At 45.8% G+C, this 142578-nt stretch overlaps 9 protein-coding genes across 10 annotated transcripts in view; 4 read left to right on the top strand and 5 right to left on the bottom strand.

Annotated features, from left to right (window-relative positions):
• Positions 1–3179, top strand: part of LOC131211975 (homocysteine-responsive endoplasmic reticulum-resident ubiquitin-like domain member 1 protein) — a 5063-nt gene extending 1884 nt beyond the window's left edge. The window contains exons 2-4 of the mRNA XM_058205676.1: positions 325–782; positions 861–1532; positions 1599–3179. Coding sequence (XP_058061659.1) covers positions 325–782; positions 861–1532; positions 1599–2109 — 1641 coding nt within the window. The 3' untranslated portion in view covers positions 2110–3179. The remainder of the gene's footprint in view (positions 1–324; positions 783–860; positions 1533–1598) is intronic.
• Positions 2757–5032, bottom strand: LOC131211976 (zinc finger CCCH domain-containing protein 15 homolog). The gene is made up of 4 exons (XM_058205677.1): positions 4870–5032; positions 4321–4764; positions 3768–4259; positions 2757–3691 (listed from the first exon to the last, which is right to left on the bottom strand). Exons 1-4 carry the CDS (start codon positions 4939–4941, stop codon positions 3452–3454), a joined length of 1248 nt encoding a protein of 415 aa, XP_058061660.1. The 5' UTR covers positions 4942–5032; the 3' UTR covers positions 2757–3451.
• A 174-nt stretch (positions 5033–5206) lies between these two features.
• On the top strand, positions 5207–9318 carry LOC131209102 (uncharacterized). Its single transcript, XM_058202089.1, has 4 exons — positions 5207–6042; positions 6120–6509; positions 6574–6768; positions 6982–9318. Exons 1-4 carry the CDS (start codon positions 5816–5818, stop codon positions 8039–8041), a joined length of 1872 nt encoding a protein of 623 aa, XP_058058072.1. The 5' UTR covers positions 5207–5815; the 3' UTR covers positions 8042–9318.
• Positions 9319–61026: 51708 nt separating this feature from the next.
• On the bottom strand, positions 61027–90746 carry LOC131208785 (ubiquitin-conjugating enzyme E2Q-like protein 1). The gene is made up of 6 exons (XM_058201673.1): positions 90675–90746; positions 89326–89750; positions 63925–64836; positions 62493–62634; positions 62068–62417; positions 61027–61995 (listed from the first exon to the last, which is right to left on the bottom strand). Exons 3-6 carry the CDS (start codon positions 64308–64310, stop codon positions 61911–61913), a joined length of 963 nt encoding a protein of 320 aa, XP_058057656.1. The 5' UTR covers positions 64311–64836; positions 89326–89750; positions 90675–90746; the 3' UTR covers positions 61027–61910.
• Positions 90747–95386: 4640 nt separating this feature from the next.
• LOC131206928 (solute carrier family 66 member 2) lies at positions 95387–113315 on the bottom strand. Of its 2 annotated transcripts, XM_058199529.1 has the most exons (6): positions 111557–113315; positions 102591–102727; positions 101454–101699; positions 95835–95999; positions 95577–95731; positions 95387–95501 (listed from the first exon to the last, which is right to left on the bottom strand). In XM_058199529.1, the coding sequence occupies exons 1-6, from the start codon at positions 111757–111759 to the stop codon at positions 95418–95420; spliced, it is 990 nt and encodes a 329-aa protein (XP_058055512.1). In that variant the 5' UTR covers positions 111760–113315; the 3' UTR covers positions 95387–95417. The 2 variants fall into 2 exon arrangements, with proteins under 2 accessions (XP_058055512.1, XP_058055513.1); XM_058199530.1 differs by lacking the exon at positions 101454–101699.
• Positions 113316–113926: 611 nt separating this feature from the next.
• On the top strand, positions 113927–114922 carry LOC131210023 (deubiquitinase OTUD6B). The gene has a single exon (XM_058203207.1). It carries the CDS (start codon positions 113956–113958, stop codon positions 114865–114867), a length of 912 nt encoding a protein of 303 aa, XP_058059190.1. The 5' UTR covers positions 113927–113955; the 3' UTR covers positions 114868–114922.
• A 269-nt stretch (positions 114923–115191) lies between these two features.
• Positions 115192–116828, top strand: LOC131212184 (mitochondrial import inner membrane translocase subunit Tim21). The gene is made up of 2 exons (XM_058205948.1): positions 115192–115325; positions 115471–116828. Exon 2 carries the CDS (start codon positions 115472–115474, stop codon positions 116153–116155), a length of 684 nt encoding a protein of 227 aa, XP_058061931.1. The 5' UTR covers positions 115192–115325; position 115471; the 3' UTR covers positions 116156–116828.
• On the bottom strand, positions 116211–117258 carry LOC131207772 (transmembrane protein 231). Its single transcript, XM_058200400.1, has 2 exons — positions 116803–117258; positions 116211–116741 (listed from the first exon to the last, which is right to left on the bottom strand). Exons 1-2 carry the CDS (start codon positions 117256–117258, stop codon positions 116211–116213), a joined length of 987 nt encoding a protein of 328 aa, XP_058056383.1.
• Positions 117259–117389: 131 nt separating this feature from the next.
• LOC131212182 (inactive hydroxysteroid dehydrogenase-like protein 1) lies at positions 117390–123611 on the bottom strand. Its single transcript, XM_058205947.1, has 5 exons — positions 122925–123611; positions 122515–122748; positions 121625–121845; positions 121386–121481; positions 117390–118059 (listed from the first exon to the last, which is right to left on the bottom strand). Exons 1-5 carry the CDS (start codon positions 123100–123102, stop codon positions 117805–117807), a joined length of 984 nt encoding a protein of 327 aa, XP_058061930.1. The 5' UTR covers positions 123103–123611; the 3' UTR covers positions 117390–117804.
• Between the last annotated feature and the right edge of the window lie 18967 nt (positions 123612–142578).

Genomic DNA, 142578 nt, shown 5'->3' with positions numbered 1-142578 from the left:
TTTTGTGCTGTGCAATCATTTGAAAAAATAATGTTGTAAAACGTGCAGTTTTGCTGTGCTGTGTAGTGTTCATTTTTAAGCGTTAAATTTCTTAAAAGTTTAGTGTGAAAAGCACTGCATTTGCACAAAGAACCACATTTACTTTCTTATCAATCGAGTGATCCACAGTGACCACGTCAACATTTAAGTTTGCAGTCTGCAACTTGAGTCGCCGAATCCATATAAGGCGATGCCCAGTAGGGTGTTTTCTTGGCTTCTAAATTTAAATCGTACTCAAAAGGGAATTAACAATTTATTGAAATCATTTGTCTTTGTTTTCGATAGAATTCCGATGAGCAAAAGTTGATCTACTCAGGCCAGTTGCTCGGTGATAGCGTGGTACTCAAGGACGTCCTCCGGCAGTATGATGGCCAACAGGCGCACACAGTTCATCTAGTTTTCACGCCAAAGAATCACTGTTACAGTAGCAGTAGCAACATTGCCAGTAAAGCTCCCGCTACTAAAATGGCGGCGAATCAGAATCCATCAGCTAGCTGTTCTTCATCTACTGCCAATGTCGGTGCTACTTCTGCTCGCGGTGTCAGTGAAGACTCTGGATCACTAGCCTCGCAGGAACGTGAAAGCGCAGGTTCGTCGATCGACAATGGAGGGCTTCGCCAGCGCATGACCAGACCTACGCTACGAACGCTTCCTGGGACATCCGCCCTAATGGAGGAAACGGCAGCCCTGCACAGTTTCGTGCAGCATACCTACATGCAGTACCTCAACCAATACATTAATCTGTAAGCGCGATCATCACTAAGTTTATTCTGACCAACCACCAAAGTAAACTTTTGCTATTTTCGTTTTTGTTATTGTAGAATAAATTCCGGACAGAGCAATGTGAACGCTTATGCTCCATCCGGAGTCCCTTTGGCAAACGCTTCGCTCGAAACTTCTACAGCGACGATAGCAACAGCTCCAGCTGTGGTTCCTGCACTCAGCCAACCTGTCGCGCCTGGGCCATTTACCAACTTCCCGTCAGTCTACTATCCCTGTATGATGCCCGCTGGAGCGCTGCCTTCTGGCAGTAGCATTCCTGCGGCGATGAGCGCCGCAGGAACACAGCCTGTAGTTGCGGCTTCCAGTTTTCTTACACCCTCCATTCCCAATCCAGCACCAAGTTCATCCTCGTTAGGATCACCGACCGCTGCAACGACCAACCAACAGGTTTCTTTGACCAGCAGCACCAGCAGTTCGCCATCCGGCGTCTCGCCGACGGCGCCAGCCGCTGATGAGGCTCCAACAGTGGCGACAACTCCAGCACAGCAGGTGCCTGCACAAGACCAAGGCGTTGCGGATGCTCCTGATGCTGCAGCTGCTCGGGGTCAACGCCGTTTCCCGAATATCGTGGTAGAAGAGCAGGAAAACAACGATTGGCTTGATGTGTTTTTCAGCATGTGCCGAGTCGGCATACTGATGACGGTCATTTACGTTTACTCTTCACCAATGCGCTGTTTCACCGTGTTGATGATCGGTGTGATGTTGTACTTGTAAGTATACACTAGGTAAACATGAGGAAGAGTTAGTTTTAACAGTGGTTCTTTTTACTTTTGCAGGAAAAAGCATCTCGATCGTCTTTCGCAAGCGGTGGATAGGCGAGGGGCCGATGCTCCTCAGCCGGCGGCTGCAGGTGATCAGCAAAATAATAACGTACCTGGAGGGGCTCCGCAAGAGCAGCGGATCGAACAGACAACTGCTGAAGAACAACCAGTGGTAGACAATTCGTCGGATTCACTTACGGCAGAATCCCTCGAGCAAAGTTCGAACGTTAGAGAAGACGATGTATCTGCATCGAACATTGCCGCCACGTCATCAACGAGCAACAACGGCAGCCGCAGTCCTTCTATCATGCCTCGTCCACGCACCGGTCCGGCAGCCGCCAACAGCAGGGCAACGGAAGGCTCTGCCGCCGCACAGCAAGCAGCACCGGTTGGCAGTGAGCTGGCCAACTTGGAACAACCTGCTACTGAAGGACAGCGAATGACTTTGAATGACATGACGTCTTTCCTCGGGACGCTTGTGATAACGTTTTTCACCTCAATTATCCCGGACACTCCGGCGGCGTAAAGAAACCAAGAGGAACAGTAAAAGGCAAATTGCCAGCCAACCGGATCTAGCTTTGTATAGACTTTTTGCTTCACTATTGCGCAGTTTCCTGCACATGTAGATGATGGATGTTCAAAAACGAAACGGAGTTAAAGGAAATTGTTGAGCACCATCCAATGTTGTGTTTATTGATGTCTTGAAGACACTTTTTCGAAGCGCCCATTGTTGTTTTGTTTTAGTTTTTTTTCTATTTCCGCTTAATATTCGGTCGGTTAAGCGTTCCGGCGGTAGTGAGCAGCAACGTAAACATTTATTAAACTAAATTAATCCACACCGCAGCACGGTGGACGGTGCTAGAAAGACTACCATTTACAAACAAACCAGAGTTCGTCACATCGTCACTGTACGCGTTTGGGACAGCTTCCCGCTGGGAGGGAACGCGGTTATCGATGATAAAAATAATCAAGAAGGTAGCCCCAACTATATTAGATTAAGGTGGCGCATGACGTTGTCGAAAGGGACACGCATATGTATCAATGGTGAAAAGTGTATCTGTGACCGTCTGAGCTGGGATCGTCAAAGGTTACGGCTTTAATGTAAGTGTATAACAGTGTAGAAGTTGATCGTTAGTATGGTTTGAATAAAAAGAAAATCACCAATTCACTCGCAAATGATCAAAAAACAAAAGAGAAAATGGCCGGTCCTCTCACATTATTTTACTTGCTTTTCCTTGCTTTATTGTATTATTCCGCTCCCTCTCTAGAGTACTGTTATGTGTTGAGATGCTTAGAAGAACCGTTTTGGGACTAAACGCTTCAATCCCTTTCCTCAGTATTATTCTTTAGCAGCTCCGACACACGACGTGAAGAATAGCGTAAAAACTCGAACGCGAAAAGGCGAAAACGATACATACAAAGTTAAGGCTATGAATTAACCATTTTATCATTGAAGATAAACTGAAACTGTTTATGCTGTGTTCATTAGAGTTGTTGATCCGAGCCTTCTCAATAAAGAACTAGAAAGGTGAGTAAAGCATTGTGTGTAAAGAGGGACAGCTAATTGTTAAACAGACACTTTAAAATGAACACCTATCGTAGATACGAGGATGTGTGTTACAATAAACTTTATTCATGTATCCGCAACGTGCCCAGCCTGGTCCTTTAATCCGAGTGGCTGTCACATTTGTGTTGAGTGAAAACGTGTTTTGTCGTTATAATTTAATATTAAAATTATTATTTCGTTGCGGCTCGTGTGCTGCTACCGCGACGAAATTTGCCACGCGACAAAACGAGTACCTTCAACAGAACAAGAGGATTGACACAGTTGTTGGGTTGTGCTTTGCAGTGTTTCAACAGTTGACTTGTCACGACTTTTCGCTCGTTTCGTCCGACTCTCCTCCATCGTCTTCGTCCTCATCGTCCTCGTCATCGCTAAGATCATCATCCAGACCTTCGAGGTCTTCTTCGAGGAAAAGGTTTTCGTTAATTGGGGCAGCATCGGAAACGGTAGCATCTTCGGCTGAGGTACGCGCTGCCGCCTCGGCTGCCCCTGCGGCCATTTTTTCCCAGCGATCTATGTCCGCTACCGTTCCCGTATCGTCCACCTGCAGAGAAACGTGGAAAGGTGCAAAGTTTAAGTGTTGGTACAATGAAGAGATTTCACTCGATCATGGCGCTTACATCTTTGATCGACAGCGAGAGCATATTCAAATCGAGCTCCTTGTATTCGGTAGTGTCGTCGTCGTCCTCATTGCGGCCGTACGATTCGATGGCCGCTTCGCCTTCGTCGACGCCGTAGTCGATCAGTTCTGGGTTGAAGCTGAACATCTCGCGACCAGAAAGACCATTCTGTCGACCGGCCTTGAAATCGCTGCGCTTACGATCCTCCTCTTTCTGCAGTTTGTCCTTCTTTTCCTGAATCTTGCGTTTCTTCCAGGCGAGGAAAGTTTCCAGCGTGACGCGCGTTTGGTTCGCCCCGAGTGCGGCTCGCTCGCGCTCGATCAAATCGACCAACGATATCTCTTCTTTTGACGCTTCAGCCTTCTTTTTATCTTTCTTCAGTACATAGCCAGGTGGCAGGGCGTGTCGGTAGATGCACTTATCGCCGTTGGGACATTCCCAAAACCACCCGTACAGTGAACGTTCCACGGCATCCAGGAAATATTTGCAGATCTACCAAAATCAGCGAAGAAGTAAGGATCCAGAGTGTGATGATGGAGTGTACCATACTTACGATCGTCGTAGTGGGCATTGTTTTGTCTTTTCCATGCTTCTTGGCAACCACCTCGGACAGCTTCTCCTCAGTCCAGTTCTCGATCGTATCGTTGGCGTCGGCATCGCGCATATCGAAGTGAATGGAACGCTTTTCGGATTTCCGTTCAACGGCTAGATCGTGCGAAAACTTGCACCTATCGCCTTTTGTACAGGTGCCTTGCTTGAAAAAGGCACATAGCACCGACTTCGGGTCAGCGCCGACCTCGAGCTTTTGTGTCGCTACCGGTTTGAACAGTTTGGCCAGCTCCTTCTGTTCCTTCAGCTTCTTCTCCTTCTCCTCCTTCTTTGCATTCACATTCGTCACTAGGTTATGTTGTCCGCCGCTCTTGACTTGCTTCTCTACTTGCGAGATAAACTTCTGTTGCTTTGCACCTTTTTTGTTCTTCAAACCGAATGTTTTATCCTGCAAGCCGGGAGGGGATTGAAGGCAGAAACTATTAGCTACTTACAGCGGAATCCTTCACGGTTTTAGTGCACGGCATTCGTGCCATCATCTGGCGGTACGTACCTCAATGATTTTTTCCTTCTTCTTAGCTTCGGTTTTCTTGGAAGCCGCAGCTGGCGCTTTCTTGGGCGGCATCTTCGTGGTTGATTGCTGATCTGGTTGACTCCCTTACTTTAGTGCCGCTTTGCGTACGGTGATAACTGTGGGAAAAAATTTAGTGGCCACGACCGAAAGGATCGAAAGGAAAATCAGACACATTGGTTTTGACACTTTCTTGTCAACTCGACTTTGACACTCCTCGCTCGAACTGTCATCGGAAAAACTCCCGAAAGTGTGTGTTGTTAATTCTGCTTATAGTTCTCGCTGCGCTCCGAAGATAAGCTAAATTCTGCCAGTAAAAACCACAGATGGAGTTGAATGTTGAAGCTTTCAGCGATTTGCTTACCGTTGTTCCCGTTTGGAGTTAGTTCGAGTGTTTTTGTTTGTCAAAGTGTCAGACATTGTACCCAGTTCCTAGCGCACGATTTGTACGAAGAGATAATATAATCATCATCATACTTGGATCACGAAAAAGGATGAAACCGGGCACAAAACGTCGACGGTCGATTTTTCCACTCGCTACTCGGCGCCCATGAGCGAGCGCAAGCTTTTTCCGCGGCGAAATGTGTCAGCTTTCTGTGTTGCGCTGGTCCAACTTTTGTAGCAAGCGCAACGATGGCGATTATTGATCGCTCGGAGAGCAAAATGTGAGGCCCTTGCCCTGATATGGTTCTATGTTGTGCGGAATGGTTCTTTGAGTAAAGCAGTGCTCTGGGCCGCGTGTGGATTACGTTTCATGCAGTGCATCTTCGCCCGTCGCTAAGCGGCCAACAGTAATTGAATCGCGGTAGCGGTAGGAACATTAAAAACCTATACGTTCTTAAGCGGTCCGAAAGCTAGAATCGTGTTTTTGGTCGCAAGGAGCGGAAGAGAAAAAGCAGCAGGAAGTTAGAGCGCGTATGGTTGTAAGATGGATGTCGACTCGCCGAATGCGCTCAAACGTTGCTCCAGTGCACCACAAATAAACAATCTTCTTGCAACGTCCACCGTGGGGGTACAACCGATGGAAGAAGGCCAATCGCAGCCGGCAGCGAGCAGCCTGCAGCATCATCAGGCATCGGGAGCGTCGGAAGTAAACGCAGTGGGTATGCTGAATTCGGCCATCACCTACCAAGTGTCACCACAAACCGGTTCCAGGTAAGATGCCATCAACTGTTTGATCACACCCCAGCACCGGGAATCTGTTCTCTAAGCAGGAATTGTCCTTTCCGTAGAGAATCACTTCCGACGTCATTTTCTAACATCTTTACGCCGCGTGTCCGCCGTTTTTCCGCCAGCTTTAACCCCCTGGCGGTCATTTCGAACGGTGGCGCGAGCCCCGGGCGCAGCGGTACGTCTGGCCGAAGGCTCACACCCCGAATATCGCAACTTCGGCAGGAAGAGTGCGCCGACGTGAGCAATAGCCGTGAGGTGAACCATGAGAGGGAAGTCCACTCGGCGATGCAGATGTCACAAAGCTATGAAGATCTGACGCTGGTGGCCGAAAACTGGTCATTCACAGCAACTGGTTCGTCCGTCAAGATGAACGAAGAATTACAGAACCCATTGCACGTCGCGTTGCCTACGCTGGGGTCTACCTGCTGCTCTAGTCCTTCGCCCACCAGGTAAGCAGTACACGGTGGGAGCATCGAGTGTACCGTTCTAATTTGACATTCCGTTCCATTTCAGCCGTGGTGGCATCACGCTCCAGTATCCAACCACTTCGCCGTCGCCAACACGAAAATTTGTCACACGCCGATCCATGTCACCGTGTCCACTGCGTCCCAGTCCGCTTTCGACAGTGAAGCGAAAGATAAACGACCAGGAGGAGCATTATGGTAACTGCTATTCGCCCCCACCGAAGAAAATATTCACCTCAGAACGGTAAGTCGCTTGCCGGTTTCGGTTTTCGTCTATTCCATACCTTTTTCCTCTAACGAATCGTGACCGTGCCATGACGTGTGCGAGCGTGTTATCAGAAATGGTGCCAGCAGGGGCGTCACCCACTGCCTGATAGCACGTTGGTAGAGTACCACTTGCAACGCAATGGATTTTGCAGTTCTTACATAGCGAAACGTTTCATTTTCTCTCTTTTAGTGGATCTTCTCCAGTTTGCCAAACGCCCTCTCCCTCGCCGATTTGTGCGAGTCCCGACTCGTCGACGACGTCGTTCGAGAATGGTAGCAACAATGTCATCGCACATCCGAGCGGCACATTTCCCTTAGTCTCGACCTCCAGTGGCCGTGTAACACCAAAGTTTTTCCTCTCCAAACTGTCCGGAATACCAGGACCGGGAGCAACGCACTGTCTAGCGCTACCGTTCGGCATCCCATCCGGACCAGCTATGCATTTTGGGGTCGGTGGTAGTAGCGGTGGAAGTAGTAGCAGCAGCCAGTGCACCACACCGACAGGCATCAATCCGGGTATGGGAGGTCCTAACATGTGCTCGAATGTGGATTTGCCATCGTCTTCGGTGTCCTCCGAGCAAACTGGTCCTCCAAATACTGCTACATTGATGATGGATTGTGGGGTAAGCAGTAGCAGTAGCAGTAGCAGCAGTGAGTGCCGCGACACTATGATGGAAGTCAGCCATTCGGAAACAGGTGAGGCGCTGACAGCTAAACTGACCACAGGACAGGGAAAGAAAGTTGACGGAGGAACTAAGATGAAAGAATCGGTAGATGGAGAATTGGCTGCTGCCATGTGTTTGACGGTGTCGAACAGGGGAGAACCGACCGACCGACAGGTCCTGTCGGCCGTCATTGGTAACGGACGGGAGCTTCGCGAGCAGCTACTTAAGACTGCCCTCGATCAGGAAGCGACTCTGGGAAGCTGCAACAGCAACAGCAGCAATAGTAGCATTAACAGCATCGCCAGCAGTCAAGGGGGCTGCGTGATCAATGACAGCAGTAACTACAGTGCCAACAGTAGCCTAAGTCGCGTCGGTCGCACCATTGCTGACGGCAGTTCTGCCAGCAACGCAACTGGCACGGGCGCTGCCATCGATAGTAGCAGCAGCAACAGCAGCAGTAGTAGTTGCGTTTCGGAAAGTTCCTCCATTGTAGGGGCTGCTGCCACCTCGGCGGTGGCTACAATTTGCCCACAGTTGTCCTCGTTCCCGCGGATGGGCAGTCTGACGGAGATTGCCGAATCGTGAAGCGCAAACAAGCCAACAACCAAAGCAGCTAAGAATGGCTACCCGGCGTTCTCGTGCAGGAGCATAGGACACATTAGTGGGTGACCTGGAGCATAGGAACGTAGTGGGGTAGCGTGGACAATAATGGGATTATTTCTAGCGAGGTCTGCGGGGGTAAGTAAAAAGGGCGGCAGTGGCGTCATCTCGCTAACCAGCTGCTAATGGCCTCGTCGAGTGGCAGCATCATAGGGTTTAAGTTTACATAGTACGCTTAGGAGCTAAAGTAAAAGGCCATTTATGGGACTGAATGTCGTGAATGTTCTTAATTGCGATAGTCATCTTTATCAATGTTCTAGTTGGAAGAAATAGGTAGTGCGACGCGAGGACATACCTTTCGGTCTTGATTTTTGTGGTCTTGAAATCACTTTGTTTCCCCTTTATTGGACAGCCAATATTCCCAACCACTTGCTGTGTTATGTGTAGAAGAATGAATTTTGTTTAAACTTTTCGTTTTTCATAGTTCGCCACGCAGGGGACGTTAATAATGTTTGTCTTTAAGTGATTTAGTGTAAGGATGCGCTTGGGGCGAATGCTTCAAGTTAAAACTGTTTGGGAATTGTACGTGTGTCTGATGTGAGCGCATTAATGATACAAATGACCCGTTTTTCGTTTGTGAACACCTGTAGAGAACTGATTGTAGGGCGCGTATGTGGGAATGGCCCAGTGCACTGTTTGAACGTCTATCGAAAGGAATAGTATTGTGGAAGACGCTGAAGCTTATTCGGTCTGATTCGTTTGGCCATGTAGAGCATAGGCTATCGTAGGGCCACGAGCCGACGGATACAGCAGAAAGTCAAAGTCTAGACTGGAGTTAACGATAATTTGCCAATAGCAAGCAAAGAGTAACGCTATCGGAAGTAAGTATTTGAAGTGAAGCAAAACATATCCTTTTTCGGTACGGTAAGGTAATCGTTCCTGTGCATGTGTTACAATCAATTTGCATGTTGCTAATTACTGTTTTGGTTATTCTTGCAAATATACTCAACTTGAGCGAGTATCGAGCGTCGGTTTAAGATTGAATAGCAACGAAGAAGCCAATCTAATATTGTGGGAACGTTCCGATACTGCGGCTTTTCTTCCTTCGCGCTACCCTCTGAATTAGCAGTAGTTATCCTGCATTTCCATGGCGGTTTAGCTGATATTAGCGATATTAGAGAAGTCAGCAAAATTGTGAGAAGAGAAAAGGTAAAAAGAACCCGAATTCAATCAATAATTAGTAACTCTTCATAATTCATAAATCACGAATAAATTCAGTAATCTTACGTAATGAAAATTGTTTTATCTATTTATTTGTTTCCCTTTTCAGCTGCCAGGACGGGCATGAAGCGCTTATAAAGGTGAATGTTTGTATGAACGTTGCTCATCGTTGTCTTTGGCAAGGATTAATTGAAACAATTATGCACACTCATGGCGCTCCTTATGGTACGCATAATGATTGGTCGGGAATTGATTTCTATTAAATTCAATCGAACATCTATTGGCCGTAACGCGCACTATGCCGCAGCTTGCTGAATAATGACGACCGCGATTGTTCTATCAGCACTTCGCACTTCCTTCTTCCGTGCCACGGTGTTCGATTCGATGCAATTTATATTCTCACGGCCCTGTCACATCCTGTGCCGTAAATCGTATTTATCATTCGCGCGATAAATTTTCCTCTTGCAATCATTATCCGGCACTGCCATCAATGACCGGTTTGCGTATCGCCACCGTGAAACTAGGCCAGGACGTCGGGAGGTTGCAAATTTTGGCCTCCTAAACGGGGTAATTCTTCCGCTGCTATACCGCCACAATCGGTGAAGGTGTGAAGGTATTCATCCGTTCTCACCGACACTCCCTGACCACCGATTTTAAAAGCCATAAAAGGGTGGCCACCCTTTTTGCACGATGCACGAAATTAAGGGCGGTGGAAAAGTGGGAGGAATTAATCGACGGTGCGTATGATAAATGGACGAGCTTCGCGATTCCGGTCCTAGCCGCGATTATTATTGCGACCGGTTTCGAGTATGTTTACGCTCCCTGTTCTTTGTTGTGTTCCTGTACGCTCTGTTCCCTGTTGGTTCACTCTGTTGGGACGGCTGGGAATTATTTCGATTTCTGTCACTGGTGCCGAATTGGTGAATTATTTATTAATGAAAACAAATGCCTTTAGCTGAAATGCCGTAGCCAAGAGAAATTCGCGGTGCTAAACAACGAAGGCCCAAGGGCGTTCGCGCTCGATGCCGGATCGGGGGACTGATGGTGCAAGCAAACGGCTTATTCCAGCTCCGAATGCGAGTGTCATCCGTTGTTGAAATATGTGATACCGGAGCATTAAAAGTTATTTGCTCGTTTTATATTGGAACGACGGAATGGCTGCAAATGGCTCCGAAACGTTGGAAGAAAACCTGAATTGATTCATAGATTTTTCTTTAAAATGCCGAAATTCATATAACAGTAGCAGTTGACAAATTTATGACAAACCGGTTTAAATATTTTGTTCTTTTTGAAAAAATATCGGTGGTTTCAACGAGTTTTTTATGTCTTAACATGAATGTCATTTTGAATATATTTTAAACTAGCTGGAAAGATAGATAGACTTCAAATCCAACCCGTCCAAACCATCGGAGTCATTTTTCATTTATTCTACTTTTCGTAAAAGAAATTGTTCTTTGTTGTTTTCCACCCGCCATCCTTAAACAATTTACTCGTAGCTTTAAGCTTACCTTATTTACCCGTAGCGTAGCTTACAAACAAATGCATCCCTTCGGATTCGACCTCGCACTTGTTGAGGTATATTCTGTCTGAGCCATTCTCTAAGCCTAAGGTTATGGGAAAAAAGCTTGGTTATAAGGACTTTATGCTTGGTACGCTGTTCGATACAAAGTTCCCGGAATGCTTCTTGCCTTTGGTTGTTTTGTTTTATTACATCTACCACGCTAACGGCTGAGATGTCGGGAAGCACATTTTCTCGTTCTCTGGCCGTTTGCACTTTTGACCCATTTCGGTTCTTTAGGTTGTTTTTAATTTTTATTTCCCCCGATTTTGTATCGAACGAAGTAACGATGGAACGACTCCACTTTTTACCCCACTTATTGATTTTCCAATAATCATGTTTTACAGATTCTCCGTCATTTTACCCGGGACTGGTAGTTCAGCCTGATTTAGATGGGCACCAAGTCTTATCTCGATCAACGTGTTTGCTCTGGAGTCAGTGTGCTATTCGCGCTTTTCCGGGCACGCCAGATTAGCGTCTAGAGGACGTTTACTTCCTGGTTTGGCGTATGTTCTCGTTTTACAGTCACGACCACCGCCGGCATTACCGTGTTTCACTCATCTCGGTTGCAGAAGTTTTTTCGTGGTGTAGTAAAAATTCAATTTATTTTCTCGCTCCGTAACCCGCTGGGGATGGATTTCGTTTCTCTTCGATCTCTCCGGACGCTAGTTTCGATGAAGCAAAACCAACGCCGGAAGTACATCACTCTTTGCCATTCTTGGACCCGAAGTGTGATCAGTAGTACGTTACGTTCGTCAGTTAAGACGACAAAGTTTCGCTAAAAAAACGCGGCGTTCTTGCGCACGATTCTCGCAGACCCCCTTTAGATGCCAGTTTTACGGCAGACAGTTGTTAAATGTATGCATTGTTTCTGGATCCCAACTCCAACTCCTGGCATCCGGTGTGATAGCGGTGCTTTTATGTTTTATGCGCCATCTAGCCAGCTGTTTATGTTCGCGCTCGTGAAAGTTTGCGCTTCGTGCCTGGCGCTGACACCATGTGGGCAAGAAGTTTCGTGTTCGTTCTGCGTTCTTTGACATCTGTTCTAGAATAGTTTCTTTTTCAGCATGGGTTTGGAGAAAAAAGACTTGGAGCCACCAGGATTAAGTGAAGCAAAATTAGAGTAAAGTTTTTGTGACTTTCGCGCAAGTTCTAGCCCGGAACTATCCATAGTTCCACCTCCCAAATAATGCGAAATGTCCTCCTGAGAGCTTCTTTATCGAGTTCGAGTGACGACAGGAATGCTCGAATGGGAAACGTGGGAAAAGAAACAGACGAGATGTCAAAAGTTGGGAAAGGACATTCCGGCATCGCTGACGGTGGCAGCCGAGGTTTGAATTAATTTATTATCTCACTCTCCCCAGCCGCTTCCGGTGAAGGTTTCCGCACTCTTCCCAACAAACTCGCCCTCGCTGTTCTGATCGGACGAGTAGGATTGGTATTTTTGGAGCAAACCTTCTTACGGTCACGTTCTCTGGAATGTCTCCCGGAAGGAGCCCTAAAGGAGGAAGTGCTCTCGGTGGCAACAGTGACCCAAACGGAACCAATAATTTCACTTTGATTGAGTTGGTGTAAAGCTGCCGGTGCCAATGCTAGCCGGGCGGCCGAGTGCAATGGATTCGAAAGTTCATTATTGCGAGCGCGTTTCCGCAACGGAACGGAAATGCAAAATCGGCCAGCCAGCAGTGCCGGGTTCCCCATCCGGGTGTATAACTTCCGGCCACCGGAGACCGCCGATTCTTCGGTGTCAACTTTCATTTCTCATTTTTCACGCTTTTCTCACTTTTTGTGTTTTTTGGTAATAGTTGATTTTCTTCGTTCTCGTTAATCTTCAGTTTTTTACATGCAAGCAAAGGAGATGGTCTTGCATTGGGAATTGCGCGAGAAATCAGTGCGAAGAAATACATCTTATCAGTTTCGTCCGAAGAAGAAATGGATACAGTGAAATGGTTTCTAACCTAATGAATGCAATCAATTGCCCGTTCTGCGACACAGTTCCTTAGGGGTTTTGCTGTGATGTTGGCAATCCTTTCATTTAATAAAGTGCTTTGCGCTGCTTTTGGCAAAGGCAGCCGATTGATTGGAAAGCTCTGAAAGTAGTACCTAACTACTAGGGTATGAAGTGTTACTACTTTATTGGCCTCAATTACATTTATCTGAAAATATGACAGTGAATAGAATAAACTATTGCAACGGTCCATTAAATGACTCTAATGATTGCCCTAAACTCGATGGAGGGTGCAGATCTTGATTATACAGTCGAAAAGAGAGATCCAAACAAACTACGGTTATACAACTTTTGAAATCGGAATAAAGTTTGTATGAAACAATTGAAACGAGTTTAGTTTCGGTTCGAAGGCCAGTACTCTAACGAATTGAGCATGTGTAGTTTATCGATAAGGCACAGGCTTAATTCGGGGACATGCAGGACGCTCTAGTTCCTACTGTGCCTCGCCTAATAATAGTGTCCTCGAACGAACTCATGCAATCCTTGGCGACGATTCATGTAACGAACACAGACCTTGTTCATTATTGCTACCATTTATTGGTCGGAGTCTCTGCCATTTGCTGTTGTCGTCAGCGTCCTGTTTCATTGGAATTGATTCTCGAACATTGGCCAACGAGAGCGTCCTAGCGTCTGGCCGGCCAATGCGACGTTGACCATACTCAAACTTTTCCTCCTCCCGGATCTCGTCTCGGTGAACTCTGATGGTGCAATGGGGCTTGTGCATGCAGAATGTTGTCCTTTTTTGAGGTCGGCCGAAACACCGTGGCCAGAGACGAAGGGAAAAGGCTGCACACGTACACGTAAGCAGCGCAGCCCATTTGTCGCAATAGAGACGACCGTGTGGCGCGTCCTCCGATGAGATTATGTGGCTCCGGTTGACAACACACGAGCTGTGTCGCATCCTGCCGCTGGAAGAAGCGCATTTTCAGTGACGATGAACGGTACTTAGCCGGGCTGGCACATGGAAGTACGGAGAAGATACGGTGCCATGCGAAGATGAAGACGTTTGGGTTTGGGTTGGGTTGGGTCGACCTAAAGGAAGGCAATCCCCGGTCCAAGCACAGTGATTACGAGCAAAATTGAAGGCCAATCGAGTGGGAAATGGTGAAAAAATAATGAACCAGGAAGGAAACAGGCCGGAACCAGGGCAGAGGCACAAGGTTGCACCTGTCTCGGTCGGCAGAGTGCACTGGCCGCAGTGTATCCGTTTGGCCGCATAGATAAATATTGAACGCCAAAATAATTATCATTAATTAATCTACAGGACTACGGCAGTGGTACCCATGGGGCTCTACGGATCCTTTTGCAGTGGATTGTGTGTATGTTTCGGGCTGCCTTGCGCTCAATTGCAAGTTCTTCGGTTTCCCAGTGCACAACTAGGTGTCATCTGTAGGGTCGCTGGTCAGACGAGAGTAATTAATCTCGCTTGGGGTCGCTCTGCATCGAGCAGCGCCTCATGCGTGGAAGGTATGGATGGAAATTGTTGTTCGTCAGCCTTGTTTGCTGGTCCTGGAAGTTTCCGACCCTCGTCCCAGTTCTTGGTGGTGACTGAACTACAACTTCCCTAGAGCCTCCTGGGCACGACTTCCGCTTCATCGGTGCAGTAATAGGCATTGTGAAAGCAACCACCACAACGAGGCAGACGAGACAGACACCTCGAGGTGTGTTACACTCGGTTGGGTTTCGTCCCGGGAGTGGATCGATTGTTTGGCACTTCAGGATGCTCCCGAAAGGGCGGAACTTCGATGGGTGTATGTGTGCTGCGGTACCTACAACATAGAGTCATGTTCTACAGCATTGGTCACCATCACGATGATTACGGCGCATGGTACGACACGCAAGACTTGCGACAGAATGTTGCATTTAATAAATTTGTTCAGGACCAACCAAAAACCGGCCAGCCGTAGCATCATTCGCATAAAGATGAGGCAATGCCTTAGGATGCATGTTTGCATCGAGCCGAGCCGAGGGCACTGTAGACGGACAACGATGTTAAGGCGTGTGCCGTGGTCCGTCCGGTATTGAACACTGGGTCTGGGCGTTCAAGTTTCTTTCCTTCGCCCGGCACGTAATGACAATTTCGGAAGAAACACATCTCTGCGCTAGATAACACTTTGGGAGCCTCCAATTTACGTAATGGAACACTCTCGCATCGTTTCGAACCGCTGACTCGGGTGAAACAACAACTTTCTAGGCACTCAAAGTTACAAATAAGGTTATCTTGGTTTGTGTCTCTGCGATCGGTCAAAGCCGGGGCTATCGGCATGATAACTTTTCGTTGGATCACTTTTCGTTTCGCCGTAAGCCTTGAGGATACTTTTGAACTAAATTAGATCCGATTGCTCCGCCTCGGCAATGGAGTCGGAAAAGTTGCTTACCGTGCAGGAACAACATAGGGAACATTTTCAACTAATACGTCGGACTTGTATGTTTGAGCTTTATACTACATCTTACTTTTATGCTTTGCTTGTGAAAAGTGAAGCCCTTAAACGATTGTATCGGTGCGTAATTTATCAACTGAAAACATTCAGCTGCGGTATTCACTGCCTTAAGGTTTCCTTTTGTTGCTTGTTTTGTTTGTTGTTTTGTTGCTGAATGAAGCATTCTTGTTTTTAATTTTCTTTTGTTAAACCGTAAGTGTAAAATATGTACAGGATGTTCCATCACGATCCAACTATTTGAATGTTAAATAACTACGCTTTTTGTTAGTAAATTTTGACAAATGAACAAGATTTATTTGGGGACAAAATGCCGTTTATTAATAATTTACTTAAAATACAATATCGATCAATTGACCGGCTCCAATAGACACACAAAAAGCGGCCTGTTTCGGGCATTTTTCATTGTACTTGACAACATTTCGGTAATAAACCGCTGTGATGTTAGCTTTCAGTTCTTCGAATAGACCCACACGAAGAAGTCAAAAAATATCTCCATTAACATGCTCGCATAGTTTTTACAATTTTCACAGTTGAATGATTGTTTTCAATGTAGAACGCTACAATTTGAACCCATTGTTTACCGTAAATTGATCTATGATTAAAACGGCATAGACTGAAGTTTTAGAATCTGGCTGATTTCTCAAAATTGACTGACAAATAACGGAGTTATTCAATATTTGAATAGTTGGATTGTGATGGAACACCCTGTATACCTTTGTGTATGTAGCTATTGTTTGCGTGTCTTTCATTTAGTTAATTATATTTTGTTGGTTTAGTTTGTTGTTCAATTCATTCCATTACCCCACACTAATTCTGAACGCATCCGGAATGCAAGTATTGCATCAAGCATTGCAGCTTTTGTTACCGACGGCAATTTAACACATCCAGATAGCCAGCTGTGTGACGAAGATACCAAAAATTACGTCTCATCTCGAATGGGGAGCAACCATTTTCGTTAATTTTGTACGGTGTTCAGTCTTTTCGGGGCTTTCCGCGCTACATCTGCTCATCCAGTGGGTAGGTTGTCCAAATGTCACATTTGGTTGGGGCTGTAATAATGTTGGAGTACCGCGGATTGCCCGAACGTGACGGAGATTGATGGGCAAAACCTGACTGAGGCGGAATGGTGATCTATGTGTAGTTTGGCTTTCGGAGCAAAGCAAATAAACTGCTATGCTGCGAAGCTCGGGACGACACCAAAATTGCACACAGAAGAAAATCTCTTGGTTCTCGGGATGGGTTTCGGGACAGACACATGCATCAGCATCGTGTTGTAATTAAAGCCCATCTTTTAGGTACGTTCCACATCGTTCCCTTTTCTTCTCCACTTTGGGAACGAAGCAGTGACACTGGAAAGGTTGGCTTTACGAAACGTGGGAATGTCAGCAATCAACCCGGATTGACCAGAAGGTCTGGCTCAAGCTATCACACCAGGATGGGTTCAGGCTATCACACTAGGGACCAGGGATGAGGCGACTGGACTAGTGTGTCTAATTTCTTTGCTTTGGCAACAACAGAACAGAAATGGCCACAGGGAAGCTTACGATGTGCCAAAAATTTGCCTGACAATGAATTTCCCCAAAGTAACTGCTCGTATCATACGTTGGGGCCGATCTTTATTCAAAAGCAGCCAGCTGCAGTAGCTGCAGCATCGGATGACCAGTTTTGCCCCAATTGTGCCGTCGCCAGGGGCATTAGATATCCGGCGACATCTGCTGCGAGAGGAAACGATTTGTTGGAGCTCGCTCCATGGTGCTGCAGAAGGATCGATGAACGAACAGCATTTCCTCAGGATGTAGACCGTTGAAGGAATGGTTCCGTTTTTATTGAACGTCATTCGGGCAATGGGAGTCCACGTTTCTGCAAGCGACACGGTGTCGTTTTGGATGTAACGTTCAACTCAGCAAACAGTCAATGTTACTCCAACATTTGGCGAGTAATGGTGAATGCGTTAGCGTCAAAGTGTTCAAAACGATGCCGAAACGTGACATTAAATCGAAATACAGATCGGAATTCTATGCCATGAGTTTGAGTCTTGCATCAAATACTGCATTGATAACGAGCTTTCATGATACGATGTGTAAAACGACCAATGGAGGATATCTGAAATAATTGAAGAAGATAGGTCAGTTAAAATACCTCAAATAAAAATTAGATTAAAAAAAAAATTAAAATAGAACAATGTTTTGGATAAGTCGAAATAGTACTATAACAACAAATCGAAGAAACTTACTCCGCGGTAATTGAACTTTCATTTTAGCCCTTACTTATGTTTTCAGTTTTTAGGACATGTTTAAAGAAATTGGTCTGGCAGTACAAGTTTTATAAGGTTTCATTAACGTTAAATGGTACATAGTCCTAGTGGCTTCAACGTCCAGTTTGCAAAATTTCACGCAATCAGTAACGTTTTATGAATATTTTACTCCTTGTTGCAAAATATCTTCAGTCATGGCTAGGAAGCAAACTCTTTTATGGCTACATAGCTAACCATCGAATGCCAGACACCAATTAGCTGAAGCTGAAGGAACAAAAAGCCAGCATAGTATCTTTGATGGTCATGATAATGGGGATGATGTTGGCTTCCGCCACAGGCCTTAGCCCCTAGAGGATAGTAATTGGACCGATCGTTTAACTTTGTCGAAAATCTTGTTTTATCAGGCTGGCTTAGTGTACTGCAGTGTTAAAAATGAGTGTTTTATGCTTGGAAGGCTTGTAATGGACCTTGGATACGAGCCTTGTTACGAGTACCGGATGGAACGGGAGACGGTGTTATCTGTTCAAGAAAAGCTCACTTTAAAGCAGTTGATTCCGAATTCATGGACCATAAAATTTTAAAATGACGACTCTTACGAAGCTCGTTTCCACCGCCAGTGGAACGTAGCAGAAGATGCGCTACAGGAAGCGAGGATTTTGACATGCACCATCAAGATTAAACTGTTGGCCATGGCGAGACAGCACTGGCTGCTTGCGCCATGTTACTCCTGAGAACAAAAATTTAATTAAACAAACAATTTTCTTTCGCTAAAAGAATATTTAGTTCCCTGTTGCCTTGGAGCGAAGATCGAAGTCCGCCAAACGTACCTCGGCTGGTATGTTGATTCCCTTTCCTGCTCGTGTCCTGGTGGTTACTCTCCATCTTTTCCTGAATCTAGGAAAACCAACACAGACCGACGTACGCGGATCGGTAGACAGAACCTCCGGTTCTACACCTCCGTTTGTCCGCGGAAAAAGTGAAAATACCTTTTAGCATGGCGTGTCGGACAGCAGAAGGCGTTCTTAAAATGTTAGTCCTCTCGATGTGCTCGGTGTTTACCGTTTAGACGACACGGAGGTGGATTGTTGAAGCCCGTTCTTCGTAGAACTACATTTCCCGTTCTGTGGCGGTCCCACCGGTAAGGTCGGTGTTTCGCTGCCTGATTGGTTCTATGCAAATTTCGGCGGACCTTCGACGGCTATCTTCGACCTCTCGTGCACTGTGTGGACCCGCATTGCACTCGAAAGGATTCGGATTGCGAAACGACCGGAAGGGCGCTATTTTGGAGGCTGTCGTGATGTTTTCGCTAATTTAAATTATGCAACTCTGGCGGGTTCGCAGTGGCGAATGGCACATTCCGCTGGCCGGCTAGTTTGCCGTGTTTACGAAATCAATAATTCAGACACAACTGTTCCTGTGGGGCTCGTCGCTCGAACACGGATGCTGGCCACTAATAGTTGCTGGTCGGCCGTTGGGAAAAACGGAGCGGTGAATCGCGCAAAGAGACGCAACAAACCAAAAACTCAGCGTTTAAGTGGTAAACATGGAAATTGATAAATTAATTTGATGCCGTGTTTATGCGCTAAATATCTCTCGGAGTAAGGGGCATCTCTTAGTTTGGCCACTATTCAATTAGAGATCGACATTGAGTGAATGGAATACATTTAATTTGCGATGTTTTGCGTTGGCGGTCAAACACGGCAACGAACGTGATAAAAATACGATTTAAAAAATTAAAATTCAATAGTCAACTAACGAAGATTATTGCAATGCACTTTCACCTTTTCAGACTTATGACTGCATTTGAGAGGGGAAGCTATTTAAAGCTGGTCAAACTATGGACTATGTTTGGCCATATGAGTGACACCTCAGGTAATTTACTTTATCACGAATTTCAGAGACAATTCACTCTATCATGATTCCAGTGACAGTTTCTTTACATCAGTCTCAAGAGTTTACCTATCTTAGTCAATGCGATTTCGTCTCCAGTAAAGTTATATCGAAGTCACATACACAAGTTTCGGAAAAATTCTGAAGAAAATTGTTTTCTTTCAGCCGACTTCGAATTCACGTCTTTTTTGCTTCAGAGCTTTAATGGCCGAGCGTTGAGGGAAGAACTTTCTTCCAAGCCCGATCGTCTGTCATTTTCGATTCGGGGAACAAATTTTACTTCATTACGTTGAAACTTGTGTCCTAGAACGAAGGCTCCAGCTGTTGGATAATTTCATCTGATAAACCCATTGAACCGTCACATATATACCGGGGAGATGGTTCCCCAGGTGGCTTTCAAGAAGAGCGAGCAGGTTTTCGCGGGATCCGGCGTTAGATTGAAGTTTAACAAAATTTGCAACCACCTTCAGCACCGAGTCTGATATTGCTTCTGGCTCGATGCTTTCTTCCAACGTGTCCTTCGAACGTTGGAATCGATCAGGGCCGAACCCGGCTGCGATGAGATGAGGGCAATAGACGGTCGAAGGACGGAGCATGAGTTTATCATAACTGCCATCAACCACAACACACCCAAGCCAAGCCACGGCTGAGGTTCGTGAGTGTGAACGAATTTTCTCAAAACACACAATTGCCAGAGAGCCAGAGGTGTGGGCTTATGTGCGTTTGATTGGGAAGAAAGTTAAACGAGCGATAAGGCTAAAGTCTTGGATAAGGATCTCGGTTCCGCAGACGCCGGGTGGCCTCGTCGTCGTCGTCAGTAGCATGATTTCACTTCAGAAACTTCACGCTTTGATTGAGTTTCAAGTGGGTACAGGAACTAACTCTCGTACACGAAGAAACCTCCCATACAAACACACACCCTGAAGCAACATGAAAGTGCTCCTTTTGGCTCTGTGGCGTCTCCATGAGTGCTCACGACCACCAGCAAATGACGTCATTTCACCTTCAAACCAACAAACTGGTTCTTCATCGCTACAAATTGTACTTCGCTGTTGTGGGTAGAGTTTTCCCGGTTTTCTTTTCCCGGAAAATTCGAAACGCTGGGTCGGATCCTGGTCGGAAGTTTGACGTTCGTAGTCAAAATCAATCTGCCATTAAGCCGTTGTTGGCCGGATAGAGACTCTTGATGGGACCCGAAGTATGCATGTGTCCCCTTGGTATCCTTTCCGAAAAAGACAAACATGATGATACTGTTGCGTCGCTGATGATGCTGATGAGTCTTCGTGATGGTGGTCCGTGTCGCGAGGAAAAATAACTCAATCTACGGCTGAAGCTGGGCGAATACTGCTTAAGTCAGCATGACTGTGCCGAAACGGAACCCACCTTGGGGATGCGTGTGGGTGTGTCGCAAAGCATTCTTGTTGCTTTCTTAATGGAAGGACGACCCGCCTGGAAACATTAGGTCACAAAGAAAAGAGTTTACGGCTAACGCACTCTGCCAGCCGGGACGAGTGACACGTGGGATGTTACGAACCAGTCTTTTCGTTCTCGTTCCTAACATCAAACGGAGCCATCGAACGAAGCGGAGTCTCTGTCTTGAGTTAATTTAGCGGAAAGCGACGAACGAAATGACAAACAACGGGAGATTGTTCCAAGAATGTGGTGATGTACTATTTGCTTAATATCAAGCGATCGGTGGCGAACCAGAAGGGAGTAGGTACTTTTAATGGGTGCCTGTTTTCATGGAAGCTCTTTATGATTTGTTTTTACATAATTCCCAAACAATGCGAACAGAATTAATTTGATGCCGCTAAGTAGGTGTGAGTGAATTAGTGAATAGGCTTATGTTGCGATATTTTCCTTTGATTCCCAAGTTTTGGGGTAAGGGAATTCGTTTAGTGACAAACATTTACCTTCTGCTCTTTCTTCCATAGGAGTGAACCACCTGAGGGCAGTTGGTCGATCACTACCTATTAAACTAACGTCCTGAGTTTAACTGTGGTCAACATTTAAGAAGCTTAACGGTAATTAACGTCCCACAATTCTGTTTCCATTTTTACCGTTTCGTAGCATAACTCTTCGACAACATTACGACCTAGTCTAACCGCCCTGAGACTGTTTGTGATCGATCATTTAAGACCAGTGACCAATGAAAGTCCCAACTTTGATTGTTGGGTTTCGCGTTACACTAGCATACCGTTGCGTTACGGAACCGGTGGATTTTTACTGTAAAAAAATCTCGAAACCATGGAGCGGACACTTCTTTCGTCCTTGTTTTCTCGCCTTCGGTCAAGAATATTGCTTCATCAACTAGAAGCGAAAGGGAACGGGTGTTTGCATTAGGCATCAAAGGGACTCTAGCACACGAGAAGCGATGCGATCGATAGTGAACAGAGTGCCGGGACTTCAGGTGGACTAGATTTTCGAACGACGTGCAACGAAGGGCGTCCAGCTACCGAGCATCAGTCGGTGGCTATTCTCCGTCCGACTCGGTTTTTGCGAGCGGACAGAAATGATGCTGAAAAAGAACAGAAAAACGCAAGGTTCAAACAGGACCAGCATGACACGCGGATGGTTCACGAGATTTGGTCGCCTGTATAGATGTTTGATTTTCGAATCTACCACGATTAGTGATGTTTGCTCAGCGTCCGTTTTTGCCCCGAGCCGATGATGACGGGCTTTTCAGATTTGGTTTTGGAAATTATGACCTCACATTATCATTCCCCGGGTTTAGCAGCTTTTGCAATTGAATTTCCACACCACCACAGTTCGGTATCCGATTCATTTGACAACTTATATTGCCCGCGAGCTGAAATTGCTACCATTACGCAATGTGTCAAAAGGATTGTGGTCTTCCCAAACGCTGGGTCGTTTGTTCGGTCCCTTAAATCATCGCGGTCATTATGTTGCTCTGGCTGGCAGAACGTCGTTTGGAAACGTAGCGGCCATTCAACGTGGAGTTTTTGAATCAAGTTGAACCAGAGAAAAGGGCGAAAGAAAAATTAAAAGCATAAACATCGCGCTCGGCCCTCTGGGAGAGTAGCGGAAATAATACGGAAACAGCACAACGGGCAGTTGAAACGCACCGCTCATCGTAGCATAATTAATTACCCTCCTGGGGGAATCTCGTGTTTCCGGCGAGCTTGCATCATTCACGGCAAAATGAAGAGAGAGAGGGGTAGTCTGTGTGTGTGGGTGGGAGCGAGGGAAGGTTTTTGTTTTGGTATTATTATGCTGTCCCCGCCACCTGCACCCTTCCCGCACCGTATAGGAGCCTGGAAGCCGCAGCATAATTGTGGTCCGCGATGCTACGACTAAATACATACGAAAGAGTTATGATAAATTTTGCACGCGCTTGCTGGCCACGGTGGCGGACTTTTCAGCCGATCTGGTCGCTGTTGAAACGTTGAAAAACGGCTTCCGATGCGACGATGCTGACCGTGGGCGTTAAACGGACACAGATTTATGGCTCATTCGGGGTGGTTCGACCGGCGAAGACCGGATTTGTGTCGCACCCGCGCTCAACTAAAGCCAAATAGCTCGCCTCGGACATTAATGGGTTGTAATTGTGGAAATTCGGTGGCACGGTGTGAGTGCGGAAGTGATTTTGATTTAATTAATCTCCCTTTAGATCATTGTTAAGGGGTGTTAAATGATGTAATTGAAAAATACCACCTAAACAGAGCGAGAGACAGTGATTTTTGGCCACCGCACTGACGACTGGCCATTTTGTTGCTGACTCTTGAAAAAACTGTGTGGATTTGGGAAGAATTAAAGTTCTTTCGTCCATTTTTTTCTTCGGAATCATAACTTTGTCCTTAAAGCTGATTTACTACCGACGATAGCGACGACGCATTCCGTTGAACACGTGGCAAGGTTTGTGAGACTTCCGGTAAGGCACTTTACTGTGGTTATGAGCACCCCTCATAGCTTTTATTGAATGTTTCTTTTTTCGTTTGCGAATCGCAAAAAAAATAATTCAACCATTTAAACACCCGGCGACGACGGCACCGACTACGGGCTGACAGTCACGAATGACCGCGAACGAACTGTTGGCAGTGATTATTTAAATTCGTGATTTTTGTCCCCCCTGGTTGCCCTGGTAACGATCGTGCCATGAGGATGCCGGTGCCTTTCGTGCTTCAAGACAACGACAGTTGACCAATCAGGCGACTAAAATATGCGTCACAGTCCGTGGAAATGAAATGAATTCCGAAACCCAAGGGCGCCCTCTTTCTGTCCACGTCCAGATCAGCACGTCTATTTCGTCGCCTTTCGGGCTCTAGCCGTCGACTGGTGAAAAAGACCCATGGCGGGCTGCTCGTAAGAAACCAGCCATCTTGTTACCGTCACCCGACGTCTTTACTTCACCCGACGTCGCAATCTTGTTAGCGTTAGCGGAAGATGCTGAAAACCTGAAACCCAGTTGGAATATTTGATGAGATTTGTGCCCGGCACCCGGCGGGTCTACGGCGAGCCTTAGCCCACCTTTCGGGCGGCAAAGTGTGGCGAAAGTAAGATAATAAATTTAGTGCGCCACAGTAAGTGATGATACTTACTGCTGCCGTACTCCCCTGCGCACTGTCACCGACGTATTATTGGCCATGAATACTTTACTCGGGCCGTTGGAAACTCTTTACGCGGGTTTTCTATCTTTCCGGTCGACCGGTGGGTCGCGGAAGATAAGGATTAAAATTTATTCGCATTAAAGTATATTAATCAACCGTTTGCTGCGCGGAAAATCCAACCAGGCAGCGAGGGTATATTTGTTTTAGGGTTTTTTTTTGAAATTGATATGATTTGTTTGTACTCTACCGACGGTCGTCTAACGAAGTTGCGGACAAACGTCCAGTTGCTTTTGAGCGACCGCGAAAAAAATGCAAACGATACCAACGAATGTGGCAAGCTTGCAGACGATAGCTTTCAAAATTATTAATCCAAGTCCCTTAGTGCAGAAAGTAGAACTCGTGAAAGTGTTGCCAGCGAGTTGACTGCGTCGGAGACTAGCTTCTTTAATTCAAAGGTCCTTTATTCCTTCAAAGGCGCCGAATGTCGGCGAATGCATAATTCACTTTGCAAAGGTCCATCTTGTTGGAGTTGCGACAAAACTTTGATCCTTTGACCTTACTGCTTTCGACGGAAATGCTACGTGAAATCAAAACTACCGAGTCTCGTGTTATAAACCATCAAAAAAGCATAAACATGACATAATACAAGTTGTGTGATTTGATGCTGGATTCCAATCGGTAGTCTTCGGAGTGAGCTGGAATTGTTTCGCTACTTCCAAATTCTAAAGGCTCTCACAAGTTTTAAATGTTTTTAAATATGATAATAATATTTTAGATGATGTAAGAAATTTTAGACAATTTCCATCGCTTGAATTAAATTGTTGGCTTGAAGGAAGGCAAGCACAAGGATTCTTTATCAGGTTTGCCACTTCTTAGTTCATATAGTATCTTATCGTATCGCTCCATTTGTTCAGCAGATCATGTTCCATTGTTAATCACATTTTCACCAGCACCAGCACCTGGGAGAAGAATGAACCATTGTAAGGAACGGACTTCCTGGAACGAGCTGACGTCTGCTACGAGGTTCCATTTTCCCCAAAAACGAGGCCTGATTTTATTCTGAATGCAACCCGATTCTGGCTAACTTTTCAGGGAAAAAGATTATCAAGTTTCTGCGAAAAGCGAGGAAACCGTGTGTGGCAAAATGTTTCCGTTGATAAAACGAGGATTTCCCCCAAAAACCGGAGCTCATGCGGTGGCGGCACACGCGGTGGAAGCTTTTATAAAAATTACATTTCCACGTCCTCGTCTCGGTTTGTCAGTTCGCCTCCAGTATGCAGATGTTTGCTGGCTCCGTTGGTGATTCCGTTCCGCGTCAAGTGTGTGTCGGTTTCGTTATCCTTTGAGCGCCATTTTGCTACGCCATGTTGGGCACAATTTAATTACAAAAATGCTCGTGAAGAATCGTGATTACGGCGGACGCTGAGAGGGTAGCTCTCAAACTAGGTGTACCGATTTACGCTTTAACGAAGCAATTTATCACGGCCACTACGGGTAGATAAAGTTGGATTGAAGAATTATTTACGAGCACGCCGTCGAACGGACGGACAGAAAATTTATTATTTAAAGTGGAACATCTGGTGTAATTATTCAAAGAATCTCTCAGTTCTTTCAGTTCTCTTGGTAATTGAAATCAATTTCAGCATTCCGCTCGACTCGGCCTGCGATGATCCTGCTGGGGGTTGGAAGTTTACTCGACGGATAAGCAAATTGATTTCGGACCACACCACTCCAATCGCTTCCAATTCCGGTGACTAACTAATCAACTGAACGTGTTGTGTTCGATGGCGTAATCCAGGCCGCTTAAGCCCACAATCCACGCTGCCAATCCATTGCTCCGACAGCCCTCGTTTGGGGCTTAGTTTTTCTGCGCCAAATCGCTAATCCTCGAGGCCACGGCGAGGATCGGGGAAAACGTTTTCAGAAAGCGCGCGAAACAAACCAAATAAAGTTGTACGCATGTAAAGGTGAGAAAAGTTTTTCCTTTCCCCACGACGTTTTCCGAGGAAAGTTTTTCGGCCCATAAATGGTGTTAATTTACGAGTGCGGCGCCGCCACCGGGATGGGCCAAAAGTTTTCCAATGAGCCCGACGGGACCGGTAGAGGCCGGCCAGCGAGGGGGTTAAATTGAAGGCGCTGGAAATGTTCTTATTCGCTTTGCGAGAGAAAAGCAAAAATTCATAAAAGAACCAACGAGAGCTCTCATGGCGCGCGGAAGGTTCGTTAGCAAACTTTAGCCACGCGCAGACACGCGTGCGTCGTCGTTATGATTGCGAGTCTCGGGCTTGCGATAATAAATGCAAATAAGCTGGTTTGAGATTTTTCAATTCTTTGAAATTACATCGCTCCTACGCCTTGGGCAGAGCAACGCAGATTGCTTCTCTCCGTTCGTTATCGGCCCCGCACTGGAAAGTTATGCGGCCATATTCGTTACTTCCGCACTATTCGAAGTGAAGGGCTGTGAATAAGTTCTTTTTCTTTTATAATTTTCCAACTCACTTCCTAGTGTAGTGCTTACCTTCGAACGAGAAGTAAATGAATAGCAACAATGTAACGAATGGGATTTGGCAACGGCTGCGAACGAAGATATGCGCTCATCACTCACGATGACACAGCCGTCAGCCGCCAGAAGGATTTGACTTGAACAAATGGTGTTCGTCCGGAAAGCCGGAAAAAGTGAGTAAAATTGGGAAATGGTGTGGCACTGCAAGGATCTGTCTCTCAATTGAAGACGAATGAAAGGGAGGTGGCCCCATGAGAAGGAAAATGGATTGAAATTTGGTTGTAAGAAAACTAGGGAAATTTACCTCTGAATGTTTGGTAACTTGCCTCAATCCGACGCGAAGAATTTACAATGCACGTCAACAAACATGTGGTGGAGTGTTTCTCACCAAACTGAATTCTTGAACGTTTCTACATTTTTGTGGTATGTTTAAGTTTTCACGTCTATTTCCCTACGTTCGCTCTCGTTCGCTAGGTAAAATACTGTAAACCTGTGTTGGGTAAGCCTCACAAGCTTTGTTGATATTTACTGCACGATAGCTAAACATCAACGCTTTGGGGCTTCAGTACCGAGTACATCTTGTCAAACCTTTCGGTGAAGGAAACCAAATCATTGCCTGGTGGTCACAAAGGGCTCACCGCAGCATAAGTTCCACGTCAGGCGTCAGGCGATCCAAGGGTGTACCGCTTTCTGGTTTGCTCAGCATCTCCATTTTCTCGTGTCACTCTTCGGATGATGTTTTCTCGCGGGACGTAAACCCAGGACGAAGCTGTAGTTGTTCTGTGGCATGAGGAATGAAAATCATGTTTTGTCGAGAGTTACAGCTGTACAAACCAACCAACCGGCGGGTTTGTTGTAGTGTACTTTGCGGCACGTGGTCCAATGGTACAATGTAACATCAAATTCCGCGCTACAAGACGTGATGCTGGTGGTCGGCAAAGCAAACCCATAAACAAACTTACGAAACTTAGGACGGCTTGTTTCTGCCTCTGCCCGAAAGGGCTGATGTCGGTAGAAATGTCGGCAAAGTTGTTCCGTCCCGCTCCGGTTTCCCGATAGCGGTATTGTTATTGTACCCGTTCAACTATTGCTATTGCGAAAGTTTGTCATTTTAGCCTTATGTTCGCCAATCGCCGGAGGGGGGGTGGTGGGTGACGGAGCCACAAAGGTGGTAATGTTTTCGCCAAATTTACCTCGCGAACATGGCCACGTTCGCGCGTTCTTCGAAGCCGTTCCGCGCGGGCAAAGTTTGCAGCATAAATTGTGTGTCCTTTTTTAAACTCAAACGAGACTTTCATTTGCCGGCTGCGAGCAGCGAGAGTATCCATTGCCATTGGCTTTACGATAAATTGAACAGCACGAATGAAACCGTTTCATTATTTTTAACCGTATTAGACAAGTTTCATTTGCCCGGGCGAATGTTTCCGCCCGTTGAACTTTGGGCTCGTTGTCGTGCGATGAGATAAGGCCACGGTGGCGGACATCCACCGTTTGGGTTCAGCTTTATGCTACTCTTGCCGCTGTGGACTCACTCCCATTCGGTTCGAATAGCCAGCTGGTAATGGGAGATAATAATAATTATCGTTCAAATATTGAGCAAATCGTTCACGGTTCCGGTTCCAAGTGCTCTCTGGCACTAATGTAAATCCAATATGGCCAAGTTGTGTGGCGCGGCAAGACAAGCCGCCTAGGGCTTCCAAACTAACAGAGTCACCCATTGCGAAACGATCCCGTTTAGGTTCGGAAGAGAGTTCGGGTCTAGGTACGTTCCGTTCGGTGGTTAGGTTTAACGTTGGGCTAAATTTCCAATTTAGTTTCGCCATTGAACTTAAAATTGAATTGCCCGTTAGTGCTGCGGACATTCCGCTGGTGTGGTGTGGGGTCTAGAGTCGAAGATGTACGATGCGATTATCAATCTCCACGTTTCATTCCGATCGCCTGCTGACTCCACCTCAACAGCTTCAACTGGTCCATTTTGTGAATCGTACGGCCAGTAATTTGTTAAGTATTGAAACTATGATCGAATTAATTCTATGATACGTTCAACTAGTAATACGATGCGATACTTTATTGGCCACAATTGGTCACTAAGTATGAATTCTAAAACAGTTTAAACTATATCTTTCCACATGGTAAAGCCAAAGAATTAAATTATAACAATATGTAATTCAAATGACATCTATCTAACGCTAAACTTAACGGTAACTTAGTAACTTACATTAGCAGTAAAAATTTACTATTAGATAAGTCTGAATTCTATTTGATATTCTCTTATCAAATTGATCCATGATTAGAACTGCATGATTATTGCATTCAGCAGTTACATGCAATCAAAAATTAAAATATAACTCGAGAACACGACTTTGATCGTTTGCATCACAATTCATTAAGCATAATATGGGTTTCGTTTTGTTGAGGGGTTGAAATAAATTAAAGATTTGTATTGTTTTGCTACCAGGGAAAAATCGACTCATTGGTGGAAAGTAAATGTTTTGTATCGTTATATAAAATGACCGTTATTTGCACCGTTTTGGCCGTTGGTTGCCAAATATTGCCGATCTACATCAACATATCTACCGCTCGCTCAACAGAATTGTTTGATAAGCCTCGGGGTACTGCAAGTATCTGCCGCTGCTCTGTGTCAGCTATCGACTCCATCGGAAGTGGCCCATAAACCCGAAATGATAATGAGTGAGTTCCGATGTCCAAAAAGGGCTCACACCTCCTGCACGCTAGTTCGTTATCTGCCGAGGACGTACGGTTTGCCTGTTGTTTGTTTATAGTTTTAACACATTCTACAGACTTCGCCGAGGCGGGTCGTAGCTATAATCGAAAATTTCGCGGCAAATCTCCTGCCAAGCGGAAGCGCCACGAGAATTCGCTCGAAAAAAAAACCGCTGTTTGTATGCTACTGGCCGAGTACTGACCGCAGTGTGAGGTTGGTAAACCTAAAACATTTATAATTAAAGCAAATATTTGACCACTTCCGGTGCGCTAGGTGGCGAAGAGGATGCTGGGAACTGTACTGCTAGTGATCGCGGTACGGAGGTACGCACCTCTGGGCGGCCTGTTATGCGTTATGCTAATTTTTAACCCCCTTCGTTTGCGGGGTTGCGGTTCACTTGTTAGTGTAGTCCTGGCGGTCCAAATGCTTAGTGACTGGGAATGTGTTCGAGTACAGCGTTAAGCGGTGTGGCGGTTGGTTGATGTTCCTGGGGGTCCCAGCTGACCCCGTTCCATAATTGTCAACAGTTCCATCTGTGCCGTTGCTGTTTTATGTTGCATTGGCTCGGTCGGTCTAGTTTTGGGTGGACTCTAGTGTGTATCGCGAATTAAACATTAGCGCACTTGCAGTTGCATAATTTATCGTTTGGACTGTTCGGATCGTTGGGGCCTTAGGAGGTTCCCATCGGACGTGCGCGGACGAGCATCACCGCGGTCCTGCCGGACAATTAGCGTTGATGCAGGCGGCGCATTTTGTTAATTGATTTTTGGTCGTACATGTCGACGGATGCGACACCTGTGCCTGCGTTTTGTTTGGCAGATTAATATTTGATTGATTTTAGCTCGTTTGACACAATCAACATTAACGAGCAACCGGTGATCGCCGTTTATTGTCGTATCAACGTCGGTGGCGGGAATTTGCAAACGTGTAGCCGAATAATGTGCATCTGGAAACACTGTCACCGGGAGCATTCGTTTCTATTGATTCGATTGGTTTTTTGTGCATATGTTGCATAGCCGGCGTGCTAGGCGTGGCGGCCAATTTCCATAGGGCTGTTCAAACGGGCTCAACGCTTAAACGTCCTGTTTGAGAAGACGCAAGAAACGCTCGTCCTACGTGAATGGATGAGTAATGAAGCTAAATTTTTTAAAACTTGCTCCGCAATACCGGAACGCTTTAACGAAGGACGATTTAGGATATGACTAGAACTGTTTATCATGCCATGCTCACAGCATGACCAACGATGAACCTCAAGCAAATGCCGTTCGATTGACAATCGACTATAATCTGGCCGCCGAAAATCGAAAGAATTAAACATTTTTTGTTTTGTAATTGTCCTTTAAGAACTGAGTTTTGTCGCTATAACTTGCTTTACAAGTAGCTTGAGGCGTCTCTTGTTCGAGGATGGTAATGAAATTATTTTTTTCGACCAATACTCTGCGAGTCAAACTGTTTTTAACTATATTAAGATTTTTAACTGTTATGCAAATAACTATATTTCTGATTCCAAAGCGATGTGTGAAATTAGAAGTTTTGTTGAAGTTTTTTGTTAGTTCTGTCAAAGAAACAATATCATGAATTGCTCATCGCTTCTCACTCGTTCGTTCCACATTGCCTTTTGATAAGCTAGAGTTCCAACAATAACTTTGCCAAGATTTCAATGGTCTTGATACGAGCGAAGAAAGCATGCCTCATTTGCCAAATTATGCCGAATTCCATGGCGTTCCATGGCGAACTTGTTTTCGCCCCGAGATGTATTAAAAGAATCCACGTTTCGGTCTACATCGGTTGGCGCCCTCCATGTCGTCACGGACAGCTCTCATCGGCACAGGCAACACGCAGCTGCAAATAGGAACGGAACGGGACAAATAATAGAAATCCAATTTCTTCTCTCCAGCTCGCACCAGCTCGTGTCAAACTTTTATTTTTATTTTCGGTGACGCTAAGAAGATTGAAAAGCCAAACAAAAGTGCGCCAAAGTGACGTACCAAAACTTGGTTTGCAGTGGTTATTTTTGGAGGAGCTTTTCCCGACCCGACACTGTTTTTGCCCGACACTGGCCTAGGAAGTCTCGAAGTTTCAATTGTGAGTTCGCTCACAGGGCGCGTTGGTCGGTTCGTGACAGTTTTCCCTTCCTTTCAAATGCCTGTCGGTCTACTTACACTTTTCTGGAGTTTTCCATTGTCCTCTGTGTACTGTTTGGTTTGTGAGACTGTATTGTTTCACATCCCACCAATACTGTGGCTGGTGGGCAGTGGTGCTTAAAAGTTTTCCTCAGCGCCGAGAGATATCTTGAATTCTGAGGGAATGGGCAAATAATCCCGTTTTCCATGCAGCTAATCCCACTTAAATGGAATGGATCACATCTCGAATCGATCGTGTTTCGGGGTATTGATTAAGCTCTTGAATCTTTGTAGCACTACCCTGGTGTTTGGGAGCAATTGGTCGATGCAATGAGCCGGATTAAAGCTCTGCATGGTTCTGAAGTGGTTGTGTGGTGTCGAGCAGCGTCATTGCCATGGGTTGATGGTGTCACGGGATGGTACTCAATGAATTAGAATGCTACCAGGCTGTTCAATAAGTTTTGCGGTTCGATAAGAAATACACAATTTTATGGTTTGAAATACACTTTATTATTCAGTATCGTATCGCTGAACATTAATACACTTGTTTTAACGAGACTTCAATTTATGAATTCCAACCCTGAAGTGAGAAGTTTAAAGGGCAGGAAAATACACTTCCACAGCTGTTATGACCTCATGTTGACCTGTTGACGAAAAACAGTTTCCACATATGAAGTTTTGAAGAGTGTGCCAACATAGAAAAACCCAATTTAGCCTAGTAGCAGCGTCCTCTGTTATTATTACTATATATATATTTATTTGTTAGCGAACTGCAAAACTTATTGAACACCCCAGTATGTGCTTGATTAGTGCGAAGAGATTTGAAACGTAATTTGATGCTAAATTGAGGATGAACAGCATGTTGCATGTGTCACCGAGTGACAATAACATATTGCCATCAATAGAAAAATAGCATCATTACAATTCCCATTGTTCGGAGATATAATCGCAGCAGTTTATGCTTCCGTTGACGTAGTACTTAATGTGGGTGAGCTGTTATTTTAAGTAATATCCATCGCAACAGGTTAGAAAGATTGGAATTGTTGTGGTAGAGACATATGTAATGATACAGTTTAACATAACCATGGTGCAAAGTACAAGACTTTTATTTTAAGTTATATTTAAGCTTGATGGATTGCAAATGAAGGGGATAAAAACTTCGTTGAATTTATGTTTGGCATCAATGAAAGGAAATTCGCATAGAAAATATTGTAATAGTTTAAGTACAAAATTTTTCTCTTAGCTCCAATTCGTGGCTGAAATGAGGGTATTTGTGTGTTCTTCGTGCCATGAAATCATCAAAAATGTGTCTGGGGTTAATAGAAAATATTCCTAATTGCAGTATAAGAACAGCTAATTTGTCAGTCAGACAGGCTGTTGAGTTGCTTTCCAAAGTGCGCTGCTTTTAATGTACTTGCTGCAATATAATTATAGATAACTAGCAGACCCGGCAAACTTTGTTCCGCCCCAGGGGCAATAAGTAAACAGATTCAGATTCTCAAATCTCAGATAAATGAAATTAAATGAACAAAAATGAAATGAAATGAAAAGAAATGAATTCTCCGATTCTCAGATTCTCCGATCTCAGATCTCACATTTTCAAATTCTCAGATTATTCTCATATTTTCAGATTTCAGATTATTAGATTCTCATATTTTCAGATTGTCAGATCTCAGAATCTCAGATTCTCAGATCTCTATTTTGCAAGTTTTGATGAAATTTGATTCATAACTTGTGGAGTAATTAATGTTTTCAACAGTTAGTTTTTAGGGAGGGGAAAGAAAGAGAGAAGTGAGGGATTTCTAACCATGGCTATGCCACTCCCCGGCCCCTAAAACCCCTGTATACCAAATTCCGAGTCAATCGGTCCAATATTTTCGGAGTCCATAAGGAACACACGGACAGAACTTCATATTTATATAGAAGACTACGGCGGGCAGGTTTTTGGACAAAATCGTGCGTGGAGATAATCGGAAGCACATTTTGAATTTTATGTTGCACCTCGTTCGATCGATCGTTTGATCGTAAATAGCATGACTGTGATGAGGTGTAGCGATGGCACCTTCGAACCCCGTGCCGTGATTGATTTTGAACCTATGGGCCAGTCTGGAGCCGGTAAATACGGTGCTGTCGGGTCGGGACACTTCACTTGCTGTCGAAACCCGCATCAGTGTGGACCGGGGCTCTTCGGTCACTCAGACGCTCTCTAACTCCTGTGCCGCCAGGATACCTCATTAGCATTCAAATGAAGTGCATCCAATTAAATTAAGTCTTTCCTGACAGCGACAAGCGTCGATCGGTGGTTGAAACGAGACTAAAAGCAGGTTTCATTATCCATGCCAGCGAACGGGCACTTTTGAGATGACGAGGATAAAAAATGCGGAGAAGGTATGGAGGTAAAAGGGTAAAAAGATAAAAACTTTAGTAAAAACCGGACTCGGCCTCTCGGACTTGCCAAAAAAGAATAAATCGAGAAGGGTTGTCACAGGTTCGATGTTTTTCTATGGAAGTGTTTTAAAACCTCAGGTATACACGGTCGGGTGTACTGAATAAAATCCAGTTAAGATGTTTGAGTTGCAGCATAGTTTGCAAATGTTTATGTAATTAGATCCTGATTTTTGGTCCTGATTTTCAGAGAGTTTTTGAAATATTCTGTTAATATAATTGTCCCATTACGTTCCTTAAGTTTTAAATAATTGGAATAAAATGAGCTGATGATGATTGAAATAAACGCTCTGAATGATTGTAACTAACATAAGAAACTTTTGATTTACTAGTCGACTTCGAAAACTACGTTCCTCTTTACAGTTGATTTAGTTTTGTCTGGTCCGTCGAGCATTGAATAGTTGATAAAATATAGTAATCGATAAGCGATCAGTAGGTAGTGAAAATATTTGCATGTTACGTTAACACTCTTGTTTTAAGCAACACCATTTTCCAACATTAAGTGTGATGAACAAGATAATTATATCTATTCTATCAGCGGCTGTCATCGGCCAACTGCTTTACGGTACAATAAGTGGCATATCACCGACTTTATTCTATCGCACAGTTCATCGATAATTTTCCCAGCGGCTTTCTCGAGTTCCTTAATGCGGTATGTTGTTTCGTATTTTGCCGGCTCCATCTGCTTGCCTGACCCAAACCGAGGACGGGAAAGCGGGCAGCTTACAGCGCCAGGAAACGTATTTTAAACCTTTTTATGTGCGCATTTCGGACCATCATGCTACCTACCTTGCTGTGGGCTAAAAATTTAATTAAGTAAGAAATTTTCGGATGGCACAAGGATCCAAACCCACATCGAACCCTCATCGTGGCCTCTTGTTCGGTTTCTTACGACTGCTTACGGCTGCAGCGTCGGTTGCGAGCGCTTAAGACGGTATTCTGGGATTTCGGTCGTTACGGTCCGATTACGCTTTCGGCTGGCTTTGTGCAGCGTACACCGTTTTTGCTTCCCGGGCAACGTTTTGTTAGTCTGGATTTTTCCACTGACCAGAATGCATTCCATTGTTTTTTCTGCTTTTCATGGTTTTTACGCCATTTGCGTTGGCGAACAGCGTCGGTTATCAGAAGCAGCTGCCGCGAGCCGTTCCCGCGGAGCCTTGGGCCGCTGGTTAATGTTCTGTAAAAGCTAGCCAGATCCGGAAGTAAAACGAATTCGTTGCCATTTTTTGGTAATTAGAGCGTTTGTTTTTTTTGCTCTACCATGGACCCTTTGGGTGGTTTGTGACGGTAATTTGCGATGTCAACCATTTGCAAAGTGTATCCACCGGTTAGGATGGATGACTAACAAATGTTGCTGAATTATATTATGTAGAAGTAGATGCGTGCGTTTTGTGAGCAAACTGGAAACCGTGGACGGTTACTGAACTCGTATTAAATGTCCAACCAATGTTCTTCTTAACTGTGACTTATGTATCATTTTCAGTATTTTATGTGCTCTGTTTATTCAGATGGTTGCACAATCTGTAAAAATATGTTGATGACTCCCTATCAGCCTTAAGTACCATGCTTTTCGTAAACAAACCACTTTATTTGAAATCTGCACATACATAAGTAAAAGCGTTTTCGGTTCATTAAACGTTCTCTTTCGGAAGCGAAGCCGATGGTTTATTTGTCACATTTTCAGTCCGGAGAGTCCAGCAACAGAGCCATTAATTCATTAATCGCATAGCTCACGTCAAGCAGTCCGATCGACCACCGGTAAGCCAACTCATTACGTTTCGCTTATCCTCCCAAAGCAACACTCCCCGGAAGCAGCAACTCGGATGGATGTCCTTGACGGTTTATAAGCAGAGCGTTCGTTGCCACGCTTTTTATACAGATATCCGGATCCGGTTGCTTTCGGGCGATTTCTGCACCGTACACACGACTTTCGATCGAGAGTGACCAGGTCCATTCCCGGCGGGCAAAAGCAATCGGTTGGAAATGGTGCGCGTGCAACGATTTGTCTTGCTCGGCGTCGTCATCGCCCCAACCGGAAGTGGGTGGCTGTTCCCGTTTTTCTGCCCCATTTAATTGCATGTTCCATTTCGGTGGACAATTTAACTCTTTCTTTCTTCTGGCCGATTCTGTCGTCTTTGCTGGCCGGCCACTATTAGGAGCGTAATTTTTTCGATCATCTGGTGGTCAATCGAATGGCGACTTCCGGATTTTGTCGATTTAGGATATCTGGCCTGACGGTTGACTAATGGTGTTGTTCCAGAAATGGATGTGCAGGAATCAATCCATTACTTATGTATTTTAGTAGTTCAAATTGGATTGAGAAAAAAATCCTTTGTAAGCGACTTTTAATTCTATCAATCTTCCAAAAAAGTCTTCAAAACCTTATAGGAATCTAACTTTTAGAAAATATTGAACTGTTTGCTAAAGGAAGCATAAATACTAGAGTTTGAGATTCTTCTTGTCAATTGGATCCTATCCAATTGCAACGTTGCAAAAATGCTCCCTGCAAATGATGCAGAAAATGGGTTGTTATATGTTTGTTTTGTTGCAGCAAATTTTCCCGGTTTGCCGGAGTACCTCATGCTGTTGCTGCTGCACGGCTGATGATTGTTTTTCTTCCCCTTTTTTCGATCATCTTCTCTGATCGGTTCGAATATGCAATAATAATGTGCAACGAGTGCAACCGTGTATGTGTATGTAAAATGTAGCCCTGATTCGTTATTTCGTTCGTTTCGTGTGCAATTTATTGTCAAGGATCTCAACTTTCAACCTGCTGTCGGACGGGATGGCTGTGTTCTCGTGGTCACGGGGGAAGTGGTTTTCCATATGTTTGCTTTGCGGCTCTCCCGAGAGGTGCTACCTCGCACACGACAATTCCACGGTCCACAGGTTCCGACGCCTTCACAGAGCGGCAACAGAGAAGTTCCGGCTCGCCGGCTCACTGGCGCTGGAGAGTACTTTACCGGATTCGCAAAACCGATTTATGGGCGGAATTGGATTTATTGTAAGCACAATCACGCTCGAATGGTCGCACCGGAGACCGGCACCGGGACGGGGTTTTGGTAAAATTGCAGGCCCCAGGTTCGACCCCTCTTTTCCAAGAGCCAATCGATGGAAATTCTTCCGATCGTGGGTTTGGTTTTGAGACGAGAGTTTGTGTAAAGCCGAGCAAAGTATTCCAATAAGAGCCAAAGCTGCACCACACCAACAAATGCTGGCAAGGAAAATTTATGCTCAACTTCACCGGGGAGCTCGTGGAGGAATTTTACATTGTGTGTTGTTGCTCACTCAACTCGAGTTTGGAACAATTCTTCATCAAGATAATGGATACGGTCTGCGGATCAGCCCTCGAAAATGTGTTCCTCTTCCGAGGGTGGTTCATGGTCCGGAAAGAGAGCGGAAATCCAGGTGCTTACATTGAACTACATTCTGGCTGTTTTGTGTATTCTACAATGGGATTGCAACATCACTCTGTGTTGGACTCGAATTTGATCTCCGTCCGCTGGACGCTATGGGTTGACGGTTACATTTATTAAATTAGACGACGAAGCGGTAACAAAGTTTTAATAATGTTTTCGATAGAAGTTTGATGAAAATTTTCATAAAAGTACCTGTCACTACTAAGCACAATCGGGATACGGAAACACTTGTTGTCCAAACTTCACATCTAGCTGATATAAAATATCCGTTGTGCTGCATTTGAGACCCAAACAATGTCCCTTTTGCTGGCAGTGTTAATTAAATTCTACTTGATTTTGAACCTTGCACGGAGCAGGATTTCTTAAAGAGCACTGGAGGCTGTAGGGCGTTTCGGTGTTCCTGACGCAATGGCCACATTATTGGATTACATTTCCTGCACACGTTCGTATTCAAATTCCGTTAGCACCGAGCCTGACGACGTTCGATTAGGGATGAAATTGCCAATGTTCGCCTCCGGCAAAAGGCGGGGCTCACTGCGCGGGAGGAAGAGGTTAACAAATTTATGATTTTGTTAGTTTTTCGCGGAAGGTGGGAAAGTTTATTTGGCATCACAAACATTGGCCGCCGGCACATCCTCACTTACCGACGCTCGTGGCAGCGTCATGCGCACGAGTGGAGTGAAATGATTTAATTCAATTGATTGGAAAACTCCGCCCGAGGTACTCGATGCCGCGGCGCACGGTGAATGGCTTGGAGTTCCGGTGCCGGGTTCGATATTTGTTTGTGCCGGGTACCCGACATGTACGAGTAATGTCAAACTGTCGAATCGTTACAGTTTCGCATTTCGAGGAGAAATATGTTTGCCACGTAGTTTATGCTGGGAAAATTGGTTTTTCCGATGTTTTCGGATTTTCTCTTTGGCCTTGCCAGAAAATGCCACTTGGGAATGTATTCGATTTTTGGCGTATCAGCTGACTTTAATTCAGCTCCTTTTAACTTTCTGATGATATCGATGTGATTAAGGTTTTTTATTTACACCTGATCTCACTGTTTCAGTTCACTCTGTTGTAGAAAGAAAAATTCCAAGCAAAGTATAAAAATTTCCTTCATAGCGCACCGATGTATGTTGATTGGCAAACATTCTTTTTGAACAATGAGCAAACAAAAACAAAACAAAGACTGGTGCGAATTATCATCGAAATAGCTTTCATCATGCTTCTCAACATAATGTCGATGTTTTTGCACAGAAGAACGGTTTTTATTGTAATATTATTGCTGACTCAGACAAGGGCAATTTGTGTTGTTTTTTTTGCACTTTTGCTTCTATTTCGGCTGCAAGGAGCAAAGCAGAAAATGACCAATCCGAATCTTCGCTATTTGGGCTAGAATTGCGGAAAAACGTTGGCCGATGCGAAATGATGATGAAATAGCGAGCAATATATTGGAGCCATTTATCAGCCATCATCGGGAAGCAAAACTCAACATGAGCTCGATGGCTTTCGGATTGGAGTATGGAGAACGCTGATATTGGCGAAAAAACTGTAGGTGTCGATTTTTGTCTAATCGTTGTGGAATGCTATAGTAGGATGATGAAAATATGCTTCATTTCGATAACGATGTTGATGTTTCTTAAGAACGATAATTAAGAAGTTGATGTTTGAGCAAATTTTATGCCCAGCTAAAGAATGGAATGCTAGAAGCAAACGATGGGTCTCGAAGTTGGTGTTTTTGTCATCAGTCGAGAACATTTTGTCGTCAGTGATTGGATTGAGGTTCTTTGGAACTTTGTAGGCATTTGTTTTACTTTCGTCCTTTTGGCAAACTTTCGGCTCGACGCTGTCTCTCTCATCGTAATGTGCTTTGGAACTTTTTAACAACGCCGACATGCATAAAAAGTTTTTATTAAAGGTGTGCACTGGAAGTGTATCGCTTAAACACCATGTGCCTCCATCTTGGCACGCACACGCTTGGCGCAAGACAGCAACAGCTGCCTTTTACTTGACTTCATACATGAAGCGGCCCGTTGACACGGCACTTGAGGCCAACGAAGTGGACATCCTTCGTGGAACTTCTTGATGCTGCAAAAGTCAAAACCATTCGTTTTAACGACGGTGTTTGCAGCGCCAGCGGCCGATGGCTTTGGATTTCGGAAAGATAAAAGTTTTCGAAACATTTTCGGCCCTGTCCTTCCTTCGGCTACCATTAACGACGCTTTGCCGTTCGTTAAGTGAATTATCGTAAAACAAGCCCCAGTTGTTTTCGTACGTACAGTTTTTGGTACTTTTACCGGCCGCCACCTGCCTGCGGTCTGTATATTTTTTTAAGGTTCTGTGTTAGGCTAGGCGGTTGAAAAGTGGCTTTTTTTGACTCTTCCGACCTTCTACCGAGAGAGTACAGTTTATGGACATAAAATGTGGGTATTATTGTGGGAATCGTGGGTAGATCGTGTTCCATTTTTACGGTTCATGGTCGGTTTCTCTTATTTTTTATACTAGTTAATTAATGTAGAACAAAGAAAAAAGGAAGCTGTTTTTGTATCTCATAGCTCAAGCTTTTTATTCAGGACGTTATGTCAGCAAGCTTATATGGCCAGCGCAATCCACTAGGTTTATGGAGATTTTATTTCCAGCCGTGCAGATCATTGATATTCATGTTCGATGTCCCACCACGTATTGCCTTTTGCGGCGATAATCGTTGAAAAGCATCAATATTTCAGCCCTGCCAGCCCTGGTGATAATTTCGCGCCCAGCCTGATGGAGAGGCACGGTGATGGAAAATTGGAAATGGAAAAGAATCGGTATCCATAATATAAATCAATTCATTTGAGGTCACCACAGCTGACCACAAGTGGTCTGAGCGAAAATGAATTTCAATACCAATTTCCATTCAGTGGCAATCATGATACTTATTTATTATGAATGACATCTCATACGCGGGGCTCAGGTGGGGCGGGACGAAAAAAGATTGAGCGCTCATTGATAGCGACGGGACACTTTTATAGACCGACTCGCATATGTGACCGCGTTCCTGGCTCGGTTGATAAAGTGCCAAAGCAATCGCCAGGGACTAATGAAGACCTGCCACTCGGGCCACGAATGCTCTCCGGTGGGGATCGGAAAGATGATTGATGGTTGGTCTGCGCCGTTTGATGCGGTTGGTGCGACCCGTAACGAACGGCAAGCCGACGGATCGATTGTTTCGATTACCGATGCACCACCACCACCACGACGCATATGCAAATTCCCGCGACATACGGCGCAGCCCAACGATGTAATTAGCAATGTTGCATGAAATTGCTACTGATTGGTGGTTGAAAGCTGCTCATTTGTGTTTCCTGGTCGCTGGGGAATAATGAACCAGAGTGTGTAGCAAATATTATTTCGTCCTCCCCTGGCAGCCCTTACATAAATTACTTTAATCTACAACTCAAGATAAATCAACCATGGCACGGCAAATGCACTGCGGCGATTATGGAGTGCGATTAGTTTTTGTATAAAATTTGCAAGCCGCATTAGATTCATTATTAACGTGTCAGGTGTAATTTAATCTTGCAACGTATGCACCCATATCGGATAGCATAATTTGCTGGATGAGTGAGCTTAAAATGTTAAAGTTCATCTATCGCCTTCATTCGTGTATTTGTTACCACACGGTCGGATCCACGCAAACAATAGCAAATGTGTAGATTAAGGGTACCGCTAGAGAATCGCATACTGTCCGCTGCCAACAATGGCACAAAAAATAGTTTATTTTAGCAAACTTCCACACTATTTAAAATCAATACTGCAACGGTACACATTGCAGTCCTTGGTGCAGGGAAATAGCCAGCCAACGGAAAAGGGTTGACTTGTGGCGCTAGCTGCAGCTCTTTTTTTCGAGTAGCTTTCTTTTGCTTCATGCGCTGCTGATGTGCGTAACTGTTTGCGTGCCCATGAAGCAACGCTGTTTGTTCAGCTAGTGTAATAATGTTGCGTCGGTAGGTTTTATGTCGTTGCTGGTCACCTTGTTATGAGGGAGCATGGGTTCCGAGTGGTGATCGGTGGTACGTAAACCACACAATCATGAAATGCGGTACGTGGTTTTCTCCAGCTTCGTAGCAAGGAGTGGACCGCCTAGCGTACTGTGTGGCCAGAGCTAAACATACGGGTTTTTGAAATTGATCATTCCAGTTTGGCCAGGAAATGGTATTGCAAGTTATGTCAACGAATCGTTCGAGATTTGATAATGCGATAGTACCGGCAGTCCTAAGGGATAGCTTTATGCAAATCTTCTTTTATTGACTTTCTATCTTACAGTTCACCTCTATGCTTTTCGTCGGAAAATTAGACAACTCATTTATTATGAATTTTATTTTACCATTAACGTAATATACTATGGGCCCTATCATGAAACTCGAATCGAGATCTCGAACGTTAATTTGAGTTCATTTTGCTATGGCGTTCTCTTTCTGCCTTCTCGCTTGCTGTATTCTGCTTTCTCTCTTACTGTGTTCATTCGCGCATTCGAGTTTCATAATTGGGCCCTATGCCAAATGCGCCAGATGGAGGCGCATGGTGTTTTAACGACATACTCTAGGTGCATGATTATAAAATCTGAACAAGAACCTTTAAATCGTGCAGTAGTTGTCTAAAGTCGCCTATCTCCATTATACAATAAAACAGAGCTTCTAGTAGAAGCTAATACAATATAAATCATAAATCTATTCAAAGTTTTTGAGAACGAGAATCTTCGATGACGAACTATTGCTTATGTCCATGATTCTCTAATAAATTTCTGTATTTGTCATTTTATTTGTGGTTCGTAAAATAACCATATTTTTATCTCTCTTTTTATTCATTTTATTTGAAAGATGCATCATAGACACAGATATTGTTGGTCAAGTTACATAACAGTTAACCGTTGTACCGTAAACGTAGCACTTAATCGAATGCATCCACGTCGTTTACACTTAAAAACCGCTTAACCATAAGTGCACCTAGTGCCTAGTGATCGTTTGCAGAATGCATCATATGTTTTATGCATACTTAATGCTGTATGACTTACTTACTTACACTGACTCAATGCTTAAAGTAAAAACACGTACACTGCCGTAACAATTTTAAGCCATCACACGAGAGTGTGTGGTGTGCTCCCAAAATACGATACTGTTGACATTTGTATTGGACCGTTCCTGTGGGGCTTAAGGCTGCAAGCTACCGGCAGCAGGGCAGCGCTCGTAAAATGGCCATAAAATTTTATCGCTTTTTAAATATTATACACAGCCGAATGTCAGCTCGGAACTCGGAACAAGACCAGACCAAGGACGAGGCCAGACCGGTGGTATGTTTTTCGCACGTGAATTTTTATTTAAATCACCATCATTGTGCATCGTTTGCCCCATTGCCGGTGTTCGGGGTGTTGTGTTGGTTTGACTTCTCGTTCGCTGCCGCTGCCAATCATGCCCGAGCTGTCAAAGTGCTCCGTTCCGGGCGTTTGCCACTCGCTGTCGGCCATAAAGGTGGCCAAAGCCGTAAGAGCCGGGGAAGAAAACCTGGCAGCAAATGGGCCAGCGAAAGCAAAAGCTCAATGTCGGCAAAAGGGCAAACACCGAAAAACCAATATTAACATTCACCTCGCAGGGCATTCGTGCACGTTTGCCGCCCATTTAGCTGGTCGCCGAATTTCGCAGCGCCCCGTGTCGGCGCCACGGCGAATCGAGCTGCCCAAATTGTGGCCACGCCGAACAATAATATAGCAGCAGTTTGTGAAGATGTTTTTCGGCAAGAACCCCGTTTTATGGGTAAGCTCATTTAACACAAACACGTATGCTCCGTCGAGGGGTTTTGTTGGAGCGGTGAAGGATAATGGCGTAGGAGCGATTTTCACACGCCCCCCTATTGTTGTTTTATTGTTTACAGTTGAACTGGGGAAAGTAAAAACGATCCATAACATTTGCATAATCTAACCTAGCATTTGCATCAACTCTGTGGAAGAAATTGATACGACTATCAGATGATGAAACGAACAGCAATAAACTCGCAAAATTGCGTGTTTCATTTGAGGACACCGACATACGTTTGGAAACAGTATAAAACAAGAAAAATCGGACAGTTCTCATATTTAGAATCGCTTAACTTTTAAACATTTCATTCTTTCACTTTCAGAACTCATTATTCACATGGGGTTTATGCTTGTATCGTTGCTTGATTTAGTATAAAAATAGAATAAAGGATTCAACCTGCAGACAGCAGCGATCAATCTGTACGAGTGATGAAACGAGGCATCCAACAGCTTGGGCGAAAATGAATTCTACTTATCCCAGACATGTAGGCAGATTTAGGCAGACTCTAACGTGTCCATCATCAGGTGATGTAGGCCCCTATATTGTCCCTCTTTGTCTGTTCTCTAGACACAAAATGTAGGTTTAGGTTGTATCGAGGTCATGAAAAATAGTGGAAATTTAAATTGGGCGCTGATCTATTGTATGTGGTTACGCTAGGACTAGATAACTCATCCGTTAAATGTTTCTCGGTATGTATGCTTCATTTTAGCTTTATAGTAGAATACTGAATTTTCGTCGGATTTAATATAATTTAAGTTAAACTCTTCTCTCAAAATGGCTTTTCTGAAAATTTATTTTGTTTTTACTATTGCGTCTGGTTTATTTGCAATCATTTTAATTTACTTGCTCTGTTTGGAATACGAAAGGCTGAAGCAGTCAGCATTTTGAAAGGAAAGTTGCCCAACACTTTCGGTGGAATAGGTTCACGAACAGTTTGATGAAACTATTCAAGCGAGCGACTAAGTGAATCCGTGGGGAATACACGAATACGTTGCAAAAGTTCGCCAGGAGTAGCTGTTGAGCCGCTTTTCTCGTAGAGGCTGTGGTTGCTCTAAGCAAGGCCACTGATGCGAAGCATCAATTTGCCTTCTTGCCTTCGATGAACCCAATACAGTTAATTATCTGCCCTTCGTCTAATGGCAGTTCGACTTTCGTATTCCCCTATGACCAACGAGCTTAGTTTCGCAGCAATTCGACACTGTGCGCTATCCGGTGAAGGAGAATAAATCGTCAGAAATTCCCCCGTGGAAAGATAGATAGTACGAGTGGCTGCCGTATCTGGACGATAATGATATGAGCATTTCGCTAGCGAGCTAGAGAGTTCTCCTGCAATTGTTGCTGATTGATTCGTAGGAATCTGCCGTGCGCTTGAGGGAGCGTGGCTGGCCACTGTTCCGTTGCCTTAACAATCGATGCTTGTTGAGCGTACCTTTCGATCAGACTATACTATTATCAGTTCGACTTTGCTACACGCCATTTACCATGAGCGCTCCTCGCGATGCTGGATATTGTATGGCTTAAGAAAAACAGATACTCTTCGAATAAAATTGGAAAACAATCGTAGGTTCCGGCTCGCAGACTTTATTAGCAGTTCTATGAGCTTTAACATACCTTTCTTAGTCTTCCTACCGCCCTCGAAAATTTTGACTGTAAGAAACATTTAAAACAAAAAATTGTGGTTTCTGAACAAAGTTGGGAAGTTTACAATAAGAAGATTCGGGTGGGAATTTTTTTATCACACTAATTTTTCATAAATTTCCTTTCGGTCTTTCCGTTTTCTTACACGGCCACCATTTGACGCCAGTGGATTCATATGCGCTCGATTGGTCGAACGAAAGAAAGACGTTCTCAGCATGATGGAGTCCTGCGCCGCTGCACGGGTGGTATCATCGTTGGTACGTCGTGCTGGAAGCACAAAACACAAGCACAGCCTCGCAGGAAATTGGTCGCCGATGCAATGATCCTGCAATTCATCGTTGCACACCGGTGCTGAGGGGAAAATTGAAAATATAGCGCACTGGAATGCGCCTCCATTTGCTGCTAGCAACGTGCCACATTGAAGGGTTCCGGCGAAGAAGGACGACGGAACGAAATTGAATTTGATGAGTTGATTGACCGGATGATGTGAAATGGATGTTGCAAGCTGGAGGTATACTTCAGTGCTCTCAGCCGGCCATCTTGTAGACGTTGTATGTGTTTTCTGTTGCCGAACAGTTTCGGCTATATTGCCAATGTAACCAATGTGTTTTCAATTATTCAAAAAATCAATTGACACATCTATTTGTATTGTAATAGGACTTTCAACCTAGTCTTCAAATTATAGTGAACTAATGTTTTCAGCTAACATAGCAAATATTCATTCTTCGTTTTCTTTTTGTTTCATTGAAGATAAAGGCTTCGGATACTAATTTCCAAATCTTCATAATTTGCATATTAATTCATTTAAAGGAAGAAATTGAATCATTTTGCTCTGTTCGTCTCTGCTGCTCGAACAATTCATTAAAGTTAGTTCGAATTACTCATGGGGCTCCGAAAATCCGGCGCCCTCCGAAGCGTGTTGATTTATGTAAATTATGTTTTCTAATCTTTCCTCCAGTTCAGACGCGTACTTGGGTGGAACTTTCGCAAATTACCGGAATGGGCGTGTGAAGATGTCGTTAACAATTAATTCGATTCGTACCTCTATGAGACACCAACCATTTTTTGCGAGTTCACTCTGGTGTTACAATAAATATTTATTAAGGTCTCGCCGCCTCGAGTGTCAAGGCTTTACATACCTGCCCGTTAGTGTTGGGTCTGGAATTGGTTTCTAATTTTTGGCGATGTACAGCAGAGAGTGTATCCTGAAATTGTAGTTAGAGTTTGCCTGGAGATTTTCCATTGCCATGTTTGTAAGATTTCTGTTGTTTCTTGTGGCAATAGAGTTAAGTAATAAGTTAAATTTTTAAAAGTTTCATGTTGTGTGCCCATTATATTGACTAGTCGCTGCGGGTGAATGATTTTCACAAAAGCTTCAAGGGACGCTGAAAGCATTTTGTTTCCTGGTTATATCCTGTGATTCCTTGCACCGAACAGACGAAATTCCTACATAGGACGATGAAGAACTTTTCAGTGCACCGTCCTAAAAGGGACATAAAGTTTTCCCACAAAAATCTCGACCGCACAGGGATGGTCGGATGGATGACCCATCATTAAGAGGTTCGTTTTAGCTACAAATTGCCATCCATTCATCATTCACCCCGGCTGGGTGAGGTGAGGCACAAAAACTGTAAAGATGGCGCCGGGATAGGTGGCCGGGAAGAAGAAATAAATCAATGTTCCGCAATGACGCTAGTGACCAGCAAAACAGGTCAACAAAAGGCGGCCAAAAGTTGAATCATCGGAATCAGAAGTTGGTTTGTGGCGTAAAAGAGTAAATACGGCTCTTAAATTGACTAGTTTGACCATCCTCCTCCTGCGGGCTCCTGTCGTGAACGAATCATGGATTCGGGCCAAAAAGTCCTTCGTTCACCTGAACGATCGTTTTATGGAAGAGGGTACACTTAATCAAACAAATCCTGTTCTCTGTTTATCACTACAAACAGTAGTTTCAGCAAATAATCATGCAAAACAATCCCAGATTTATGTCTAGGAATAGTAGAATTATATCTCACGTGAAGCTCAAAATATTGTACAACTAATGACACCATTAAAATGGGACTGAAGAAAACATACCCCAGTTCCGAGTGCACGTACGTGGAAGGATAATTTGGAGCGAACATTCCTCGTGAGCGGGCTTCTTCATATCATCCTCGCTAAAACTACGAGATGGAATGAACGAAATTCTTTTAATCCTTCCCGTGTTCCGTCCCGTGCTCTGTCGGGACGTTTCATTTAAAATCGTTAGAAAGTCGTTGTGGTTTATTTAATCCTCATCTAATGAGTCAGCATGCCTACAGTCAGCAAGGATGCCGTGTAGCGGCCCGTAGCATGACTTTGCGGCGGAGAAGTTTTCGCCTCAGTTCGCGCGAAGACATGACCAAGGATAATTATGGCTCTGCGTTTGCATGCCGCGCAAGGGAATGATATTATTTGTAGAAGCTTTCAGCGCTGATAGTTTGTATGTTTTGCGACAGGCCCCCAGAACACTGCTCGAGATGTTCCTTTCGTTGCCTCGTTTTGATGATGGTGAGTTTTTGGATGTTATGATATTTAATTGGAACCGGTAATTAAGCGTCCAGGACGCGGTGCTGTTCATGGGAGACGTTTGAATAGCGGCCGTTGAGCTATTGGATCGTTGGACTGTTATTCGTGAACGGATTAATTGTAGGTAATCCGTCAGGGCCGTTGTTAGCATTAGGCTTATGATCAACATTGGCATTCGCTTACTCCTAGTGCAATCAGAGAGACAGACAGTAGTTCATAATAGTTATTTCGATTCAATTAACTAAAAAGGATGTTTAAGGTATTTTAACGCTATTGAGAAGAAAAGAAAGAAATACAAACGATTAGTGGAATGGATGGTTTGGTTAACGAAAGAAGTTGCATTAAATTATGTGTTTCCAATGGAAGAAAGGCAGACATTTTTAAAATGTTGTTTAAAGTCTATGACAACTCGTTTAAATCAAAAACAAACATTTCTGTTTGATAACAATGTAAAATTAGTCAACAATACATGAATGAGTTGTGTCACGTTGAATGAATAAAGTGTGAAGAAGCGTCAATGAAACATTGCAACAACGGCTGGAATAAAAGCTCAAATCAAAGAATGGGTTTTGCAGCTTGCAGAGAACTTCCCATTGTGTTTTTCTCATGCATTTCATACTAACCAGTTCGTACGGTATTCATTCGTGTTGTGATAATGGGATCCAGAAACTGGTAGCATTTTTTTCAAAATAACTTGCAAAATGCTTCCATTTTCAAGAAGTATTTTCGATTTTCACCCACAAAACTAACTAGAAAAGTCCTAACTAACTAACTAGAACACCTCTTAATAACGGATACGCCTTTTGGTGACTCTTTCCTATTCTTTATACTAAAATTACCACTTCAATTAACATATTCACACTCGTTTCAAAATAAAAGTAGAAAAATAAACTGAGTGCTGGAGACGATCTCTGATTGTATTGTATTTAAAAATCAGTCAAATTTCCCACGTTTCCCGTCTTCTTGGGGATTCTATATGCGATTCCTTGATTGTGTCGCGCTGATTGGCTATTTGAGAAATATTTTACCCCTCTTTTTAGTGGGTGATGAATAAACATATCGTTTTTTCAACATCTTCCTCACGACCCTCACCGGCTGAAAGAATGATTTGAAAAAAATCACGCCCAACAAACCGTTGCTGGTGCATTTTTATGATGAAAATGGTGCTGAAAAGTAGGTCACTTATGCAACTTGCCGGGTTTTTTTCATACTCATCCACTAGGCCACCTTAGCCAAAGCGATTCGGTGCGTCAGACGGTTTCCATTATGCAATTTCTGAAGCTGCACTCGCTTCTACAAAACAGGCACAGTGCTCGCTGCACCGTGCGTCAGAGAAAATGAAGACGCTGCACTGAACAAGAGGAACTGAATAATGTATGGTATATCTTCATTTTACCCCCTTTCAAGGCGAACTTCTTACCGATGGCGCATGAAGTGTTAATGTATTGGAACAACCATTGGAACAACCAGCCATTTAAAGGTGGGCCAGAACCACGGAGAACGATGAAATGTAACAGCCACATTATTGCACTGTATGCTTGATGCACACAAGATGGTGACACCATTGAACGTATTGCTACGCTCAAGGGGCTTATAACAGGGTGCCGAGAAGGTTTACGAATTAGAGCAACGAAACGTGACCCAATTTATCATGCATGGAATCTTCTCGCGAGAAGCCTGTGGAGGCTGCTTCGTCTTTATCGATCGCTTGACGATGTGAAGAACCGTTGGAGACATAATTGATGGAGTGTGATCAAGTGCAAGATGATTCACACCTCGCTCAACGATAAATAGATTTAAAACAATGCGATCCACCGTCCGTTACGACACATCCCTGTCACTTCCTCAGTGACAGCTTGCGTGAAGTGAAGATTTAGATTGGTTTTATCTTTTTGTCCTTCCACTTTGGGGTGTCCTTCCGTTACTTCGACACTCCAAAACTCCTCTTACGTGCCGTGGAAGATAGCTACGGTGCTACGTGATTTATTTTGGGAACGTGTCATGAATTTATTTATCCCACCCAAGGCTGCGTCTTCGAGTGCCTTCGACAATGCTGGGAGATTGATATAAGCGTACCCGGCGAAAGAGGAAAAAAATAGAGAACCTTGTCACTTCCATCATCGTAAACATCATCAACATCGCCAACCACGATAGACTTCAACCTTTGGAATCGGGTGATCGTTGAAACACATCGCTTAACATATTCCTCTCGGAACATTCGAAAGGTCTTGGCGATCCTGGGGTCTTTCGAAAGATTTGTGGTTCGGTCTGGTGCGGTCAACCAGCCCAAAGCCGCAACACCACCGGACCACTAATCCAATAAATCGTGCAACGAAAAGGGTAGCATTGCTTTAATTGGATTTCGTACCACCCGGGATGGTATGGCATGGCGATGTTTGGTTGTTGGTGTTTGTGGTGGACAAATCAACAGTGGTAAATTCTTCACTGTACTTCCGGACAATCACAGCAAAGCCTTTATTTCGATGTTTTCTGGCCCTTTCTTTGCGGAAATTGCGATTTCAGTTTTTTAAATGTGGTTTTGCCTCATGTTATGTGTTTTACGTTGAGCCCCATAGTATATAATATATATTTCCCTAAAATCTGTTATTTCTCAAAATGGTTTGCTGTTACAAAAGACCTGTAGGGACGTACCAATTTTTCATCACGAGTTAGCTCGACGGGACTGTAAAAAAGCAGCGTCTGAACTGAGGAACAACGCAGCCGGTTGCATTTCATTACGGTCTACATAAATTTAGGGGTTTGAAGTGGCATGCAATTAAACCTGAATGTAGCCAACCATTTCACGCAGAAATAACCAACTTTAAATATGTAGAAGAAGTGAAAAATGAAGCTATGAAGTATACCATCCAGTTTTCGTTGGTTGGTTAAAATCGTGTAAGGTAATGAAAACGGTAGGTAATGTGTGCCAGAGCTCAGGACGAAGCCAAAAGCAACAACAGCAAACGTAACATGTCCGCAGGGAATTTTAGTTTCTGGCACTCGCTCGTATATAGGTGATTGGCGTGTGCTCTACGGTTGGAAATCGTGTGGCCAGGCATACGCCCTCAGGCACATGTGTTCGCTCAAAGTGAACCTGACAATGGAGTCCCTTGGTCCCTTGGTGGCTGACGCGCCTGAAGTGGCTGCGGACTGTGCAAATAAAGTATGCCCGAGCAACGTGATGCAATCTTAAGAAAAGCAACAACCGCAGTCCCCAGCTGGCAATGAAATGCTGTGACTAATAAAATACACTGCGACATGTACATGGCGCAAAGGTGTCCCGTGACCGACGGGACCGGACGGGCACCGGGCCGTAGCGATGACTGAGAGCTGATGGCTGCGTGCTTGGTGCAAGCTTTGGTCAAACCGAGATTATCCGGTTGTCCTACACAGGATTCGGCACCAATTGCAACAATGTGTATGTGTGCAACGAAATGTCAGTAATTTTTGTCTCGTTGGGTTTTTTATGACCGGGACGAGACGAGTTCTTCTTTTCGCAGCGTTAGTTTAGAGGTTGAATGTCTACTGACAGCATGTGTTATTTGGATTTAATGAATTAGTTTTAGTCAGTGTACTAGATACGATGAATAAGGTTTCATTGGATTAGTTGGGTAGGTACGTAGTTTAGTCGTGGTATAATTAAGTATCATATTTTATAACTATTGTGCAAAGGATTGTCTTTAGTTGTCATATTTATACAAATTCTTCCAATTATGTTGGACGGGTACAACATATTTAATAAAGTTGCATAACTACAATAAAAAATCCAGAAAAATATTGTGAGTAGAAGAAAAATACACTTTACATATTTCAATAAAATTACGGAATGATTTGATATTTTATTGTTGCAAAATAGCTGTATGTGTAAACTTTTACGCATTTTGGACAAGAAACTATGATGTATGAACCTGGTCCTCAAGGGGAGAAGGAATTGCACCTGACACCTGACCAGTTGGGAATTCATATGGTTGAAAAATTCGTATGAAAAATTATGGGTAAGAAATTCGTGATGAAGAATTCACAAACCATTATTTTGTTGCTCAGCATGTGAAATAGCAAAACCTTAAAATATTGCAAAATAACCAATGAAGACGTCAAATGGTATGGTAACCATCTCAACTGCGAATTCCCTTCTATCCGCCAAAAATATTCAACAAAACATTAATCAGCGATGCAAACGTCCCTTACTTTGCGAAAAGGTTGTCTGGATTGATGAATTGCTATTCACCGAAACTTAATCATGACTTAATCAAAAACAACAAAAAGAAAAGACAGTTGTTTAACCAAAATTAATGAAAAACCCGACTGTAGTTGAAATGGAAGAGTAGCTTGACGTATTTTTATTTTGTGAAAATAACGCAAGGTTTATTTTGAAGAAAATTAATATAGCAAATGCTCAGGCAAATATTCATACCGGTCGCATTAGTCTGCTATTCTGACGGTTGAACGGGCTGAGTATACAACTCACTAGGGTGTAACAGGGATCGCACTGAATTGTGTTTGAGAACCTGTATGAGTTAATGAACCTGCAAACCTCTGAATTAGAACGAGATCCTTTAAAGAAATTGAAACCAGGGAAATAATGTTATAAAGTAGTGAACATATACTGTTTTATTTATGTATTATCATTGAAAGTGCGATAGTTGCTAGAAACGTGTACATGAAACTTGGTCCATCATCTGCAACACTTCTCGGTATGACGGGATATTGCTAGGACTGAAGCCAACGTAGAGCTTTCATTGGAACTTCAAGTGGTTTGGATGTTAATTAAAACATCGTTCGAGCATTTGGGAATGGGTCGCTAGTTACTCTTCTCGGTTACGCTAAAACAGTCGTACGTGACTGAAAAAGTGATTCTCCGGCCGTTAGATTGATATTGCCATTACAGCACTATTCCCCGTTTCCCGTTAGCATTCCGAAACGGCCGGGTCGTCAAAGAGAACACGCTTCTCGGCACTCAAACGATGTGTTTCCAATTAAATTTTGATTTTCATCCAAACGTGCCGGCGGCAAATTTGTCCGTCAAAAGTTGGGACTCGCAGGCAACGAACGGTCATGGGACGACGCGTTGCTTACATGGAAAGCCCTTCGAAAGTTCTGTAATCTGTTTACCAATCATTCCAGTTTCCACTAACACTAGATTATAAGCCAATTTATAGTGCTTTCCACGACAACTGAGATTTATTTCAGAGATACAAAGAACAGCCATTTTGGACCACAAGTCTATAAATTCAATTTACCAAACTAAATTATGGGCATGTTTGAGTTTTTGTACCTGTAGCTGAAGCCATCAACTCCATGTAAAAACTCCTCGCTTGGTGATGTTTAAGAGCAACGATGGAAAGCGAAACGAAATGTATGAAATGTAATTTCCGCTTCATTTTGGAATCGAAAATTTAACGAACCGTCGGGGCAATTACTGTACATTTTCTCATGCAACGAAGTTCCGGAAACGTCATCATCACGACAGGAAATTTAAAAAATTGGGACCGTTTTTGTCACAGGATGTTACTTTTAATAACGTTGGGATTGCAACTTTATTCTCGGTCAAATTAATTGACAAATACTTTAAACCCGAATCGAACTTAACGCTGCAGGGCACGTTGCTTAGACATATTTTGCTTACCACAAAACACAGAAAGTGGTTTGGGCTTCTGGCACCAGCCAAAAACATTAGACTTTGTCACTTCGCCGGAATGTCTGCGAACCACTTTGTTACTTTTAGACTTCATCAAGGGTGCTCCATCGACAGCCAACAGCCTCCAGCCGCCTAGCCGTCAGCCGTGGGCGTTTGATGTGCTGGGTAAATATTTCCCAAAGCTCACATTCCATTTGCTTCCCATTTCTATCGTACTTTGAAGTGGCGCGTCCTTGGGGCCACTGGGAAAGCCCGAAGCGGTGGTGCCAACGCTATAATGATTTGTAAAAAGCTACGCTTGTTTGCGAAACCCGCGGGTGCCAAATCAAGCAAACTCTGTGCTGAAGTGGTGTTGGTGTTGGATTTGGTGTGAAGTAGGCCGACGAAATCCGACGATATCTGGAAAGCCGGACTCGGGTTGCTTCGGAAATCATGGAATGGATCTTTCGAATCGATGGAATGGATCTTTCGCCGGTCCTGCTGTATTGTTTTAAATGTTCGACCGAAACGTATCGCAAATGTAATTGTTTAATGGATTTCTGAGTGCTTTCAACCACCTCGGATGAGAGTTCTAAAGTTCATAAAGATTAGTAATTACAATAAGCCCATGTTCGTCGTGATTATTATGGAACGTGTCCTCTGTATATCCATTTTGTTGATTTACAAGCCATTGATTTAAAGGACATTTAAATAGACCTTAATTTACGACCAGGACAGGCAATACATCCTTCCGTTGCTATTCTAAGAAGTGGTAATATTGGGGCGATACTGCTAAAGGATGAATGTCACCATCCATAGTAAATATTTATAGTTTGTTGCTTTACCCTTAGAAAATAAAAGTTTTGCAAATGGATCCGAAGCAACAAAACGTACGTGAATAAATTCTACACAAAAGGGATTAAAATACGTTTATTTGCCCCATAATTACTTCCCTCTATCATTTACTATTACTATCACTAAAGCATATTATGTGTTCTGGCTTGATTTAACCTTTTGCACTAGACTGCACTATGTAGAAAATAATGTCACTTTAAGACTTTGTCCGATTGAAAAATTTTGGACCAATGTTGGGATTCCTCAAAATGTTGAATAAATCTTCCGATCAAGGCACCGGACATACTGTGCAAAACCATAAAAAAAACTATTAAAGAATTAAGTTCGAGAACTTGGTTGTAAGATGGTTAAATAAAAGTGAATGGGATATCAAATTGGTAATTTTAATACCTTCAAACTGAATTTTAATACATGGAAAGCATTTGAATGTATGGAAAGCCAATTGTTGTCAACTTTACTGTGTTGAGCTTTTTTGTTTGGCTCGCTCGCTGGAGCTCAGCAATATGATCGTGCCTCTTACAGGCCAGAGATTGGCCGAAAGTATTTGACATTACCCAAGGCTACTTTGTGGCTACTGAATGGAGTAGCTTAAACATGCACGCTAAGAAACGGTACCACAACGATGAACGATATATTCAAAAGAGTGCGAAATTTAGTACATCTAGTATTCAGGCGTTGTCAATAGCTGAGTTTTTAATTTCCAAAAAGAATAAAGAAAACTTGACCAGGATTTCGTGCTCGAAGACAAGTTTTCCCTTAAGGATAGGCACCAAACTACTTACGCTTGTACAATTTACCCAAAGGATACATCATCCTGGTGTCTTGCTGAAATTGCTCGCGCGATGTTGGACTCTACAATGGCAACGTGCTGGCAACGAGAACCTTAACTTTCTCGCACTTCACCCTAATCAAGATGAAGAGCTTCCGAGATGAGTCTGTGAAGGAGCGTTTTTTCCCCCGCAAACTCCGCAGCACTAGTCGGGCGTCTCAAGCCGTGCTGGCAGTGGCGGCGGCCATCACGAACCCTGAGGGCAAGCAAACTTCCTTCGAGGGCTCATTAATTAACTGATGTGGCTTTCTCTCCTAGACCGAACCGGATCGCGAACGGAGGCAGGACGACGACGGTGTGGTGTGTTTGATTTGCCGGATGTCTGGGCCTTTGTGTTAACGCGGGAATGCACGGAGCGGAGCGCGCCGTGATTAAGGTAGTGCTTGAAAGTTTCGTCGGGCTCTTCCGGCGTCTTCGCATCAAAGGGTCATCAAGGCCGGATGTGCCAGAAAACTATCGCTCCATGAGGCCGCCTTTCGGATGAAGGCTGGTGTGAGTATGAAGAAGCAATTTTCCGGCGCGCATAATTATCGATTCGGCACTTCTCCCAACCTCTCGGCGCCACACCCAGAGGGGCCGAGACGCACAGGCAAGGAAAAAAGTTTTATTTTTAATGGCGGTAATTTACGAGGAGCCATCCGTCGACAACAGTTTATCTTCTTGTCGTATTTTTCGTTTTTTCGTTGCTCCGCTTCTTGTGGCGTCTGGAACACGTTGTATCGCTGCGCCATAATGTCGCATCTTTAACGTTTTTCGGGTGGCTCTGTGGGAGCGAGACGAGAGAAAGCAAGAGGGATGTATACAGCGGTGGGGGGAAGGATCGTTTGTCGCAAGATGGAAAGTAATCAAATATTGGTTTTTCGACGTCAGCAGCTAGACCCCTTCGGGGAAAACCTCCGCAAGCTGAAAGCTGGAAGCAGTAAGTGAAACAGAAGCGAAAATTAATTGAACCACACTCACAGAGTGTATCGCTGTATTTGTGTGACTTTGGTAACTTGTCGGCCACGCGCCGGCTTCGGCTGTGCCTTGCTGTTGTGCATTTGTTTCAATCAACGTCCTGAACCATTATGGCGGATGATGAACGAGTAGTACAAATCGAGCGGAAAATTAAACAAATGGTTTGCTGGAAAAGCAGCGTCCCATCGATGGTCGTCGGATCGGCGGCCAGTGCCGGTACCGAACCCCCTGCTGGATCCTTGCCCATCCCCCCTCTCGTGTCCTTCCGGTTGATGTGTTTCTAATGCACGCCGCTCGGTTTCTGCGGTGCCCGAAGGCGTTACGTTTTGTGGCCGATGATTGAATTGAGTTGGTCGTTTGTTGATCGAATTTATGACGCAGGGAAAAGTGACCTTTGGCTGCCTGACTCTTTGCGTTGATCGTCCCGTGTTGTTTCACAGTTTTAATTGGACGCTGGTAAAAAGGCTAAGCCAAACAATCTTGCAATGTTACAGGACCCATATAGTCCATAGCCGGGGAGGCACTTGGGAGAAATTAAATTACCAACAAATCCCTTTTGTTTTTCACATTTGACTTTGGCTGAAATGAAACAAGTTTTCTTAAGTTGCTTATTCCGTTTATTTTAATATGAAGATAGACATTTATTGTTACTACAAAATGAAAGCTTAAGCAGAGTATTAGAAGCTTTGCTTACTAATTGAAAAAAAAACTAAGCTTATTGTATAAAATCAAATTCAAAATTTCTTTAAATAAAATTTCCAAATTTATACAGATTTTGTATTATTTATTGAAACAGAATAAATTATATGAAATGAAAATCACTCAGTTTGCCGATTTTAAGCTTTTTCAACGACTGGCGAATTAAATGCCGAATATAGTTTTAAAAACCTCGAATGATCCAGGACAGCACTAAAATTTTCCTTTTTCAATCTGTGCAGTAAACCTCTCCAATAAGTGCAACTAAAGCAAAAACAACCAAAGCGTACACTATCAATCGGACTTGTTTCGGCGTTTGGTCAAAGAACCGGGTGTCCTTGTTGGAATGAGTAAAGCAGACTATCATCAGACATCAAAGCAATGCTGGCACTGACCCAGAGCGAACCCCCGTAGACCCGCAGCCTGAGTACCATCCAAATGCAACTCTGTGCCCGGTGTGCTTGTGACAAAATTAATGCTTTCCAGCATCAATTGGGGCCAAAGGGCAGCAAGGGCGGGCTGCGAGCTGAATGGAAAATTCCGCGAATCTGCAAATGAAACAACCCATAAATGTCGAGCTTGTCTGCTACCCGAACACGGACGACATGAAGCGTGATCTGTCCAGCTGCAGGCGAAAAGTTTTCTTTTACTATTTTGAATTGTCTCGTTGCACATGGCTGTGTGCAGTTTTCCGATTTAAAATTAATTTGATGTTTTATGTTTAGATGTTTGCTAGAAATATTGCTCAACAAACGTTTCATCAAACGCATTCGAAGCAATAACTTACCAGGATCTGAAATAAAACATACAATTCTACGTATTGTTCACAGAAGCGCATTTCAAACGATAATAGTTCCTCAAAGTGCTTAGAGTTAGGAAAAAAGACTTATCTACCTGATGCCTTTTATGGAGTAATGTCAAGTAAGTCCCGTTTCATTAACTGGTAACGACGGCCTCTCGATGGGCAGGCATCACTCACATCCCAATTTGCATGTCGCGCAGGTGTAATGATCCTTAGCAAAGGACCTGTCCCAGCGGTGGTTGTCAACTGGCTAATTGACGCCGCATAACGCTAATGACACAATTTTCCCGCGCGCACCCAGAAAGGCAGCCATTTTGGGACATTATGGCAGGGCCCGGTTCAGTTTGTTTTCCTTTCATTCCGGCTCTTCTGCATCGCTAAAGGGACACAAACCTTTATGTATGGAAGCGTAATAAGCAAAATGATCAAAAGTTTTCCCCGGAACCGACTTGTCCCGGCCAACTGGTGAAATGGAGCAATGCGTAAAATTAGCAAAAAAGAAAAACTGGAAACCCATTTTGGGGTCCAACCAAAAATTGGGGACATTATACGTCAATCAAACCACACGAAAGTAATTAATCTTCCACTTGAGGTGAGATGTAATTTTGAGTAAAAGTGTTTATTGTTTTCTTTCAGCCTTCAAAACAGTGAACAGTTTCTATTATGTTTTGAAGGGTAATGTTGCAAAACTGTGCTTTGTACTCACATCAGTAAGGAACAAAATCAAAAGCCCACTTGTGAGACAAATGCCAATGCCAATGTCCCTTGGCATTCCTGGACAGAATTAGTGGCTTGCATAGGCCTTGGGCTCTCTGCACTCCAAGCCATTCCCCACAAGCTCCTAGCACAAGAACGAAGAACTTTCGACGGAATCTAAAAACTAAAGGTCAGATAATCCAGCAGAGATTTTGTCTAGTTGATTCTTCATAATTAATCAAACATTTATGGAAAGGCATCGGAGGGATGGTCGACCATTAAGGGTTCAAAGCTTGAACATTAATTTGAAAGATTTCAATCTTTTGTATGAAAAAGAATTTTGTCAAATGTATGGTGAATGGTTTTAGAGAACAAGATCCATCAAATTAGTGCTGGGATATGTGAGAGCATATCGATGCTTTCTGAATAGAATTTTGGCATAGTCTATACATAAAAAGGGACACAGGCATTCAAGGGAACAATTACTAACTGAGTATTTATGGATGTTTTTGGATGAGCATCTCCTGCGGAAGAATACAACAAAGTTCATTAATATTACAACAAGACATGATTAGAATTGTCTTTATTCCGCTGGAAATGGAAAGAAATTGGAAACCGAAAGAAACGGCGGAAGAAAGTAAGGTACGACTCGTAGCAATACAAGAAAGAAAATCAGTTTTCGTCGGAAGCTTGAGGAAAAACACTTTGGGAAAACGCTACTTGCGCTTTTCTTCTCGATCTAACGCAGAGGTTTTCACATGCAGCGCCACTTATTAGCCTTTCCAGTGATATGGGCGGTTTCCGTAACCGTGTCAGCGTGCCAGCGTGTGGTAATCGGACAAATCCGCTCCAAAAACTCGTCAATACTCGTCGCTGTCCCGGCCAGATGACCCGAAAAACCATTTCTCCTGTCAAAAACTCACACCTGCGGAATTTGAATCAATTTGCTCGAAAACAACCCGTATTATGCTTATGAATTTTATTTTATTATCAACTTTTGAAACTTTTTCCCCATTCTTCGATCGCTTTTTTGCCTTAATAAATTATCAAGCTCAAACCGGTTAAATCATTCAAACCTTCAACTGCCAAATATGTATTTTAACATACCAGCATATGGGGAATGCAGCAGAGGAGAGGTGAAACTTACCAACAAGCAGGTCACTAATTGCATTAAGATTAACTATTCCATTACCGTGTCCTCCGCGGGGCTTTTAGGCGCTTCGAAGGAATCCAATCTGGCAGCGGCAATAAAAAAGTGCCGAACTTTTCACTTCACGTGGCAACAGGTCCGGGAGCGTCACGAGAGCGTGTCGTGGTTTTTTAATGAACTTTTCCCCAATGCAAGTTTAACCAAAGTCAAAGACCACCGGGCGGCGAAAGCGAGGTGGAGCTTTCGGAAAGTTTTCCCTTGACGATCAGCCTCCCCCCGCAGGGAGGTAAAACTATCGCATTCATGCAAGTTTTCACGGTAAGTTTGTGATTAAATCTAATTGCATGTTGTTACCGGCATTCGGCTATGATTCCCTTTCGCTCGACCTCGGCTCGGCCGAAGGACACCGTTTCGGTTTTTGTTTTGCTTTGTGGAGAATGTGGAAAATTTCAAGCGGACTTGCGATGCACGGAAGAATAATTTATTCAACCCGATGCTGTTGCGGTGCAGTTTGCGTGCCGTGTCGTGAGCGTCATTAGTGCAGGCGGCTTATGCATTATGCAGGGTTCGTGCGGTCGCTGTACATTCCGCCGAGTTCACTGTTGCCCCTCCCCAGCCTTCGAGGCTTAACGATGGGCTTGTAAAAATTAAAAATTACCCGCAAAAAAAAGGAAAGCGACAAAGCGCTCGGTATGGTAAAAATACACCCAGCTGGGCACGTTTTTGCACTGTGCGATCTTTAAAATCACGGCTGCAGCTACTTTTAGGGGTTAGTTCCGGCGGTCCGTTGGCGCGCTCCAATTTGCAGTGCACTTGAACTTGAACTTGAATGGTGTTGTTTTACGACCCAACCCGCATCTCGACCACGTGTCACGGAACACGCCAACGCCGGATGTAACGGCTGTTCAAGCACGGATGATCCCTGTTGTTGTGTACCTGTATTACCACTCATGAATTTTGCGTAAATTTAAACTTTTTAAAGATGGATTTAGTAGTAGATGGGAACTTGAATCTAAAACTTTTGACAAATGAATAACATGAAATGCGTTAAGCAAAGTATGAAATTGCCATTCTTCGAAGATGAGTGCAGCACCTTCCAATGATTGCCATTCCGAACACTGAAATGTGATTGGCTTCATTTTGTAGTGCAGGCCCATGGGACAAACCCATGCAAAGGATTACGGTGGAACAAAGGATTGCCCCGAAAAAACCCTCTCAAGTCACTGGGCAGGTGCAGCGGGTTTTATGACAATTGGGTATTCATTAAAAATCCAACGTGGCGCTTCCATGCAAATCCGTTTCTCGAGCCACACCACCCATATGGCTGCCAGCAAACCAACCATCCGCCTGGCTGAATAATGCGCTACTCCTTCAAGATCCGGCATATCATTTTCTTCTTGAGCGGGTCCGCTTCTTGGGGCAGCCAGATAGCAGGGATTGGCGTGGATTTATGCCAGCTCGGGGCCCTGTTTCGGCACGGAGCAACGGAGGACCCAGAGAGAAAGCCACTAGTGACGGGGGTATTGGAGACAAATTTATGCCTGAAACGTACGTACGATATCAGGGTCTGCATGTGTGCCACATTGGTTTCGGTCGGGCATGGCAGACCCGACCGGGCGGCTTCCTATTTGCCTTTGGCCAATCCTTTCGTAGCGACTATTCTCGGCTCATAACTTTTCTTTGGTTCTTCCATATGTTGTCGGCAGATTATTTCACCGTGTGGGAAAACTGTACAGAAATGGACGAATGGGAAACAAAAGATGGTGACAAACCGTACGGTAATGGCGGTTATTTTTCCACTGAATGTATTCGGCTGTTACTTATTGCCTTCGAAAGCAGCTTAACACTCCGTAAATTGTTATGACCATTGTGAATACGTTTTTCGTTTCCAGAAGGGGGTAAATTAAAGTTCTATTTCGGATGAGTGACAGTGGTTAGCATTTAAATGTGCTAGCTATCTTTCCGATTCCGATTCCATTTTTTAATTTTTTTTAATTTTTACAAGATTGATAGCTTAAGAGCTTGACTCTATGTGGGTCACAATAAGTGCATCGCAAGGGCAGTATTTGCGATCCATCTCTGATTCCAATGCTTTGAACATGAACGGTTATTTGGGCCACGTTCGCATGTTGGAAAGGCGTTATAGTTTCGGGTGTGAATTAAACGAAAGGGAAGAAAAAAACACGGACACATCGATGTACATCGTTTACCATAACACGTTGCCGTTTATTTACAAAAATCTTAAACATTATACTTTGTGAACAATTTTGTAAACCAAGCCAAGTTTCTATGCAGCGTAACATACACACGTACAATTCTTTCCATCACAAAGCAAAGGTTGAGCATTTTTTACCGATTTTTAAACTGCTTCTTGGGACTACTATCTGATTCTTCAATTCGTTTCTGCTACGCTTGCGCTTGCGTGCCGTTTAAATACTCTCCCTGTTTTATTAACACTGACTTTCGTGATTGACCTTGGTCACTTGGTGCCTGGATTGGACTACTTCTTTTAAACTATTCCGTTTTACTCTTAGCATCCGGCCGCCGCTCGATGAAGGCAAGCGAGTTGTGTAACTTAGTTTTGCTGTTCTCAAAAATAAATGATCTAATCCGGTCAGCCAGCACGATTAAAATCGCGCGGTTTGGGTGTTCTCCGACTGGCGTTTTCGCTTTTGCCCTTGCCATTTTGGTCATCACGCGCTTTTCATCCGGCAGCCCTTTTTTGTAAGACTACAACCTCCACTACATACTAACCGATCAAAGCTCTGAAACTTAACTACCGACCTTCGGGGGGGTTGCGTTTCTCCGTTCCGGTACACTTGGCCCTCGTCATCCTTCTTGGTGAACCCGCTGGAAACTCCCACAGAACGCTCCTTTTTCTAAAGCCGATTTAACGAGGAGGCAACGAGATCGTTGGAGGGAAAATTGGTACTATTGTGAAGTGAAGCAGCACTCGCTTCTAGACGTTGTGAAAATATGCACGAATGGATTCGAATGGCTGGATCGATGCTTCCGCTTCTTCGCTGCGCTTCCCAGTTACGAGGTCATTTCTTGGGACTAACTAAAGTGGCATTCGACGGGGCCCTCCGTCTAGCCGTCGTTGAGGGCCGGCGTTACCCAGCCGTACTTTTCGTGAGTTTTCACCAGCGACCGGAAGGCGTCTTCGGCGGATCGACTTCGTGGGACAGAAATGGTCGAAAAAAGAAGGGTTACAAAGTAAAACAAATACAACGAAGCTCTCACTTACCGACTGAAATCCTTCGAGGACTTTGGTTTCCGCGACACCCGACCCTGGCCCTTGACGAGGCTGGCTGCGAACTGCATCAGGATCGCCTCGACCGTGTAGGCGCTGGCCCAGCCACGTGGTGTCAGCAGCTCCATACAGATGGCACCGCCCTCCATCACGAAGCCCTTCTCGATGCGCGGCTCGACGACCCGCATGAACGGTGGCGCGAACGGGAAGTTCTCCGGGAACACCAGGTGCAGCAGGATGAAGGGAATGTTCAGCTCGACCAGATCCTCGGCCAGTGGCGAGTCGGGGTCGATGCGAAAGAGCCGCGCGTGCCATTCGTACAAGTTGTCATTTATCAGCTCGACCTGTACAATGGAAAGATTTCGATGAAGTAACGGGACGGTGCTGTTGGAAATCGGACACGCGTCCAACGCACTCACCGTGAAGTAGGGTTCCGCCCGCGAGTGCTGCAACCGTTCGATCTCCTTCAGCTCCTTCATCAGCCGCCTCGAGCGGATCGTCGTATCGAGGGGTTTTGTCACCGGGACGGGCACCATGGCAGTGCTGCTTGGAGCTACCACGCTAAGAGAAAACGGCAAGAAGGTTAGAAAATTCTGTAAACTACAAACAAAACTCTATTCTATAGAGGAGCATCTAATCCCTGCCGTACAGTCGAAGAAATGAATAAAGGAAACACTAAAATCAATCCATGCATGGTGCGCCAAACAGACCTATTTAAATTTCAAACTTCGCCATTTTTAATCGATTTTCAAAAATCAGACAGATTCTGAAACGTCAGTCTATTAATTTTCGGTTATGCATCAGCTTTTTGTCCCGAAATTTGTCTCACTTCTTTCTGTTGGGTTATTTGAAGAGTAAGTTGTATGCCAGCCAACCGAAGACCATTGAAGAATTGAAAGCTAACATCACAGCCAAAGCTGTTGTTCTTAAGCCCGAAATGTTGTCGAAAACAATGAAAAATGCCCGAGAAAGGCTTTTTGTGTGTTTAATGGAGGCGGTCATTTGATCGAAATTGTATTTTGAGCCAATAAACAATAAACAACTATCAAATTGTCAATAAACTACATTTTATACCCTAAATAAATCTTGTTCGTTTTTTGAAATCGACTGAAAAGTGGCGGAGTTATTTGACATTCAAATAGGTTTTGTCCCTATGGCGCACCCTGTATACGTATTATTACGTTTAAAAATTAGTTTCAACTTTTTCAGCTTCAATTTCGCCGAAGAACCAATCAACCAAGATTTGTTGGTAACGAACTACAACGACGTTTATGGCAAGTGCTTCTTCATTTTCGATGAAAAATGGGCCGATGATGCCGCCAAACAAAAATTTATCTATTATATTAACATAACCAACAAGGTGGAAATGAGCATTTTAAATTTCGTACAGTTTGATTTGAAGGCTCAGCACTTTGAAAATAGGTTTTTAATATTTTTCAATTTTCTGCAACCGTCTGGCGTCCCATTTCATAAATTTCAAAGCTCTTACTAAATGCTTAAAATTTCCAGAACGAAGTTTGTCGTTTTAAAAGTCAGGTAATCGCTAGACTAAAATCCAAACACTAGATGGATCACCGTATAATTCAGTTTCCTATTGAAAAACCCTTCCCAACAATTGCGTGCGCAAGTTCCCAGGTTTCGTACAACCACAAACACAAACGGAACCAGTGTTTGGCCATTGAATTCGAAGAAAGCAAACACAGCCTCGAACACAGATGAAGCGCTGAAATGAAATCCTACGATTCTTGGTTCCAATTTCACTTTCTTCCCGGCTAGAGACAAATATGAATGTAAGGTTCCCCGGTCCCGGGGAAAGGATGATAACGGCTCCTGCTAGTCAATAATGCTCACCATCGCAACCGCCTCATGGGGCTGTCCGTGTTGGCTTTACTGTTTCCGGTGCTTCCGTTGCTGCCGCCAGTGTTCGTTCCTGTGGCCCCAGTGCCGGCCCCGCTCGGGCCACCCTTATCACTGCTTCCGGGAGGAGCGCCACCAAGCGGCGCCCCACTGGACGGAGGCGGATGATGGTGGTGCAGGTGATGGTGCTGGTGGTGGTGGTGACTGCTGTGGTGGTGGTGGTGATGATGGTGCGGGGCCAGATGCAGGAGGCTGCTTGCTGCTGCTGCTGCTGCTTCGGGAGCCGGCGTGTCCTTGTCTTTGCTTTCCTTTTTGCTCTCCGAGCTCTTGAAGAACTTCCGGATGGCGGCCGTTACTTTCTCCTTCGATCGGGACGACATGTCGAACGGTTGGGGACTTCTGCTTGGCGACAACGTTCCAACGAGTCCTCAGTCCACTTCAAAAGGACGTGATTCCGAAGAAGCTAAACGCTGTGCGCAGTCGCAGACGTCACTTTCAATATTTAACTTTTTGCACGACGTGTCAGAATTATGGCCGTTTCGTCTTTCTTCTTTTCGGGGCCGCTTCTGCGAACGTCACCAATCGAAGGCTTTCGTTCTCGAGTAGGACTCCTTCAAAGCCCTAACTGTGGATCTTGTATCTCGCGCCTCCAAAACACTCGAGGGACAATCTGTCACTTGCCACGGGTTTCGTCACGAGGTGAGATCCGAGTCAACCCGAGAAGGTGATTTGATGTTTTGCTTTCATCTGCTAGTCATACAAATCGCGCCACGCGAAAGCTTAGACCGGAGAGCACCGGATTCAAAGACACTCGCCTAATATTTACATTCGCCGTCTTGCAGTGCTCTGTCTTACAATCCGTATCCTCCGATCAGCGGCCCCCGGGAGCTCCTGCGTTGAGAGATCCTGCCAAAAACGAGAGCAAAAATGGAAAAGCACAGCAAATGGGTCTATTAATGCGATGTAGAATAGTCATCCATCAGGCGTAAAATAATAGGCGAACTAGAAGCCGGGTTGGGCTCTTCGTAAATCATTCGTTAACGCCACGAAAGCCGGCTGGGCTACGTGTTGGCAGACATTCCAGACCGGAGCTCACGTTTTCCTTGTACCACACCGGTCCCGCACATAGCGCCGGTTCGGCAGGCAGCCGGGTTCGGTGCCGGGTGTCGTCCCGTGAATTATGATTCCAATTAAGGGCTTAATTCAACGCATCTTCCGCACTGAATCTTGTTAGGATATCAAGAGTGATGGTGAACATCTTGCCTCCGTGCCTTCGGGCAAAGTAATGGCTTGCCGGTGTGCGGTAGTTGCTACCGACGCTACTGATGGGATTGAAGTACAATTTAATCGGTCTTTGATTTGAATAAATACTCCAATGGGTTATGTTTAACTTAATAGGTGTTACAGAACGACGCTGAGTACATGACTGGCGTAGCATGAGGCTTAAGGATTCGTGTGCCCTTAACGGAATCTGGAGAAATGTCTGTAATTAGCCTGACGATACACTTGATTGATAGCATTATGTTGATAAGTTTATTTGATTTATTTATCGTAATTATTTAAATGAGATAAATTTTACATTTATTAGGCGAAATCATTTGAGCTTTACTTTAAACCAGCTTTTGTTCTCACGTTAGTTTAAAATGTGACATGAAACAGGAAAGCTTTAAATATTTCATGAGAAATGTCCCACCGTTCGGTGGTGGTTGTTGAAGCTAGCTCGGCACCCGGGCGCCTTCGTGAGGCTACATGATTGACGGTGAAACATGACGAATACCATGGCTAGACGTTCAGACCACGAGTGAGCTCATAGATTGACGGACATTGGCCCGGACCTGGACGAAAAGAGAGAGCGAGTGAGAGAAGGAAGTAGAAGTATCCCCTGGTTTCATCACACAGTGTCAGAGACGTTGATGAACGAAGAGGCGACACATTTGGGGCGAGACCCAGGATGAAATAAAGCTATTTATGCAAAAACTAATAAACTGCAACGGCGGAACCGCCGGAACCCGTGTGCCGTGGTGGCCGCTGGCTGGTGCCCTGGAGAAAAAAGGTTAGCCACTACACAGAAACACAAACAGTGGCCCGAGTGAAGCAAACAGGACCGAGACCGGCGACCGGAACTCCCGACCAGCACGTCATGGTCATGTTTCATATCAAATTAGTGGGTTCCAGGTTGGTGAGGTCTGGCGAATGGCCACAACTTCTTCCGTTCGATAAACAGCTGCTCCTTCAGGGTGCGGGGATTGGCCAGTGCGAAAAGTGTGTCCTTGCAGTTTAGGAGCCGTCGCTGTGGCCGGTGCCATGTGTTTGAAAAGTTTGATTCCCATTAAATTTAAATGCAAAACGAATGCCTCCGCAGCGCAGCTGTTTCGCTGGCAAAATGGGTTTCTCAATGTCCCGAGCGTTCCTCAATATCCTCTTATTACACTGTTAAGTAAACACCGGCCCTACAACAAGGTAATGAGTTTTCTGCCCGCTCAAACCCAATGCAGTCACCGGCCGGCCGGCCGGCCCGGGCCAGGCGGAATCGAAAATGTTTCATCTCATTAGAGTGCTCTTAATTGAATGTTTCGCCATCAAATCGCGTGCCGCAATCGTTTCCTCCCGGGGGCCCGGGCCACATACACACCCATTATGACCTTTGATGTCGGGGCGAGCCTTGGCTAGGACACAAGATTGTCAAATAAAACGCCATAAAATTCCGTAAAACGCATTGCGTTTGATGCCTATCAGCGGTGCTCATGCAAAATGGGAACGGGCCCGAAGGAACTACCGAAGCAAGCCGTTCCGCTCCGGCAGAGATCGGTTCGGAAAGATATTTTAAATTGCGTGGCCCCGAAATTGCCACATTTTATTGCTCAATTTAGAGTCTTCACAAGCGATGGCGGCCTCCGAGGGGCCACTGAAGCCACCGAGAGGGCGAAAGCGGCCTTCGCATAAGCTCATTAAAGGAAACGCGAAGTTTACATTTTTTTTCCCTCCCCGCACGAATTCTATGTCTCCGGGGGTGCCGAAGCCCCTCCGCCAGAAGGCGAGCATGAAAAATGTTTGATGGGAAAACGAGGGCACCAGAATTCGTTTGCGTATTCGCCAAAAAGACCAAACCGAAAGCGACGAGGGGTTTGCGCTAAAACGGAACGACTGGCGGGCTGAACTTCTGAGAAGGCTTAATGGGTTACGAATTTGCCGAAATAGATTGGCTCTGGCATTTGCAAACATATTTTCGGTTTCGGTGGCGAACTTTTCACTCTCTGCCCGAGAGTTGTTTTAATCAAAGTTTTCGTATTGTTTATTAATTGCGATCTGTTTTCCAGTGCCGGCCAAACGCTCAAACCCGACACAAATCACATTCACAGGTATTCCCAAAGGGCGAACTTCATATGAACTCGGACTTTCTCGGATGGTAGCCAAAGTTTAAGCATATTTACTTGCGGAGTACCACCATTTCGAGCGCTTCTCGCTACATACCGTATTTTTCCGTGTATAACGCGCACCCGTGTATAACGCGCACCCATATTTTAAGAGAAGAAAATTGGAAAAAAAGTTTTTTAATATACTCTGATATGTTATATCCAACAAACATCAAATGATAATAATGTATTATTCTAAATATTCTATTAATATTCTAAAGTAGACTACAGATAAAATGCGTATACATTGCAAAAGACATAATAGTATTTTATATTTCGTAATAATCTTCAAACTCATATTCACTGCTGTCTGAGAAATTGATATTCTCTAATTGCTGTTCAATGTACTCCTCATTGTCACTCTCTGAAGAGGTACATTGTGACAATAAAGTATCCGGAAATTTGTGATTTAAAAAAATGCTTTATTCGATTTTCGATTATTTTGTAGCGTTAGATTGCTACTCGTGTCAGTGACTTATGGTGAAAAGTTCGGACATTTTAAATTATCACTTAATCTTTGACAGCTGTTTTACTTTACTTTTACAGCTGTTTGTTCAAAAATTTCTCAGAGGACCGAGAAGATGTAAACGTCGAAAAGCAAAGTTTGGTCGAATGTGAACAGTTTCGCTTACAGTTTTTTCAATTACAAGGTCGTGGTGCCACATGAGTTGTTGCCGATAGATAGAACGGTCAATAACGAATATTACTTGCAAGTTATGCGCAATTTGCGCGAAACAAACCGCCACAAACACGAAATCCAAAAATGAAACCCAAATGTCGTGAAATTTTTTTAACAGACCACGTACATACGAAGTTTAAGATCGTTGCTTGTGTGCGAATTGTTGGCCAAAAACTACAAACTAATGATGCCAAAGCCACCGTATTGACCAAATCTGGCCCCTATGGCTTTTTATTGTTTCCAAAACTCAAATTACCGCTTCGTGGTCAATTAATTTAGGAGAAGGCAGAAATCGCCGATGAGACAAAACTCTTTCACGCAAAAGTTAACTAAGCTTTAAAAATAGCCGAAATTTTCAACATAAGTGAGTGACATATGTAGCAACAATACGCAACAAAACAATCGAAAATCAAATAAAGCATTTTTTTTAATCACAAATTCCCGGTACTTATTTGACAGAATGTATATAACATAGAAGACCCCCAAATTTAGGTATATATTATATGTAACAATATTGTATGGATAATTATATTCCTAACAAATGTTTCATTTCATAATTTATTCAATAATACCATAAAATATGTACCTAAAAGGGCACATTTGTATGTTTAGAGGAGACAAAATTTTTACTCCCCTTGTATAACGCGCACCCAGATTTTAGAGCTCAAAAAATTGGGAAAAAGGTGCGCGTTATACACGGAAAAATACGGTATTTTATTTAATTAGTTAGAAAGCTTTTTTAACTTACTTTTGCTGTCAGTCAGATGTGGCTCAAAAATATCAACACCGGACCATTATCGCCTTCAACTAAATTCCGGGTACCATTGCCGCGAATGCCATTTCATCGACACAACCCGGCTCGACTCGATCCATGCACTCCGGCGTCCAGCACAAACGAGATTCAAATATTGTTTTTCTGATTCTCGTTTTGCAATGGTGATTTCCCATGTACGATTTTTTTCGAACATCGCTTTCCAGGGACCAGGGACGGGCTCGGTTTTCATTCTCCTCTCTTTTTGCACTTCCGGCGGCTGTTTGTTTTATGGGTTTATTGCACACCCGCACTCGCTGCGGCAAAACAGGGGAAGGAATGAAAGCAGATCCCAAACTCAACACTGGACAGCTAATGGAACCCATCCATCATTGCATACGCGGCCGAGCCATTGTGTGCCTACGATGAAATGGGACGCAATAGAGGGAAAGACAAGCGAAACAAAAAAAAAGGGACGAGAGAAAAATGGTAGATTCTCTAGTGTGTGGAGCACGGCTTGCCGATGAGCGAAAGGTCGATCCGATGGGCTAATGTATTGCACGAGTCGATAGCTTTTATGCAAACAACCGTCCCCTCTTCAGAGCCCGAGAGCGAAGGCTCTCTTGCACGTGCACCACACAAAGTGCAGGAACTCGCTACCCACTTTTTCACTTGCCTAGCGCCGGGTTTTATGTTACCTACCCGAGGCAGACAGGCAGTGCTCGATATTGATGATGGCGCGTCGATGCAATTTTTCTTCGAGAGTTTTACTTTACCTCCTCAATGGATCGTAACCGAGGCCGTAGTATCTCGAGATCAGCGTCAATTGAATTCTGCGTTGCCGGCAACGAGCGACCCCGATCGACGATCTGATCGACGGAGGCAAGCGTAATGGTTTCGCAGCACATTCATTGCAGCTTTTATCGAGTCAAACGACAACTGGACTGGGTCGTGACGGACGAAAGATATCACATTGATGATGATGTCCAATTAGAAGAATTGCACAAATCAGTCCTTATTATTACGAACGGTACACGATTTCAAAGACTGGATGGATGCATTTTATTCCCCGTGAACAAAAAAAACACATTTTAATGTGGGGGATAATACAAAAGCGGTTACAGTCGTGAAGCGATTAATTATTCCGCGCGTGCCCCAGTGGCGCCGGTTTTGTGGTACCATTAGTGGCGGTGCAAAAGGTTTTGCATGTTTTATGCTGCCCCGTTCTCTGACCTGGAACTGGCTGCGGTTTTTCGGGTTGCCGACGGGTGCTACTTTTGTGCAAAAATTTTTACCCTTCCCAAGTGCTTAATCGAGTGAGCATCCGGGAGTATAAATATTAGCGGTTGGCCACATGTGAAGGGGACGCATTACGCTACGCCGTGCCCTGAGAAGTAGTTTGAAATTATTAATTTTTTCCCCACTCTATGCTGGTTGGATTAAACCAAGGGCTGGTTTTCGTTTTTCGTACATGAGATACATTTTTATTAATTTTTTGAAATTTTATTTAATCAGGAAAAACCACTTTTAATTTATCAAAACGAAACACATACTTCTGGTGGAGGCGCCTGGTGCCGTCATCGTGTAGCGTGGCGTGATATTATTTAGGACTTCTCGTGGGCTTTTAAATTACCAATTTTCATGTTTTTCACGCACAGCGGCAATTTTGGTTATGTTGGGCCAAAGCAACGTTTATTAACGTGTACAAAAGTTCTCAAAGGATTGAGAAGTTCAGAGGACGTCGAAGAGCGGAATCATCCTTACAGAAGTTGCTGAAGAGCTGAGCATTATCCTCGTGCCTTTCGATTTTTAATGAGATGGTCCGCGAAATTGATCCCTAAATTGCTCGATTTCGGCCATTGATTGTGCGTGAATTTGTGGCCGAAAATAACACGCTAATGAGGTGACCGCCAGTGACCTTTTTTATTACCAAAGATTTTCTCTATTTCATGGCGGCACCAACAAGAACCCAAAAATGAGTTTAAGGATTGAAAGAAACGTTGCCGCAAGTGTAACATGTCTTATGGGGATTGCCTTGAATGGGAAAAAATTGATATTCAAGAATAGTTTAAGTTTACTAAAGCCTGTAACACTTCGAATCCGGGGGAATTGTCAATTGTAGAACAGCGCCCCTAGTGGTCGGATTTGAAATGTTTTGACAGCTATGTCTTCAGTAAACATTCAACTTTCAGTGCTGAAAGTTTCATTTTGATACGTGGAGTTGTTAGAAAGTTATGCTTAATGGAACTCGAAAGGAGAAAAAAAATTCTGCACACTCACGTCGAAAACACCACGTGGTCTACTTTAAAAATCTCAAAAACACAAAAATTTGCAAAATCAACTATATATGCTGTGCTTTACCGTTTTTGGGAACCCAATACCGTAGATTGAAAGATTCAGAGTAGACGTCGTAGTGGAACATACAATCGGCAGCTGAACTGGAAGGTTTTAAGATCAATCGAAGCAAATCCTGGACTTTAGGTTCGGGATATTGCAAAAAAATATGGTACCAGCAAAAGTACTGCCCGGAAGATCTGTCTACGAAGAGGCTACTGTTTTTTCCTTGCATTTAAGCACCCAAAAAGGACACTTACACAACATCTAGTCATTAAAACACGCGTTAGAAAGCTGTACGAGAAGGTTCTGACGAGGTAAAAAGGATGCTTGCTTATGGACGACGAAACATACGTGAAGATGGATTTTGGCCAGTTACCCGGTACGAAATTTTATCTCGCCACAGCACGGGGTGATGTCCCTGCTAAATTCAAGTTTGTTTTCGCTGATAAATTTGCACGGAAACTTATGATCTGGCAAGGAATTTGCAGCTGTGGGCGGAAAACCAAGGTTTTCATCACGAACAAGACGATGAACTCTACCGTATACAAGCGAGACTGCCTCGAAAAGCGAGTTCTACCGTTCATTAAGTCACACAAAGGTCCTGTTAAGTTTTGGCCGGATTTGGCAAGCTGTCACTACAGCCAACAGGTGATTCAGTGGTACCGTGACAACAAGGTGGATTTCATCCCAAAAAGGAGCAACCCACCAAATTGTCCACAATTCCGCCCAATCGAAAACTACTGGGCAACAATGAAAAGGAAAATGAAGAACAGTGGTAAGGTGATGCGGAATGGTGCACAAATGGCCAGAAACTGGAATAAACTAGCCGCTGAGGTGGACCAAGTGTGTGTGCGGAAAATGATGGCGCGAATTCCGAAGAAAGTTCGAGATTTCATCAGACAACCGACGGAATAATTTTCCCATATTTTTCTCTTAAAGTGCAATAAAATACCTTCATTTTGATTACTTCACATGTTTTCTAAGTTAAACCAACTCCGAGATAGACCTAAATCATGTCCCCCGGATTCGAAGTGTTACAGGCTTTAAGTTTAAGTGCAGTGTAATGGCGTGTGCAATACATTTTAAAAGCATAGCCATCATATCGCGTCTTTGACGCGTCTCCACTTTTCACCCAATCATAAAACATCTACCAATTGTAACGATCCTTATAATAAGGGCGTGACGAGCCCCGAAACGTAATGCAACCTTCCATTTAGTACTGTTTTGACACAAAAACAAAAAGAGAACGAAAATTGTCTATCGTTACAACAAGTGCCATTGTGTTGGACAACTACCCGACATGAAAATCATAAAAAAGATGTTCACGCAACGCGCTCCTTGCTCTGAGATTCCGAAGCCGCATTCCGACGGCTTATTTTGGCAATATGCTATCCTGGGCCGGGACAGAAAAAGAGTCACAAACAGCCGACCCATCAAACAACAATGGTGCGCAAATCGTATAAAGTTATTTTACAGTCCCCGGACCGCACTCGGGAACGACACCGGCTTCCCTTAAAAGCCCACCCATTTACGGGGCACTTAATCATCGTCATCGTGTCTATCTACGACAGCCCATCTGAAGGATATCCATCTATCCGAAGATATATGATAGCCCATTCGGCCGACCTTCCGGGGGTCGTGGCACCCCGATCGATGGGGTTGAAGCGCTCGGATGCGTATTTTACGTCCACACGTTCCCGCTTCTTCCCCGTTCTGCCCTTTTATATCCCTTTTCTAGCGTCACAAGCGGGCGCGGCAGGATATCCGCCGCCTCACGCACTCGCGCTTATGATCTGTCAAGGCCATGTAACGTGATTTATTTCGGAAACATTTCATGCATTCATGTATAAGCCCCCGAACAGCGCCAACGCACGCATGACCCAAGACGAAAATAAATAACTGTGCGCAAGGAAGCGAGCTGGCTTTCGGGAGGCTGCTGGCTGTGTGTGATTGGAGGAAAATAAGGATACGTGGAAAATGGTTCGCTCGTTCCGTGGCAGGGAGAGGTCCACCTTTTTGCCGTCGCCGTGCTTCCGTCAGCGATCAGTGAGTTTAGAGCGACGTGTGCCTAAATGCTGCACGTCGATCCTGGGGAAGCAATAGAACACTCTGGAATGCCTAGCAAAACCAAGACCCCCCGCTGGAGGCTGGCCCAGGCAGGCTTACCTGACACCACCCGCCGGAAGCGCCATGGAAGCGCGTCCGTTGAATTACGACATGCCGATATTGATTGGATTTCCGGATCGAAATGAGAAATTCTTTAGAACACCGTTCGCCTATGTCGGTTTGATGTTTTTCCTTCTCGTTTCACTTCTTGCGAGAGCCACACCCGAGAGCGATTTTTAAAGGCAAGCAAATGCTCGCTAAGCGAAAATTGTAGGACACGACGCTTTCCGTCGATTGGTTTTCTTACATTCGAATTTTGATTACAACGAAAAGCACTTGAGCTAAAGCACGGGATTTAGCAATCTGCACAATGTAACCCGCATCACCGGTTTTTACTGTTGATCCGAAGCGATCCGGGGAGCTTACGGTGATTCTAGCGGTGTGTGTTATTCGCTCACCGTGCAGAAATAAAGCCATTTACATAGAACACGAATAGTTTGGGAAGTTTCGTTAGGGAAACTTTGAACTACGATTGTTTATGAGAAGTGGCGCCATTACTCCCACGAAGTAGGGGCGTTTCAGCTTGCACAAAAATCCCTCTCCGATCCAGCCGTTGGCCGTTGTCGAAAGTTCTCATCCAATCGGTACACGATTTATTACGGAAGTTTTGCGCCTAGATGTAGGCCAACCGTGCATCAGCCCGTCAGTGGCGGGGCCGTTGCAGCGTGTAATCCGGTCCGATTTTCGGCCAAAGCTTCGGCAGCCTTTGGCAAGTGGTACGTGAAAATAACGTGAAAAAATTTGCATAACTTACCGGAGGCTGCTGGGAGCAAAACTTTGACGGAAACCGGTTACGGGGAAGCGTAAAGTGAAGCGCTTCAGAGCATCACTTTACCGCTTTCCGGGTTGCAAAATGGCAACCGGATGTGTGCTGAAAGAACCATGTGCAGCAGCTCCAACGCCGAGCGTGGAAAGAAAGAGAGCCCGAAACGACTTGTTCCCGGGGCTCGATGATGTGGATACGTTAACGGTTGTGACGTGACGGGCATTGTAAATCCGCCCGGTACAGTTATATTCTATTCCGCATCCGAAATGGCGAACGGCCCCGAAAACCAAAAAATGTAAATCGAGACCCCGACCGACCACGTGGTGCTCCAGGTGATGACGGTGATGGAATGGCACATCCGGAGGGGTCCAGGACTTGCCCTCTGCACGTTCCCTAGGGGAATTAAAAGCTACAAGACTCCGGAACAACCCGGAACCGGAGACTCGGCCAATAGGCGGTCCGATAGCTAGAATCCAACATTGTGACGCACGGAAGCTGGGTATCCATAGGCAATGGGGGAATTTGGAGTTTGATGCTTTTTACTAGCCTCCAAGTCATAAGAGGCCTCTCTCTTTCTCTGTTTGTATGTCGCTATCGGACTGACCGTCACTTATTTGAACGGTCAGTGCAAAAAACTGTACAAAAATTGGTTGGGTTGGCGTGACACGGTGACGCTATCGATTTACACTGAGCTCTCCGATAAAAAACGACATTGATTTGATTTACATTAGTAAAAAGCAAACAGTACAATGGGGTCGCCATTGAGCAGGGCGTTAAACGCTGTCACGTTCATGAATATTCAATCGGAATATAATTCGGGTTTTGTCCCGGGGCAAATCCGGGCCAACATTAGACGCAACGGACGGACCCAGATCCCGGCTGCCGTCTTCCGACCGCCGCGCGACAAGAAGAAAATCGAAAGCGAGCCCCGTGTAAAGCATTTCGTTAACATGCAAAATAATGGATAAAAAGCCTTCCCATTCCGACGCGACGTGTACGGAATAATTTGAAATTGAAAAATCCATTCTCACATCAAAGCCTCGGGCGGCACGGCCAGAAAATATGCAATTTTCGTTCCGCCTCACCCGACAACCATTTGCTTGATCCATTTTATTTTTGCAAAGCTCGCGTGGCGCTCGAAATTCGTTTCCGCAAAGGAGCGCCGAGATGGCAGAGGTTTTAAATTCCACCCTTAAATTCCGCCCCAATCGCGTTTATCGGCCGATGCGATGCACTGCCATGCAATTTGGGGTTTCCTTTTTTTCGTGTTTATTTTACTTTCGAGGTAAGCAAAACGGCAGCCGTGGCTTCGAGGGCGGTGGCAAATCCACCACTTTATGTGGGGTGCATCTTTTGGTGCATGCCAGCCAGCCATTCTGCCAAAGAAAGTCGATCCGCTCACAACAACTCCGGGCAGAACTTGCTCGTCGCAAACGAGTATCCTCTAGGTCCTCGTACATAAGCCGAGAATCTTCCCGTTTGGTGCAGCTTCCAGCGATGCAACTAACGAGTTAATGCCGGCAAAGGTTAGGTCGAGTGTTTTTCTTTTTCAAACTGTCTCAAAGAAAAATTGGCATCCAGTGTCGGGGGTGCCCACGGCCCGGTGTGCTGAACGCATCCTTTCGCTTCGGCGAGTAGCGTCTTGCGAAATGTTCCCATCCGAACAACCGAAAGTGCGCTGCTGGTCGTTCCGTCCCGGGACGGCTCGAGTTGAAGTATCCTTGAGTAGGGTTATTGCGCGCCAACCTCTTGGCCGGGTTGTGTTTCGCTGCGAACGGTTGATTATGAGCAAACTGGCGGGAATGTTCGGGAACATCACATTAGTAGAGACCACACTATTCCTCGACGATACACTAGCAATGGCCGAGCTGTGTTCAGATAAGACGATTTACGAAACGACCTAGCATGAATGGGGGGGAAAAACTCAAAAGAATCCTTTATTGGCCAGGATTTGTTTCTACAGGGAAGAGCAAGAGTGCGAGGATAGATAATTTCAGTCAATTATCGAACCGTACGTGCATTTTACCCTTTTGAGCGTTTGCAGGACACGGTTTAGTGGAAGTGGAAAATTGTTTAACAAACATTCTCGCAGAGAAAACACAATGTTCTGCACTTCATTGGCCTATTTTAGACCTCGCGGCACATTTCCTGGACTTGCCTTTCTGGACATTAAAAACTCAAAGCCGATCAACGTACAAAACACTAGTCTTCGATCTGCTTGACTCTAGCTGTTCGATCGATCAAGGAACTGTTAGAATTACTTAACAGTTTATCCAGGGTCTAATAGAGTACTTGAAAAAGTTTGTTATTTTTCACTGATTTCGATCAACGTTTCTGCCCACGAATTGGTACGAAAATAACTTCACTTTATCCAGAACTGCCCATGTTTAAGCAAAACAACAGATTAAGCGTAAGACGCAGGCAATGGTGGAAATCCACTCGTCGAAAGCATGCCAAAACGGTTCGACTTGATGGACCATCAGCATCAAATATGCAGGACGACACGGAACCGTTTCGTGAGCCCCATAATTATCATACCTACAGGATGCCATACCGACCCCAAATGCCCCACAATAATCGACTGCAAGCCCCGGAGTACGGCTCTCTCGGTGGTAATCCAATTTGCAGGATGAACAATCGGAAATAGAACCATGGTCTATCCTCGGGACCGCCCAACGTTGCTCCTGCTGCTCCACGGTAGCCGTCGTCTGCCCACGGATATTGCACACTTACTTCATAAATTATGCAACACATGGAACACATCCCTCGCCGGATTTGCCGCTGAGCGTTAAGGGTAGGCGCCATTTCATCGCGAACGCGAGGATCCGCTATTGTTTCGTGGGGGCGGAAATCCGTTTCTTTCGGTTTGCGTTCGTTTTATTCGGTTGTGTTTGTATAAGTATTTTGGTCGTTTAATCGGCATGGACAAGGTTCAGATCTCGGTGCCTCGTAGGAAGACAACAAGATTCCCAACCCGACGCAACTTTAATGTTTCAGCGATCCGTGACTGGGAGGACCCTTTAATTTTACGTAACACAAAGTGCTCCCTGTCCTGCCTTGTGCGATGAAAATGTTGCCCCGTGGCAGGACGAAAACGGCCTTGACAGAGACTGCGACAGAGCCTTGAACCATTATCGGTGCAGGTCCTGCGAAGCGTGACACCGTACCTCCTTTTTCCCGTTGGAAAATTATTCAACCCACCCGGTGGGAGCCCGTACAGAGGAAATCAAGCAAACAATACCCGTCACGGGGTCGTTCCCCGGGGGCCAGTAAATTAGGGCTCTTGAGGGCACATCGCGTGTCATTCTTTCTTCGCTCGCACTCGTTAAGTTCCAATGACGTCAAAAGCGTTTCCAAACGCACCGGGCATTGACGGGTACTGTTTCCCTGCATTCCACGGTTCCCTGAGCCCCCCTGGGAAAATGGGGTCTCCGAAATCGACCTACGAGTAATGGTGGAAAAAAAAAGTCAAACACCCATTCCAAGAAGTCACCGTTATCGGAATATCGGAGGGCCATACGACGAGGTTAACGGATTCGCTTCGACTTGTGCTCGACCGAAATGTCCGCCGGTGATTGACTGAATGAATAAGTTAAATAAAATTAAAGCACCACACACAAGAAGAAGAAACGCGGCCTGCCAGAATGGCCAGGATCACCACCGCAGTCCACTGGGAAACGAGCCCTAGGTCCCGGATTCTATTTATAGACCTCGATAATATTGCTTTTCCCGCGAGCTTCCTGAGGGCTCCTTGGGCAAAGTAATAAAACAACTTTGCCACCGTGTTCCGCTGTTTGATGGATGTGCGCTGCGTGCTTTATGTACTGTGCTACCGAATGACCAATGGTGAAGCTCCAAATGCGATGGCCAGGGCTAGGAATGGCCCATAAATAGCACGACCCATTCCCAGCTAATGTTCCTGCTTTCATCAGTTATTTTTTGAGAGAAATTTTCAGGGTTTCAATAAAATGTTACTAAAAGGACCATCGTTTCCTTCAAATATTTGTTGGAAAAAGGACAAACTTTGGACAAACATCGGGTGTCGTGGTGAAAATGCATTGCCGTTCGGCGAAAGGGCTGTAAGGTCACAACCTGTTGTGCCTGAAACGCCGAGGGCACCGGCGTTGCTGTGACCGGCTAGGCCAGGATATTTATTTCCCACGATCCTTCCGTGGCCACACCATCGCCCAAAGGTTCATTGCGTGCCATGAAACAGTAGAGTTGTTGGGCTAGCTGGCCCAACGGGACGATCCATAAATGCACGCGCCACACCACCGTTGACCAAGCGCCTGGCCGTTACAACAGTGCCGCACTAATAACGGTCATGTTGTGATATTCTCAGAACCCTTGGGAGGAGCCGAGTAATCAAAGATGGGGAGATGAACTGAGAGAAAAAAATGGTTACCACCAACGGATACATTGTTGGCGACTTTCCTACAAAAACATCCAGACACACTGACCCTGCTTGGTGCTTGCCAGGAAAAAGCTGAGTAGATTTTCCACGAATGCGTAGCGTAGGACTTTTCCACCGGCAAGTCTGTGTCGTATTTCACCATGCTCGGGGGCAGTGGGTAAAAAAGTACGAATCCTTTAAACAATATCCGTCGGCTATCATTTTCCGTAGATCTTTGGAACCCCCATTTTTTTGCCTTCTGCTGCTTGACCCACGGCCGCAGAGCCATGGTTGAAAGAAAATTTATTTTCATTACAAAAAAAAACAGGTCCTGCTGCTGCCGAACCGAAGGCAAGTGCCGGGTCCCGGATCACACTGTTACTTCGGATGGTATCATAAATTACGCTTTATTGGATCGACTGGATTTGATTATCTCGGGTGCTCTCGGAAGGACCCCAGATTTATCCTATCACTCATTGGGAAGCATCGGCAGAAGGAGATCGTAGCGCATCGCCGGTGCCGGGAAATATTTTACTTTTGCTTTCGATCTCCACATTTTCGTCCATGACAGCCAGCCCTATTTTTTGTCTTGCGACCGTCACAGTGCCCCGGAAGATCCGGTGAAACCGGATACATATTACCCGCCGGTCCCGGTGGCGGTGAAATGGCAGACAGCCGCACGAAGGACCGAAACAGACACCTGACACAAATCTGCACACAGTGACCGAGCCCCGGCAGCCGTCCCGGCAGGACGACTGGTTTGAAGGAGCATTTGAAAAAGTGAGACGATAAGAGCCCGTTCCAACGGTGGTGTTTGCTTTGCACTTCTACTTTCGGTCCTACGTAGCCGGAGTTGTCACTGATAAGCAGAAAGGATCAACCTCCGGCAAAGACACGGCGGTCATCACCGGGAAATGAATCATCCCAAGGACCGCGCCGTTGCTGTAGGTCGCTGCCTAAGTACACGGCAAAGCAATAGCTCTGAATGTCAGGTGGACAAACCGACGACAGCACCAGGGCACTAATTCTCCTCGACCAGCTGTGGCTGGGTCGTGCCACATGTCGCTAGAAGTGTTTGGTTGGCGTTTCAGCGACGAGCTTTTCGTGTTCATACGCATAAGCTTTTCTTCCACATATGATATGCGTGTGATCCAAGCCGACGGAACGAACGTTACGAACTGTCGAGAGCGTTGTGGCATTACCATTAGAAAGGATTATTTTTCGCATGCCACTGAATGGTTGTCATCGTCAAGATTATGAAATAATGAATTTGGTCTCGAATGGTGGCTGCCGTTGTCCTTGTGTTGTGAACTGAAAATGGAGGTAAACTGTTCACTAAGATGGTTTTCTACGACACAACTGATAATCTTTTCGAAAGATTTGAGAAATAAGAGCTTTAAGGAACGTCAGGAAGGGACAAACAAATTAATTGTCGGACTCGTAACCGAAAGCAATTTCGAATCATTTTCATATGCTTTTCGCTCAGTAAAAGCGTCGCTTAAAATGGCACATGACTCCGACTGCACACAGTATTCATGATAACAGGAATTAATTAAACATTTTATTGCCACGCTCATGCAACGGCACCCTGGCCGACCGTGTAGCATATCAGCGCCACGAAGGGCTAAGCCATGAATGCTTATCTTAAGCCGTTACTTGCAGCTGATAACAACGACGGGCATTTAGGTCACCCTATCTACTACTATTGCCCACCTAGAACCCAGCACGAGGCGAACCCAGCATTTCAAGCCACACCACACACGCCGCGCGAGCATGTTTGGCATGCTGCAACATTGCATGCATTTCCTGCGGCGGATTCCACAGTGCCGCCGGGTATGCGAAGCTCGGCCCTCGGGGTTCGGCTCACGTTTCATATCTACGCTTACAACAATTGTTGCACATAAGTCCACTGTTCTTAGTACATGCAAACGACTACAGGAGCACAACATCTCGGGCGTATAGATGGTCGACTTAGATACAGGACCGTCGGCCGCATACCGGGACGGCGGCGGGGTTGTTTAATTTCTATTCTCCTCACAGGAGCGGCATGCACCTTTCAGAGCAAAGGATGCGATTGCGGGGCCCAGAGTAGATAAATTGTTAAATTTCGTGTGGCGGTGAGAAGTGTTACTGCACGATCCGAGCCTCGTTTGAATATTAGAGTTGATGGTGGTTAATAGCGAATTTAGCCACTCTACCTTGAAGTTGTTAAAATGCAGATCGATCATTGTACCGAAAAATAGATTTAGTACAATCGCTAGGCATCTAATCGGACAGTATAACCAATATTTTAAGTAAAGTGTTGGGTTTTGTGAAGGCTTGTGCAAAATGGATGGCGCATTCACTAACCATGGAACAAAAACACATTCGAATGCAACTTTCTCGGCAACATTTTGAGCTTTATCGAAAGGATTAAGTGGGTTTTGTGCGCCAACTCATCACTATGGATGAGACTTGGGTCTATCACCATAATCCTGAATGAAAACAAAAGGCTAATGAGTGGTGTGAACGTGGTTCTTCGGGACCGAAACGAGTACGTGCCCGAAAATCGGCCAAGAAAGTGGTAGCATCAGTTTTATGGGATATGAAATAAATTTTGTTTGTAGATTATTTGCAAACTGGTAAAACAATAAATTCTGAATATTATTGTAACCTTTTAAATGAACCGTTGAAATATTAAGTTAAAGGAAAAAGTTTATGAAAACAGACCGGGTTTGCAGAAGAAAAACCGTTGCGGAAACGTATTTTGCCGCCCTTCCAGATTCTCACTTCGGGGATGGAATATACTGAACTATAAAGTGTATTTTAAACCATAAAATTGTTTTTCTTTTCGAACTGCAAATTTTAAGCCTACAAGTACACGTAATGCATTAAATTTATTACTTTCACTGATGTGACCTAAAGTAAAGCAAAAAATTAGAATCAGGCTTCATAAGTATAGTAACTGTATTTAAATGAAGCACCCCTTCTCGTATTGAACGGCGCATTGAGCCACTAAAAGACTCAGTTTTGTAGAAAATCAGGCTGAATATTTAATTCATAAAAACAAAAAGTGAAGTGTACTAAAAATGAATTGCACTGAAAAGAAGACTGAAAGAAGTATCGTTGGCCAAAGTGTTCCGTAAACCAATAACAACTTTTAATGAAGACTTGAGAACGAGAATAGCTTGTTCAGATGAGAAAACTAATTTTACCGATGTTTGTTTGTAAATTTAAACCAACTTTCCCTCGCAGTTCAATGGATTTAGTCTAATAGCGGCTCAGTCCGTAACATACCAGCAGACAGACTTTGAGTTGTTTCATGCCAAAAAATGGCGAAACCAAACCATTCGAAGGAACATTTATTTTCTTTTAAGGTTTGCACAATTGTTTCGAATGAACGTCGTTAGAAGTAGTGCAACCGACCATGAAATTCATCCACCCGAGCATTATCCGTTGAACTTCCACAAAAAAAAAACACAACCAACAAGAGCTCTTTGTACTGAATTTTTCGCTAGACAGAGCCGAACGGTGCAGAGCTCAAGAGAACTGACGCGCCAAGAAAACACTGTTTTCCCCGTCGGCAAGAAATTTTCCTTTCAACGAAACCATCTGGTGTTGCGTTGAGTTTCCTCATCAGCCACCACAGCACCATGGGGCAGGCTGGCAAAATATTGGAACCAGTCCCCGGGGGCCCGGACCAGTATTATTTTACAGCGAACAAAGATCGAAGCGATTGTCGAGAGGCCATACGCGCGAGTGAATGGCTCGCGATGTGACACGAAGTCAAACGCAAACCCCGCGAGACGCGGCACGTTGCCGGCGCGCACTAAATGCACGCCAAGCAACCCGGTTCCGCCTCAACCGGTTCGCGATCGATCGTGGGGCCGCCCGCCCGGGTCGGGTTCGGGGCGCGGGTTCTACGCGAATGGGCCGTTTTTATGCTCGTACTTAATGGTATCACGTTCCGCCCGTGTTGCCCCGTGACTCTTTCTGTCCCACGCCCTGTCGCCCAAGACTTCCACACTCTAGGGGCGCTTTACGCACTGCAGCCAATTAAAGTTCTCGTTATCGATTATACGATTATGAAGTCGTAACCTGTCGTTCGCGTGACTAATATATAGCGTCGGAACGGAAGTCGAAGCGGGCGCACAGGACGAGAACAAATAGCTGGTTGATAATAGGATTAAAGGATCAACATGGCAGTTCTAATGTTCTGGTTGCAAAACTAATACACCACAAACGGGCTTATCGGTTCCCGAAGTTCTGAAGGTTCTTCGCGTGTTTGTTCGAGTTTTTGTCCATCGATAGAATCGGCGCAAAAAGCTATAGAAAACGGCACGAGTGCTGCTTCGAACAACATAATAAGATCTTCAGCAATGATTCGCCCATTCTTACGACGCTACGATGTGTTACTCAGCACCTACAGCGCCGAAACCTTCAAATCGAGACCGATCGACTCTACGAAGATCGATGACTATTGTTGTGGTGATGGTCACTCTGCCCGATGGCGTTGCAGCAAAACCACAAAGCGAGCTGGTGGTTCCTTATTTTCCCAGCGTGTCTGAACGGCCGCGACGCGGTCTGAAGAAACCGATTCTTCAGGCCGACGTTCGACGTGCGGTCTCAAGGACGTCCCGCGATGGCAAAGAACTTGAACTGGCGCGTCCCGAACCGGAACTGCCGGACACGACTCGTGACTACGCGGATTTCGATTCTGTTTCGTTTTCTCACTCACCATCTCGAGATTTGGAGCGTATGGTAGCGAGACACAAAGAACCCTATTTCATGGTCATGGTTTCATGGGGTAGGATTGTACGGTGTCGATCGTAAATTGAAAAACCCGAAACCCAAACTATGTACTAAAAATAGTCAGATGTTTAAACAGCGAATAAGCTAATTACAGTAGCTGGGTAGCGAATGGAAGTGAATTTTACGTTCCCGCGGAGATGCTCCTTTATGCTCTGCCTAGTGTCTGCTAAAGAGCATGTAAATCACCGGTTGAATAATTGATCCCACGGATCTCCGCCATCGGTCTCTTGGGGCCTCTTAGTTGCCTCGTACTTCATTAGCCGTACAGAGCGGAGGTCTCTCTGGTGAAAAGGTTGATCCATGGCGTAAAACCCGAAATGAATTCGTGTAATGCTATTACTTTATGCCATTAAGTTCCATCCACCGACAGCACCGTATTACTTTGAGCACTTTTACATCCGTGGAAAGAATCCTGAAGCTGCTCTTTGGCCCGGTTTCTTCTCCGTACTTCGTTCTCTCTCTATTGCCGAACTCTCTCTTCTTCTCTCGGCTGTTTTGATTACTGATTCCCGGAGACTGATGTGATCTGTGGCCGTGTTTTTAATCTCACAACTTTACAAACAGTAACCCCCTTCAAGCACTTAGAACTCGCTATCTCCAAAGCGCACCGTCGACCCAACTTGTTCCATTAATTCTGTGCCAGTTGTCAATCGCATCGCCCCCGCTGGGAGCAATCCTTTCGCAATGAGTCCTTACTTTGTCACTCGCCGAAGGACAAGGCCCGCAGTGCCGGTGTTTAAATCACTTGCTCCCATTTGAGCCGTACAATCTTTCATGTCGCTTTCGAGGTGCATGGATCCAGATGCACTCCCACAGACGCCATCTCATTTCACCAAGTTCAAGGCTCTCCTTGTGAGTCGATGAAACGGTAACCCGCTCGCTGCTCTGCCCCTAGACGCGGAACTCCACAGAGTAGTTTGTGCACGACCTGCTGGGCCCGCGGGGAGAGGGAATCAACCTCGTATTGGATGGAGCGACCAGAAGAAAAACCAGTTTCTGATCTTCCGCCATGAACGTTCGCCACTTTGTGCACAAAGAACACCTCGACTGCAGTGCATTTGCCCGGCGCAGTCCGGTCGGGGTCGGGTGTAGGTGTAGCGAAGGCTCTGACCTCCCTCAGGGAGCCACCACCGGTCGGCGAGTTCCTTGACTTGACGGGCGGTTCTCGCTGTCCCGCAGATACGCGCGGCTCACCGCTCGGACTCGCCAAAAGGGGTGGAAACATTAAACAAACCCCAACGTCATAGGGTGACAGGGACTGTAAAAGCTGCGGGTGACATTAGAAAATAGATAAATCCGTTCGGTGGCCCAGAGAGCGATGGCCACGGCCGATGCAGATAGCAGCCACGCGGGTCGGATCCCCTGGGGATGGGCGTCATGTGGTAGAGACTGCTAAATTGTAGTTTGATAAGTACGGTTTTGAGCCCGTCGTGGATTGACTGTCGAGGTGGACCGAAACATGGCAGCTCGAGAAATTCACGCTCGGGAATAACAACAAACACAATTATTTAAATTATCCTCCAGCGCAGAAAGTATTCGCAGAACTTTCGCGTTCTAGGTCGGTGCACGTTGGCAGCACCGGAGCTACGAAAACAGCAAAGTTTTGCGTGCCAGCTGTCTTGGGCGCCCGTCCCTCGGAGTATCCTTAAGTCGTCGACCGAAAACGTCTTCATCGCCGTCATTATCATAATCGATGCCGGGGCTTCGAAAGCAGCTGTTGGGTTCGCATAAGGCACATCCGGAGCGTACGGGGATAGCGAGTGGACACTAAATCCGGTCACTAAACGAAGTGTCACACGATGTAGGTGTGCCACAACAGCTCAGCATGGCCTCGGCGTCAGCAGGACGCGATGACCGCAGAAATCAGACAACACTCGAATACAGACGCTCCCCTTCGTGACGCATCCTGGTTGTCGGTGATAAGATCCCGGTGAAGGATGGAAAATTATAAGGTTGGCTAAAAAGTAATCTATTATTTTTGAATGTAATTTAAAACTATATTTAACAGGTTTTCAATGGTCCGATTTGCGTCAAATATGCACCGTTTTGTTGGAAAATTTGTTGTAAACTTTCAAAAATACCCTCATAATGCCTCTCTTGTAGAAGGCTTAGCCGTTATTGGCGAAAACCCGAGCAATCAATTTTCACAATCCTTTTTCAGTTTTTCATAACTCAGGAAATTTTGTAATGTGCAAAAAAGGCCTCAATCGCTTGGTGCAAGGTCAGGACTATACGGTGAATGCATTAAAACTTCCCAATCAAGCTTCCAGTTTTTCTGGCAAGTCACTAAAGACGTGACATTGCGTTGTCCTGATGGAACACAATGTTTCTTCCGTTGGCCGATTCTCGTAATTTCTGATTAATTGCTAGCTTCGAACGGTGAAGTTGTTCACGGTAAAGATCTGAATTTAGTGTTTGGCTACACGGAAGCAACTGATAATAAATTGTTTCTTTCAAGTCCCAGCCAGTAGAACCTTATTGGCCGAAAGTCCTGGTTTGACCACCGGTTAAGCTGCTTCACCACGCTTAGACCACGATTATTTTCACTCAGTATTGTCGTATGTATCCGATTTCTCATCCCCAGTACTCATTCGTTAAAGAAGTGTGTCGATTTCGTTCCATTTAGCCAAATTACGCAAATGGAAGTTCGATCCATCACTTTTTATGTATTAATTGGCGTGGAACCAAAACTTCAAGCTTCTTTGTGAATCAAACTTTGTGCAAATGGCTTAAAACTGTTTGATGTTTAATCTTTAGCCTCTGACCGATGCTCTGACTACTAACATGTCGATCAACTTTGATTATTTCTGTAATTTTATCGGCATTTTCAATGACGGGCCTGCCTGGGTGAGGTGCACCTTGAACATAAAAAATAACTGAAACGGGTTAACCGAATCGACCAACCGTCAAACCGAAAATGGCTCATTACTAGCTAGCTGTGCAGTATCGGCGTCATAAACACCATGCAAAATTTCAGCGGTCTAACTGGCACCTTTTTAAAAGAAAAACTGTAAAATGTTCCGAATATTCTCTTTGTTGATTTCCATTGTTAGCAATTTTTAACTCCCAACTGAATGGAGTAAACGAAAATAGTTTAAAGGGTGAAGTTTTAGCGGGCTAAACTTGAAAATGTAAGATCGATACTTTGCGAGATATCGCTCACTAAAGTCATCTACCGTGAACATAATGGATTACTTTTTAGCCAACCTTATACTAAGCCGCACCGGGCCACATACTTTTCGCCCACCCCGGGGCGAGGGTGTTTTACGTCGCACGCAAACGGGTACCGCAAAGGAGGATCAAACACTTCCGGTTCCAGGTACGGACAAGCGCTAGTTGCAGGACGAGCTCAACGGGCACAGTTGATTCCGACAGCGCCGCCCCCTGTGATGTCCGTAAAATTAACACATTCTCTAGTTGGTCTCGCTCAACTGGCTGCTTTCGCGTTTTTTTTTTGTTTTTTCGCTTTCCAAAAGGATCAGCTTCCCGTGGACCATGGAGCGAAATCCCCGGCTACGCGACGCGGAGCTCAGATGAGCTGGTGGCATATTTAACACAGACGATGTAAAGCGGAGATGAAAGGAGCGCTACTTGTATATTATACAGGAAGCGAGATAGTGGGCCGCCAGATTGTAAAGGGATAGGACGTAGAGAACGACACGACAACGAATGCGCAGCCGAAAAGGATCAGGGAAGAACAGAGAAAGAGAGAGAGCCGGGCACTTAGTATTCTGCCACTAAACGCTGTCGCCTGGGCGCAGAACTGCAGAAAGGACGCTACATCCGGCCGGACGGTGGTTGGTCCTCCTTCCTCCCACAGCACCTCCCCGCACCACACGTAATCCGTTGATAATTACCGGATGGGGGTGATAATGTTGGTTTGCTTAAGCGCCGTACGCTTCAGTTGCGTAGTGGAGCATATCAAGGTTAGCGACGTTTTATGCCCACCAATCCGGCAGCTGTCGGACGGAGGGCCCCCGCTCGAGGGGCCTGAAAGACTGGTTTATGCTACAGTGCGTTTGAGCATTGGCAGCTTAAAGTATTAGTGAAACCGAATGGGCCGGACAGAGCCGGTGGCAAAAACCTGACATCCGCGGCACCAACACCACCGCGTATTGTGGTCAAAATTTGCGGAAGATTTTTGTTGTAACATTTAACATAGAACAAAGTTGTTGCAAAATAGCTACTTTTACGCGAAAGGTTTTAGCATTAACGATAGCAATAATTTAAAACCCACGATGGAGGTTGCGAAGTAAAGAAACTGGGCGGACAGGGCAGACTTATGGTGGCCATTTATCTTTTCGGCCATTTCAGTACAATTTCTCTAAATTCATGGTCAAAAAATGGTTTAGTGCTGCAGTGCGACATGCGTTATAAACACCACATGGCGCCAGTTTTATGGCGCTGCCCGACATCGGTCAGTGACTCAGCGACCGCATTCGAATGACACTTCTGCTGACCTTGTCGCGGTCCGTTCAGCCCAAGGCACTGCGAAGACGAATCGTCGCCGACGACGAAGACATCCGTAGTCTGCGCGGCGATCGCAGTCTTGACGGCGTGGTGTTCACTGAACCCAGCACCCGCGACGCACGCACGACATTCGTTTGTGGCTCATTTCTCACGCACTCCCAGTGCGGCGTGCATCATCGATATTGCAGTCGCTCGATACAAACTCGACGGCCGGAGTGGAAGACGCCGTAAATGTTGCTTCACGCCGTACCAAGTCCGGTTCACTTCGGTGAGCGAAGTTCAATTCCGTGACCTTGCGCTTGGATGTTGGAGTTTCTTCTTCTGGTTTCTGAAGCAAGACAAAGACACCGAAAGCGCGAAACCACCACCAGCCAGGCGGTCGACTTCCTGTGTAAAGGTAGCGAAATCGTATCGCTCCGTCCCGTTCTATAGGCGAAGTAGGCGCACGTGCGCCAAGATGGGCGACGCACGCCACGAGGCTTGGGCCTTCGTTAAGGGGCAGCAGTAAAGCACGGCAAAGTTCAAAATATTGCATCGCATCTATTGCAACATAGCTAGGCCTTACTGCACGAGGCGCAGTTTCTATATCCCAAGCTCGGTGGCACTCCGTCTAAGCACACCGGAAGGAGCCGAGGTAAAGTGTTGGGGATATTTTTTTCGGTTTTGGTTATCAATCTGAAGACTTTCTGTTTCGACCGGGGCGCAACCCCGGTGCAGCTTGTTTGTGAATTTTGATACTTTTCTGATTATGCTCTTTCAAACTGTCCATTTTGGCTTCCAGTGTTTCCATACAGTTCTCGTAACATATTGGCACACTTTTTCTGCAATTACCGTTATTAAACATTAGATGGGAAAGAGTGTTGCAGGGTCTGAAAAATCATTTGTGAAATTGTTGATATTGAAAATTGATTCAACCATTCCTTTGCAGGCAATTTGGTTATTCTTTTAACCAAATTCTTCAATTATTCTTCAATTATTTTTTATTTGGTTATTTAAAAAAAGGCTGAATATTTTTCGATGCTTGAACTCTTACTTGAAAGGTTGGTTCACCAAACTTATGTGTAAATTACAATTTTGGTTGCAAAAAATTGGGAAATATGAAATATTTATTTCCAAAGCGGTAGGTCGTCAACTCATTCGTCAAAAAAACATCGAAAAAAATTCAACAGTTTGCTAATTTGATCGACCTGTATATTAATATTAATCAAATATTGTATAAGTAAACTTTTTCTTTAATTACCGTTATCAAACTTCAAATGGAAAAGAGTAAGCATGGTCTAAAAATCATTTGTGAAATTGATTCACTACACAACCATTCTTTTGCAGGCAAAGCAAAACTACAGAGATTGGAACAGAATATGCTGAATGTTCCTAATATCACCTTTACATTTGTTTGGACTAAGCCGAAACTTCTCCTTTAATTGAGTTTTCTGTCAATTAATAGAGTAAAAGAAGTAAAGTTTTTGAACATCTTCTCGGCGATTTCGCCATCACTGCCACATTATTTGGAAAAGAACATATATCGAGTTAAATGATAAATGTAAAAACTACATCGTCCATAAGGCTTGGACCAAATTCCAACCGGTGTAGTTTGGCTCGCTGTTTTGCTCAAGATAAACAGAAACTTACCTGTTCGCTTTACCGGCCGATGACAGAAGCGCAACGTCCGTTTTATCCCCGGGATTTGGTTTCCTCACGCCAAGTGATGTCAACACACTTCGGAGGGTACACACCTAATTATCCGCCGGCGATGCAGCTTGACCAACGCGACGGCGGCTGTGTACAGCTTCGCGCTGCAGATAAGGCTGCCACGTATCAGCGACGCTGCTTATTTGCATTCACTCACGATGAACTGCTGCACTATGTACGAACGCACTCGGCAAGTTACACTCGGCCACCGCCGTTGGAGTTGCATCCGATTGCTTCCAGCATTCAAGCGACGCAACTCAGCGACCGACACCACGACTGGACGGAATTTCTTCTTTCGGATTTGCACTCCCAAAGCACTCCGGCGAAGCGCAACCAACACTTCGCGGGCTGCTGCGATGCAAAAACTGGAAATGGAACACATTTTTTTATCGCATGCTAAGAAGTTAAGTGCTAAGATGGACCAATGTTCGTTTGTCTCGGACCATACATTACACAAACGTGAGGCCATCGCGCGAACACTGTCAAGATCAGCAAGCATTGACCCTGGCGTGGTGCCCACAACCAAAATCAGCTGGTCCGGCCAGAAATAATCGCTCAAAACCGACGGCAAGGTTGCCGCCGAGAGGACCCTAAAGAATATGAATGTCTCAGACGTAATCAGCAAACAACAACGGCCTCGGCCCACCGTGGCCACTGGCCAATCGATCAGGAGAGCCCAAAATAAAACACCAAAGCAGAGCAGGATCGAAAAATAATCATCGCACACCAAGCAGGCTAAAACACGGAGAGCCCCGACTGGTGGCGGCGGTTGTCAACCGAAAAGGGGAAGGCAATCGATAAAATGTTTGTGGGCCGAATTTGGGTCCATCTTTTCCTTCGGTCTCTTCGTCACATCGTTTGCTTGCTTTTCTCGCTCTTCTCGCTTATTGGCCGACGAATCCTTTTGCGTCGCCCCTCGGTGGTGGGCAGCTTCCACCACGGAGTTAGTTGTTACACGTTGATTCCACTTATCACTTGACGCGGGCTGGCTGAGCGGGCACGATGCGGGAATTGAATTAAAACGATTTTTGATCACCCTCCTCGTTAACGACCGAAACACAGTCGCCGTCGTCACCACGCCGAATTCCGCGCATCGATCCCGTTGTAAACAGCGAGTCGAGCATATGGCGTCGCGGGGTTCCCGTTCAATCGAATTAAGCAAAAACTAAATAAACCGTTATGCACAATCACGTTTCGCCGCGACGCGGTGTTTCTAACAAGTTTATGGCCGTTTCGCTCGCTCGTACGGACCCGGTACCTTCACTTTACGGGGCGCCACTCCTGCTCACTGCTGCTGTGCGCGTGTATCTGATACGCGGCTACGCGGGTGATCCTGCACCGGCGATCCAAACACGACCACAGTTCAACGCCGACTGAACACAGCGACGGAACACAGCGTCCGCGAGCGCGAGCGGACCGTCGGATGTTTCTTTTTCTTGTTTTGCGTCGACGCGCCCGGCCCCGGCCGACCGGCAGCATGGAAGGCCGAGCACGAACGATTTGTTTACTAGAGTCGGCTGCCGGCGCGCAGTGCGTGACCCCCCCTCGAAAATCGATCGAATGCGATGTTGCGATGTTTTGCTCAGCCCTTTTCCCGGAAGCACACGCGGGAGCTTTTGAACGATTTCCACAAGAGCTTTTTCAACGATTTTGGCGCCACCAGGCGGCTCCATTTGACGCATCGCGTTGGCGCGATATTGGAAAGCGAACGGGAAAATATCATTATCATTAGTTATTCGAGTTTGGATGGTTCTTGCTGTATTGTCGTAATACGATATACATCGTCCGCTCATTTATTAGATGCAAGTATATCTTTTTCTTCGGTGTAATTCACATCATTTATTTCTTTGCACCTCCTTACGCTTGCCGCCATTCCTCTATCAAGCCTCATCGTCTATCACTATGCACTCGCGCTGGGTACGCACACGTGTTGTAAATGGAACGTGAGCATAAGAAGTGAATTATCTAAATGTCGCCCGATGGCCGTATGGAGTACCGTACCGTAAACAGCGCAATAGAACTGTACGAACAAATCAAAACCAATAGGTTGAAAGGTTAAGGGAACGTAAAGCGCCAAGCTGACCAAAACGTACATCACATTGCGGGATCACGTTTTGCTCGGGAAGAAAAATGCATCTCATCGCACTCGGAGTCTATAGGTCTTGTATTTAGTGTTTGTTTTTTCTACGTTTGTCTTAATATCAGTTACATCATAGATAAGTGCTAGAATTCGTTATGAAAGGCAATAGAATGTTATCAGTTGACATTGCAAAGTGATTATAAGTGTATCCGTTTCTTTTCTATAAAGTCTGCTCTCTTGGTTGATGACCCTCTCTCACTCTCTCTCTCTCTCTCTCCTTCGCCGTTCTCAACCGACCTGTTTATCACGGGTTTTGAAAGTAATGTGTTTTCGACGAATCGAAATGATAGTACAGTAAAAGTAGATGGCACTTGAATGGTTCTCAGTTGCAGTGTTTGCGACTTACAGTGATAGTTCTGCTATTTGATAGTACAGTTTTCCACTTTGGTGATTTTGTTCGTATGTTTGTTAGTTTTTTTTTTATTAGCGGGGTTCCACTTCTTCGATCGCAGATATGGAGATATAAATTGATCCACAGTTTCCTTCAGCGCTTGATTTATTTCGGTTAGTTTTATTTGCTCGCTTCGTAGTTGTCACCCTCTGGCATCAATCCTTACGGTTGCCTCGCTGCACACGTAGCCCTCGTCATCGGCCATTTTTGGTAAAAGTATAGGAGGTGGCATTGCGGTGTTTATAGGTTTCTATGCCCATTAGGTGCGGTGGCGCTCGTCTGCTTCATGCAGGACTCTACAAAATTTCTGCCACCATTGGGGGTTTCCGTATAAGGTCAGGAAGATTTGGATTAGTAATAGATATTATCGGTTATCTTTCCATCGATACGATTGGGACACGTACATTTGTCTGTTATTATACCATTGTTCATTGGATTAATTATGTTTAGAGGGTATTCAAATTTATTGCCCATCGAATGGAAGAAGCATTGGCTGACCACCACTACCGTTGGATGCAATGTGCAATGTTGGTTTTTCACATGTGCGGCTGTCAGGACAGTGCTTATTATTGGCTAATGTTTTGTTAGGCTCGCTGTTACTGGGGAAAAACGTGTTCACATATGTTAACGAAATAATCCAAAGAAACCCTTTAAGTGAACTTATTTACGGCCGCTCCGAATTGAATGTCAAATGCGTGTTTTCAACAACTATACTATGCACAACAATAATAAATACTATTGCGATGCGAATGCGGTACCGGAAACAAAAATAAATACTAGACGCAAAATCTTATTAGTTCAATAAACTTCGGGTACGCCCGATTGAGAAATTCAAATCAACATTTCAAACCAAACCAAATTCACTAAGAGTCAATTTTGCGATTACTGAGGTGGATTTTAACAATTATTATTGCTATGATTGCTTCTAAAGTCCGTTAAATTAATCTCACAAGAGGTTCCTATACGCTCTCGTTCATGCCCTCTGTTCATAAAACAGGAGGAAACACGAGAGAGACAACTTAGAAAGAAAAAAACAAAGTGATTGAGACAATTCCGAATTCTAAATAACTTCTTTTCTGCGCGGCACAAATAATAACTGATGGCAAATGGTGCTTTTCATAGTTGCGGTATCCAAACCATGCAAGAAATTCGATTGTTGGAGCACGGCACCAAACGCGCTCCCTTCGCCGGTCATCCGGTGATACCTATATTAAACCTAATGACTTACACTTGCCGCTATCGCCACGCTCTACTCCTACAAAAATAAAGTCTCTCTTATTTTCGATTCGTTTTTACAGTTCGTCTTACAAGTTAAGTTACAGTTTGATCGCTCATAAATATTTCACCGACCAAAGGATGACTCGCTGGGTTGCGCACGGAGAGAGTGATCTTCCCCACGCCACCAGACTATACTTTTGTAACCCCCCAAAAATATCCTATTCAAGTGTGTTTTTTGCCTCTTTGCCTTGTTTTGGTTTGGTTTAGCATCTTTTTCATTCGAACCGCTTTTCGCGCTCATAAGGCGACTATCATTGCCCATCGAAACAATGGCCACTGCTATAAAATCACCTCCGGGCTCTCTTGGATAAAGATGGCTTCGAGCGAATCTAGGTGCGAGGCGAGGGATTTGCCAGGAACTGTTCCCCTCTGCTTCAACTGTTCGCTAGCAGACGCCGCGACCGCGATGGCGTCGTCCACTGCGACGTTTGCTTCGTTTTCACACAGATTTCGATTGCTGTCACTGGTGCTACCGCCACCGGAGGATGCCGAGAGAAGAAGGGCCGGTCGAAGGCCACCACGATGACTCAGTGTACCTTCGCTGCCACAGCTCGCAGCGGAACCGGATCGTTCGTTCAGGATTTCGAGCTTATTAAAGTTGAACAGGTTGTTGGCCGTCACAAGGCGCAAGCTACGGGAACGTTCCGCATCGTCGTCGTCCAGCTCGTCTTCGTCATCGTCATCACCGGCGAGTGGTGAACAAATGGTTTTCTGTTCCGGATCACAAACGGCAATTCGTATTGCGTCGGCAAGCTCCTTTCCGCCGATCGATCCCTTGGTTTTTATCCTGCGCTCCACATGGAAGACAGTATGTTCGCCGTGCGAACTATCCGGTTCGTTCACATGTGATTGCTGCGTCCCAATAGCTTCATTTCCAAAGTCACCGTCCCCAACGTCGTCGTCGTCGTGACCAATATCGGTGACCAGACCAGAAACGCTTGCATCGTCTGCCTCGCAACTGCAACCTCCCTCAAGGTGGTCCGTCTGCGTTTCGACCGATTTCATCGTGCGAGATTCATTGTTCGTAGTGGATATGGTTGAGGTGGCCGACTGGTGGCAGGAGTGTTGAAGGTGCTCCCGCTCCAGCCGCCGAATTTGTTCACTGTTCATCACTGGCCACAGGAGGACCAGTGATGCGTGCCGTCATAAGATGTCCTCGAGCGATTTCGCATTGGTTGGATAGTGGTGCGTTTTCGGCTGCACGTCCGGAACTTTCTCTGCCATCTCGATGCAATCCATTTCGGGACCGACGGTCGATTTTTTATTTTCATTTCTACCGGAGGAGATCGCTGACGTTTCATCACCCTCTAGTTCGTCGACTTTCTCCACCACGGAACTGCTCGATTCCTTGCGGCGCTGTGTTAAACAACCGCCGCCCGCCAGCAGTGCATCGTAGTGCTTCAGATTGCTCCGATAGTGGCCACAGCCTAGAATGTACTGTTCCTTGTAGCTGTTGCTGTTAAGCGTACAGCTCGAGTCACGCATCGCATGCCCGCCCCCCAGAGCGGACGTGTTCGTATCGAACGAACAATTGTCACCGACCAGCGAGCTGTCGATGTAGATGTCCTCATTTAAGATGCTCACACCGGAGGAAGGTCGTTTCGGGTGCGGCGGTCCCGCTACATTCTGCGCGGACTCGTTGATGTTTAAGCTTAGCTGACGCCGCTTAGGCAGAGGCAACGAAGCAGTCTTCTGACGGTCGCTAAACTTTTCGGACCCACCGCGCACGGCTATCACCGTGGAGTGGCGCACCGGAGTGGTCTCGCGAGGTGACGAAGCAATCGAATGAGATTTGGAGTGTTGAAAGCGGGCCGCAAGACGATTGGTCTTAGGTGCCACAGGTACCCCCGACGATGCACCAGCACCTTGCGAGTGACGATCACGCGATCGCAACGAAACGGAACATTCGGCGCCGAGCATACTGCTGTAGAACGATGAAGATGCTCCGGACGTCGAGCAGGCCGTGGCGAGCGGAGCGAGACCGAGCAGTCGATTGCAACCGACGGCCACGTCTCGTCGCCCGGGAAGAATGAGAGCCGTATCGTCGGAGATGGGAGATGGCAAAGCACTTCCGGTGCCGTTGCTGGTGATCGATTGTTGGACAGCTTTACGAGTCAGCGTGTGGTTGCGATGCGAATGGGTGCTGCTCTTGTTGCTGCCACCGTTGTTGTTGTTGTTGTTTAGCACAGTACCTTGAATAGTCGTATTTTGGGGGGCAAACTGCTAATCGCCACGATGCGTGTTACGGGGCGCTGGATTTTTACGGTAAATGTACACCTGCAACAAAATGGCCAGATCAAGACTGACCTGCAAAGGAGAATTAGGAAAAGGATATTAGCATAATAATGTCAATAATAGTGTCGATAATGACCAAACTCTCACCTGCAGCGTGCCACAGATCCAGAATTGCGTTGGCGCGTGCCTTAAGATAAAATAACCAGTCTTAAACATATCACCAGCGGTCCACATGATCACCATGCAAATGCTCATCCCATGGGTGGACTTATTCTTGTAGTTCCTCGCGAACTGTGGAAGGCCTGTGTAGAGAAAGGGAGAAAAGCAATGAGCAAGTGGAAAACGCGAAGGTAATTAGAGCACGTGACCACGGCCCGTAGTTCAAGGACAAGAACGGGTACTCACCAAGCATTGCTTCAGTAAAGACGGCCAGAAAGCCGATTGTCTCCATGAACCAGGTAACAGAAAGCAGCAGGTACGTGACGGCCGCGCCGACCGCCCAGACCACTAGCATAAAGTCCACGTAGGACTGGAAGTCCGTCCACTGCCAGAAGTAGCGTGAATCAAAGTCTGATTTGACGGAACAAAAAATACAGCGAAGAGCGAAGCACAGCACAGCGCCCGGCGATTTGTTGGCCGAAGTTTTGACGAATGAAAAAAGGGAGAAAAAGAGAGTAATTAATTTGATATCCATGCAACGCCCGAAGCATGAAATGATGGCTATTTTCAGAGGCTTTTATGTTCCGGTAGTGGTAGTAATGCGGGTGTAATGCGTGGCGCTGATGGAACGTAGAGGCTTGGTGGGTTGGATAGGTGCGGTGGTTAAGCAAATGGGAAGATCGGCCGATTACACACGGAGGAGATGGAAATGGGTACAACAGCACAATACAAAAAAACTGAAATAAGCAAAAATGTTTTGAAAGGATTCGGGACACGCACAACACAAACACCGGTGACGATCGGTATTTTCGATGAACCAAGCGAACATGCAAACGGGCATTAAAATCTTTTCCTTGTGGTCCCCCCGACGGAGTGCCAAGCGACGCAGCGAGCAGGACGCAGCAGAAGGAAGCAGCACAGGACACGCAACGACGAGGCGACCGACGGACGGGGGCTTTGGCTTTGCTTGCAAATGGGATTATTTTTCTATGTCAATAGTATTTTCTTTGGTCACCGCCCTACAGAACCGAGCGCATCCTAAAGTAACGCCGGCCTGTCAGTCGCGGCCTGGAGCGCAGGTGTGGCCTCTTCGGACCATTACTTACGGTTGGCCTGTCGTAAGTAGTGTGCTTTCAACGACCGCACCCTCGATGCGGCAAACGCCACATGGTTCTACTATTTATGCTTTCGCCTCGACGTTAGCGTCATGTCGGGTGCACACCCCGCTATGTCCAAGGATGAGGCACGCGACCTTCCTGCATTGTACTTGTAATGGCTCGGCAGGTTTATATGGGGGAAGAGGCCCATAATTGCCATCTCATGATCGCGATGCATTCGCACGAGCACAAAGTTTACGCAACAGCAGCGGCAATCAGCGTGGGGAACGCGTAATAGCATTTCATACTGCACGTGCCGCACAATCAGGATGCCGCCTTCGCACAAGACCTTGGCTGCGCTTTACATTTGGTTTTATTTTTATGATGGCAATCCCCATTAGAACGGTTCACAGGATGCGAACGAATACCGAAGCCTTTGGTTTAATCATCAAATCGTAATCAGAGAAGAGCAATCTCCATTTGATTAGTCCCGTCGACGACTAATCCGCCCATTAGACGTTCTCCTTCCGATAAGAAACCGGACAGAGGGACATGAACGATCTGCGTCATCAGCCGCCAAAAGTCGGTTAGCCAGCAACCGACGCTGTCAATATGTTGTGCATTGGAGCGTAGCTATTGATGGTCCACCCGACGTCCGCCGTCTTTTGTCCGGAACTGGCCTGCTGATTGTGGGTCTAGGATGCTTGGTTTATTTTTCTGGCCCTTCTGGCGCTGTCTCCCGGCAACAAGAGCGGCGCCAGCGGAGCCGTCCCTTGACCGCTCTCTCTCTTTCTAGCGGTGACATCATTAAACGGGCGTGATTGATGGTAATCGAAATGCGCTGGCGGTGACATTTGGCCGCGTAAACGAAACAAAGCACCCGCCATCCATAACCGGCAAGCTCTACGGCACCACCGGAATTCAATAAATCTGACCACGCACTACGAGCAGTTTTCTTTTTTGTTGTTGATTTGTGTGGTTCCTTTCCTTAACCTTCGACTCGGTGTATGATTGACGGGGTTCCGGCGACCGACGGGAACACAAATTCAATCCATTCTAAGTGTACGTCAGCCGCAGTGAAAATTGAAACGCAAATAGTAGCCTCCCGATCCTTCACCGGAGCAAGCGATTTGACCGGTGAACCGGAAGGATTTATTTCGGGCAGCATGATCCTCGATCCTCGTGGCCAACATCCCCCGCAGTAATGTGTGAAAACACGCCTGAAAGAAGGAGCCACATGTGCCACAAACAGCGACCAGCAACGCAGGATGGATCGAAATTTCTCAACCAAAGAAAGCCACCGCCAAAGTATTCAAGGGCACCACCGACAACACTTCCGCCGGCCGGCTGTTCCCCGATTGCCCTAGGAACACGCCGCCAGATTGATGGGGTTTTTAAGGTTACATCCGCCCCGTCATCCTTGACACATTGTTCCGGCGCAGGGCTACATGGCGTTGTTGATGGGTAGCGTGTGGTTTTGGCTCCCCTCCCGGTAGCCTTTGCTTTGATCAAAAGGTGGATTATCGCCGGTTCGCCGTGAATATTAGGACCATATATTGGGAAAATATTGACTTTAATCGCTAGACCGAACATCGCTAAACCGAAATACCCTTGTTCGTGACCCATGGAAAAGGTTATTTGTCGTCCTTTTAACGTCGCTTCCAGTGGTTCGAGAAGTTGGTAAGTTCGGTATTGGCCGCGGGCTGTATGAGGTATAAATATTAGAGGTGAAATGAATTACGTTTAACAAATCTTCTAAATTCAATGGAAACCTTACTGCATATGTTTTCCACTGTACAACCGTCGTTTGGAGTCGCGAACACTGGTGACAAAGGTCGTTCATTGTCGAAGACTATGCCCAAGAACAATAGTAAAGTTTCTCATTTTGATGCGATTACTAATGCAAAAAGGTGTTCCATTCAGCCTCGCGCGCTCGAACGGGTTCCAGTTCAAGTCCTAGAGCTAGTAAACAGCTGCCAAGGCGCTCTGTAGGCTCCAATACCCTTGGCACGTCTGCCGTGAAACCCGCTAAGAACAAGCTACGGTACAAAGTTGCCTTCAAAAGACCTGAATAAAAAATGTATGGCATTCTGTCGAACACACAATCCGACCGTTTGAGTGAGCGCTCTGTTGGTGGCGTGAGATTGTTGTTTATTGACTGTGTGCCGTTATGTAGGACGGGCTCACGAGGAGAACATACCGCCACATCGTCACATGCCCAAGGGCCCCACGTGCCAAGCTTTGCGTGTCCGTCGCTTTCTTCCAGGACTGACGCGGCGTCGTGCCCTTTTTGGGGGGCGCCTTTCGCGAGAAGCTGTTGATATTCACTTAGCATTCGATTTAAATATTTTTGTTTTCCCTACACCACCACAATAGCCGCGTGGCGGCAATAGCTGAAACCTTCTTCCGGACCGTAAATTTATCCAATCAACGAGACGGCGCACGGGCCGGGACGTCTACACTACACACCCGGATGACCCTGGTTACTCCTGCCGCGGCCTCGGCTCGCGAGTGGCCCAATAAATAGCTACACCGACCGACCAGCTGATGGGCTCCTTGTGAACAGGAAACAAACAGATTCTCCCCCCGGTGGAACCACACGCTGGTACTGGATCCTGCTTCACAGGCTAAACACGGAAACCGAAGCTCAAGTTCGCCGGTGGAACGAATTGAAAGTTGAGGCACGGGTATAACTCTTTGAAATTTATGTCTCGCCCCGGTGTTGGTCCAGCAAAGCGAGGACATGGCCACAGGACATCGAAGTGAGAGTTTTGCATTACAAAAATGGGAATACATGGCGGCGATGCGGCCCTGAATGTCAACATATTCTTTGGTCCGGAACACCATCAAGCAGTCCTGCAGACAGGCTAGGACACTCTCCAGACTTCGTTTGCGGTCTTGACCGTGACCGATATGAAAATGAGCTCGATACATAGCAGTTCTGGCAGAAGGCGCTTTCGTCTTACATCATCATCATCGTCCTTTTAAGTGAAAGGACACTCCCATCGCGTCGCTGACCAAGCAGAAAAAGGTGCTCGGGCCGATCAGTCGGAAGTAAGCGGCCCATGAGAGGGCTTCATGTGCTGTCCCCGGCCGTAGAAGTTCAGCGTGACCTTCAAAGTCTGTGGTCGATGCCGGGCGGCCGCAGTTCTTATGTGGCGCCTTACAAAAGGGAACGACAAACTTTTAAAGCACATCGCTTAGTAAGGATAAAAGGGTAATTAAGCGATCTCCGCAGCCCCGATCCAGCCTTTGATACGGCTCCACGGATGACGATAATGGGTGTATTGGGGTTTTGGAAAGGCAACGAAACAATTACGGCTTTTGACGAGCTTTCATCCAACGTTTCAGATGGTCTCAGTTAGAGGATCTCCAGCTGTCTGGCGCACGGCGTACTCTGGGGTCCTTCCTTTTGCGCCGATTGCGTTTCTAGAACCCATTTGGGCTTTTGCGCGGCGAGTATTTGGAGCGTACTTCGATTGGCACTATTTTTAGGAGTCCCGCGGTGCGTACTTCGGTGCCGCCTGCTTGACGTCATCGGCTTTTTGGGGGTCATTTTTGCTTCTGCTTCTTGCAGCAACACGCCAACATTCGTGGGTCAAAAAGAAACCGAATCCTGGGGGGCTTTGCCATACGTTTGGGAACAGCGCCATTCCTTTTTCGTTGGTTACGACGCCTGAAATCAGGAGCTTGGTTAATATTTCTGGCAAACACGCGACACAGGCGCGGCGCGATACGAGGGCGCGATACGACGTCAGCGAAAGTACGCGACCCTCCGGATGTCAACGAATGCCTCGCCTTAAGCTGAGCGAGAAGGTCACCACGAGCCAAAGAGCCAGCAACCGAGGGCTATGGCAGAAGATAAACGAACGACTTGTGAAGGACACTTACTGGGATCCAAAAGGAAGGGGCGAAGAACGAACGAAGCACGCAGGTCTGGAAGTCACAAAGTCACTTCAATTAGTGAACAGCCACCTCAGAAACGGAACACCCCGAATGGTTTTGCCGCCTCTCGAGAGTTACGACACTTCCGTGGAGAACGCAGAGGCGGACCGCTCTGATTGGAAATCTTTCGCAAAGTTGAACCGTGGCCACCGTCGTGGCAACTCGAGGGTCGGGCGTGCTCTTCAGGCGACGGCGATGATGCGTCCTACAGCGCGTCCTATTCTGGGGCTCCCCGGTGAAGAAGTTGGCCCACTGGAGGTGACGTCGTCAGCTATTCTTCATCCTCGGCACTCAAACAAGAACGGGGGACATAAAGCCCGCTGAGCCTGCAAATCTGAAAAGATTCGCTTACAGGAACGAGTTCGTCCTGGTCCACTCATTATTATGTGCAACGGGCGGGGCTCATTGCTGCAACGATGATCTATTTACTAGGATGATGCTGGTGGGAGATGAAATTATGAGGCAAAACATGAGTAGAGCGCGCGTCCGCGTCATGTACGGCAAATTATTCACATTTGGTCCAGATCTTGCTTCCAGGATTCTGAAGGATCATTTGAACTAATGAAAGCCATCCCATGAAGATGGCGTGTGTGGAGGCGTGAAACGTCACTACTGTGAAGGGGTTATCTCACAAGCATTAGCGAGATGATGCATTCTGGAGGCGATCTTGACCGTGGGTCACTCGAACCGCGGTGTTGTTAAAATGGTGTTGATGATGAGCGCTGAATACGCACAACTACATACAGACACATAGACACACATAAACAAGACTGTGCACACCGACGCAAGCAGATTACACGCAACAAACACAACTCCAGCGTACCGTAGATGTAGTGGCGGGATCGAGACTTCTTCAGGGGTCCTCCCGCGCCACCTGCGGTCGTTGCCGGTGGCGGTTGCGTCACGAGCGCCGAACCGATGCCGATGCTGGTGGTCGTGTTGTGGCTGGTGGCCGGCATACCACTCCCGGTGGCGGTCAGATTGGTGCTGGACGAGCGGCGAATGTTAATTATGCCTCCCTCACCACCCTTGCCGTGCGCCTCGACCACGCCGGCCGCCGTGTCGTCTCCTGCGTTGATGGATTTGATAGTGTTTCAAGTGTGCGATAAGAACGAAACGTTATCAACCGCTAGAGAGAAGGTGGAAACCCGCGACAACCCGTGTACTTTGCCACGATTACTGTGGTCGATCGATCGCTGGTGCTCTGCAAAGGGGTCTGTAGTGCTGTGTGCTGTGGCTGGGGGAAAGTCTGGGGATAAAGCAGGGGTCGAGTGCATGCACTATCTTGAAGCTTACAACCTTACATCCTAAATTTGCAAGACAAACAAAACGTGAGTTTTCTGGTTCAGTGTGCAAGCACAGGACATCAGCCACAAAAGACAAGCATCGCGAGTTGATCCTAAAAACGGTTGAATAGGGGTAATAAAGCAGGAACCAGGGGGTCTCTTCAAATTCTGGTAAACGGCGCTTGTTTCATCAGCTAACCATCCTAGCGACTGGCGCTCGACATTCAGTTGCCGCAAGTGATTTTTCCCAAGCGTTCTTACGTTGAAATGCAGCAACTAAAAAGTGACACAATCCATGCTATAGAAAAATCGGTCAAACATGCAGAAGAATCCTTCGCGGCGCGACTGGTGTGCCAGCCGTAACGTTGTGCAAAGTGGCGGCCTTTTGGTTCAGCTAAAGAAAGGGTTCCCCGCTGGGTCCGGTAGGTGTTGTGGTTTGACTGTTTGCTTTGCTTGAAAGATCCTGGTCTGAAGGAGCATCGAGTGCTTACACATGCTGGTAAGCTCACCACATATTCGAAGGATGCCGCCAAAGGACAGTGGTGTGTTGGGGGGAATCCTAGCATCCGAAGGATTGGGACAGGACAAGAGACACACGCCATATTCTCCGCAAGAAGAAGCCATCGCCAGCCGCTCTATGCAGCGTATTTTAGTGCCACATCGCCACTACTGACCTGAAAAGACGCGCTCCCTCGTACGCATGATGGCGTTGTTGCGGCGGACCTTCACGCACAGGTGTATCATCAGGAACATGGTTATGTTCATCACGACGCTCTGCACCAGCAACGGAAGCTCATAGCGACTGGAAAACCTACGAATAAAGAAGAAGAAGCACAGGAATCAGTTACTGAATTTTGAGACTATTATTGTTTCGTGTACAAAACTGCGTATTTTGCTTCCAACCCAAAAAAACGCTATACGTCGTTGATGAAAAATGGTTTGTATCTTTTCAGGCCTTCGCTTTCATCCCTACCGATCACCAGGCTCGCGGTTGGTAAAAATATAACTGACCGAACATTGTCATTTTGAAATCTGTCTCACTGTTTTGGAAGAGAGAGAACAGAAAATGCATCACCGAGCCGAGCGAGTGTTAACATGCAGCTGGTGCTGACAGTGTCACGCCTGTGATCATGTGTTTGTCAGCTTTGAAGGATTAACAAAAAAACTAACACGATCTCCGTTTGGTAGTTCATTCTTTAAAGCACCATCATGCTCAAGGCCGTCGCGCACAGGGACCGGTGCTGTGCAAAAATTAGTGACTTGAGCAGAACCAAATGTTCTCATCGCTAGACAGGCAGCAAGTGTATGAATGATTTGTGGTTTTATTTTTACACCATCAGATCGTCCGCAGGCTACGGTACCCAATGCGGCACACACTCAGCTCGGAGAGTTCGGTGGAAAGATTCAACCGAAATATTACGCCCAACAACTTATACTTTTTAACCTCATTTCTTATTCAATGGCGGCCCCGTTTCTTTGTGCCGAGAAAATCGGAGAAATATTGCCGGTGCCCGGAATGGAAACTGGCACGGGTGACACACCGGGGAAACAGCATCGGAGTAGTTGGCAACCGTTCGTAACTGTTGACTGCCCGGCTCAGTGCTACCATGCATGGTCACGGTACGGTTCGAATAGAGAGTCCTTTTGGTTGCTTTCTGCCGCACTTATTTATATCGATTTTTCACCGGTGGCCAAGTTCCGTATGTTCCGTACGAGAAAACACGTTACAAAATAAAGCCAAAATAAAGTAAGAGCAATTCTATGTTCAATCAAGCATGTGTAATGTATAGGTTCTTTCTTTCTTCATGTTTTTACCTGGCCTGGCTTCTGTCGCCGGCCATGAACTGACGACACACGTGTTTAATGTTTGGTGTCTATTTTGTGACTGTCTTTTATTCAGTTTTCGGTTTATATTTATACCTTTATGAGGTCCTGGCCTACTCCACGAGGAGCACGGATGATGTTCGGGCGACGATATTTTCATTTGCCAGTGGCCACTGATATTCATTGGCATTAAACTGTGCATCATTCATAGAAATTAAACTGTAACTAAGAACTATGTGACGAATTTGACTTATTGAAGTAACTAGACAAATCTATTCGAAATCTATTTGGAGAATCTTTAGCTTAATACTGACCCAAGTTTTCTCGTAATCTTTTCAGTGAAGTTTCAATTAAGGTTCATTTTAAAACTAAATAAATGAACCCAATGAATAAATGCTGCCGGATTCCCAAACTGTAATTGCTAAAAGTTAAACAAAGGGGATGTCATTTCATCCTGAAGATCTGCAAATGTTGTAAGCATAAATTTGTCACGCTGAACCAACTCGACCACGAACGAGTCCAACAAAGAGCCGTGGCATTGTGTGTCGTCAAGTGCCACGGCGCCAACATTCCAAGAGCCCACAACAGAAACGATAGCTTCGTAACCGGTTATCAGTGACACCGATTCCTGCGGCCAGCGAAAAACGACCCGACGACGACCACGATGTCTTGCTGTATAAACAATCAATAGTAAATCTTGATTACTTGAGCGAATCAGTGTCAGTCCGGGGTTTACTCAGGCGATAAGCTCCCGGTGATGGCCTTGTAGAAAATTTCCAAACTGCCCGAAAAAGCCTACGCACGACCAGAAAGCAGTTTTTGATGTCAATGCCAAACCCCACAACAAGACCACTGCGCGAATAAACACAAAACTATTCCTATCGCAAGTCTTTGAGAGACGGCCATTGAGCTTGACAACAGGGAAACCGAATCCAGCGGGCAGACAATATATTTCCTGGTTAATCCTCTCCCTCAGTTACGCGGCTGCTGTAGACAAACAGTTTGTGTCATGATAATGCAAAGTGAAACGTCCGTTATACGAGCAGATACCGCAAAAGAGCGCGATAAGAGACTATCTACAAACAGACAATGAGCGGTCTTCGGAAGAAAAAAAAAATTCCATTCCAAGACTAATAAATTCTTCCCTTTTCACGTAATTGCGAAAGAACATGTGTAAACTGAGAACTAGAATTTGTAAACAAAAATCACGGACACGGATCACACTTGAAGGCACACACTAAGCGGGGCGATTCCTTGGTTCCAAAGCACTTGATGGACGATGCGCAGATATTCCGTCCCCGTCGGTGGCACTAAACGAGGTGCCGCTGTTATCCAATTGAGCGGAATTGGATGCGATGCCCATGTTGTTTCATGATTTAATCCGGTGGCCTCCACGCACACTTGAGAGTCTTGGAAGGATTACAGTAATCCGTGTGCTGCTCCGTTCCCGACCAAGGTACGTCTTGTGGCTCGGAGTTCGTGGCGTGCGGAATAAAATGCTGACCATCAACAACAAAACGAGAGCGGACTAGCATGCAATAATGATAATGATATTACCCAGGGTGGGCCCGATGTCCGTGATATGCTCGCCCCTTGAGAGGGCCCCGGGGCACTGGTGATCAGAGGCATGCCGGAGCCAGTTGTTGATTCGCGGTCAATGTCACGAAGACCGAGGGCTCCGGCCGCTGAGTGGAGAGCTGGGGAGAAGGGATCATGCGGTCGGTGGCCAGTGGAGCATAACTCGGCGTACCATATGATGCGCCCAGTGCAAGGGAGGTTGGCAGAATGCCGCGCCGGATTCTTCACATTTGGATGGTTGGCTGTCGTGTATGCCAACCGCACGAATTTGCCATTGTGCTACGTGCTGTATTTTGCGTAAATGGAACAAAACCGGCAAGGCCCCCCTTTGGAAGCAGATGGTTTAGCAGACGGAGGTGGCAACGGAACGCAAAGTGCTTCTTCTTCTTCGTCGTCATCGCTAACGTGCGCTGCAATCTGTGCCAAACGGCAGTGCAACAGGTGTAGCGGCGCAGGCTCTTCAGTTGGTACTGCCGGAGACTCTTTCTCGCGCGGGGAGAATAAAATCGATATGTGTCTCGCGCGATTCACCTTTTTGAAGGCGATTTATTTCAATTTAAGCACTGTGTTACCGTTTAACGTTAGGTGTAAAAACACCTAACAAATGTTGGTCCTTAAATGGTATAATAAATTGGCCACGAGCCAGTTGTCGCATATGTTCTATTCAATGCTTCTGATGAGAAGTGAAATCCTACTTCGATTTACATTCTCTTGCTCCGATGCTCTCTAATTGAAATCTCGTTGGAGGGCGCATTAAATGCCCTGCCACAGGCCAGGCGAACCAAGCACTAAAATTGATGTTAGTGCTTGTACGGAATCACCAAGCTCGAATGAGTTATGAAATTATCTCTGTTTGCCCAAAAATGTTAAACTGATCGAATGAGTTAAGAGCACTTACAGAAATGCTCGAATGAGTTATCGAAGAATGCCACATCGTTCAAAAAAGTGATCAAAACCTGCCATATTCCTCCAATGAATTATCGAAGCAAACCCAACTACTCGAACGAGTTCTCAAAACAACTGCTCGAGTATATTGGCGCCTCAGAAGGGATCGTCCGTTGCCATCATCCAGGCGAAGTGGCGATGGCGACACCTTTAAGCTCTAATAAAACAACGCACGCAGCATAGCTAAATTAATCATGCTGCCCTGGCACCTATCTGATTAGGCGCTGGTCGACAGTTCCGCGACAGAAACACAGAACACAGAACCATGTAATAAAACAAGAGCGCTGGAAGAAAGCCGCAGCATTAGCGGCCGACGATAATGGCACTGCGGCTGCTGGTGCCTTATCATCGTCCAACTGGGAGCAACGTGAGTGATGTGCACAGCTCTGGGCAATTTACGAGCCAGTCTAGGTGCGAGCAAAGAACGGGATGTAAAAGGATGGCTCGGATAAACGATGTTTACAAACAACCACATCCTGACCCACGACACGGCTCGGGGGCCGAGCAAGAACCCATATGAAATGCGAGAAGTTCGTCACGAAATTAACACATCTCCTGTGCACAGCCATGGAACAAACGCTTCATTTCCTGTCGATCGATGCTGCTTGATGACGATGATGACGAGCCAGACACGAACATGAGCGGTACAAGCGGTGGAACGAAAGCAAGATCCGTAGCATTTTTCTCGCCTCCAAGCGTGGCGGACCATGTCGGCCATAATTGCTCAACGACGGTACTGCCCTACAACGTTCCGGTAAACACATAAAAACGGGAACCTCTCCGGTCGCCGTGTGCCAGGCGAATAGTTTACGCGACGGAAGTTGATACAGTTTCTAATTGCTTTACATGTTTACACTGGCGACACTGCTCTTGCTGAGTTCTCGCGTGAGCATGTCCATCAACAACCACAACCCACCACCCTACGGGCATCTAGTGGAATGCAATTTTCTATCCCAATCCGAAAGATATCGGGTGCATCGTCCCAGAACAGTGGGACGCAAATGATATCTTAAAAGTGACAGGTGGGAGGTACGGTTGGAGTCAAAGCCTTCAAAAGGTGGCGCAACGCACTCCGCGGCCATTCGGTCGTAAATATCACAGAACGAAGAAAAAAAACCATATTGGAACCGAACGTTACGACCCTGATGTGGGACGGTAGTTAAATTCAATTCGGAGCAAAACTGGACGGGCATAGTAAATACTAATGAAGTTAGCGCAGCAGCGGCCGACAATCCGTTCACGTCAATTCACGTGAGAGGGGGGTTGATATGAGCAGCCCTTGTCGTTCGTGACACGCATCGCTGAATGCAATTGTAGCGGCAAATTGGTCCGACAATTTGTCCAACATTAGCGCCTAATGCCAAATAACAATGGCTAAGGAGACAACACATTTTCCATCGCGTATTTCGGTGCTTCCGAATTGTTTCACAATAACGGTCGAAATGTTTGTGTTCTCGAGTGTTCCCAGAATAAAATATGAACGCTACAGTAACGATGGAATTGATGTAGAGCGGATTTAATAGACGGCATGGCATGTGACAAAGCAGAAACTGTACAGCATTTTCATGGAGGCAATAAAGGTTGATCCATTTGACCTTCGTTCTCTTCGTTTCAAAAAATAAAACAGGGTAAATTAAACAAAATAGTATAATTTTTCCAACCTAACACAAAAACAAAATTCACGAAAGAATAGAAGCACAAAAAAACCTTGGACTTGAAATTGAGACAGCAAAATAGTGGCCCAGTGCCGAGAGTTGCGTCTGTTCTCCCTGTCCCCAAAGTAAGTACGAAGTTTGTAAGCAGCTTACACCATATCCATACACAACCCACAGACAGGGGGCAACTTATGACTACGCGCCTGCCACTATCGAGATTCCAGCCAATTATTGCATCGACGCCCAGCCAGCAGACTTGGCAGCGAACGGAGCCGCGTTCCAGCAATGTTTGTCGTTCTACGTGTGTTTATCGTTAATTATGACATCTCTCACGATGTTGCCGGAGCACCCGTGCGTCAAAAGGAAACCTTACCCATCATCAAAGTCTTTAAAAGGGTTTCTGGTCGCGAAAGGGGTGCAGCTGGTCGCGCACTAGTGCTATGCGATCTTTCGACATGGCCTTCGGTGAGGTGAGTCGTGTTTGTGACATCATAGTCGCGCGTTTCGGTAACTTTGCCTGGCAGCGAAAAGCGTGCCGCGTGCCCCGGGCCAGTGACCATGAATAAATCGGTGTGAACCAAGCGTCGATGTCGATGAGATCACGAGAACTGGTTTCGCCTGGAACGATGATCTCGACCTCCCGCGAGACCTGCCCCGGTGCATCATTGCAACCCGTCCAGTGTGGCTCTCTGCATTGCATACCCCTCTCGTAGAGAGATTTATGACCAATGTCAGGGTCACTTCGGTCCCTCGGGGTATTTGGCGGATGCCGAACACTAGCTTTCTTATCAAATTAACTTGGTTGATTGAATGCAGGGCACAGCGCGCTCGCTCCAAAACCCAATTATCGTTATTGAATTGCAGCACTAAAGAAACATTCCTTCCTTGGAGACTGTTCTCCGTGGCCAATCGATTCGATTGCGTCAGTAACTTTGGCCCTGCATTAAAAAAATGCCGCAAGGGAAATACACGTTGGGGAAGGCAACATAGTAAGGCAATTGTTTCCCATGGCACTCCTTCGCGCGGATTATGGTTGGTCTTACAATTCGGACGTTGCTGGACAAACGAATATAATAACCGAAGCGAAAAACCTACGCTTACCTACAACCTTTTGTTAATTTAGCTAAACGTCAAATCTGTTTCCATTCTCGCTTTTGGAATGCTTGCATAAACCACAAAATGCACTGACCACACAGAACATATGCCTACACCTCAACATGGAGCAAAAATAGGATACATAATTGATTGCTCATACAAAATGGAAAATATTTACGCAACGCTTCACGCAACCGTGGCACGTTTCGAGCACGAGCTAATGGACCAACGATGCTCCCACACCCAACGTCCAATTACGATCAATTTGCACCTACTTTCATCGTTTATCGGACAGCGTATTGTACCGACATACTCACTGCATTTACAAAAAAATATTGTTATCATTAGCATTACAAAAACATCTCTGCAAGGCGTGTGCCCGCAGAACGCCCCAAAACTACATCAGACTGACGACATTAATGTGTCACACAGCAGTTCGATCCCCGTGGAAGGACAGTTTCGACCAAAACTAGGTGGAACCACCTGCCCCGGCCATGGGGGCGCTTGGTAACGAAACATAAAAATCGATATGCAAGTTGAAAGGAAAGGTAAAGGAGTATCGCCGTTTGTCGGGCTGCCTAAGAGCAAGAAAACTGTATGAAATGGTTTCTCGAAGGTCATGAAGATACAGCTGAATGCAAAAATAACAGACAAAATTAACACTACTCTATTGCGCTAACATAAAGCGCACGAGGGATCTAAGAAGCGCGACCGGATAGGCGTTTCCGATCAAATTGAACTCCATCGGGGCCGGACCATGTGCGTCGCCGGACGCAACTTGACCGCCGGACAACGCCGATGAACGGGCCGATTGGTGGCGCAGTTTTGCACATTTTATCACGTTCACAGTATCAAACCACCCATCCACATCCAATCACTCGGCTCGTATGCTTCGCACCTCATTACTATGCGTACAGGGCGGGAGAATTAGCTGACGTAGCTCCGCGATGGACAAATGATGCCCGGTTAAAACCGATTTAACAATTCCGTTTGAACCAGCGACTGCACTGAGTTGCATATAAGTTCTGCGTTTTTTACTCCACAATCCTCGGTTGTCAATTGTAGAGAAAACTAAATTTCGATAATACCTTCCGGTCGGAGCCGCAACGCCACGAATATGCAAATCCCGCTCCCATGCCACGTGCGCACGATCGTGGCATTATTATTATTTGCATCTTCTCAGGCGAAGATGGCGAGGCCCACATCGCAGGTGCAAGGCAATCATCATCCTCAGTCCCAGCCCCAGCCAACACCTCTATTTGCCGTTTGAATTACCAGTCAATTGGCGTCGATCGTGCGTCGGACAGGGCACGATGTGCGCACAACGGCCGCACACTTATTGCGTTTGTTTCCGCTGCCATTAACGCTTCGCGTGGTTTCAGGTTCAGCCACCGACCCCTGCGCCCTTTCAGGTGCAGCTGGCGAAGTTCAACCGACGCGTCATCGCACTCACAAACCGATGGCCGATGGAATTCACGGTTGTTGTGCTGATTCATAGGGCCAGCCGATGGCCAAGAATTGCGTGGGGGGCGTAGTGGGAGGGCCTCGCGTCGTATCTTATCGAATGCGTCCGGCCATCTTCACAATTTATCGCGGAGCCCATCCATCCAGCCAGTAACTTTGCGTCCGAGGGCCCATTCGATTGGAGAGTTCGAAATGAGGAAGTGCTCTTATCACCCTGTGGTAGATAGTTGTGCGAAGCGCTGTGGAACTAGACGTGATGTTTAGCGCAACCACACCTTTCTATTTTTATACCCCATGGCATGTAGCGTCTTCCTTCCACAAACACGTTTGAATCGAGGTTTTACTATAGGTGAAAGTAGTTGGTCTTCGAAAACCCAAGCCAAGGCCAAATTTTGTTTTTCTGCCACGAGGCATGTTGTTCAATTAAAAAGGCCGCAATCCTTTCAGAACGGGGAAAACAAGAACCACCCAAGACGGACCATTGGACCAGCAGAATGGAGAGTATTCATGTAATGTGACGGCTGTGATTCGGTAGACGCAGACGTTTGACCACAAAAACGATACTCAACAGCAGCACTCATGTGGTCTACCGATAAAACGGGAACTGCCAGCATAAGGATTGGATGCCGAATGGTCCAATTGGCGCGCAGAGGTAAAGATTTGTGAACCACCCGGAATGGCATGAATGTACGGGTTGGGCCGATATTATCAGCATTTTTATTCTTTTCCTTTACCTCTTCGTTCCTGCGGTGTGCTTCTAAGGGATTAAAATGCGGAAAACGGGCTTGGCAACCCCGAAGCACAGAAAAGCCTTTTTTGGAATCAGGCAGGACGGAGGTCAAACTCTGGCCAGTGCACCAGGTTTGTGCTTCCAAAGAACGAGCATAAGGAGCCTAAGGATAGCTGATCGGCCCTGAGGGTGGGCCATTATCTTCGCAACGCACGTTCATCGCATGATTCGCATACTTTACGGTATGCAGGTATCTGCGATGGACGGTGCTCGTCCTTCAAGGACACGGCGCTATTTTACGAGTTTGTTCCCTAAGGAAAAATGTGATAGGCATTGGCCAAAAACTTACCAGAACAGTATTCGCAGCGTGTTGGCAATCAGCAGGGCGAGACAAACGTGCAGCGAGAAGCCCTCAGGATCCTGGGTCTGCTTGATTTGGCGATACTGCGGAATGTAGGGTAGAACTCCGCCGACCACCATGAACGAGGCCGACGTCCAGCCGACGAGATGGCCCACCGTGAGCCCGAGCTCATCGTTGATAATCCAATCCATCGTTCGCGTTGCTGCCGCTGAAGCAGCGCTTGGTTTGTATAATTTGCGGAATTTAGCGTGACTTTGCCGCTATTCGAGGACTTCACGAGGACCGGAGTCCCAGGGGTACGGGTACTATCGCCACGCGCAAGCCGTCACTGTTGTGTTGCGATGCTGTCCTCGTTCCATTGGCGAAGACGACAAAGCGGGCGCCTATAATCGGAAAATGGCATCGATGGCATCGTCCGGCAAAGGTCGTCTTCCGGTGGGAGGATGTTGAAAAATGGTTCCTGACTCGAACTGGTACGAGCCCTTGCGTGGGCTTACGTGAGCGATGGTTAACCTTGAGGCCGTTTTCCGATTCAACAACCCAATGCAAGGCAACTTCCTGCAGGAAATGGATACATTTCCTACCTACTTCCCGCACTGCCACGAAGCACCGTTTTTCTTGACAACGTCTCCGGTGCTGCCAGGATGTTTACAAACCGCAAATCATTGGTTGCTTTGTTCGGCTGGTCGCGATAAAGACGATTCAAAGCGTCGTTGTCGATCGCAGGAATCATCACAGAAACAACGGGCGCAGCTGACCGAACGTCTTGTTGCTTCGTTCGTCTCCACCACCGCCTGCTGATAGCCTGGCCACCGTGTCGTGCTGCACGTTGACCGCCTGATAGCCGCCACTAGACGCCCGGGAGAAACTAGCCAGGGGAAGTTCGGTTCATGTGGGCTTTGTTTTTACTCTCCTATCAAACACACTGATAACACGTGAGCCAAGATGGGACAAAATCTAAGATTAATTCAACTACCGCAGCAGTTCTTGTTGTGACACGTTTAGCCGTTTTTATCGGTTGTTGACGTCGTTTTTCTCTCTCGCCGATTGAAAGGGGGAAAATGTAATCACACTTTTCACAGTGCCAGCGCACACCGCACGATGGTTTTGCCTTCTCTTTCAGCGCTGCAGGACAGGATGCGGAAGATTCGTCGGTTCTGCACTGAACCGAAACGCGGCCGCCGCTTGCAGACTTTCTTTGGCCTCGTTTCTATCGTCGATCCGCTGGCCCGTTAGGTTGGCTAGCCGGCTGCTGGCAAGAGGTGTTTTAGCGAAGACGGCAAAAGTCCATGTTTGCCACTTTCACGGAACGGAATCTCAGACGCCGCGTTCGCGTCGCCAACCCGCACGCTGATCACGGGAAGGGATTATATTTTTAGCGCACTACGCTCACAAACTCAACTATCCACGGACCGAGACTCAAGGCCCAAGCCGATGTTTTCATTCCACTCACTCGCCTTTATCGCTTGCTCGGGAGCACAATTTTTCACGGTTTTGTTGTATCGTTTCGGGAGGAAGATTGACCAGCCTCCTGGCACTGACTTTTAGCCGCGCTCCCCTTTTTCAGAATAAACGTGACCAGTATTCAGCCAGGCCATCCGATGGCGAAGGAAAATTGGGAAAACTCTCAAACGTTTCCGATGTTGCAGACTTTTCCTGGCACTCAACTAGCACCAGCCGATGTTCGATGTTCTCCGGCCGAGTGCCGTATTCTGTCTGGCCGTGATTTTCTAGCCGGACTAGTGACACGCGTCCCGTCGAACGAACACCCAAACACCACCCACCAACCGACGAGCACGCTTCAATTACTATATTTCTGCGCTCGCACGGCCGTTTCTCGTCCGCCGCCATCCACAACACAACCCTTTGCGCTAGCCCTTTGCCGACAAACTTCAAAGCAGAATTTCCCTGCGTCGCGGGTTCACTGCTCCACAACACGGGCACGTACGTCGGTTCTAAGTGTACTTTGAAAAATTATCAAATTATACTTTTACCTCTGAGATGAACCACTTAGTTTTTTTAACCAAAGTGGCACAACGTGGTTTGTGCTTCAATTTCATGGACATATTCTCGTAAACAAATTGTAATATTCAACTAATCTTCTGATTGTAGTAACTGTAACTGGACATACGTGCCAATGGAATCTTTTGACACTCATGTTGTTTTCATTCGGAACGTCAAAAATCTGCCGAAAGAAAATATTTTGCTGGCTTGAGGAATTGATTTTCAACATAGTTTTCTGTCTCTAATTCGAAACCTAGGTGGATTTTGGGCAAATTTTCCCGTAAGTGCACCCCCACTACCTTGTATCAGCGACTTTAGCAATTTGATTTCCTTTTCACGGGCCAGCAGCAACGCAAGTTTCGCCGCATTATTTGCTACAAAAGATGGATGATTCAGCGCTTGAAACCGAACGCGAGGAATTACTGACCCAGCACAGAAAAGAAAAGAAAGAGCTGCAATCGAAAATTCAATCAATGAAAAAAATGAAGGTGGATAAAAAGAAAAAGAAGGAGATTCAAGAAAGTATTGCCAAATTGGAAGCGGAAATCGACACACGCCACGCGGAAGAGCTGAAACGCTTCACCATCTCCGAACCACTCGGAACGTCTACAAACTCAGGAACTGAACCTGCGGCTGTTGAAGAAGTAAACGGACTGGACAATAAACCGGACCATCAGGAAGAGCCACGCTCCAGTAAAGCACAACGCAGGAGAGAGAAAAAGGAACAGGACGACCGAGAACGGCAAGCAAGGATCAAGGAGGAAGAAGCGGTGGTGCTGAAGAACTCGCCTCGTATCATCGAAAACAACCGCATTAACGAAACACTGCGTCAGAGGAATATGATTTCGTTTGCCGTTCCTGCGGATGGTGATTGTCTGTACAACGCAATAAATCATCAGCTCTCCTTGCTGGGCATTGGTGAATACAGCGTTTCGGATCTACGCAACCTAGCTGCAGAGTACATCGAATCAAACAAGGAAACTATGATATGCTACATGAGCCACCCGGACACCGGAGACATGCTAGATTCGGCCGGTTTCACTAAATACTGCCAACAGCTGCGATCAACGAAGGTTTGGGGAGGTGAAATAGAAATTAAAGCACTCTCAAGCAGTTTGAAGTGTCCGATAGAAATCATACAAGCTAACGGTCCGTCGACAGTGCACGGCCAGCTAGAAGATGCTAGTAGAAAACTAATTCTAACATATCATAGGCATATGTATCGTCTCGGAGAGCATTACAACTCAACAAAACCCGTTCCCGTTGTAGAGGAAAAGCACGATGAAAGTGAATAAAGTGAATTACGGCGTTTTGTCCATCTCAACATCTTTTAAGATGTCGACTGGTTTAAGGAGCAAAATTATGTTGAATAAATGTCGTTTTGATAATGAGTGTAGAACAATAGAACAGAATCAATAAGACAAACCTTCCACGTTCATCAAACACAACAGGCCTGCGATATAACCCGATAGCTATCGTAAATTATACTCACGAAATGTAACTTTTTGTATATTTAATTTTGATTCCTAGCTTCTTAAATTTTTTATGATTTGAACCAACTTGCTTGTATGAATCTTGTGCCGTCCAATTTGACAGCCAGAAGGTAAACAAAACGAACTAGATTTGGAATCTTTCCCGGCTATTTTCCTCGCTGTTTTCTCGGCGAAGTTTCAAGAATCTGCTTCCGGAACTACAATAAGTGCTAGTACTTTAATGTTTTAGAAATCGGGTGTATTATCTACTTACTAACAAAGTAAAGTATTCTTTATACCTTGTTTCGACAACTCCGTTTTGTTCAAAACACCCTTTCTATTAGAATTTTCGGTTTGACGAGTTTACATAATATTCTGAGCACCGCTACATTGTGAATAATTGGTTTTACTGTGTTGAAATTGTAGGATGTCCCTGATTGCGCGCTCACTTCTAGTCAAACAACGCCAGTTTTCTTTGGCGCTTCTACGATGTTCCGGACTGGTGCCGGAACTGGCCCTGGTTCGCCAATACGCTGTAGGAAACGCACAAAAACAAGGTTCCTCGAAATCATTGTCCGCCGGAGCAGATCGTACAGATGTTTCTACGGATGTTCGGCCATTGGGCGAACGGGTGAAGGAGAATACAAAAACTGCCAGCTATATGGGCGTCATCATGCTAGGTGTCGGTGTGACCGGCTTACTTTTCTATGTTATATTTTGGGAGCTGTTTTCCTCGGACAGCCCGAACAACATATACTCCGAAGCGCTTGAGAGAGTGAAGGAAGAGCCACGGGTGAAAGATGCGCTTGGTTCTCCGATAAAGGGCTTCGGCGAAGAGAGCCGCCGTGGACGTCGGACCCATGTTGCCCACACAAAGTACGTTAAGGACGGCATCGAGTACATTCGCATGCAATTCTATATCCAAGGCATTCGCAATAAGGGAACCGTTCACCTAGAGAAACGGAAAACGGATTCGGGATCGTTCGAATACCGGTACCTTTTCGTACAGTTGGACTACAATCGCCAGAACCCAATCATACTAGAGGATAATAGACAGCAGCAAGATGCTCTGCACTCGGTCTCCAGCGGTGCACCGCAACCGTTCTTGTGAAAAGGATTTCGAGTGAAATACAGGGGAGCATGTGCATTGTTCGTGGCAGCACGCTTTATTTGTATTTTTCTTTCCACGGCAGCACTTCAACGGCACGTAAGTAAAATTTTTCAAAGAGATACATCTTAAGCTTGTCCGCAATCCACAGGCACACGAGAAGCAATGGAAAATATCCAGTCCAAAATTGGTGCATTCGCTGCCAAAGCGACGTTGTGTAGAGAAGGGCCGTCTTTCTGCTATCGGGTCCTCCGATGGACACGAACAGCACGATATTTATCGTTCCTGAGTCATCCAGTTCCCATGTGTGCTGTGTGGCATCGAAGGCGAAATAGGTAGGGTTTGAGGATTCTATCTTTTCCGCAATGATGCTCGGCTGGAATTCGTCGAGCGTCGTATTCTCATTAGGATAGTAGCGATCACTGAAGTGTGATTTTTGATGGCGCATAAAGAATGGACATTGCAGCGATGCCGACTGCTTTACCTCCAACGAGCCTCGGTGTTCGATTTTGCCAGACTGGAACTTTGGCCAAGGAGCCGGTACTTTATCAAGATACACGAACGTGGGCACTGTAAAGCTGCACTGGGACTAAAATACAAAACGCACCTGTAAGCCATGAACTCTACATTACGCCTCAGGAATTACTTACCGATACGGTAGCTTCGAGGAAAAAGTACAGCGTATAGAACTGCAGTCGATTTGTTTCTTCCGGGGGATTGAAATTAATCGCCACCTTGAGATGATCCAACATTTGATCATGATCTTCATCGAACGGTGTAACGTGAATGCCATTACAGGATGGAAGTTCTTCGGTGGCGGAATTGTATGATTCGAAGGAACTGCAGGTTACGATGGATGATTCGCGATCACCGCCTCCTTCGAGCTCCGCCAGGAATAGGTACTTGTACGAAAACTTGACTTTCGGTTGCTCGTACACTAGATGATGCTGATCCCATAGTTTGCCGCGTTGAACGGAAAACAGAACGGAAGCCGGGATCACGAAAGCCGCCAACGAAAGCAAACACACAGCAACGGTGGTCGTTGAGCATAACTGATTACGATACTGAACAAAAACAGATTTATTGTAGAAGCTAAACAGTTTCATGACTAAAGGAAAATTTACGCTGGATAAATTCCGTTTTTTGTTTGCTCCTTCGAAATCTCCATGGAAACCAATTTACTTTGTACTGCCAGCAGCGACATCTGTTGGCAAAACTCGAAGCGTATTTTGTTTCTCCGCATTTGAAATTGAAACATTCGGTAATCGATGAATGCTGGCATAACCACCGAAAACTTTCTACATACATAATCAAAATACACAAATGCTTTCACTACTCGTTCCTTACAGTTTATTACAACACTTGTTACAGTTGGTAGCAACAATGTTTCCTCTTTTCATTCGTTTGAACTTTAAACATGAAATGCGTTTTAGGTTTTCGCCACGAAATGGTGCCCACAGCACCTGCACCTGAACTGTTCCTAAACACCTCAGTCTATGTAAAAAGCTTAATACTTGCTAAGGCCTATTGGGCGCATTCAACGCACATAACAACATCGGTTGCTGGTTAGCAACAACCCAACAATTACAAATGCACACATTACAAATGAAGCAGCTCCAAACGAGAATCCCATGAAGCTGCCACGCTGCCATTTACCCGGACTGTGCCGGCGTGGCGGACTTCTGTAGTTCGAAATATTCCTTCCGGAACTGCTTGTCCATCGCTCCTCCGATTGCGATCCGGATAAATTCGGGGGCCAGCTTCATGACGCCCACTTGCAAGCCGTGCGACCAGTAGCCGGTGGTTTGTTTCGTTTTACCGAGGGTAAAGGTGGCAAACTTGGCGTACATTTCTGCGTTGGGAATGAACAGTCCACCCTCCATGATGGTTGAAGAGAAGTTGTTCATCTGCGGAATAGAAAGACGAATCGAAAGGAAACAATAGGTGAGTAAAACCGGGCAAACATCATGGAGAGTTGAGGATGAGAAGTTGAAATCAAAAGTCTTCACCACTTCTATAACTTCGATTACCAGATGCTGGAGGACTAATGAGGTGAATCGAACATCGAACATCGTAGAGTATAATTGCACAGCTATCATGCAAATAATGGAGACCCCGGTAGAAAAATCCAATTACAATCCGGCCCGAACCACAGCCATCAATCGGCAATCACATCTTAAAGTCAAGGGCAACGGGTCAAACGATGCAAAGATGTACGTGCCAAGAGCCGGCGAATGGCGAGAGGCTGATTGAATTACACAACTTGAAGTAAACTTCTGATGCTGGGGGAAAAAGAACCATCTTTGCTTAACATTCTCTCGTTAGGAACCAACACACCAGTGCTCTACCCTATGACATTTGCTAAGTCCATTCGCTTCAGCAACTCCTTTCGTGCTGGTTCTGCGTTTGAAGATATGTGTATGCGTTTTTCCTCCGTAGTCTTTAGTCTTAGCGACTGCTACAGAACACTAACCCGTAGGCTTAAGCCCCAAACATATCCCCAGCCCGCGGGCACATCAAAAACCTGTTTCACGTTCACTTGGACCCCACTTTGGAATTCAATTCTTCAAGGGCCAAATGGGTAAACTTTGCGCAACCGGCCTGACTATTGGTTTGGTGGAAGACTTTGGAAGACGGTTGTGTCACCACGAACCGTCAGAGACCCTACAAGGGAGGCTGGATTCGGGTTTCGAAAGCGACGATATTCGAATATTTCGTTTCACTTATCTCGCTCCGAACGATACACGACCTCCTTCGGAGGCGTCGAAAGTTGCGATGATTATGCAAGACTCAATTCGTGACTCGCATTTTTTATGTGATGAACAAACACACGAGGGGGTGCTAACGTGACGGATGGCCGCCGATTTTCACAAAAAGGCTGTTCGAGAGTAAAAGAAATTAAATATAGGAACCTGTTTTGTGAGGTCAATGAGAGAAAGGCTATCAAAGTCGTTCGGCTTGTTCAAACCCCTGGAGCCAAAATGTGTCCGTTGTGTTCGTTGATACGCGGATGGATTAGTCACTGATGAGTTGGTCGATTTCATTTCGCAGTTATCAACATTATATAATATATATATAATCCATTCGTATAACAAATTCGCCCTGCCGAACGATGAATCACGTAACTTTGCAAAACCTCAACAACGGTCTCGCGTACCGGATATGTCGTTTTGGAAAACAACACAAACTTGAGCGCTTGTTTGAATTCGAAACGAAACCAGAAGCGCAGATCAAGACTGATGACGAGGTGGTCTCGCAGATGTGCTGTGAGCCAATTAAGGAAGCAATTCACAAGCGAAACGATTTGGATTAAAGATTTCGGTCCCATGGTAAACTCACGGAGTTAGTGGTTCAGTGTGTGCTACCGGTTGGAGCATAAAGATCGCTGGCGCGGGTTTTATGAGAGGGATACCAAACTGAATATTGTATGAGCCAACATTAGTTACAGACGGAACCGTGCTGTGCTCTGCCAAGCATTCGATGCACATAGTCCACCTTGAACCCCGTTTCTCGTCGCCATTTGCTCGCAGATAGTTAAACAGCGATTTGGACTGAGGTTTGATAAATTACTTAGGCGGCCGTATGTATATTTTAAAGAATTAATTACTTTGTCAAACACAGCAAAAAAACTGTGAATGAGTGGTGAATTGCAATGGAAGGCCCTTTCTGATATTTTCCATTTTCTGCCAACCCGAAAGTGCTCGCATAGTGCTATTTTTATGTTTTTCTCAGCGAAGGTTCGGTTCATCGTTGGTTCTCGAGGAGGAATAAATTGCGAAAAACCGACTACAGAGCACCCGGACAATATTGACCGACCTCGAACTACCACGCTATGAGGAACCTGTAAGAGACCGCCAACCAGTGGACCAGGACCAGTTAACTGAAAGCAACTCTGTTCTGGACCTACCTCAAACTGTACGTCTTTAAGGATTGCGGATGAAATGCTTTATGAATGCGAGTGTGAATCAAAACCATTCTAAACCGGTTTTACACCATTCTAAACCGGGTTTTGAAATTGATTAATTAAAGTAATGTTGAACAGCTTTAATTTAGTGAATGTGTTCATTTTTCCAGCAATATTACACAAAAAGTATGGTTGAATCGAGCTATGAACTTGATTGTTTAACTGCTTTTAAATGGCTGAACCTCCGACATAGCGGTGGCCCTGACTGGGCCGGTGTGTTGGCTTTAAGGCGTTGGAAAACGAAGAAGATGAAGCAAATGATAATTTAGGAGAAAAAGGCTGGCAAGGTTGTTGCATCCGCCTTCATCCATCAACACCTCCGCAACCGGGCACGAACCAAGCGTGAGAGATTCAAATCGTAGATGAATCAGCTGCTCGTTCTCAGCGTAATATTTGCGCCACCGAACATTAAAATTCGGTCGAGGACGGCGGATCTTGGCCACCGGGCGTAGCATGGCCCGAGAGCATAACGGTGATATGTGCCGGTTGTTTACGATTAATTCATAAAATTCGATTGAACCGTTCAAAGGCCAAAAGCTTTTCTCCGATTTGTTTTTACTGTTTCTGATTTTCACGCACTGAATGACGGTTTTCTTTTCGAAAATCACACGTGCCACTAGGAGAAAGCAACACATTAGTATGGACTTTTAAAGTATCTTTCACTTCACTACGGATGGGTGACCGCGAAACATTTCCTATCAAAAATGTTACTGCCAGACAGGTGGATTGGCCGAAAGAGGCACATTTCAAAACAAATAATTAAGATTACCACTTCTCTACTTTGTTTACCAAGCTCCCGAGTCCTATCGACATCAGACGCTGAATCTAGTTTTACAGTCAACACGAACCAACCTTACGATCGGTTAATTATAAGGTATTTTCGAACCTCGATTGCACAACGCCTTTGCTTTCGCTTTCCGTTTAACGCCTGCCTAACACCCGTTAGGCGCCGTTACGTTAGGAGAATTGGGCCAGAGCCGATCGGCCAATCGGCCGATCGGCCACGACTATCAGCCACGACGGTGTCCGCAAGTCACCATCGACCAACTCTCGACGGAGTCACGTAAAGTTCACGACTTTGCAAAGTAGTTTCACTTGACACTTTCAAGCAGCGGCCTGACAGAGCTCACGGCAAAGAGCTGAACCGATCGATCGCTATCTCGTCCATCGGCTGGGCAGATCACGCCGAGGGACTGGGCGGGGGTTTCCGTTAGGGTAGGCTCGTCCCGGGGTGGGTCACCGGAACGTGCGCTGGCTTGAGTTGCTTACCTTGGTGGATACAAACATCGGGCTCACCAGCTGGCAGGTAATTCCGAAAGGTTCCAACTCATGCTGCAGCGCCAGGGTGAAGTTGCGGATGTAGGCCTGAGTCGATCGAGAGAAGCCACAGAAATTGGACGTTAATCGAAAGCGAAACATTCTGCGTTCGTGTGGAGTGGCATGTTGGTGACATTTCAATGCCGACAGACGACGTGGGGTCTTCGAACCGCCGGGGCGCCCTTTAGTACCTTAGTAGCTGCGTAGACGGCCATGTACGGCAGCGGTTGCAGCTCGGTGCCGGAGGAAATGTTTACAATTGCACCCTGGCCACGCTTCTTCATGCTGGGCAGCAGGATCCGGGTGAGCATTGTAACCGCGCCGACGTTGATGTTGATCAGCTGCCACAGCTTATCCTCCGGAACGTTATCGAGATCATCCGGGTAGTCAATGTTGGCACCGACATTGTTCACTGGAAAGCGAAAAAAACGGCATTAATGTAAATCAGCTAACGATCTATTTCAAACGGGTCGACGTAATTCTATCAGTTACGAGAGAACAACCTGATTAAGACTAGATACATCACCGTTTTCAATAGGGTGAGGGTGAGCCGTATATGATACACTTTTTTATTTGGTTATTTAAAACAAACGGCCTAATTTTTATTGATGCTTGAACTTTTATTTGAAAGGTGCATTTAAGACATTTTTTTTATGAAAAACAATTAGATCGACCTATTTTTGAGTACATTTTCGATTGTCTCTGGCCCTATCTCGGCAATGGCAATTTGAATTCGGGTCTAGAGGTGGTAACTTTTAACAAAATCACCAAATGTGCTTCAATGGAATGAGATTTTCCGCTTGAGTTGAAGACCTACCACTTTGGAAATGAGTTTTTCATATTTTCCTATTGTTTGCAATCAAAATTGTTTTTTATATATAAATGTCTTGAATGAACCTTTTAAATAAAGGTCAAGCATAAAAAAATATCAAAAAAAGCGTATCATATATGGCTCACCCTTGTACCAGACCAGGATTTGAGGTAACTGCGTCCTACGCGAGTATCCACAGGAGACGGTTCTAGATATCCGGCGCAACCGGTTGGCCATCAGACGAGCCGAGTGGGGTGACGGAACACTCACCTAGAATGCCAACGGGCACCGATTCGAGTTCTTTCCGCAGCTGGTCGTAGATGTGGCGTCCGCTGCTAAAATCGATCGCAATCCACTTGGTCTTCACCGAGTACTTGGACTCGATTTCGTGCGCCACGGCAGCTAGCTTCTCGGCGGAGCGTGAGACCAGCACCACGTTGAGGCCACGGCTGGCCAGTTGGAAAGCGTAGTGCTTGCCGATTCCATCCGTTGAACCGGTAATGACTGCGTGCCGGGGATGCGTTGTGTTGTTAGTTGTCGGCGGCACCCGGGCGAGAAAGTGTGCGCATTGATCGCAGCAAAAAAAAAACGAGAACAAGCAGCATTAGGTGAGGGTCAAGATCGTCGCCATATCGGAACGACGGGTAACTTCCGGCTCTCGGCCGGCGGGGAAGGCTTACCGGCCCATTTGCCAAAGCGCTCGGCGAGCGATTTGTGTTCGTTCGGCGCAAAGTACGGCGCGAGCAGCGCGATCCCGATTTGGGCGAGCGATTTTAGATTATCGTACAAGAACCAGGCGAGAGCCCACGCTCCGATAAGGGCGAGGCCCCAGAGGGCCAGGTTCCAGGGTATCAGCATGATGCAAGGATGGCGTCAGTCGCTGCAGGCAACTTTGTCGAACACACTTGATAACGAGCCCGGAATGGCAACACTAAACACACTCGCGTTCGGTCCGCACACTCTCCGGCGACACTTTCAAACCTTTGCCCTAGGGCGAGACACACATGGCCACAGCACTTACGGCAGTTAAACGAGTGCACGTAAAGCTAGGTCACGCCGGTTTCGAAGGGGCCCACTTCGAACCTTCACGAATTCACGTGCGGTAAGTCGTGACCGTCAGACCCGCGTACCAGCACTCTGCGACTCTGACCCCAGATCACGGACCGCATCGGCTGATTCACGCACGAAGCACGGATAGGGTGAAAACCAAACCAAATCGACGGACAAGGACGAACGCGGGGACGCGCACCCGATCATAGAACGCAACAACAACCTCTCCGGTCGATCGTAGAGGTTCCGCCCGAAAGTAGGCCCCGTAACAACTTGCCACGATCGGCTGCTGCTGCCGTGTTGCTTCCGTTCCGTCCGAAGTTCAGCATAAAACTGAGCCGATCGCGACCGCGCAGCTCGTCGGCCGATCCGGTGCTGTTTCTTTGCTGCCCTCCGACGAGTGGAGGTATGCGTGGAGTTGTTGGCGGCGTGGATCCGCGCGATGTGTTCGCGCAGAGCTGCAACTCCGTGTGCCGAAAATATGATGGCTCGCGCGACGGACGCCAAATTCAGACCGGTTGTACCGAAAGGCCCGAAAAAGATAGCCTCCGATAGCCGGGGCTCGAAAGCTGAAGTTTGAATCTTTTTTTTGCCGGGGCGACGACTCGACTCTTAACTCTGGCGGCTCGTGCTAATTGTGTACAAAGCGACATTGGATGCGATCACTTTGTTGGGGCCTGAAAGCTGTGCGTTGCGATGATGGATGGTCGCTTTCGAGGATTTGGACTGTCAGGGGGGGCATACTGGGGTCCATTGGTATTAATTCGGCGTCTACGAAATGGTCCAACAACATTGACCAAAACAACATTTTTGCCCGTCATGGCTGCGTTGATAAGGTTCGCGGCGGCACTCGGGGGGTTCGAGTCGTAACTTACGACCCTGGGCGGCCAGTAAAAGTGTTGCAGCCTTAAGTGGTGTGGAAGTACTTAAACCGTGGATGACTTTTTTTTTCACAACACTATTTATCGATAAGATTAGATACAATTTGGGATTTTTTATATTTACAAAATTGAATTGAGTTTAGCTAAACATAAATAAATCTTTAACATCAAAAATGACTGAAGGGAATCGATGAAACCGAAATTCGTCTAATTAGGTGTAAGAGTATCGGCACCTTAACACCATGAAACGATTCAGCGTCCTATCAAAGAAAAACTGTAAAATATATCGAAATTCGTCAATTTCCATAGTTAACAGCTTGTAACTAACAAATGAATGGAACTAACAAAAAATAGTGAAAGTTTTTTCAAGTGTGAAGCTTTGAAATGAGCATAAACTTAAAACTGTATGATCCTTACATTAGTTATCCAATCCTTATCCTTATTATTTATCCTTATCCTTAACTATCGATTCTTCACGAGATATCGATCACTACAGCCATCTACTAAGAATATAATGGATTTCTGTTTATATTTTTATATACGCCAAATTTATATACGGGGGCTGTTGAAAAAGTTCTCAGACATTTCCATTTCCCTCGGCTACGTATGTTCGATTTTCGATTTTTTTTGCGTTAGCGTAGCGTGCCCAAATTACCGTATTCTCTAGATCTGGCCCCCTGTAACTTTTTCTTATTCCGGGATCGAAAGGAGGCCACGAAAGGATGACGTTACGATACGATTTGGGAGATAAAAACGGCATCGCCGATGAGCCAAATCTTGTCCAAGCAGAACAACTGTCAAAAATTGACTCAATACTCAAAACGGATGAACTGTTCACCTTAAATCACCGACATGTGTAGCAACCTAACGCTACAAAAATCGAAAATCGAACATACGTAGCCCACGGAAATTGAAAAGTCTTAAAACTTTTCGAACAGCCCTCGTACATGGGATGCAGCATTAAGTTTTTGAATTGGTCCTCGTCAATAGATGCAATAATTCTATCCACTCAACAGTTCGAGAGCTAATCATCTGAAGTTCTTTTAAAATTAACTAGTTGTAAGATGTTGTGTGTTACTAGTTGTAAGCAGGATAAAATGATTCAATGTCACGTGGCATAACATATAAGTTAAATAGATTTAATTCGAAACATTTTCATTTCAATCATTTTGATTCCTTCGACTTCTCAATAGATCCAATGTCAAAGTGGAATATCTTTGTACTCTTATGCAAACAAGCATTTATGTGTAATCAAGTTCCAAGTAAAAAAAAGTTGTTGTATTGAGAACTGTTTATTTAAAATCGAAGTTATAAACTCATTCGACATCGTTTTATGTTTACCAATGACCTCCATGCACTGATTTATTAGTGCTACCGTTGATTGGTCCTTTGGGCTTCCCATAGTAATTGATACGGTACAATTTACACTTGATCGTCACTTTCAGCACGGTTGCGTCACAGGTGTTGGTCGGCTTCTGTCGTATATGCCGCCGTTCATTACGCTATTCCGGATTGTTGATTTAGGCTTCCCCACCGTTATCCGTTTCTGACCTTGGCGATTTAATTGCTTGCCGGCATCGGGCGGCTCGGCCCAGTGAAGAGACAAAAACTCGCCCCAAGAAGGGTTAGCGTAACATTCGAAAGATGATGATGTTCTCACTCTCCATGGAGCCGCGGTATGATGAACGGTGTCAACAGGTGGTTGCGCCATCGTTTGCGGGGCAAATACGACGAGCCATGCAACGTCCAGGAGTGGGCCTTCGGCATTGAGCAACCACCGATAACATAATCGCTTGAGTTGCACTTCTCGGCGCCGGAGCCGGCCAAAGGCAAAAGCCAATCTGTATCACGAATCGGTTTTCGAACGCTTAGGAAACCCGCCGGGCCATGGACGGATGCGGATGGGCGTTTTAAATTGAACGCCATGGTTCGGATGTTCGATGGCGGAAATTATTAATTTAACACCAAATAGGTTTTCGGCACGTGCTAGGCCGATCGAATGTTTTGCAAAAAACCGCGACACTTCGGGCAAAATGGCCACTGATCATGCAAGAGCCGTTGCGTCTGTAAAACAGCCTCTAAATTGTATAATGTTGGTCGTGCTTTGTAGCAAATCGGTGGGTTGGTATTGTTGTGGAATGCACGCGTGCAACAGTCGCCAGTCAGGAAAAAACCTTCTGGTATCAGACAATCCTAGGCATCTCCCTCAGACACTCAGCCAAGCAGCCGCAGCCAAGAAAGGCCATGGGAAGGTCGGACGAATTATCCAAATTTAATCAGCAGATTGCGTGCTGTTTTCATTTTTCGCGGACGCGAACTATAATTTAACTAGCGGTGCACTCTGTGACGGAGTCAGTTTTCGTGCGTTAGCGCCAAGTAGAAAATTCCCGCCGAGAACCTAAGGCAGTGGCCCGCTTTCCGCTGGGTTTGTCGCGATGGTGGCCGGTTTAGCATTCTCCGTGCCGCAGATGGCTGCCAATTAATTAATTATTTATCTCCCACGCCACGATGGGTCGGTCGGCGAACAGAATTGGCATTCTAACGGCGTGAAAATAACTAGGAATTATGACTAATGAAGAGGAATCGTGAATATTTAATTCCACTGCGCGAGTGCTATATTTCCTATATTTTACAACCATGTCACTATGCAACTCAACTTGTTACCAGTTCGTCTATTTCAAACTTAAATTGTAGAATTAGTTAAAGTTTTTCCATGCCAAAATGTAAGGGTAAGGGTAATCTGCAGTTTTCTATACGAATCCCCCGCAAGCGTCTTATTATGAAACGATCAGGCTAATGATGGCAGAACCTCGAGCACCGTTTTAGCCATCGTTCCATCCTTCGTCCGGTCCATCGATTATTCAAGCTAAATCATAAATCTCGAACGGCGAACCAACATCGGCTGATCCGAAGCATTGAGTAACGCGGTACGCTCAAGCTCAAGAGAATAGAGCATGATGGCCGAGTTTCGAGCCGGGGCAAGGAGAAAAATCAATTAAGCCGCCCTGAGCCGAAGATTGCGTTGCTCGTTCCAATGGCCACAATCACGCATCGGTTGGTCGGCTTGGTTGGTGTTTGTGAAGATGAAATACCACCGCCGGTGATGCAATTTGCATAGAGACGGCTAAAAACAAAACGCGTCTCGACCTAAGTACGAGAAAACTCGTCCGAAAGGATGCTGCCTTTGGGGCAAGAGCTCCACTCACTTTTCACCGAGGGCCACAGAAGAATGTCAGAAGTGCCTGAGACAGACCGGGGTAGTTGAACCGAAGTGTTGCTGTGCCGTAGACCCCGACCAGGACTTGGGTGTATAATTTCTTTAATTGCCGGTGGTGGTCACCGCTCATTACCTCCAGCTCAGCCGGGAAAGGGAGGATCGCTGAAGGTTCGATCCGACCCACTCGTGACACGAAAAGCGTGAACATGTTTCGCTCCGACAAACATCAAATGATGTGACCAGCGACACGATCGGCACGTCGGCGTGAAGATCTTCGGGTCGAGATTTGAAGATCGATTTCCTGCGGGCTCCGTTTGGATCGCTCCATTCTATGAGCTGTCACGCTTAGCTGAAGTACCTTGTAGAGGTTAATGTTGGGGCGTTTTCTACGAAGAACGGGCACTATACTGGGTTGTTTAATAAGTTTTGCGAGAGGGCGCTGCAACTTGTCTAAGACAATTTTGTTATGTTGGTACATCTCTTCATTTGAACGTATGTGAAGTTTCATTTCTATCGGTCAATTCAATCAACGTGTCATAGTATTTTTTTACATCGGAAAAAGTCAAGTAATGTGAGCTGATTGAAGTTTTATTTTTGGAAGGCTTAAAAGCAAAAGAAATTTATGAACATATAAGTATATAAGGACTAAGGTTCCTGAATTTTGGTTGAAGACGATCCACCTCAAGGACGTCCAAAAACGGCAACAAAAATCCTTCTTCATTAGGACAATGCACCGTGTCGCAAGAACATTTTGACAACGGCAAAAATCCATGAATTAAAGTTCGAATTGTTAGAATATCTACCGTATTAACCAGATTTGACCCCAAGCGACTTCCACCTGTTTATAGATCCAAACAAATTTATGCGTGGAAAGCGTGGAACACCTCTTCTGTTGGCCAACTCTGGTCGTTTGTGGTCGATCGCTAGCTTCAAACGGTTCAATTGTTGACAGTAGAGATCTGAATTTAGTGTTTGTCCATACGGAAGCAACTCGTAATGAACGATTCCTTTCCAGTCACACCAAATACACAGTTGAACCTTCCATGCCGTTAGTCTTAGTTAAGCTGCTTCACCACGCTTAGAGCACGATCGATTTCGCACAATATGTGACCCATTTCTCATCCTCAGTCACCATTCATTTAAGAAGAATGGCTTGAAGTTGTTTGATGGTTAACCTTCAGCGCCTGGACGATGCTACGAATACTAACATGCCGATAAACTTTGATTATTTCTATGATTTTATCAACATTTTCGACGACGGGTCAGCATGTACGAGGTGCCTCTTCAAAAAAAAAGTAACTGAAACGGGTCAACGAAACTAAAATTACACATTACCAGCCTGCGCAAGGCGAAAGCATATCGTCACCATAATCACCATGCAAAATTTTAGCGGCTTAGCTTTAATTTTCGCCGTTTTCAAAGAAAAACTGTAAAATGTACCTAATTTTCTCTTAGTTGACCTCCATTGTTAACACCCTGTAGCTCACAAACGAATGGAAGAAACTAAAAACAGCGAAGTGTAAAGCATCAGCTTTAAAAGGAAGCTTTTAGAACTAACTGCTAAACTAAAAGTTTCCTTTCGAATTGGCTCTGTTTTGAGTAAACAACACATGATCCATCGTGCTAATGAATGAATACTAATCTAGGATTAGTATTGAAATGAAACCATCGTCCAAATGAGTAATAAATTAAGACCAATAGATATTTGCAAAAAAACAAACGACTTGCGGTGGTCTGTGAGCATACATAATCTGTAAACAAAGCCGCTAAGGTTCACCGGTTATAACATATGCGCTCGACCGTACAAATGAAAGGCTGATCGCGTTCCGCATAACGCCGGGTACGGAAAAACCTCCTCGAGCACCCGGTCCAGCAGACCAATAGATGCTTCAGTAAATGGGCTCCCCAAGGTCACGGCTGCATCGCTGCACGCCACCTCTTCGGCCGCGCAGCTTCCGCATCGTCGTCTGTAATTGGTTCGGATGAATGGCGAAGGTCGCGCATTCGCCGGGTTCGCGGCTCGGACACCCATTTAGAGTTTCCTGGCCACGGGCGGTGCCATTGCAGCGCAAGAAGAAGAAGCAACACGGACAAACAAAGCGCCAAACCTTCAAACGGAGAACCAACCCACCTTCTCGGGTGGTGTTACATCGCACTGCGCGCGCGCGCGTTCGAGTCCGCGGAATACATAACCTAACGAGCCCATGGCGCCCGCAGGTGGGGAATTTAGAGGCCACAGCCATTTCTTAGCCCGCACCGCACCCTGACCCCGTCTGCCTGCGGCACCCGCCCGTTGAAGTGTGGCGATGTGGAACTAATCGTTATGTCGATGCCGTGACAGTGAATGTTTTGCTCTTCCCGCCCATGACATGGCGTACCGAAATCAACATCATTACCGACCGGCAAACCTTCGAAAAGTGGAATAGAAATTCACAACCACACACGTGGTGTTTGGCGCGCCTTTTCACTCTCCTTCGCCATTGATCTTCAAACTCCGCGCCAACGGAGCCCCGTGCGTTTCGTTTTCGTTCATGCAACGGCCTTGTCCGGTGTCAGTGTGCCACGTGGTGGCCATTTCTTCGGTGCAATTCTGCGCACGGTGCGACCGTTTTGAGCGACCCTCGCGTGAGGAGTTGGAGGTCACTTCCTAATAAGCACCTCTTGGCGCCGCTGATGCTGCTGCTGCGCAAGACGCATGCATGCTGCGCTCGATGATTGGAGTGCGCGAGATGCGGTGAGGATGACTGGGAGGAGATATTTTTCTCATTAATTGAAAACATGACCGGCCGGTGGTGGGAACGGAACGTGCAGTGCTCCATGGCCACAGGGTCAACAGGGCTAGCGCATTGGAGAAGCTGAACTGGATACACAGGTTTGTGGCGACTATTGCAGTGCCGTATCACTTCTAATGACGTCAAATCTATCTCAACGAACGATTTAATCGCTGATGATCGCAAAACGGGGTGTTATGCGTGGGATTTCTCCCATCGGTGTTGCCAACAATCATGCTCTTTTTATATATTCCTATTCGAAATGTAGCGATTGCATAATATTGTGTTGGACTTTGTTGCAGTTCCGTGATTTTTTACATGCGTTCTAGAACGATCTCAATCAATTATCAATTATCTGTAATGGAGCAGCCTCAAATAAATAAGTGTTTCATCGTAACCGGCTGTTCGATTGCGAAGGGTACGTTAATAAGATAGTCAATAACGGTTAGCACGGTTAGCAACCGCTGAAATAGATAGTACAGATAAAATAAAAGACAATATTTAATTTATAAAGCGAAAGGGTTGAGAAATTTCAAAAAGAAATATCAGCTCTGTTTCGCAAAATTGAAAATTAAACATTTATAGAAATTCAAACAATTAGTTATTAATTCGTGAACAATGGACGGACCGTAACGGGTAAGTATGCTGTTCTACAAAACAATTCCAGCAAACGTTGTTAGATAAATACTCAGTAACTATACGTTCTTGTACAATATGAAAATGAAGAAAAGAGGCTCGGTCGAAATCTTTGCCTCTATTTAAGGTTGCTTTTGAATTTGTTTAGTCTGCATATGAGTTTATAATGCATTAGAAATGTAGATGATCCTGGAATGGCCATCGACTTTTTCTATGGACAAGACAAAAATTCTTTCACGATTTCAAACATTTGCGCACTCAAATTGAATAATGCTATACATAGTATATCTATAGTATGTCTATAGAATCCAGTCAAAGATATACACAGCGAAAAACTAAAATTCGAATTATGCTTATTATAACATTACATATTACTGCGTTCTCATTAATAATGATTGGATGATAATGATAATGATAATAATTAATTAATAATGATTTTACTAATTGATTGGACAATCAGCAGAAGTCGCTGGAATCAATGGAATTTAGTTTAACGAAAAAAAAGGAAAAATTTGAAAACGCCGCTGCCACAAATACGCAATATTTCGTAAAGTCTCAGCTTTGACAAATAGATGGCGCTAAAGCTAGTTGTGCTATAGGTTTTGATCTTGGCTGTAGCGGTTCGAATCCTTAGTGTACGCCGTTAATATTTTGTGTCCCAAAAGTTCCCAAAGGTTTGAGTCACGGCTAGATGCCGTCGCACTGCAAACTGAAACTGACAAATCCGGCGATCTACTTCAAATCAAAATTAAAATAAATTTTGAAAACATTTTTTTTTCTTTTCTGGTACCGATAAGATCACTAGATCACTACAAAGCCGCAAAACAATAAAACATATTACCTACAACTATGGAACAAACTTTTGCAACTGAACAATTGAACAACATGTGAAAATATGAGGAAATGTTATTTTGGAATCGTTCTTATAAGAGGTTTAACTCATAAGGTTCTAGAAGCAAAATTATGTTGATTAAGCAACATTTCATGGATTGGTTTATTCGAAGCTTGTGCTTTGAAGGTTTTGAGGTTTTTACATACATTTCCGTCGTATTGCTCGGTAATAAAGCAACTAAAGTACATTTAGTTACTTATGAGTAATAATAAAGTGTTTTTTGTGTGTTTTGGTACTCAAAATGAACAATTAAGGGCGAGAAATTCGTGATGAAGAACTTACTGGATCATTCCACCAGCAAATCCTCTTCTATCCGCCAAAAGTATTCATCAAAAACTTCAATTAGAAGTTATGGAGGTCCCCATAAAAGGATTCAAAAATATACAAAGACAAAAATAACAAATTTTCATCGTTTTCGGAGTTTTCACAGTTTTCGATGCCAATACCTTCTCAACGTTGACGGAATGGACCAAACTAAGAAAAACGATTCTTCTTCGAAAGAATCATTTGTCATTGGCTGATTCGATTATTCCACGATGCGTGTTGCGGATTAGCAGGTTGTTTGATTGGAAATGACAATGGCTAGCAAAAAGCATCCGCCGACCACCACCTCCGAATGGGACGGACTTTATTTATTAACCCAAAAGAACACACAAACGAACAAAGATCGGGGCTCGGTTTGAGTTTCCTTTCTGCTTACCGACCGCACCGGAACTGGCGCATTTTCGCCAACTCATCTGGAATCCGGAATGTTTCTTTTCAAAATACGCAAACCACCCCAAATATCCAATATCGCTGTGTCCGGCAATTTATGCATACATTATTGGCATAAATGTTTTATCTGCTCGCGCATCCCGCTTGTCTCCGATCTCTGTCGGCTTCGGAAATGGTTCCTGGCGGCTCGGTCCGACCTCGTAAGGATCCAACCTCCTCCGAAGCAAACCACATGACCGCAACAGCCTCACCCACATCGGATCCCAAGTTTCGAACAAAAAGCGACACATCCTCCGTGGCATAACTCCCGCGCCCCCATTCGTTTATGGTAAATGATGATGCAAAAGATATCGGGATTTTTTCGGGATTTGCTGCTGCTGCAGAATGCTTTTCGGTTCGTCCGTGGTCCCTTGGTCAGGCCCGTTGCCAGGCCGCTCACCGTTCTTCCCGTTTCGGAGCAAAACCCCTTTTCATGGACTCCAGGTCTTTGTGGATATTTTTGCAAATTAAGCTGGACATTCTTAAGTTTTCATGCTACCCTCCGGTGGGTGGCTGACTGGGTGGGGGCCGGAGGCGGAGGTCAATTTTTTCTCAATTTGTCTCCCCCATGCCCTGCGATTGTTTTCTCTGCTTGCCCGGTCTCGTCGTTTTGATCATGGAAAAGGTCCTTTCAGTCATCGGTCCAGTGTCTTGCGGACAGGGACTGACCGCTGGGGCCAACCGCTGGTTTGGATGACGAAAAATGTGATTAGAATTGTAAAATTTATGCTAATTCCGGGTCCAGGCCAGTCCGTTGTTTTTGGTTGGTTTGGGAAGGTTTGATTTTTCGCTGAGCGCCGCAATGTAAATGGTTTTCGTTTACGGGTTTTCCGTTTTTCTATTCGTTTTGGAACAAGTATGGGGCACCCTAAGACGGTAACGGAAAGGGTCAACGGATACGGTGGGGATACTGCTGAACCCCCGGGGAAAATGTGGACCATGTGGCCCTTTATGGGATGTTTTGAATAAACAATATAAATGAGACGAGTCACTAATGTTGGATAATAAATGAAGATGGCTCCTGGTGGTGATTCTGTCATTGTTGGGATCTCGGGACGCTTGAGCTTTTATCAAATTTATTTATAAGAAAGATGGATTACTTTATGAATTCATGAATTTGCAATGCGAGTTCGCTGAGGATCCCACTGTTTTCCATTCGATTTGTTTTTAAAAATTACTTGTTATCACTTGCCAGTCGCCTGAACCTGTAATATCAATAGGCCTCGGAATACGAATCATGAAGGTTTGTATTATTATTGTTTATTGTGAGTTCGTTGGTATACCCAAACATTTTCCTACATCGATGTTCAAATTTGTTGGTGCCCTTTGCGATTTTGTAACACGTGTTGGGGTTTGTTTTCTTTTTTGACCAAAACCATTGATTAATTCCATCAGAGAACAGAATATACATAGTATTTTATGTGAAAAAGCCAAATTCAGTGATCGAAAGATCGGAGGACGCAAAAGTTCAGAAGCTGTCGAAGAGCGTGCCGAATTCTCCTTTACAGAAGTTGCCGTTTAGCTGAGCATATCGATCGGATCGCTCCTTGCATTTTTTAAAGGATTTGGGCATTAGACGGTCCGCGAGCAGTTCGGTCTCTAGTTTTTATTTTATTCTAATTTTATTTATTTAAATTTTTTCGAAGGAGGCTCCCAATTAAATCCCAAACAATTAGGGATTTGGGGATTGACAAAAACGATAGCACAACTGTACCGTGCATCATGTGGATTACTTTGAATGGGAAACAAATAGATATTCAAGAGAAAATAACTTATTTTGAAACACACAAAAGTCACAAAGTTTAAATTAAATTGGAATAAATTACTTTAGAAACAGATAGAAAATATTAAATAAAATTTAAATTAGAAACAATAAATAACATAATATACTAACGTACTACATTACATTTCAAGAAACTGCTTTCATGATTAGTGATTTCTCTAGTTGCATACGTTGAAGCGTTTTAAGGGTTTCGATAACCCGTAGAAGTTACACCGCCAGGAAGGTAAAATGTTATCTCTCGCCGACTAAGAACGTAACGTGAGAAATAAGAAAACCTAACCGGATTAATTTTAAGTAGTCGGTAGCTGACCTTGCTCCGGCAGCCACAACAATGGTTTGTTTGCACAGCCATGTGAAAAGCCAAGCCGGGCGTAATGAAAATGGGGAAAATGAAATCAATTTTCTCCCAAGATCCCGTCGGAAGACAGGTGAAACGGGTGTGCGCCAGTGTTGCACACGGGGCATGTATCATTTCCATCGTTTATACGTCGGGCCCCACCCATTGTTCGTTCGTTTCTTAATCAGCAAGATGAACCGAATTAGGGAGTTTTTATTACACACGAACCGGCCTTTGAACCGGAACCGAGAAACGCTTTTCGTGTGTTGCCTAATTATGTTGCGTTTTTATGCGCCGAACGGTTTCCCATTCGGCCGGCTCTAGCAGCAGAGCACCCATCGGTCACCACCGTCCTGGGGGATGCAAATAGTCGAGGCCCACATTGGGGGTGCCACAGGGAATTGTGCAAAAGGGAAATAAGTTTAATTTGTTTCTCCGGTTTTTCTTAAACCGCCGCCCGGCTTATCGGAGCGCAACGGACGCTTGCCGTCTTCATTTTCACCGGGAAAACTCCCGGAACCGCCGGATAGAGCTGTGCACTTGATCACGCGTGTGCGGCCCCCGATGTCTCCCCGGCCTCTCTCGATCGGCCTCGATTACGTGGCCATTAAAATGAAGAGCAGAAAAATAAGGCGCACGCCTTGCGTTCGTTAGCCTTTCGGGATTGGCTGGCCGAGAAAGCCACAACCGGGAGACAGACGGGCTGCGAATGGCCACCGGAGCGAGCGGACTTCCCCAACGGACGAGTAGAGTCCTGGTCCTTGGCGCTCACGTTTATGCTTTTATGATGATTGGAGTTGCGCTTCACCGTGCTGCTGCGGCTTGACCACTGCTTTTTATGCTCCATTTTGGCCCGTTTTGCTTTCTTCCTTTCTTCCTTGCACGGGGCTCTTCTTCCCGAAAGTGGGTCCCGGTCAGCCCGGAAGGCCGGAGGACATCCGCCCGGAATTATCGAATTAATTTGTTTAATGAAATTGTTTTCGATGCGTAAACAAAAGCTGTCTGCCACCCGGGGGCCTCGGGTCCCGGCAGCTTCTCCCCTCGAGGGGTCCCCTTCTCTCCCCCCGGGGGACAAGGTGACTCCATTTCATTAGCCCCACGCACGAGGGCTCCCTTTGGCGGCTTTGGCGGCGTCCCAATCAAAAAGGACCCCCGGGTGTTGGGCTCCCCCCCTGGGGGGCGAGGCCGATGCGCACCCGGGACCACCCGGGAATTGGACCGGAAACCCCACCGGGTGCTCAATTTAATGCAAAATAAAGAAAGGAGCCCAGGACCGCCACGGGGCAACGACACCCGGAGGCGCCAATTTGCAGTCCGTGGCGGTGTCGGCTTTTTCGGGCTGATCCCTAATGATAGGTGTTGTCACTGGGAGGCCTCGGATGATCATTAGCATACGCGGGCGATGCTTACCCCCCCTGGCCTGGCATAACACCTTCTCCCTGCGCGCTCACTAACGAACCAAGTCCCCGGCACGCATTCCTTCGGTGTTTCCTTACCGCGTAGCTTTCTATTAGCACCCCGAAAGCAGCGCCATCTGGGGAGCGTGTACGGACTAATTGAAACACCGGGAAACAATTGCCCTTTTTGGCTGCGGTCGGCAGCCAATTTCCGCCCGGTTTGGCGTGCGCAATCCCTCTCTCTGTCGCTTAAGTACAGTGACAAAAAGTGCACACGACAACGAGAAAATAACATTACTTAAGCACGGCGTGTTTGCGTGGCCGTTGCGTGATCGTTTTGGCCGTTTTTCGGCCGTTGCGCCGTCACGCCCGCAGTATGGCGCGCGAGAAACCGGAAGAAGAGGCTCGGGTGGCGCAAATTGCAGTCCGAGTGCGCGGTGACAACAGGTGATGGGTGATTGATTGCCCACGCCCGGGCTTGTCCTTGTTCGTGGTCGGCTGTTATCGATTGGCAAGGATAACGATCGGTTTGTGGTGCAGCTCGGCAATTGATTGCGGCTGCGTGCCGCAAGGAAAAACACTTTTTCCCGTTTGTCCAATTTGGGCGATGAGTTCGGCGGCGGCGGCTTCTTCACGAGTCCGAGCTGGCGAAGAACTCCTTTTGCATGTGAGAAGGTAATTTATTTCAATAAATGAGTTAACGCGGCAGGAACCACGTGCGGCGTGAAGGAAGTCGTTTGTGAGTCGTTTTAAATTAATTACAATAATGGCACAGCCATTGGGAGGCCGACGATCACTTGGCGGTCCTCGGTGATCCTCGGTGGTGGGCGATCGATTTTTATTTCATCCATTCGTTTCCATTTTCTAGAATCTAGAAAGTAGTATTTGAAGTTGCAGAATGTGAAAGCGAATACGCTACGCACTCAAGGTACATTGAGGTTGATTAGAAAAATTACTTAGAAAATATTGAAAGCAATATTTCAAGTTTCATAATCGTTACAGAGATATTAAAATCAAATTCGAATATAGCTCAGCCAGATCTGTTTTAATGTTTTACAATCAATAATAATGAGTACGATGGCTGTTCAAAAAATTCTGGGAATTTTGTGGTTTAAAAAAAAGGTTTATTCATGAATATTTCTTCAAAATTTTGTTGGGCCAACGTTTATTCCAATCCTCGAAGCACTTCAAAAATAATTTTTTGTGATCTTGTTCAGCGTCTTCTGCGATGCGGTCTTTATGGGCCCTCTAAGAACATTTTGAACAATCGAAAAACGCTGCTTTGGGTCGTAATAGCTTCACCATAAGCCACAGTCCACAGATTTGGAATACGTCTGCGCCCTTAATTTCGTTTTTCACACAAAATTCGATACAGATCTTTGCAATCGACATTTTGGAATAGAGAAAAATCCACGATGAGCCAAAATGGATGAATTTTTCGGCATAAGTGAGTGACAAGATTAGCAACATAACGCAGCAAAAAAATCTAATTTACGTAGCTTGCGGAAGTTCGCAATTCCCATATTTTTTTTAACGGCCATCGTATATGTGACAAAAGCTTTAACGTAGTTGATAATTGTCTTATAGGGAGGTTCCACTACCAATGAATAAACCAGAACGAGTGTTAAATAGAACGATTTATAAGCTGGTCTTATCCAAGCAGTTAATACAGAATTCAAGAACTCACTTGCATAATTTTCAAACACAATTTGCATAATGGAAATAGGAAGAGTGTAGTTCCGGACATTACTACCTTACGTGATTTGCGGCATATACGCGACTCAGACAAGACCAAATGATAACCATGTGAATCAACTATTCGCAGCCCTTCCTTGAAGTGGCCTTAATTCACTTTGCAAAACAATTCACTTCAAAGAATCACTCTCGGTCCAATTTATCCATCTTCCCAAGAGTGTCCAATTTCGGTCGGTGTACCGTTGCCATCACGCCACGGCACAGCGCGTGGTAATTGAGCTGTTCGGAAGCGATCTTAAGCCGATCTCCACAGGCAGGCCTGTACTTTGTACGATCGCACGCTAGTCCGATTCGGTTGCCAATTTCTAACATCCTGCCACGGCCATCTGGAGCAATCATTTAGCTTTGGGTTTAAGGATGCACGACGCAGACGTGGCCCGAGATGAGTCGCAACGAGCAGTCGCAACGCCGCCCAAAATTAATACCCTTCACGGCCGACCGGCAGTCCCATTCGACATAACGGAGGCGAATTAGTCAATTGAACACATGGTGCACTTTGCATTTTGGGGCCGCGAACCGCCACAGGAAGCCGCCCGTCGCAAGATAAAATGCAAGAAGCCGACATTCTCGCGCTAAATAGCTGCCACTTTAGCTGGGCCACACGACCACGGCCCCGGATTAACAAACTGTGCACACAAAGTGTTTGGCTTCGGTTTTTTTTTTGTTAGAAGGATCTTCCGCCGGGCGGAGCAGGACTTTTCGAATTTTGGTTGGAGCTTCTCCACATCGACCACATGGCGCTCTCCGCGGAAGGCTCTCAGGAAGGCTCCTCGGCTTCGAAGAATCGCTCCGCAAAAGAAGTGGAACGTGCGAAGCGATAAAAAGGGTTGGCTGCGGTGGGGTCTGGGCGGGCGCACCGGGTGCCGCAAAACCCGCGGTAATCCCGCGTGGTCCTGGACAGGCCGGCTCTCTCGTAATAAAAGGAGAAATCCATCTTGATAATGAGGGTAATCAGCGTTCGCCAAACCTGCCATTAGCGCGGGCCGCGGGACCTTCAAAGGATGCCGCGATTTAGGGGGGAGACAGCGGCGTTTGGGGGGCAGTGAGGCCGGTCTCGCGCACCGGATGGTCAGCAGCCGCTGGCCGTTTGAACTGCAACGGATTGATCGCGAAATCGCGAAACTCGCGAGTCCGGCATTGGTCGGGTCACACTTCACGATCGGGATTTTCGAGCTCGACCGCTATGTTTATTTTGGAATCGCAACAGCCGATCAATAGCGCAACCGATGGTGAATGGTGTGAGGTCCGTTCGGTGCCATAACACGGTGATTCTAGTTCGGCTTTTGATAAATACGTATATAAATTTAATGCTGGAGAACAGCACACGCCATGACAGAAACTGCTCCATGATCAGAGCTAATATAAGAGAAACAAACGAAGCGGAATATCCTGGCAGTTCAACACACAGCTCAAATGATATGAAATCTGATAAAAAGAATACAAAATACAGAGAAACATAAAATTTGGTATTAATAAACTTAATAACCCAAACGAATAGGTAAGTAAATGAGATGAGAAAAAAGCCTTGAAAAAGTTAAGCGAAATAAATATACTAACCGATAAACATACCAGAAAAATATTATCCCAAAGTGTTAATGAGAAAACGCATTTGCGAAACCAACAGCAAATATAACAAAACTATACATAAAACATGATTGCATAAAACATTTAACGAACGAACGCTATGCTCTACATCGAACATTTCACTGCACCATTTTCTTTCCTCGGGCGTTCCTCGGACACTCCTGGTAAACATTTTCATCGATCCTTGAAGGCGCCCAGATTCAATTTCCTTTCACCTTCCCGAGAGGCACTGGGAAAACGGACCGCTTCGCCGCACTGGTGGCTGCCGCGGGTCTCGGGACCACGGACACGAGACCCACGAGAGTCGCGGGTTGATTTATTGTTTCGTGAGAAGTGCTAATTAAATTATAAAACTTAAAACCATTCCGCGCGCCGGATCACCTGGGACCTGATGGCCGAGCGCCGTGGCCGCGTGCATAAATAAAACATAAAATCTCGCGCAAACAGATGCGATGTTGGCGGCGGCGGCGACGGCGGTGAACAGCTCGCTTCGCCTTGCGATCCTAATTCGATCATGAGCCCAGCGATTCAACATGAGACGAGGCGAGTTGCACCGTGGGGCCGATCCGTCGATCGTTCGGATCGGCAGAGGCTAGCCAGTAAATGGCTGCCCAAGATGTGTATGATGTGGCGGGTGTTTCTTCCAACATGCCACCACGTTCCGTGATTTATCGGGTGGTACCGCGCCTGGTGTTTTTGGCCCGATTCACTCCGGTGGACACTCGGCGCACTCGGCAAACCTTTTATGATCTAAGCGTGATACGAATGAGTTATAGATGTTGCTGGTCGGTATCTCATAATTGACTCTCTCCTTGGCGTAAAATTGAGATGATCACCGCCCGACGGTCCTGACCAGCCCTTCAAGTAGATCAATCTGTAGTTCACGGAATCGATCATGTTTACCCTCGAACTCGAAAGGGGACTATTTATTTTCCTTTAACTTCATTATTGCTTCATTTTTGAAAATTAAAACAAATTCTTCGCGATTATCGCCAATTCCCACCATTTTATTCACTCAAGTCCTGAAGTCCGATTTAATCCAAAAGTTCGAACACAAGAAGCCTCGTTCAACGCAATGGGTCAGCTGCAAAGCATTTCGGGATAATGCTATTCAAGCTATTCCAAAGCTATGCTATTCCAAACCGACCAAAAGGACCATTTATGAACATTTTTCATATTTCAGTCACCGCTTCGACCGGGAAACACCGGGAATGTTTAATTCGTTAATAAGTCCCATGGGCGTAAAAAAAGAACATCCTCAAATAAAAATCCCTCCCAACGGAACGGATTCCAAATCCTGGCCGGAGGAGACCGCCCACGAGCAACTGTGACAGGATTTCATACACAAATCGCCCCGATAAAGCACTGTTGGGCCCCGCCGCGCAGCTGAATTACAAATTATTCTCAGATAAATCAACCGGGGCAAAGGGTGAGGGCAGGATGCGACGCACCAGACCGACCCATGGACCGACGAAAAAAAAAAAAGAACTCCTTGAGTCCTGAAAGTTCCGCGCGGTGTTTGTCAATTTTTCTTTTAATGAAAGTGGAAGACGAAAAAAAAAGGGACACCCAAATAATCCCAAAGGAATACGTTACCGACCGCCAACTCGTCGTCGTCGGTGGGTACATCGAGCGTCCGGAAGATCTCGACGAGCGATAGCAGCGAAGGGATCGCACCGAGGAGTGTCCTTGCGGCGGGCGCTACTAAGCCCGCCACCGGCCACTCTGATAATAGACCTCAATTAATCAGCTGTCGTTCATTGTAAACATTTGCTAAAAACAACTCGAAGACGGTGGCCCACAGTGCGGCCTTATCCTCGGGAGAAATTTTCGAGCGGACCGAGAAAAAAGGACGACCATTACATCGCGGGGCAGCATCGCGGACGATCGGAGGAAAGCGCAGGAAAATCCTTTGGCCAGACCGGTGTGGTTAGTTTTCCGGACTGACTCAGGCGGCCGGACAAGGACTTTGTTTTCTACCTCCACAGCTCCCGGCGGTGGTGGGCGATCGCAGGTGTAAAAAGGCCTTACCAAGCGGAGCGGAGAAAGAAGACAAAACTGTCAAAAGGATATTCGGAGAGGAGGACATTCTCGAACGAGCTCGAGCTTAGTGGTGGATTTATTAGAATGTAGCCTTTTCTTGGAGGCCGCCCGAGTTAATGGGATTTGCTTGTGTTCGCCCTGACTCCGGCTCCGGTTTGTCCTTCCCGTAGAGAGAGAAAGAGAGAGTAGAAGGCTTGGTTGGCACGGAAAGTCGACTCCCTGGAGCCTTCGGAGGGCATTGCTGGGTCTGGTCTGGCAAAAACACCATTACCACGCATTGTGGGCCGCCTGTTTGTTGACCCAACAATGGCCAGCATTAGCCCGATTTGTACGATGTAAATGAACGTAAATAAAGGACCAGCCACGGACACACAAACAAACCGGCCTCAGTAGCAGTCGGGCCCTTCCGGGGGTCCTTTTTAATTCTGTGTCGTGTATGCGGTTTTTTTTGGCATGTCACTCTCGACGACGACGAGCAGGATGCTCCGGACCGTTAAGGTGCCTACAGGACATCGTCCTGCATTGTCCTACGGCCACCTCCTACACAGGTGTGAAATCGAGCTCCGGGAAAACGGGACCCCACCCGGTGGGCGTTTCGGGTGTTTTACAATTTTCGTTTGTTTCGGCTCTTCCGTCGGCCCGTCTCCCGGTGGGCCGGCTGGTGGTTTGTTCTTCGGTGATGGCCAGCCAGCCAAACAGCCGTTTGTTGTTGCACCTTTCATGGCCCTATTCTGCGGGAAACACTGATTTATGGTACTAGCCAGGAAGGCGTTTCGTAGTTCCGACCGAGGAGTAGGAGCCAAAATCTTCACCTACTCCCGGATCGCTGCAGTTGTCATCGGGATGGCAGCGGGCGGTAACGGCCAGGGTCTGCTGGGTCTGCACACGGCGGAAAAAGGTGTCGATGTGTGCCTACGGTTTTGCTACGGCAGAAGGTTCGGTTGACCTTAAGGATCTCGTCGGAGGACAGTTCCAGTGCCCATTAATCACCATCGGTGGGCATTTGATGAACTTTCCAACTTCTGCAATGTTACATAGTCTATTAGGAAGGTAATTTGGTGGAAAAAGGAGACCACAAATACACCGAATAACTCGAAATAGAGCTCACGGCTGAATTGGTGTATTTCTAATTTTACAGATCCTGCTGATGAGTGGTTTTTCATTTATTTTTATTTAACATAAAAATAGTGTTTCAGCGTGAGGAAAATAAAGCGTATTTAAGCGAAGTTAGTTTC

Source organism: Anopheles bellator, chromosome 2 (assembly GCF_943735745.2).
Source record: "Anopheles bellator chromosome 2, idAnoBellAS_SP24_06.2, whole genome shotgun sequence".
In the NCBI taxonomy this organism is placed as follows: Eukaryota; Metazoa; Arthropoda; class Insecta; order Diptera; family Culicidae; genus Anopheles; species Anopheles bellator.
The sequence above is the reverse complement of the archived record's forward strand: the minus strand, read 5'-3'. Positions and strand labels throughout refer to the sequence as shown.

What these genes read in the sequence shown, in the direction of transcription:
- LOC131211976 (XM_058205677.1), bottom strand. Translation starts at nt 4,941, where the DNA reads ATGCCGCCCAAGAAAGCGCCAGCTGCGGCTTCCAAGAAAACCGAAGCT. An exon ending in AGAAGGAAAAAATCATTGAG is followed by an intron (nt 4,765 to 4,869) that starts GTACGTACCGCC and finishes CCCGGCTTGCAG; the next exon opens with GATAAAACATTCGGTTTGAA. An exon ending in CAATGCCCACTACGACGATC is followed by an intron (nt 4,260 to 4,320) that starts GTAAGTATGGTA and finishes TGATTTTGGTAG; the next exon opens with ATCTGCAAATATTTCCTGGA.
- LOC131209102 (XM_058202089.1), top strand. Translation starts at nt 5,816, where the DNA reads ATGGATGTCGACTCGCCGAATGCGCTCAAACGTTGCTCCAGTGCACCA. An exon ending in TCTAGTCCTTCGCCCACCAG is followed by an intron (nt 6,510 to 6,573) that starts GTAAGCAGTACA and finishes GTTCCATTTCAG; the next exon opens with CCGTGGTGGCATCACGCTCC. An exon ending in AAAATATTCACCTCAGAACG is followed by an intron (nt 6,769 to 6,981) that starts GTAAGTCGCTTG and finishes TCTCTCTTTTAG; the next exon opens with TGGATCTTCTCCAGTTTGCC.
- LOC131208785 (XM_058201673.1), bottom strand. Translation starts at nt 64,310, where the DNA reads ATGTCGTCCCGATCGAAGGAGAAAGTAACGGCCGCCATCCGGAAGTTC. An exon ending in CCCATGAGGCGGTTGCGATG is followed by an intron (nt 62,635 to 63,924) that starts GTGAGCATTATT and finishes GTTTTCTCTTAG; the next exon opens with CGTGGTAGCTCCAAGCAGCA. An exon ending in TCCTCGAAGGATTTCAGTCG is followed by an intron (nt 61,996 to 62,067) that starts GTAAGTGAGAGC and finishes TGTCCCACGAAG; the next exon opens with TCGATCCGCCGAAGACGCCT.
- LOC131206928 (XM_058199529.1), bottom strand. Translation starts at nt 111,759, where the DNA reads ATGGATTGGATTATCAACGATGAGCTCGGGCTCACGGTGGGCCATCTC. An exon ending in ATCCCGCCACTACATCTACG is followed by an intron (nt 96,000 to 101,453) that starts GTACGCTGGAGT and finishes CCGTCAAATCAG; the next exon opens with ACTTTGATTCACGCTACTTC. An exon ending in CTTTACTGAAGCAATGCTTG is followed by an intron (nt 95,732 to 95,834) that starts GTGAGTACCCGT and finishes TTCTCTACACAG; the next exon opens with GCCTTCCACAGTTCGCGAGG.
- LOC131210023 (XM_058203207.1), top strand. Translation starts at nt 113,956, where the DNA reads ATGGATGATTCAGCGCTTGAAACCGAACGCGAGGAATTACTGACCCAG.
- LOC131212184 (XM_058205948.1), top strand. Translation starts at nt 115,472, where the DNA reads ATGTCCCTGATTGCGCGCTCACTTCTAGTCAAACAACGCCAGTTTTCT.
- LOC131207772 (XM_058200400.1), bottom strand. Translation starts at nt 117,258, where the DNA reads ATGAAACTGTTTAGCTTCTACAATAAATCTGTTTTTGTTCAGTATCGT. An exon ending in TCCTCGAAGCTACCGTATCG is followed by an intron (nt 116,742 to 116,802) that starts GTAAGTAATTCC and finishes TTTGTATTTTAG; the next exon opens with TCCCAGTGCAGCTTTACAGT.
- LOC131212182 (XM_058205947.1), bottom strand. Translation starts at nt 123,102, where the DNA reads ATGCTGATACCCTGGAACCTGGCCCTCTGGGGCCTCGCCCTTATCGGA. An exon ending in GCGCTTTGGCAAATGGGCCG is followed by an intron (nt 122,749 to 122,924) that starts GTAAGCCTTCCC and finishes CCCGGCACGCAG; the next exon opens with TCATTACCGGTTCAACGGAT. An exon ending in CGATGTTTGTATCCACCAAG is followed by an intron (nt 118,060 to 121,385) that starts GTAAGCAACTCA and finishes TCTATTCCGCAG; the next exon opens with ATGAACAACTTCTCTTCAAC.